The following is a 144,179-nucleotide window of genomic DNA, read 5'->3' on the forward strand; positions in this document are numbered from 1 at the left end:
GTTCTAGCTTGGATCATTTTCACCACTTTAAGATGGCGCCCATTACTATGGGCTCAAGTCCGTCGTCACTGTTTGGCACCAACGTCACGCCGTAATACTTCGAAATTCCCCACTGGGACACACGCCGCGTTCTACAGAGGGACGCCGATCTGAAACACTCTACCGAGTTTTTCACCTTATCGAAGTAAGTACCTCTTTTGAGGACCGCTAACATGCCCTCACCATGATTTTACACAAGCTCTAACCATTTATCCATATCTGTGTAATTTCAAGCCACTATCCTGTACATCGACACAGTGAGTCATTGTTAACAGTATTACGCATGACTTATAATTCGGATCACGGTTCTTGTTTCACCTCTTCGACGTAAACATGATCACTCGGTGGTTTCACCGTTTTTTGGGCACTTTTTCTTTGCACCTTGACAACACTCATTCGTATCCTGCATAGAAATTGTAGTACCCTTTTTAATTCTATTTTACTTGATTTAACTTGCTCGTGAGACGCAACCTTCACAGTTAGAGTCACCATTTCTCACCCGGGTGTTTTTCAAACACATCTGCTCAGCATGTTATCTTTACCTATGTAGCACCATAAACAGATCCTCAGTGATCATTTATTTCTTTCTTTCTCGTAGAGTAATCCCCTGATGAAGGGCTTAGGCACAGCCCGAAATCCATTGGGATTTGTAATCCAGGATGAATATGCATTGGATATCTTGTCTGATATACTTTTTACAACCATGCAAATAATGAGTTGAACCTATGAACCTATATATCTCTAGTGAACAAGACTTGTTTAGTCTTATCAGCAGTGCTTGGAGGAGCCTGCCCCCAGGTCGGGGCAGCTTTGCAATACTCTTTATATTAATACACGCTGTGTGGACCAGACAGCGATACCTCTTCTAGCACGAAACAAATCATCATAAACGGATAAACTCGATTTAAGAAGCGGTGCAAGCCCCACACATTTCTTTGTTAGTTCAATGTATTATGCTCATTTTAACAAACGGATTGCTGTTGTTTTTAACCAATGTCAACAAATGTAAATCTTAACTCTTGTGATGCCTATTTGCAATACATTTTATTAATCTGCAATAAAGAATTTACTTACTTATCCAGTCCTGTTTTTTTCATTTCCTTTCTGGTTCTTGTACTCTTGTTTTATCATTATAAATACAGGACTACAAGTCCCAGAATGCAAAGAAAGTTGGACAGACTTTGAGCTCGCCTTATGTTTTAGAAATGGAATGAGTTGTACAACCCTTGAATCACTTATTTGTTTTATAATATGTAGCCTTTCAAATATATTTATAGATTAGGCCTGTTTAGTCGTATGTTTCATATATTGTCATTGTGATATTTCATCCACAGAAGGTGACAACATTTTAGTTCTATTACTATGTCTAGAAGTGGCCTGGTTTTTGGTCCCAAAATATGGTCACTGTAAGCTTGGAAGAACACTGAGAAATAAGGCATTTAATACAGAAATCACGTGACCAGTGCAGTTAGGGGTATTGCAAGTTACTTATCTTCTCCAAATGAGGCTCTTTGGGGGATATTGTCAAGAACGTGTGATATTTATCGCAAAATAAGCTTAACGCAACTCTTCACATCGCAGTCTATCGCGGGAAAATAATGCTGTGTTAACGTTGAATTCTCAACACGTCGGTACCATGCGATAGTCTCACGATAACGCGTCAAATTTCCGGGATAAAGTCACCGGGACGGCGATAAAAATGTAAACCCCAACGTGAAAAAGTTGCGATGGGCCCAACCGCGATAAAAAAATCTGCGATAATCTTCCCCAGGCCTGCAATTCACAGACATCTGGTGGGAAAAATCACTATAAAATTAGAAAAAAAAACATACAAACAAAAGCCAAACAACAGCAAAGCACAATGGAGGTAGCCAGAGCAAGTACAGAGGACAACCAGAACCACAAAAGTCCCCATGAGGATCAGCCTGGGACCTCGGGTCAGGAAAGGGCAAGGACAAGAAGAGTAGGAAGAAGTTGTTCAGTCCGCAGGAAAACAGGATCCTAATAACGCAAGTGGTAGAACACCATCAACTACTGTTCGCCACCTCCATTGTGTCATTGGCAACAAAAAATGGAATATGGCAGTCCATTTTGGACAAGGTGAATGCAGTCGGAGTGCTGAAGAGGACAATGGAAGAGGTCAAGAGGCGCTGGAATGATGTGAAGCTGAAAACCAAGCAGAAACTCGCCAACAACCGGAAGGCAGCAATGCAGACTAGAGGTGGGAGTCCAGCACCACAGGAGGACCTGGATGAGACGGAGGAAATGGTGTCCACAGTCATCAGTGGGGAGACAGTGGCAGGAGTAGGGGGACCGGATACTGCTCAACATGACTGTACACAACCAGGATGAGTAACGACCAGGGACTGGGGGGACTGGGGGAGATGGGCACCATGGCACACATGCACAATTAAGTAAAGCACATCTGCGGACAAACCATGCCCCAGACCCCCAACTTCCACCAAGAGACCAATGTACCCAAGTATGCAACATCTCAGCACTGTATAAGCACAGAAGTCAAAGGCACATCGCATGATAGGGAGAAGGGGCAGCAAAATCAGAGCTGCAGGGGTGATGCCCCCAAAATGCCGCACACACATATAACAGGTAGAGCACATGAGCAATGACAACAATGTTGTACAAACCGCAACACGTTCACAACAGAAAAGAGGACACAACTGGTGAGATGATGATGTACAAGTACAAACACACATCTGTGATGGGGTTGAAATGTCCACTGTACCTCATCAAATAGGCAGCTCCTCCCAAGCAGTCACAATGTACACTGTCATACAGTCTGAATGTAAACATGTATAATCCGTCAACATACATATGAACACAATGTTAAACTGCATCGCCCCTACACATTGCAGAAAGAAATCCAACGCATCCTGCAGAGCAGGCTGAACCTCTCTTCTCTGATGACGAAGAGGACCACCACACCTTCGACCCCGACGCCCTCCAACAGCTCATGGACATTCTCTGCACCCCACCTCCAGGAGCCGGGCAGCCTAGCTGCTACGAGGAGACCCCACCCCCTGCGCAGACCACACAGCAGGCAGCACACACCACCACGGCTGCCTATTAGGACCCCCACGAAGACCACATGGCCTTCCCATGCTGTGTGTTGGGGTGCCAGGAGCAGCTGGCTGAACAGGTATGGGTGGGGTTCGACCACATGGCAGCCAAACTAGATGCCTTACGTGGGTGTCTAAGTCCCATCAGACATCCACCCAGAGTCCGCTCTATGTCCTCCAACGAACCTTGGTTGACATCGCTGGAGTCCTGACTCAGAGACAAGAACAACTCTCTCGTCAGAGTGGTTCTAGCAATGTCACCAGGGAGTTGGGACAGATGCAAAAGATAATGGAGACCATGGAGCAGATGCAGGCAGAAAGAGCGCCTGCCACGGCTGCACTCCAACGAAAGGTAGCAGGGTTCCTCAATGCCCTAAAGACCCTCCTCATGGCATTCCTGGCACAAGCCCTGGCGCTGATGAATGCTGCTGCTACCACTCCTTCCACATCTCCGCCCCCTGAGGTGTCAGTGCCACACAGTGCGGCTGACATTCCACCTCCGGCCCTGAGGTATCACTGCCACACCGTGCTGGAGACAGAACACCACCGCCCACACGTGAGGCACATGAAACAGTAGAGGACGAAGATGAGGATTAATCTGCCTTACTGGTAATAAGAAAACTGTAGTATTCATCTCCGCCATGGACGGTTTCTGCTTGGGTCTGCCCTCTGCATCATCACCTTCCACTGTCCCCCAATATACTCTGTGACACTCACCTTGGACCTCGACATGGACTGCCATATTCCGTTTGGTCACCAATGACGCAGCATTCAGACTGCGGACTGTACTCTTCCCCTTCCATTGAACTTGGCATTCCCTGAAGGACTCTGGCTGGCCCTCCACGGGCCAACAATGTAGAGTGGGGTTTGCATGGGCCTGTACTGCTCCAGCTACAAAACTCCACTGAATGTGCATTAAACATTCATATTCACACAGATGTGTAATGTCTATGATCTTTCAAGTGTGGAAGTATGGATGAACGTAGGGTCAGTGATTCCCTCTTACGTCCATGTTGCTCATGTTGTGGGACTTGGGTCACAGGGTGACACATTGTCAATTGCGGTCCGCATGGTACCGGCACTACAATAGGGACACACACATTAGTTGCTGCCTTGTCCAGCACAGGACGGATCTATGCCCAGAGCCCCGGGTCATTGTTTACACCCTTACACTGGACTTGCATATGCCAGCCATCCCACTCTGCTTACGCTTACAGAGGAGACGACAACGCTACATGTCCCAGGTCTTCCTTGTAGTGATCTGCTGATCACAGGTCTAGTTGTCAGCATGCCACAGCCACTCTCTCACGGCTGGTTTACACCCACACCACACCCATCCAGCACAGGTGTCACACGACATGTGGCCCTGCCAATAAAAAGGGACAAGCGCATGTGCTAGAAGACATTTCCACTCTCTATGTGGGTTTTTCTGTGTGCTTATTATTTATGCATGAGGGCCCAAGGCCCTACCACATCACATTCCCCAGTGCCGGAGATGACATGATGGCGTCCGCACCATGATACCCAATCATAGAGGGTCCATGACTTATGGGGCACAGACTTGGTGGCACCGGATACACTGCAGCTGGCACAGGCACACCGCCACAGAATGGTGACATTCGGGGCACTGAAGTAGGGGCACCATACTTGCTGAGCGGGTGTGCAGCCTGCAACGATGCCTGGTCCTGGCGGTCCGGACTGCTAAGGATTTCTGTGAGACCTGCTGGACCGCAGCGTTGGCCTGAGCCAGCAGGGAGCGCGGGCCTACCGGCACATGGCATTGCCTCACGGGTCACAGAGTTAGGGGCACCTAAAGGGCTGAGCGGGTGTGCAGCCTGCAATGATGCCGTGTGCACTGATCTGAACTCTGCCATAGCGAAATCAAGACCCAGAATCAAGTGTGTGACCTGGTTGCCCGCAGAGCGGGGCTGCATAATTTGGAGGGTGCCATGTTCGCGGGCCCCGGGCTTGAGGCTTGCACCGGCACATGGTGGGCCATCTTGAGGACACGCCGGTGGTGGAAGGTAAGTAGTGTGGCCTGGGTGCGCAGGGGCGGTCAGTCACTACTGGGCGGTGGGAGGGGCTAGGGTACAGCAGCCTGGGTGCGCAGGGGCAGGCAGTAACGACTGGGTGGCAGGAGGGGCTGGGGTACAGCTGCCTGGGTGCACAGGGGTAGGCAGTCACCGCTGGGCGGCAGGAGGGGCTGGTGTGCATTAGCCTGGGTGCGAAGGGGCGGGCAAGCGATAATGATGTGTGCAATTGTATGTACTCTGCCATTCATGAACTGGACTCTGTTTCAGACAAGGGACCTGGTGGACTGAAGTGTATACCGGCACGTGGTTGGAGACACACCAGTGGCAGCAGGTGAGCAGTTAGGCCTGGGTCCGCAGTGTCGGCACTCTCTCTCCCTCTCCTTCTCATCTTTTCACTGTCTCTATCTCTCCCTCCCTTTCTCTATCTCTCTCCCTCTCTTTCTCTCTCCCTCTTTCCCTCTTTCCCTCTTTCCTTCTCCCTCTTTCTCTCTTCCTCTGTCCCTCTCTCTCTGTCTCTCTCTCTCTCCCTCTCTTTCTCTTTCTCTCTCTCTCCCTCTCTTTCTCTCTCTCTATTTCTCTCTCTCTGTCGCTCTCTCTCTCTGTCCTTTGATGACCGTATGACACACCTTCTTATCTAGAATTTTGTCTTGCAGGCTGTGACCTACAGATTGTCCTGAGAAGACCCGCCATGACTCTTCAGAATGGTAGTTTTTAATTTTTTTTAATAAAATGTTTTGTTTGGTGATTGAAAGATGAATTAATTGTTTTGTTCATGGTTTCGTAAAGTTGATGTAACATATCTTTGTCTGGGTGAGCCTGGGGGTGGTGGCGGTGGGTGTTGATCAGTAGCTCCATGGCATCTGTTGTTCTTCTGGTGTGGCTCTGGGCTGGGCTCCCTTTTATGGTGCAGGTTGGCGTCCGACTTTACATCAGATAAGAGCAGGTGTTAAATTCCTGCTGTTAACGCACCTCATTGCCTGTTTTGGGATCTTATCGCCGATCTGGCTGGTCGTTGCGAATGTTGCGGAGTGGTGTTGTTGCGGCTTTTTGCACGGGAACGCCTACTCTGCATCTCATTAGCGATAGTTGCCAGGGTCATTGGTGGAGATGGTTTTTGTGGCTGCTATCGCCGGTAAACTGGTGAAATGGGCTGTTAGCACCAGCTTGTGAATTGGGCGATACATTTATCGCCATTTTGGCTGTGATAAAGTGCAATAACTCTGCGATATGACCTTGAGAATATGCCTCTTTGTTTCAATGGCTCTGTTTATACCCTGATGCACATGCGAGGAAACCAATAATGCGGTTTGCTTCCTGTGCATCCTTAATCCTCATTTCCCTAATAAACTCTGTACTCTGAAAATGAGGTGTTTAGTCTTCTTTTTCCCTTGCAATTCCTTCCTCTTTTTCTCCCAATAGAGTTTCATATGTCTGTGTTTTATAGGCTTTAATTATTTTCTTCTCTTCCCACATGCGTTCTTTCTTGCCTCTACTTTCTTCAGGTTGGGAACGGATTCAGATCCAAAATATTTTGAGCTCAGAGAGGTTTATTTACAAACCCCTTGTGCGGCATGTGCGGCACGTTTAATATGGGAAAAAGTGACGTAACGGCGGCGCAAGGGGCGTGTGAATAAGGCTCTGAGTGTCCACAGTCCAATTTCAACAAGATTTTCGATATTACAGCTCACGGATAATGTGGAGGGTTTGCTTTTGATTAGCTTCAGCTCTTCTCTCAAACACATTCGTATACATTATGAAACGTGTGATGAGGCAGCATATTGCTCTTAAGATGAACAGCGATTACTTCAAAACAAACACTCGCACACACACAGCCATCATCATCATCATTATCGTGATGCACAGATTGAACACAGAGTTATTTATGGAGGAGAGAAGACGCTTAGGGCCTTGAGGGCGTGTCTATTATGTTCAGAGGATCAGCAGCTGCGCATCTGCCTTTCACATGCGAGAACGTTCGAGGCTGATGGCATTTTAGCGTGTATTGGATTAGAGCAGTGAGAGCAATCCATTCACAGGTGCTCCTCCACCTTTGAATCCTGCAGCAGGACAAAGGGCCAGATATACGACCATTTTTGCAGTTGCAAATGGGAAATCTGGCTGTTTGTGACCGATAAAAGGGTCCCGGCATGTACACACTCTATTTTGCAAGTCGGTGACTCGCAAAAAAGTGTTTGCGACTCTTGCTGTTAGGAAGGGGCGTCCCTTCCTAATAGCGAGCCACAATGAAATGTACTATTGTTTGCAGTTGCCAAACACTTGCAGTTTACTACATACTTCAAGTAGGTGGTAAGCCACTTGCAAACAGGAAGGGATCCCCAGGGGACCCCCTCCCCATTGTGAGTGTGTGCGAAAAACACTTTAAGAGCAGGCAGTGGTCCCACCTCACACAGACCTGGATGTCCAGCGCCAACCTGGAGCTCAACCCCACTAAGACAAAATTGCTGTTATTTGCAAAGAACAGTACGCAAAAATAGTAGAAACCTGGCTCTGTGTCTTGAACCATTATGGCTTCAAACCCCAAATTTCACAGAATTCCAAATCACTAGAGTTCACCCAGGACACTACCAGCATTCTCAAAGAAAGCAATGCAAAAAAAACAAAGGTTGCCTGGTACCCGTTGTCACTTTTAAAGAAATTGAAGAACTTTCTTCCAGAAATTGACTTCGGAGCTGCTGTTCAAGACCTTGTACTGTAGCATATGGATGGTGGTAACACCGTGCTCGACAGCCTATCAAAGTCCACAATGGACATCCTTAAGGGCATCCTGCACATCCATTCTAGGCCTGGAAAAATATGATTAGATGACCCTCAATCGTATGAAGCTCTGTTGGCTCCCTCTGCCATCCAGCACCATCTTCAAAACGAGATATATAATTTACAAAAATATTATGACTAGTATCCCAGCTTTTCTCTGAGACACCCTCAGTCTGGACAACATCAGAATAAAAACAAATAAGTGTAAAAAATTATACAAGACAATAGGCTTTTCCATCTACACACCTAGGATCTGGAATAACATCCTCATAACCATCACTACTATTCCAAAGCTGCTCCAGGCTAGAAAGGTTTTAAAGATGCACCCCTTTAAAAAAAAAGTATATCACAATACTGTAGCAATACACTTCTGCTCCCAAAACCCAGCTGCCACTCGTATCTCTTGTTAACTGTATGCTTGCTTCTGACCCTTCACAGTGCTCCTCTAGATTTGTGCTACGCGAATACCATGTATATACACATATACATACATATGAATATACATTCATACATACATGATGTCTTTCTCTATGTTAAAGCTGGGAATGTGTGAGTGATCTGCAATGGATGTACCAATACCTTTCAGTATTTCATTAAGCTGGCACTGTCTGCTTTTATGGAGCACCCTGCAGATGAATAAGGAGCAAAAGCATTTCCTGACCTTGACCGTCTATCTGAAATGGCATGTTGAGCTCTGAAGTTTACTTTGCTATCTACTTTGCTTGAATGACAAAAAACATTTGTTTTTTTCAGGTCTTTTCATGAAAAGCCTACACACATGGGGCATGAATAACAGCTGATGTCTCGCATTCTTTTCCTATAGAGTTATGGTCCAGTAGGTAGAGTGTTAGGAGTCAGACAGCACGTATCAGAGAATCTTTCATCACAAGGTGATAAATAAAGCCCAGCCCTGTACCGAGAAATCAGTATGCATTCACAATATCTTATATATTTTAAGATATATGATTATTTATAGTACATTATTTGTCTGCAAATTATATGCATAGAGAGGTCTGGTGCAGTGGCCAGGGCAGCTGACATTGGAGCACAGGGCTCACGGTTCGATCCCCGGCTGCGGCAGCTCAGCTCAGCACCATGTGACTCGAGGCAATAGCTCACTTACGGCGATATGTCTCAAGCATTTTCGCATTCGCAAAGGCCGAAATTCGCAGAATTTCTGTCTTTGCGAATGCGAAAATGCTCATCGGCATGTATGAATGCAAAACCCATTGAAATTAAGGAATCGCAAAAAATGCGATTCCACTGTTTGCGAGAAGTGCCATTCTGCGAATAAATAGCGATATTGCACATTTGCGGATTCCAAATTTGCGAAAATCGCAAAAGCAAAATCGCAAATATTGGAAATCGCAGAAAAATCGCAGAAAAATCGCAGATCAGCAATTTTCGCAAAATAAAATAGCAATGAGATGTATGAAAAATTCGCAAATAGCGATTTTTGGAAATTCGCAAAATACAGAATCGCAATTACCACCAAGTAGGAGCAAGTGTTAACCAGGTGCAAACTATTTAAGCAGCAACAGAATTTAAAAAACTGTTTACCACAATGGCGGGCCTTTACATCATAGCAAGGAGGATGCGTTTGAGAGCTGCTGCACAGAGGAGGCTACGGCAGGAGAGGATATTCCGTTTGCGCGTGACCATCTCCCAGCACCTTGAGGAGGAGCTCTACACACATTACAGGCTTGAGGAAGACAGCATAAATGATTTAATAGCAGAACTCAGACCCTACCTTGAACACCCCACACGCAGGACAAATGCCATCTCCACAGAAATACAGGTCCTGTGTTCATTACACTTGTTGACCTCTGGATGTTTTCAGGGGGTGATTGCCTCAGCAGGAGGGGTGTCACAAAGTGCCCTATCGCAATTCTTCCATGCCTTCCTAGATGCCATGGTTCAGAGGATGCCACATCACATTTACTTCCCCAGCACACCACAGGCAATAGCACAGACAAAGCAGGACTTTTATTAAATCTCACATTTCCCACACGTGATGGGATGCATAGATGGGACACATGTTGCTATATCCCCCCCTCAAGCAATGAATACATCTTCAGAAACCGTAAATGCTACCACTCACTGAACATTCAGGTGGTGTGTGATGCACAACACATCATCACAGACATCGTAGCAAAGTACCCTGGCAGCACACATGATGCATTCATCTTCCGACACAGTGGGATATATCGTAGACTCTCAAGAGGGGAGTTTGGCGAGGGATACCTACTCGGTAAATACCTTCAGACATAGGGCTCATTACTACCAACTACCATGTGCATGTCACAGGCTAACATATTTTTATCTAACCCACAGGTGACAGTGCTTATGCAGTACGGGATTTCATCTTGATTCCCTAACTCAATCCCAACAATGCAAGTGAACGCTGGTACAACAGGGCACACATTGCTACCAGAGGCACCATCGAACGGACATTTGGGATCCTGAAAAGCAGATTCCGGTGCCTCCATAAAAGTGGCGGTGCACTCCAATACAGCCCCAATACGTGCTGTAAAATAGTGGTGGCTTGTGCCATGCTCCATAATATTGCAACGAGAAAAGGGACACCAGTGGAGCTGAGTGACTCAGGATCCTCTGATGTGGAGGGGCCTGGACCTGGACGTATGGTAGCTGGTAGAGCTGTTGCAGCGGCTGGGCGCCAGAGGCGTGACGAGATTACGCGCAACTATTTCTAGGTAAGGACAAACGACACAATGCCAAGTCATGTAAGTGTGAATGTAGTTTTTAATCCTTAATAGCAGGATATGTATCAACTCTAAACGTACAGTAGCCAAACAAGATATATTTAGCACATGTTACATTCACAGTGCTCAAAACAGTAAAGGTGTGCCTCATAAGTTGGATAATGCACAGGCTAATGTTCAGTGGAAGGTGTAGCCCTATTGGTTCTGCCACTACGGCGTCTCTCTAAGGTTGGCGGTGGGGTGGTGCTGCTCCTAACTGACTGATTGTCTTCTTCGCTTGGAGTCAGTACTCCCGGCCCAGTTGTGCGTACTTGGCGCAACTCATCCACAGCAGTGGTCACTTGCGTGAGCGCATTTGCTATGTCTTGTGCAGCATGGCTGAATTGCCGCTGCATCTCAATGCTGCGCCTGGCCTGGATTCAGCATGTAGCTGCCAGGCGGTTGATGGCCCGGGTGTACCTGTCTTGGCGTTGCCAACCTCTGCGCCTAGCACTACCCTCCGAACGCAATTCTTCACATACGGCCTGTAGGCCATCCTTCATGTCATTCCTTAGTGCACGGAAGCCCTCCCTCACCTCCCTTTGTAAGAGTTTTAGGTTTTTTGCCTGCAGGCGCTGCACCTGCAACATGTTGAGTTCCAGTCCTGCATAAACTGATTCATCACCTCGCTCATCAAAAACGTTGGCCCTGCGTCGTCTGCACCGGGCTGCACTCCGTGGGACATGCTGTTCTGTTGCTGGTCCCTGTTGCTCTGGCTGTGTGTCCACATTTGTTACATTTTTCCCACTTTCTTCTGCGTCATCCTAAATTGGCGCTAGAGGTCTGACTATGTGTCTCCTTCTTCGTCTGTGACTGGTCACAGGGCTGTCCTCCCCATCTGCGTCGACATCGTGGCCTGCTTCTCCTGACTCAGTAACTGTCACACTGGCTGAGGGCTGTGTCGAAGATGGTGCTGTGGACAGAACAGCACACATTAATTAACTTCACTGACTTACACTGTATAAATAAAATGTTCCCACCTCGTACATTGGTGTCTTGTTTCACTCTCAAGCCTGGCAGAATACATGTTTGACTATTTTAGCTGCAAATTTTAAACTTTGATTTACATGTGACTACATCTCCCATGATGCATTGCTGGGTCTGCCTCTGTGCCTGCTCTGGACTACCTATCTTGTATCTTGACCCTGGCTCACTGCTGGGGGGTGTTGTGGGGTGTTGAGGGTGTGGGGGCATGGTTCTTACCTTTTGCAGATGCTGGCTGGTCAGAGCTGTCCAAATCAACCACTCCTCCCACACTCTCTGGTTGCAGGGTCCCCTCCACCAGTTCCTCCAGGGGTGTGGAATCAGAAACAGATGATGTCCCACCACCTGTTAGCCTGGACTGCTCCAGCCTGGCAGCTAGTTTTTCCTTGGAGCGCAGCCACAGGTCGTACCAGCGCTGTCTGAGGTCCTCAACACTCCGGGGTGTCACACCCACAGCATTCACCTTGTGCTGTATGTCTTCCCAGATCCTCCTTTTGCGACTCTCTGGCACCTCCCTGGATTTCCTTCCAAAAAGTAATTAGTTGTTTGTCACCATTTCATGGATCAGAGCCTCCAATTCAGCCTCAGAAAACATTTGTTTTCTTTTCCTTGAGCTTTCACTCTCCTGCTGCTGGGATTCCTGCCTGGGCGTGTCTCCACTCTCAGCCATGGTTCTCCAGGTGACTGCACTGTTCCAAACACACCTTCACTCTGCCTCTAAATCAGGTAGTCAGGTGCAGCATGGGTAGTCAATCACTTCCTGGTTGTGATGTCATCATGCTGCACCAGAGTTCCTGATTGGATCATTCTAGAAATTCGCAAAATTGCGATTTTTCGTTCGTTTTTGCGATTTTTTGCACAAATTGCGATTTTCCAATGCGAATTTGCATATTATGCGATTCCTACATGTTAAGGATTCGCATATGGGGAAATCGCTAATAAATAGCGATTTTTAAGGAATCGCTATTTATTAGCGATTTCTTTCATACATATCGATTTGCGATTCTGAATGTGCGATTCGGTAAATTTCGCAGATTCAGAATCGCAATTCTGTACTTTCATACATATCGCCCTTAATTTCCACTGTGGCCCCCAGCACCTTGAGACCCGTAAGGGTGAGTAGTTTGTGTTTTACAAATATGGATTTACATATATGCATTACAATGATTGAACATGCTACAACCAACTCAGAAATGTTTATGCATATTTAGATGAAGATTATATAAACCCCAACCATATTGCATCATACACCCCTAATCAATTAGTCTAGAACTCTACCTAAGTTAAAGCTACCTATTTTGCAACATGGTTATATCCGTCATATGGCAAGTCAAGCAATGCCTCCCTGCTTACCTTATTGTGCCATCAGTTCTGAAGTCAGAAAAGCATTTTTAAGTGTCCCTCTAGCAAGCATTCCTTGTGACTAACCCTGCGCTGCACCAGCATCTTATATCCTTTTCTTACACATGGTGCTTTATGAAGTGAGGATGGTTCAGTTCAGGTTTGCCTCCTGTTTTGTCACACAAAACACCAAACAACAGTTCTTGTAGCAAATTGTAGGAAGTACAGAGAAGCTTATGCCTACTTTTCCCTCCTTCCTTCCAGATGCAACTTGGAAAGTCATTATTTAGCTGTTTTGCTTAAGAAAGAGCATCAAAAAATGGAAAATGTTATTTTCCAGACTATTAACATAAACGTCAGACAAACGTGGAAATCGAGCACACATTTTTTAGCTGCATCATTCAGAATAGTTGTGCCTACTTGACCTTACATTCGCAGCACACACTCTAATATGTTTAATGTATGAACAGTGAGCATGGTATCATACAATCAAGCCAGTAACATTAGGAAATATATGTTGGAACCATGTCGCATACATCAGTCTAGTTATTACAACAAGGGGTTGGGCCTATACTTACGTCCAAAGTAGGCCATCTTAATACTAAGGGAAATAGAGGGGGTGTTTAGGACATGCGCTGTTCTAATGATACTTTCAGGAATCACCACCTTTAGTCATTAAGTGGTTGTGGTGCTTTTATTTCACCTTTTCCTATTTCATTCAAAACACAAACTATTACGACATTTGATGCATGCCACAGAGGTAGACACTGTACAATATTTATAAATACAGATAACCATTGACAAAGCTCTAATATACCAGGGTACATGTTTTTTATTTTGCAGCATCTTTATGGCATTCTTAGTGGGGGATGAGGTCTCCTTGCCTTCTGAGGGTATCAGGACTAAAGTGGACTTCTTCCCCCAACGAGTAGTGCACCAGGAGGCACGTTTGCAGTGTGGTGGAGAAAGGAGCATGGCCTCTGATGACCTCTCAGCAATCTACCTGTGTGGGTCTTACTGGAGGGAACAGGAGGGCTAGATGGCCCGCAAGGACCCTTAAGATCCAAGAAGACTTCATCCCCAACTAGTAGTATGTCAGGAGGTGTGTTTACTGAGTGATGGAGAAAGAGGGCGTGGCCACCGAAAACCTCTTATCAAACCCACTGTGTGAGACTTGCAGGAGGCAATAGGAGGTGTAGTTGGCCCCAAAGAACCTTCAATAGCCAAGGGGACTTCATCCCCCTACTAGTAGTGCGCCAGGAGGCGTGTTTGCAGAGTGGTGGAGAAAGGGGGCATAGCCTCCAAAGACCTCCTAGCAATCCTACTGTGTGGGACTTACTGGAGGTAATAGGAGGGGTAGTTGGCCCCGAGGACGTCCTTGGAGGCCAACTACCCCTCCTGTTATCTCCAATAAGTCCCACACAGACAGCGGTAGGTAGTCGGAGGCTATGCCCCATGCAAACGCAGCTAGTGGTGCACTACTGGTAGGGAGATGAAGTCCACTTTACTCCTGAGAGACCTAAGAAGCCAAGAAGCCCTCCTGGTACCGCTTTTAAGTCCTACACAGCAGGATTACTGATAGGTGGTTGGAGACCCAGCGCCCGTTCTCCACCACTCTGCAAACATGACTACTAGTTAAAAAAAACATAGAAATTCACTGAAAAAAACAAAGTTTACAGGGATGTTATAGTTAGGAATTAGCATTTAAAAAACCTTAGAAATTCACTGAAAAAAACAAAGGTTACAGTGACGTTATAGTTAGGAAATGGAATTAAAAATACTTTAGAAAGTCACAGAAAAAAACAAATGTTTCAGAGATGGATGTATGACATTACAACGCATGCTTTTACATCGCATGCCTTTACAACGCAAGTATTACAACGCAGTCCATTACAACGCATAGTGCTTTGGGGTGCTGGATAGTGAATAGTTTAATTTACTATTCCAACTCCAGTCCCCGTGGACACTAGGGAAGGTTATTGGATAGTAAATTAACCTATTCCCTATCCTAGAGCGCCCCCCAGAGCAATGCGTTGTAATAGTTTGCGTTGTAATGGTTGCGTTGTAAAGGCTCTGCGATGTAAAAGTTGCGTTGTAAAGGTTGTTTACCTTCAGAGATGTTATAATTAGGCTCGGTTTTCACTCATACAAAACCGGAGAAATTCAGCAGTAATAGTTAGCTGAGCTAACTATAACTCACGTCCCAGCAATGCACTGCTCATGGCCTCACATCAAAAATCACTCATGACATGGTCAGTGACATCACTGATGACATTACTGATTACATCTCAAATTACCTCACTGATAACATCACTAAATACATCACTGATGACTACATCCAATGATTATGAGTGTTTTCTAAAAGTTGCTAAATGTTAAACATATATATTAAGGTAAGTGGTTGTGGGAGTTCCTGTATGGGTGAGTGAGTGGGTGTGTAAGTGGTGTATGCAAGAGTGAGTGGGTATGTGAGAGACTGTATACATGGGTTAGTGAATTTGCAAGTTTTTGTACGGATAAGCGAGTGGTTGCGGGTGTGTCAGTGGCTGTAGAACATAATTTTATTGATTTTATAATAGAGGACAACGCCCAAATACAGTCATGTTAATAATTGGGAACTGTGCAATTTAAATGCTTGCAGTGTTAACCAATACATCATAGTCGTAGAAGGTATGTCTGTACAGTTTACCAGGAAGAAAGATGTAACCATATATTAAAGAGTGCAAATAATAGGCAATGTTGGATCAACACAAAGCACAGGATAACAGCATATACTGAAAGTAGCAATTGTGGCGTAAACAAGGGTAGACTATACATTGTCACAACATGTCTATTCCTCAATAAACAAAAGATAGAAAGATAAACCAACGCCCCCCCCCCCACCCCCCCTGTTCTCTGGTTCCAAATACTGTCTGAGATCCCAAACTCCTATGAGGCCATCCCTTGTGCACAGATAGAACATGATACAAAATAGTGGCAAGTTGGCGAATTTGAGTTGTATCTTCTGTCCCTTAGCAAGCTTCTGGAGCTAGCCAGTTACAGGTGTTAGTGACTTGTCGAATGGTATGAGTGACGGCATGCCAAAAGAAACAGTCTAGGACAAGCCCAGAGCATATGGATAAGAGTTGCATCTGTCTCCTGGCATCTAGGACAGGAGAGTTGGGCATCCGCATACATACTATTAAGTCGGTGTGGTGTGAGGTAAGCTCTATGTAAGATCATCGATTGGATATATTTAAATCGGGCATTAGGGGAAACTTTCTCAGGGAATTCCAATATCGAGGACCATTCTTTGTCTGTAAATTCCCTGTTGAGATCCAATGACCATCAGGTGCGGAGTAGGAGTATGGGTGTGCCCCTCCCCATTAAGTGTATTGCATGGATTAGAGCATGTGTAGGAGGTTCGGACCCATCAGGGGCCCAATGTTATTTAATATAACGGACAAGCTCTGCGTGTTAGAGAAATAAAGTTGCAGGGACTCCATGAGTCCGTTGAAAATTGTCATGAACAGTCAGGGTTGCTTCGATGAAGAACGTACCCACAGTCGAAACCCCTTAAGTCGTCCATGAGGATAACCTGTTAGCAGTGACTATTCCAGTATCAGTTGGGATTCGCATTAGCGGTATGTTATCTGAATATGGAATGGCTTTCTTGGTATATTTGATTGTTTGTTTCCAATAAAGGAGAGCCGTAGTGAGTAATAAAGGAAGCATAGGTGGAACCCTACCTGTGGGTAAGAGCATGTTGTGTAGAGTGCTCTGGTGCAAAAGTCAAGGAGTGTATTCTATTCCCTGCAGTTGACGACCCGCCAACCAATATGAAAGCCATTGCAATTGGCTAGCTAGGCGATATACCCTAAAATCAGGTGCACCTTGACCGCTCTCTTCCGGTCTCAATTGTAATTTTATCAATGCAATCCGTCTACGGCCATTGCCCCAAATCAGTTCAGTCAATAATGTATTCAGTTTTAAAAATGGAAGAAGGGATCACAACAGGCAAGTTAACAAAAAAATACAATAATCAAGGAAGCATCACCATTTTGGAGAGAGCGATTCTTCCCATCACTGATAGTGGTAAAGAGACCCAGAAGAAGGCTTGGTCTCGGAGGGAAGTGATCGCTTTAAGTATGTTACCATCAATCAAGTCCTGTGGGGATCGATAGATTTGGATACCTAAGTATTTAAACGTGTTCGGCACTGTCTGTAATTTCCAAATTGTCCATCAGGATCTATCCGTTGGTCTAATACGGTAAAGGGCACCCTGCTACAAATCAAAGAACCTTCAATCAAAAGCAGAAAAAGAGGTATTAAAAAACTGCCCTGTCCATTTCCTATTCATTTTGGATACTTCAGAATTAGTCAGATGAGTTTCTTGAATACAAGTGATATGAGCCTTGCGTCTATTCAATTGAGCATAAATAAGATGTTCTTTGTGCACCGACCCCATTCCCCGAACATTCCAGGTCAACAATTTATATTTACCCAAAGCAGCCATAGTGTAGAAGGGTATTGTAACAGTGCACTTCGCGATAGGCTGTGGAGCACGGTAAGAGAGACAATGTGACCCGAACCAGGAAAAAACATTCCACTTATTAAAAAACACTTCAGAATACTAGAGCCAACTATCAAACTAGGTTGGTCCAAACAAACTCTACAACACATTACATTGACGCTGTTATATACTGCAGAAACTGCAGAGGGGTGGGCGCCAACAAGAGCATGAATAAGCTCACGACACAGAAGTGGCGTCCAAGGCCGGGACCTGTAATAAAAAAAACTAAGAACAGCCGAACCTGGGGTGAAAAAAACCATGGTAAATTCACATTAGCAGCATCACCTGGCAGGCAGATCAGGCCCCACAGTACCTACACATGAGAAAGGAACCTGGGAGGGCAAAAGAAGTGAGCCTGTACTTTAGCATCTAGAGTACGGTCAGTGTATTGCAAGCGATAGAGAGAAGTAGGTTAGTACTAGGCATAAAGTGGTACACAAGTAAGGTCCAAATAGCGACACAAACAAATTACCCTTACAAGTCTTTCACAATTTGGGGAGTTATTGAAGGGAACAAAACATCATTGCTTTCAGAGTCAGATGGGATCAGGCTGTCGTCAGATTGCTCCGGAGACGTGATCTGTGGAGTGTCCCGGAAAGAAGCAGCAGCCTGTAGTGCAGATTCCTGTGCCATAACCGCCTGGGCCGGGGAGGGTCTCCGATCCAAGACCGCATGGTTCCTTCTGACAAGGGGAGGTTTCAAACTAACTGACTGTTTTGGCAATTGTCGTATCCGCTGGTCTATATCATGCAGGGACTGTGGGGGCAAAGTAGATTCTAACCATGCATTAGCCGCTTCTGAATTTTCAAAAAAGTGAGCCTTCTTTTGATATATAATTTTCAAACGTGAGGGAAACAGGAGGGCATAGGATAAATGGAAAGCTTGAAGTTTTTTCTTGAGCGGCTGGTAGGAGGTTCTCTGCCGTTGCACCTGTATGGTGTAGTCTGGGTAAAGGGAAATACGAGAGTTTTCATATTGAAAAGGGCATTCTCACGGGCCTTTTGGAGCAAGTGGTCCTGATCGCTATAATTAAGAACGCGGGCAATAAGAGGCCTGGGTGTAAGGCCCGGTGTCGGTCTGCCAGTAGGAATACGCTGAGCACGCTCCACACAAAAGAAATCGGAAAGACCCTCTGGAGCCACGTGGTCACGGAGCCACTGCTCAACAAAGCGGGTGGCATCTGATCCCTCAGAATTTTCCAGCATACCTATAGTGCGAATGTTGTTGCGCCTAGCACTTCCCTCCGCATCCTCAGCCCTTTCCAGAAGGGTGGTAAGCTGGGCCTGCAATTGTGTCAGCTCCCTGGAGTGAGCCTTGTGTTGCGGGACCAGTTCTGTGAGGGTCTGTGTGTGTTCCTCCACGGTGCCTGCAAGTTTGGTGTGGTCTGCCCGCAGGATAGTTAATTTGGTATTGATGGTACCCATTTGCTGCTCCATAGCTTGGCGCAATGCCCTTATCTCAGCCAGAATCTGGTCCTGTTTATCCGGAGAGGGTGTCAGGGAAGGCGGCGGGTCACAACTAACTGAGGACGCCTGGGAGGCAGAACAATGTTCCCCTTGCAGTGGAGCATCCTCTGCAGACATATCCGGCTGCCTGCCCCTTTACATCCCAAGGCAAGTCGAAGGAAGAGCCGAAACAGAGAGGGGCCTGGCGGGCGTAACCGCAGAGGAACACAGCATGGAGGTGTTATAGAAAGCAAGCAGGGAAATCTGTAGTAAGGCGGACACAGGAGAGAATAACTGTACCTAAAAGGAACAGAGAGTAAGGGCGTCGCGTGGGTCCCAGACCAGAAGCCTCAGGCCGTGGCAACACTAGCCATAAGAGCATAAGAGTCTACAGCTGGCAGTGTCTGCCCCCTGCCCCCCAACTCAAAATCTGTCATGCGTTGCCGCAGCACTCGGACACGGCAGGTCCCAGGAAGTATTATGGAGCAAAAGCATATCGCAGAGACCAAGATCCCCAGACAATCCCAGCAATCGCCGGTCATATCAGGCTCCTGTAGTAAGTGACCAGCCGACAGCCACAGCAATTCAGCGCAGATGGCCGCAGGTAATATACACATGCAGGCCCCCTCGGATAAGCAGCCAGCAGGGAGGCAGGAGATCAAAAAGCCATTGCACCCAAGAAGGGGGGCAGTACAATACACAGGCCGCGGCACAGAGGCAATAGCACCGCGTCATGGAGCAAGCGGAGCAACAATGAAAATTGCAGTGCTCCCAGTTATATAAGTGCGTCACACAGCACTCCACATATCGTGTTCGCAAAGCAATGCAGCAGTCTGTTCCAGGCAGATCAAGGGACTCCAGACTAAAGTGCGCATACATAAAAGGTCAGGGGGTCTCAGTGAGAAGTATCACCCTGCCGTCAATCGGCCAGAGTTGCGGGGTCAATGATGCAGGGCCCATCCGCCCCTGGTCGCACGCAGCGTCTCAGGCCATCACAGGATCACCGCCCCAGGCACCCATTAGTGGAAATGGCTCCCCTGCACAATGAGTAAGTAAACCCCCTACCATTGCTCCAAGGGTACAGTCCAGGAAGCACCGGCCTGCAGCACATTGCCACCTGTCAAACCAGGCCCCAGGGCTAACGTATGCAGGGACCCAGCATCCCGAGTATTGAGGAGGTCCTCCGTGCCGGGTCACAAACAGGAGCGGCCAGCTCAGGAACCATGCCCCTGGAGTGCTCAGGATTCCAGCCAGGCAGGGCCGCAGCAGTCAGCAACAGCTTCAGAAGGCAGATCTGCGCCGTCCAGAGCAAACGCAAATCGCACACAGGGGTAGATATGGCTGAAGGCGTCCGCCGCACGTAGAGGGAGAGTTAGACTAGTTTCTACCCCAGGAACAGGCAATGTTTGCAGGATGATGAAGGTCCAGGCCGGGAGCCTTGCTAAAATGCAGCCGCCATGCTCGGCGGTAAGCCACACCCCCCTCATGTCATTGGCTGTAAATGGTGAATGAGAGAGTGCATGAGTGGCTTATTGGGTGACTGGGCAGGTACATACATGTCTGTATGGATGAGTAGTGACAGGGCACATACGTGATTGTATAGGTGCATGAATGGGTGTGTAAGTGGGTGTATGTATGAGTGAGCGGGTGTGTGAGTAGCTGTATGGCTGAGTAAATGGATATTTCAGTGGCGATATTAGTGAGTGAGTGTGAGACAGATTGTTAGGGAGAGTATGTACTTATCTCAGTGACTGTACACAAGTGAATAGATGTGTTACTATATCTATGAGTTTGTGAGTGGATGTGTGAGTAACTGTATTGGTGAGTGAGTGGATGTGTGAGTGACTATATGGGTGAGTGAGTAGGTATGTGAGTATTTTTATAGGTGACTCGCTGAGTATGAGAATGGCTGTATGGGTGTATGAGTGGATGAGTATGTGTTAATATATCTGGGTGACGATGTGTCAGTGTCTGTACTGGTCAGTGAGTAGGTACATGAGAGAGGCTATATATGTGAGTCAGTGGTTGCATTAGTGGCTGTATGGGTGAGTTGATGTGTGAGAGGATCTATGAATCAGTGAGAAGGTTTGTGAGTGGGGATGATGTCATAAGTGATGTCATTTGAGATGTCATCAGTGATGTCATTTGAGATATCATCAGTGATGTCATGAGTGATGGTGGATTGTGGGGGCGTAAGTTATAGTTATCTCACCTAACTAGAACTGCTGAATTTATCTGGTTTTGAATGAGTCAAATGTCTGCCTAACTATAACGTCCCTCTAACCTTTGTTTTTTAGTGAATTTATATGTTTTTTTAACTGGTAGTCATGTTTGTAGAGTGGTAGCGGAAGGGGATGGGGCCCCCGACTAGCTCTCATGAATCCTTCTATGTCACACCTACTAAAGGTAAAAAGAGGGCTTCTTGGCCCCTAAGGACCTTCAGCTTCCATGAGGACTTTATTCCACAAACCAACAGTGCACCAGGAGGTGCGTTTGTAGAGTGGTGAGGAAAGGGGGCATGCTTCTGGCGACTTGCTGGTCTTTATTTATTTTATTTTTAATTTATTTGGGGAGAGGGGCTGTATGGTCCCCCTTCTCTGGGCTAATTTTGGCACATGGGGCCCCATCCCCCGGGGCCAGCTCTATTTTGAACCATGGAGGGGACTGCATTCCCCCCCTCCATGGGATGATTTTGGCCCTAGGGACTCTAGTCCCCGGGCCCAGCCTTTTTTCCTAAAGTTTTTTTAATAACTTAAAGGGAAGGGGGCCGAGATGCACCCCTCCTAAGCCAATTTCGCCCCCAGGGACCCCATCCCCGGGCCAGGCCTGACCATTTAATTTTTTTAATAAATAAATAATGCTGAGGGCACCCACTTTGTAGTTTTGGGGACCACGGGGGGAGCCTCAAGGCCCCCACAGTCCCTGCCGCTCCCCGTCTCCTGCGGGAGCCGCCATTGTTTTGACACAGAGGGAGCTGCTGAACATGCTGCTCCCACTCCATAAAAACAATTGTGCTCTGCTTTGAGCAAGCAAGAGCAAAATGCTCTAGCAAACTGTAATGTCTCAGGATTGGGCACCACGGTAAATAGCTGGAGCCAGCCCTAGGTGGTGGTGGCCCGAGCCTGCAGGAGAGTTTGCACAGCCCCCACATTACTTAAAACGAAACCCTGTGGATCTGGTGGCCCACATGACTGCTGGTGAGATCCATGTGGCAAATAATCAAACTGTAGCCCTACCTCAGTAAACAGACCATGTTGGTGTGTTTACTGAGGTAGGGCTACAGTTTGATTATTTGTGATTGAGTGAGGGGCAGCCTTACCTCTCTTCCCCCTACACCCCTTGAGAATAGTGAGATCCATGTGGCCCCTGCATTTTGCAATTTTAAGGCCTCAGGGAGGTGCTGGTCCACGGGGTGGTCTAAGAGGACCCCCATTAATAAATTAATAAGCCATGGGTAGGTGGTAGTCCCCGGGGAATGGGGGTGCTGCTCCTGCATTCCTGCATATTTAAACATTAGTGCCCCGGTAAGGTGGCAGTCCCTGGGGCTTTTAAATAACCTAGATGGGGTCCCATGAACCCCTCCTTTATTATAATAACCCTGCATGTACCTTGGATTTGGCCCATTTGGAGCCTTCCCGAAAAAGACGCGTGGGATACTGCACATTTGTTATTCAATTTTGCCACATATCCTCAGTTCTATCTGCAAATTTGTGGCAAAATTGAATTAAAAAATGCTTTCAATCCCCCAGCGGGGTCCCTGTGGGACCGTCCCCCCACTATAACAGGGGGTCAGGGTGTTCCTACCCTGCCCACTTTTCTTTATTTTGTTTAATTTTGTTCACTAGGGGACCTCTAGACATCCCTTGACATGGTGTTTTTATAACAGCCAAATATAGGAATATTTGCGGCATAGAAAAACACAGTTACCTGTGACAATTATGCAGAGGTACCTAACTTGCCCATTACATTGGAGATGTAATATTTAAGGATGGCATGTAGTGTCTGAGAGTATATTGTTAGGTGTGTGACCTACTGTCCAAGAACCGGAGAGGCTCCAACTCTGGGAAGAGGGATTACTGCAATCTATGGAGGATCATGGAGGTTTTGTCATGGCAAAATAAGTGTCCAGTGACTCCCAAACACTGTGGCTTTGTTTTTTCCAAGGGGAGTTTTGGAAGGTGATATTATCTGCTCCTCTTAGAAATGTGATCCAGTTCAGCCAGTCACTAAAGGTGGAAGCAGCTGTGTTCTTCCAGTTGGCCAGTATCGACTTACACGCCAATGTCAGTATTATGTACACTAGGAGTTGATCATTCTGTGAGTGAGTTTGGGGATCTAAGAAACCCTGAATTAGTGAGATTAAATCTTTTTGGTGCCGGATCCCACAGAGAGTGTGGATAAAGTCAAAGACGCTGTCCAAGAAAGAAGAGACCTTACAGCAGTAAGGTCCCCGATAGCTGCATTACAGTTCCAACATGTTGGGTTATCTTTAACACCTTCAATGCTAAGGGAATTCCCGCTGGGTGCTGACATATTCAGATGCCCATTGTTCATGACAAGGCCAGCTCGTCATAAGCACAGGTCCAGTAAACTGCATGACGAGCTGGCCTTGTCATTAGCATGGAAGCGGTTAAGAGCCATGTCATGGAGCCATGCTGAGGTCCAAAATGTTCTATGTAGAAGCCAGTACTTTGTTTGGGAAAGAGCGGGAGAGATCTTGTCGGAAATGACTGATTTACAAATTAGCTGCCAGTCATCAGAGGTGATGGTCACGTGGCTATTCCATTTTTCTATGACTGTCTCTGTGATGGATGTGGATTTTAGTTTTAAGAGGTGATAGAGCTTGTAGGATTGGTGAACCGACTTGTTAAAAGAAAGTATTATCTTGATGATGGGGAGATCTTTGTCTGGCCAGTTTAACTTGGACAGACTGGTTTTGAGCTTAAGAAGGTCATAAAACAATCTATGTCTGAGAGGTTGTACTTCTACTTAAATTCCCTGAAGGAAAGAGGGCCAATCGAGGGGCCTAATTGCTTTAAGAAGTTGATACCGTTCAGTGCCCAGGAATTCTAAAAAAAAGTTTTCCCTTGGATTTTGATCTGTGATTTATTCCAGGTCAACATCATATTAGAATGGGAGAGTGGGATCTCTAGTAGTTTATCTGATTTTGTCAGGGCTCTTTTTTGTGCAGGAAAAAAATTATTTCCCAGAAGTGTCACAGGATAGAAGCGAGGAAGGGTTTAGAGCACCTAAGATTTCTTATTCAACTAACAGCCAGGTGGGACTCTAATCAGGGGGTGGGGAAAACCAGAGAGCGCCTTTCCTGGCTAGGAAAGCGGTTTGGTACTTTTTGAAATTAGCCAAATTGACTCCATCTAGATGGACTGGTAAGGGAAGCTTCTTAATAATGATTCTCGCCCTTTTATTCTGCCAATTTAAATTTGTTAATAACTTGTCCAGTTTGCAGTGGAATTCCTCAGACAGGAATAAGGGTAACATACTGATCAGATAGTTGACTATCGAGGTGATCATCATTTCGATGGTCTCGATGCAACCCCACCCAGTGAGAAATTTGGGATTTCAACCCTCCAACAGCATTTCAATTTTTTTTAGTGTCAGTTTTTTGTTATGGCGGAGCAATTCCAATAAGTCTGCATTAAATTCTATACCAAGGTATTTAATGTACTGGGGTTGCCAGGCTAAACCAGTGGATTTGAAAAGAGCTATCGAGCAGTGATGATTCAGTCCCATAATTTCGGACTTGTCTTTATTAAGATTATATCTGGACACTTGAGCATAATCATCTATTCACTCTAGCGAGAACGGGATTGAATGAGATGAGTCTTCAGTCAGAATCAGTATATCGTCAGCATATGCGGCCATCTTTATTTTTGTTGAAGGAAACCCCAGATATATCAGGGTTACTCTGATCCTGTGAAGTAATGGTTCTATTGTCAAAATAAAAAGTGTTGGGGAGAGGGAACAGCCCTGTTGGGTGCCCTTCTCCAGCTAGAAGGCTCAAGATAAGAGCCTGTCTGAGCAAACTCTAGCAGAAGGGGCGCTGTACAGTGCCATGATCATTCTTGTGAAGGTGTCGCCAAGGTTATACTTCAACAGGGTCTATCGGAGAAAAGACCAGGAGACTATTGAGCGCCTCCTCAGCGTCAAGGGAGAGGGCAACGGGGGCTGCGCTAGAAGGTTTTGTTTTCTCAATGGTTTGACAAAGAAGACGGGTATTTTCGCTGGAAAGTCTATTTCTCATGAAACCCACTTGGGAGTGGTCAATTAAGGATGGTAATAATGGCTCAAGTTTTTTACAAAGTATTGTGGCATAGATTTTTGCTCCTAAATTAATTAGTGAGATAAGACCTATAGTGTTTTACAAGTAGAGGATTTTTACCTTCTTTTGGTATAACCACTATAATGGCCTCGCTTGTTGTGCCAGTGATAGAGCCTGAGTCTGAGAAGTGATGGAATAAGACCAGCAGAGTGGGGTTGAGTACGGGGGTGAATGTTTTATAGAACTTAGCCGCAAAGCCATCGGGCCTGAGGGAGTCAACAGCTCTAGCCATGTTTTCAATCAATATTGGTGTACCAAGCAATAGTTTCTTCTGGTCTGAGATAGATGGAAGGGCTGTCTCCTTAAGATAAGTCTTACAATCTTCTGTTGGGGATATAGAGTCTTCTTTGTAGAGAGATACGTACAAATCTTTCAGAATCTCTATATTTTATTCAGAGTTGGAATGGCGATTATTATATTTGTCTTTGAGTGAGTTAATACTCTTACAGTTTTGTTTGTGTTTCAAGTATGATGCCCAAATTTTACCTGACCTATTGGCTTTGCAGTTTTAAGGACTTGTACCTATTAATCCAGATCCCCGCTATCTCGCTCAGTAATCTATTGAACTTGTATGTTTTGCTTGTGAGAGTGGAGAGGGTTTGTTCAACTGTGTAAGAGATCCGTAAGGCTTCTAGGGCTTTAATCTCATTCTCTAGAGTGTCTATATCTCTGTTATGTGTTTTATTTAGTTAATTTTGAAATTCGATTAAGGAGCACTCAATCGTGGCTTTGAGGGCATTCCAGTATGTAGCTGGGGAAGTCTCGGACACTAAGGGGCCCATTAGGTTCTCGGGTAGATCGCCACCACCCTAATGGCGATGGCGATCCGCCCGAGATCCGACCCCACCCGCCACCCATTTCCCCCCTCCATATTGCTATGGCGGGGGGACCACATCGGACGGAAAGACTGTCTGCCGTTTTGCGCCCGGTCAGCAAGTTGACCTGGCGGAAAAGAGTTTAATATGGTGGCGGTATCTGTTAGACACCGCCAGCCATATTAGGATGTGGGCTGGGACATGTGGAGTCTGCTTGCGGTGGCCCGTTGCAGCCCCCAGGGACTCCAGAGGGGGTGGGGGGCGCACATGTGGGGTACCTATGGTACCCCCCTGCAGTTCCATGCACAACATGGCAGGCACCGCGCAGTGCCTGCCATGTTGTGCCCTCCTGGCATTGTGGTGGGCGGTGCTGAGTGCACCGCCCGCCACAATGACAGGAATGCCGGATGTGCCCGCCACTGTGGCATCCCAATGGCTCCCATGGGACCCCCGCTCTTATGGTGGTCGGGCCCATTTCACGATGGGATGGTGGGCAGACAAAGTCCGTTCACCATCCTAATGACCCCCTAAGTTTTCTTTCAGGTAATTCCGTATCACATCCTCAATGACGGGTCTAGATGTGGCGTCATTAATTGATTCCTCGTTGAATCTCCACAATTTTTTTTCAGATCTTGCATTAGTGCCCACGAGAGATAGAGTGATCGCTGAGTGGCCTGAGATCATCATGGGCAGGATGTCTGTCTGATCTATTAGGTGTTTTTGAGATTTAGAGATTAGTAAATAGTTGATCCTTTAGTAAGTGTTATGGGGATTGGAATAGAAAGTACAGTCTCTAGTGTCTGGGTGTTGTCACCTCCATGGTTCAAGAAGGTTTAGTCTGGCACATAATTTGAGAAATGATTTATGTGTTTTGGAGGAGTGAAGCAATGTCTTGGATTGTCAATCTATCATTAAGTCTATGGGGAGATTAAGGTCACCACCAAAAAGTTTGAGCTAATTAGAGTGGATTTAAATTAACTTTGGGGCTTGTGAATTCCAGAAATCTGTTGTTTGTACGGGTAGTTTTTGATTTGTTTTAGTTTAACCGGATGATTGAGGCCCCTAACGGTTAGGAAGACTACTTTCATATTCATATCAGCGTGAAAGGTACTCATAGTGATGGTATTACCTGTGTATCTATGAAGTAGGGTTAAGTTATCATGTGTATGTGTATAGATAGAAAATGGCCCCACAGGGAGACAAGTTGGGTCAGATGACATCACGCCTCTCAGAGCTCGTGTGATGAGACAGTAGGATAACCCAGGAAATCTGTGACATAGAAGTGTGTTTTGGCTGAAGGGAAAGACGTGAACCAGAAGTAAACCTTAGAGATAAAAGCAGAATGTCACAAGAAACAACCACGAAAAAGCAAAGCAAAAATAAATGCAAGGGCAAATGAGAACAGATGATAACCCAGGCCCACCCCCATCCACCCTAACCCTCCCCTTTGACCCTACCTACCCCAGCATTTTTGAGTGTGGTGAGAGGCATGTGACATAGACTGTGAACCAGTATTATTAGAGGTTGGTAGCCATCCCAGAGCAAAGCATCGCAATAGCTAAAGTACAAATGTATAAAATAGAGGAATAGCTGAGTAAGAACAATATGTGGTGGGTTCAGATATCTGTGAACAAGCAAATGGGAAAGAAAGGACAACACTGTGTGGTTGTACAATAATGTGTAAAGAGACCAATACTAGTAGAGAGGGTATCAGTGAATCAGCAGACCAAAGCGTTTCAGTGCATCAGCCATGAAACTAGGATCAAAAGGATATAGATGATATCAGCGAAGGCTGTTTGTAACAATACTTGGACAGGATAGGGGTGCTGGGTGAGTCTCTGTTGAGGTGCCTGCACATTCATCTAAGAAGACTTGTAGTTCTCCATTGTATTGAAGATATGGTGTCTTCCATCCACCAGACTTTTGAATTTACCCAGAGCGATGAACGAGAAATGTATGTTGGAGTTTTTCAGCCTGGGGCGTAGCGCTAAGAAGCCTTTCCTGATCTCAACTGTGGGTTTGAGTAGTCTTGGGAGATGACGATTTTTTGACTATTCCATGGTATATGGTTGTTCTTGCAAACATAGTTGAGGATTCATTCTGTGTGTTGGTATCGCAGCAGGTGACAAATAATCTGATGAGCTTGTTGTTGGTTCGAAGGCTTGAACGAGGGAACATGTTGTGTTCTTTCCAGCTCAAACTCCTTTTTAAAGAACAGGCCAGTAATATGTGGAATCCATATTTCCTGGAAACTGCAGCAAGAGTCCGCTGAATCCTCCTAACCCTCCAGCAGGCCAAAGATGCACAGGTTCCCTCTGCGGTTCCTGTCTTCCAGCTTGGATACCTCTCTCTGAATGATTTAGAGGTGGGTAAAGCTTGTTTATGTCTCTGGCTGAAGAGGTGGAGTTGTCTTCTAGGGAGCTGATACGAGATTCTGCCTCTGCTGCTCTGGCATTGATGTTTTTTATGTCAGCTCTAATTGCGGATAATTCTTATTGCATCATGGCTGTATTGGGTTTGGTGGATTTTGCGAGGTTGTGTACTTCAGCTAATTTTTTAAGGATCTTGTCCATGGTATTTTTAAGATCAGACTTTCCTTTAAAAGGTGAATCAGGCATTGGTGATTAGGGTTTGCTGTGTTTGTTGTTTGGCATGGTCTCTTTGTCCATCATGATATTTGCTGAAAGGAGATTGGAAAGACAGAGCGGAGCAGCAGTCGATGTTGGTTACTGTAGTAGATGGCGATACCAACCACACAGCCTATAGGTTATTGGCCTGTTTGGAGAAGTACGGACTGCCAATATTATTTTGTGGTAGACTTGTTGTTAGCAGAATTCAGGGTGCCAAATCAGAGTGCTAATTCAGAGTGCCAGACCCAGTGTAATTGGGACCAGGAGGATGTAGTATTTTAGAGCACTCCAGAGTAATGTGCAGGTGCATACCGATGTGTATACCGATGGCCAAGATTACCAGTGGTGTGGTTACAGGGAAAGGACACATATCTCAACTGGGGTGTGTGTATGTGAGCCAGGAGCACAGATCAGGTTGCCACGGGTTTGGGTGCCATTTTGAGGTAAGGCAGAGCCCAGGGAAGCACAGCTACAGCACCACTTAGTACCACTAAATCTACATTTTCCACACAATGGGAGCCTGTGTGATAGCAAATATTACCCTGACTGCGTGAGGGAAACCAGGTTGTGACCGTTCAACTCCGCTCAGGCTGCATAAAGAGACTTGCATACGGACGCCATTTTAAGGTCAGGCATGCGGATATTAGCGATATTAGCTGCAGCCAAGAGTCTCCACAAAATCTTACTTTTCTAGATGAGGAGGAAAACGTTGTCCAACAGTCTGCATCTGAAATCCAGGGCTCTCCATGGAACCATATAAGTAGAGCGCTTCAACCCCCGAACCAACCGATCACCGATGCTGCGCTGAGATGGGCGCCATTTTGATGGAAGGCAGCAGGGAATACTTGATCACGGAGATCGCAGTTGTGGCAAAGATGCACTACATCGCAGTAGTCCTGCTAAAAAATTGGCTCTGTGGGTATTCCGGAGCCTGGCACTGGTAAGGGATTCGTTGGATCTGGACACTGGACACTGAGCAGAGTTAGCCTGCTGTAAGGGACCTCGTCGTTAGAGCTGTGCAGTTAGGCTCCTATGTGCTGCACTGTCTTCTTTTCTCAGAATAACTCTTTTGGCTGGTGTGAGGTATTGTGAGACATTTGGAGAGCTACAAATCGATGGGCTTGTCCTTTATTCAATTAAGCCATTCAAAATGAAAGTATTGAAGTTAAAGATCATTTGTTGTTCACATATTAGTTAAATTCATCTTTCACTTCATTCCACAAACCATTCACAATATGTTGAGTGAGCACCCTTTACGGAGTGATTAAAATGGGGCTTAGCAATCCCAACACACTCAGATGATTATATTCACTTTCCTAAATACTGAGGTGCCAATTAAATTACAAGTAAGGCAGATATTGGCTAAGGATATCTGCCTTCCCCTGCGCCATTACTGCTGCCAGATGTAAATGAATCCAGATCTGCCCTGGAAGAAAAATCTCTTATGGTTACTAATGAAGTCAGTCTCCTGAGGGCTGAATGTAAGAGAGTTTCTGAAACAATTGGCACAATTGAACAATAAACCACAGACAATTTGAAAGTTATTAGAGCTCTCCAGGTCTCAGTGGAGCGATTGTAATCAGCCCTTACGATGACTGCTATGAACGAAGAAGTGGAAGTTAGAGTGGGAAAGAATGACATTTGATTGGTGGGAGTTCCTGGAAACTGCGAAGGATCTCATTGTGGAAGACCCGATCTGGACAATTCTGAGGCCAAAGGGCCTTTCATCATACTTCTCAGTAGAAGGGACACATAGGGCCAAAGTGCCTGCCATCTGAATTTTTAAGACAAGGACACAATTCTTAAAAACAAAAAACTAGATGGAAGGACAAAAGGCCTTCCTAACATATAGTAAAGCAAGATCTTTTTTCAAAGGACCTTCAATGCTGTGAGAAGGGAGCTTAGAGACAGGGATGAAAAACATGGTGCAGTTTCCTGCTGTCTTCAGAGTAAGATTGGAAGCATGTCAGGATTCATAGGATTGGGTAGATGCTTGGCAATTGGTGTCACCAAGGAAAGGAGAGAGCCCACATGGAAGATGGACAAGGTTTAAAGTAATTAATCGCAACAGGGCCTTATTGACCGGTGACATGGATTCTGTGAGAAACAGAGGCTTGGAATTTGAAGGTGCCGTGAATGCTGTCATGGCTATAGACCATGGCAAGAAGACTGCTAAGAATGACTGGAACATGCAACACACTTAGAAAATGGATAGACAATATTCTGGGAACAGCTGAGATGCTGAGTTTTTCATCTGCTGAGGTTTCATGCGTGACCTTATATTGATGGTGGATGGTCTATGTTTACAGAGTGGTGAGCTTATTATTGTAACATAGTTTGCCAGAACTATTTGACTGATAATGTTGAAATGAGAGGTGAAGTTTTAAAACACTTTCCATGAATCTATTAATACGATTACAATGGATTTTATGAAAACCAGTATATGATTGTTGTTGCATGGGAGATTGTATGTTGAACACAACCCCATGATATTTGATATCCACTGATATTTTAACAATGGGAATTGGATGACAGCCAGGGAGTGAAGTGGGGGACTCTTAGGCATAGATGTGATTTGCTTTTGGATTTTGGGGGTTTTAATAGAGTTTAATTAGGTATGAATAAGAGAACCACTGAGACTGCGATTTACGCTCTGGATTAGGTTTAGTGATGGCTAAGTGAACCACATTGAGAGTTCTATCCTGGATTGTTAATGGTCTGGGAAATATCATGAAGAGATGGACTGCATGCCAACTTCTACAAATACATAGCCCAGTGTGGTGTTATTACAGGAAATTCATCTGATTGGTATAGATATCACTCACTAGCCGGGGCAAATGCAATCCACTTGCGCGCGCATGGCTCTGTATGCATTCTAGTTGTGTGGCTTCATTGTTTAGGAGAGTAGTTCCATTTGTGCAGTTGATAGCCACAGGTCTGTTAAGAGTGGCATTGAGAATTTGGGATAGAGTGACAATAGTGAAGGTCCCCGTGTATGTGCCCCAGCTACAGAGGGCAAGCATGGACGGACTGCCAAGTTGATGTTTCAACATCCTGATAGAGTCCTGGTATTAGACTTCATTTTCATTATGTAAGAAGAGCTAGATCTGTATACAACATTCAAAACAGGACTGTTAACCCTACATTTGCTCTGTAATTTTATGAGTGCACTAGCAATGACTGATCAGTGAAGGGCATGCCATGGGAATACACAACAGTTTACATTTAGCTCAGGTATACACAACTATATCTGGAGATTAATCTATCATTTTGTGCTTTGTAAGGATATTGTTAAGTTTAAAGACACCTCTATATCGACTAGAAGCATTCAGACCACTCACTCACTGTCATGAAACTTGAATACCTTAGATGTCAGGTAAAGGAAGGAAAGAAGTTCTATTCCTCTGAACTGCAGAGTCCTGAAGTACTGACTCGCCTATGTAATGATAATATGGTATCGATTAACTCACGATTAATACTTTGGGAAGCATATAAACAGTGTAATGGGCTGGTAACCTAGAAAATAGTTGGAATAAGAACAGTCTGACAGCATTCAGTGAGGATTTAGAAACTGAGTTGATCGCATTGGGGCCTGCAGCTTTCCCTTTTGTAAATTTCCTAATTGCTTTCAAAATTTACTGTTACTTCATGACCCAGATACTGTTGTCTTCTCAGTTTAAATCCCAGAAAACATAAAATGCAGATTTTATACCTTTGCACTCCTCTCCTCTCAGTTATGTCTCCTCACGCAGTACCTCCTTGATATAGTTCCTGTTTATTTGCAGTCTGGCTTTCCAGGCTAACAGCTTTCCACAACTCTCACCATACGCATATTCCCTAACCTTAGTGATTTCCCATTGCTGCATTACTTTTTCTTCCATTTTAAGTTTGAACTTCAGTTGTAGGGCCTCCAAAGCCTCCTCTGCTCCATTTCTAATATCTCCCTCTGCCAAGGTTGTTTTCAACCCCACCTCTAGACTAGCAATTTCTTCCTCCAGTTGCGCTAGCTGCTCCCACTCCTTTCTACTTCAAGCTATCGAAAGACTCTTTAAAGTGTCTCTAACCCAGGCTTGGTATGCATCCCAAGTTATATGGATAGGGGAAGATGCCATATTTTAGCTGAAAAACTCTTCTATTGCCTTCTCCACCTCTTGCATAATCTTGGATTGAAGAAATACCCTTCAGTTAACAATCCATCTTCTACTCTGCTTACAAAGGGCAACTTGGGGCCTGATTTAGATCTTGATGGTCTTACTGCTGTATCAAGTACTTCGCCCAGTTGTTGGTCTTTCACCTGTTGTATTGAGATGCATGCAGGCTGACTCACTGCCCGTGTCGACAGAGTGTATCCCGCTGCAGTTGTGGCTCACCGCTGCTGATGTAGTAGACTTGGCGAATAGTACTACATCACTGTCAGGGCAGCCGGTTCCTGCTGAACAGATTTAGATTTCATAGTTGTGCTGGCGTTCTCCTAGTGGCGGTCCTCTGGCGAAGGGAGTCCAACCAGATACATGCTCAACAAGGCACCATCACTGTGGCCATTGGATCAAGGCTAGTATAACAAACCTGATATCCATTAGCCAAATGGAAACACCTGCATACCACATTATAAAACACACACCATTTCAGACCATGATCCTTTGCCATTTTACTGTACCACAGTATTTCAAAGGTCACTTTTGACCACAGAAGGCAAAGTTTTGATTGTTCCCTTTCCCTCTCTCCAGTCACTTTTTTCTCCTCACATTTATTGTTCTGGTCTCATTTATTTTGTTGTCTTGAATCGTTTTTTCCCCTTAGGGATTATGCCAGGGAAGAAAAATCCATGTTTTACAGACGGAGAGTTGTCAGTTATGGTGGATAAAAGCATTAGAGTAGAGTCACCATTGTTTGGAGCTCAAGTCCAAAATACAGCTATAAGTCAGAAAAGGCAAACGTGAAGCAGAATAATTGACAGAGTGAATACTGTAGCTAAATGCCTATGCACACAGAAGAAAATTAGGAAGTGATGGAATGACCTGCGGGGAGGATGCGTTCGCTGGCCTCCACGCATCACTTGGAGTCCCGGAGAAATGGTGGTGGTTCTCCCAGGCCCCCAATACAATTTTCTCCCTTGGAGGAGAAGGTCTTGCAGATCCTACATCCTGAAGGCTTGACAGCAGGGATGGGCAGAGTTTGTGGAGTTGCACTGCGCAGAATTCCGGGGAGTTGCATGAAAACTCAGTGGAATTCTGTGGAGTTGGCGGACTTGCGCCACAACTCAGCGCAAAAGTACACAGCAACTGTTCCAGTAGTTTACAGAGCTGAAAGGATTGACCAAGCGCTATATGGATTTGGGTTCATGGGAGTTATTTCTGTAAGCCATAATTTTATCACTTATCTCTCTCCCTATGCTGCCTTTTGTAAAAAGAACTTCAGAATGACCCTTAGGGTATTGTGGTTATATACGCATATTGACAGGACTGCCCTGCTCCAAAGAGGTCTCTTCTGTGAAAAACCGGACCATCGAAACTGTAGCAAACTAAACAATTTTACCTGTCAGCTCCAATGTCCAGAGACACCACAGGTGATTACTGAGCAGCACACAACCTAGACGGTACACCACACCTCATTCTACGATACACCAAAAAATGCTTGGGACAACCTGACAGGCCCAACCAACAACTTCTGTGACTACGACTACTTCTAACCCTGATGCCTTGGGTCTTCTCGGACAAACACACTGCCCTCAACCACCATGAAAAGGGGACTCTTGGTGCCTGGACGACATGCCCTAAAATTCACACCTTTTTAACACATTTGCCAAAAATGTCAGGAAACCACAGACCAAAGCTGCGCCCTGGGCATACAATGTGCAGGCCTGCTGCAGATATCAAGCTCCTGCTGCAGATGTGTTATGCTTTCTGTCACCTTGCCATCCCCTCCCTGCCCTGGCTGAAACCCCACACCCACCATTGGTATCAGCCCTCCCATGGCCTACAGGGTGAAGTTGATTCTCATACCCCGGGCCCGGGCATAGGGTAGCAGCACCTTGGGGATGTTCAACTTGGAGGCCAGTGCAAGGGAGAGTAGCAGGAGCAGATAAAAGCCAGCGATGTGGAGCTCTGCTTGGCAGAGCCATGCTGCTCACAGTGACCGAGCACTTAAACCCGCTATCTTGAAATCACAGGAGCCCTGTGCGGTGGAAGGGGAGACACAGTTGAGTCTTTGTACAGGAAGCGGGATACAAATGTAAGCTTCTGCAAGTTGCACTTGTCCCTTTGCCTACAGTGGTTGCTATGGGGCTCATAAGGCAGTCCGGTGGCAGAGAGGATTTAAGGGGAGCAGGCCGGAACCACTATATTATTTTCAAAGCTGTTCCTACAGGAGATGCAGCTGCGGTTTGCCACTATTAGAGCGACATCAGAACCAAGGCAAGGGCAGGAAGTGGGGAGGTGGATGGGGGTTAGAGATGGGGAAGTGCCTTTTGGAAGAGGCTGGGCCTGTCTGGGGCGGTGCACGGCTTATCAAGCAGGAGGGAGTAGAACACGATTACAGCCGGGACAACTATGTGCCAGCAGCCTTAGGCAAGACAGCCATAAGGGCTTTCTGCACAGGTCCCCCTGGGCCGCAGTAAATAGGCCAGGGCTGGCTGCTCGCAGCATGAGACACATGTGGGAAGGGAATCATGGTACAGATATAACAATGAAAGCTGTAGCAGTGTTGTCCCTTTTGCCTGACAGAAGCTGCGTCTGCTTGCGGAATATAGTGGTGGTTGCCGGTAAACACGCTCCGCTACCTAGTAATGAAAACTTAGTGAACTCAGCCGGTGGAGCAGAGTTTAAGGCCCACCCTTGCTTGACAGGTATACCTGGTAGTGTGGAGTCTGGTAAGTTACACATTACAAAGTCTCACTAAACCCCAATGCCAGGTTCGTTCTTTACTCATCTGTTGCCAATGTGTTCTCCACATATTTTCCTAACATAGAAACCTTAAAGTATCAGGATCAGATAGTTTGGAATGTTTATTCGAATATATTGTGTTGCATCTAAGATAACAGATGTCAATCTCCATTACAAGTCATATGATGCTACGGTGCCTGTAAGTGTTAGAACACCAAATAACTCATTACCCACATGTGTGTCAAATTGTAAGTGGCTGTCCCATTTCAATTGCATATTTTCTACAAGTGTGTTCCACTATCCATTTTGCAAGTGTTGGAAAGTTGTCTTTCAAATGACTACAGCTATCATGATGCCCTGTTTCTGTTTTGTCAAAAGAATATTGCTGTGTCATATTGCTCATTCTCTCTTGTCTAACATAGTTCCACATATCGTAAAGTGTCATGTAGTGACCAATCCCTATTCAATGATGTCTTCGGGAAATGGTTTGTGTTCTTTTCTGAATGTTGTCCTGTTCTTCTCAACCAATTGAATTGATTTCATGAGTTTAACATATCAAACAGTGTTAACCCAAAAATTGTAAGGTATGAAAACTACTATGCTGAATATAAGTGGTAATTTCAAAAATTGACTGTGCACTGTTCACGTGATGACTAATGCCAAACATCCATCAGAGTTGTGTAAATATCTGTTTTGAAGTCAGCTAGGTCTTGAAATTGTCATTTACACATTTCACCTCTCACTATGTTGGGTTGAATTGTTGGGAGTTGTTAGGTATACTTCCTAGTAACTTCATAAACATTTCAGGACATCTTATTACCTGCTTATTTGAAGTTGTACTCTTTGAAATTGCTAAAAGGTTTGGTAATATGTTCAATACCACTGAAAACTGTCATTATAATAATCTCTACCCTTTTTTCTTCTAGCTATCTACATTATTTGTCTCAAAAGATTTGGATGTGAAATCCATACTTTTACTAATAATATTTTTCTCAAATTCTCAATAGGTCAAACTGCCTAAGCATGTGGCCAGGAATCTGCCACAGAAGGAACTCCATTCCAGTCCAGGATTAAGCCTTCACTGAGGACAACACTCCTGGTAATCTGGATGATGATGAGGAACCTGGTCCATATTGTCATCTTGTGTAGACAACTCTACTGAGTCTCACTGGGCCCACAGCGATACCTCCCATCCCAGCTGTAACACCTCAGATAACTGTATCAATCAATCAGTACATTTATAGAGCGCGCTACTCACCCGTGAGGGTCTCAAGGCGCTGAAGGAAGGGGGGGTGGCGCTGCTGCTTGAAGAGCCAGGTCTTGAGGTGTTTTCTGAAGGTGAGATGGTCCTGGGTCAGTCGTAGGTGCGCGGGGAGGAAGTTCCAAGTTTTTGATGCCAGGTAGGAGAAGGATCTTCCTCCGGTGGTGGTTCTGCGAATTCGTGGGACGGTGGCGAGGGCGAGGTTGGTGGAGCGGAGCTGGCGGGTTTGGGTGTAGAACGAGAGGCGGTTGTTGAGGTATTCAGGGCCTTTGTCGTGTAGCGCTTTGTGTGCGTGGGTGAGGAGCCTGAACTTGATCCTTTTGCAGACGGGGAGCCAGTGCAGGTCTCTCAGGTGGATGGATATGTGGCTGTGGCGAGGGATGTCGAGGATGAGTCGTGCAGAGGTGTTCTGTATGCGTTGGAGTCGAGTCTGAAGTTTGGCTGTGGTTCCTGCGTATAGGGCGTTTCCGTAGTCCAGTCGGCTGGTGACAAGGGCCTGGGTGACGGTTTTTCTGGTTTCGGTGGGGATCCATCGGAAGATTTTTCAGAGCATGCACAGGGTGTTGAAGCAGGATGACGAGACGGCGTTGACTTGCTTGGTCATCATGAGGGAAGAGTCCAGGATGAATCCCAGGTTGCGTGCGTGGTCCGTGGGTGTTGGCGTGGAGCCCAGTGCTGTGGGCCACCAGGAGTCGTCCCAGGCGGATGGTGATTGTCCGAGGATGAGGACTTCCGTTTTGTCTGAGTTCAGCTTTAGGCGACTGAGCTTCATCCATTCCGCAACGTCTTTCATTCCTTCCTGTAGGTTGGTTTTGGCAGTGTCTGGGTCTTTGGTGAGGGAGAGTATCAGTTGGGTGTCGTCGGCGTAGGAGATGATGTTGATGTTGTGTTTGTGTAGACTCCAGTTCCTGTGTTCCGACCACTGTAGAACAGATCATTGGTCCCTAGTACTGGCTAATGTTGAGACCGCAACACCACCAGCTACAGCTCAGCCAGGGCCCAGTGCTATGGGTCACACTGAGCCAATGGTACAGGGTAGTAGGGGTAGGGGTCTTGGGAGGGATTCTGTGGGCCAGAACAGTGAGACCACTGGGGTCACTCTCACCCAGAACACCATTGACCAATTCTTGGGAGCCTATCATCAGTCCCAAGACATGATGGGCCAGGTACTCACCCGGTTCCCTGGAGATGAACCAATTACAGACAGAGCTCAATTATCATATGGAGGCTCACAACTCCAATATGGAATCCCTGACCGGGGAGCTGCAGGACATTTACACCCATATGTACAGGGCTTACCAAGCACCATGTACCCATTTCTGTGGTCCTATAACAACAGGCCCATCTACCTCTGTCACAGTCAAAGGAAGGGAGGCTCTGTCACAGCAAAAACCTCCTGCGGCCACCACAGGCCCTGCAACTATGGATTACCCCCCCACACACAGGATGGGAAATCCACCCAGATCAGGAGGTGAGGATGGCAAGACCTCTACCACCACCAACAAGAAACCCTGACCTTAATTTCCTCCAATGCATGACTGCCATTCACTCCGTGAACTATTTCTGGACACTGTTACCTTTCTGATGCCAATCATATATTTGAAATTGGACTTTAAACAATTTTGTCTCTTTGATTTGATTCACCATGACCGACTTCTTTTCCTAATTTTTTGGTTTGCTTTTTCATTTTCCCCCATTTTCCCCCTGTTTAATTGTTTCATGTTTAGTTCAATAAATTCACTACTCAAAATCTCATAGGATGATGTTTTATATCTCAACTCTATCAAGGCATTTGTTTCCCTCCATCATAGCTGTACAATGACAAAAATCAAATGGTTGTGTAAACATTGATAATTCGCAATTAGGTCATATTTTTCTTAAGTTCCCAACCATGACTCTCAAAAAAATATACAATTAAAACATCTATTACTATGTTTATTCCATTTGACTAATAATTGTCTGTCAACATTTTCACTACCATTACAATCCATACATGACACTAACTGTGGCAGTTTTTACATTCACAGTTCTAGACATGGAAGAAGGGGATATATCCAAAACAATCAGAGTGAATAGGCAAATTCCCATTGATTCATGTCATCCGCTGGAACCAGATCTTCTGGTTCACATAAGGAACCCCACATCAATAACACAAAGAGACACAACCATGTCAGCACCACATTTTGTAGATACAGGATCATTCCAACCCACTGTTCCAGTAAGTGGTGGAATGTCACAACCAAGTTTCAGTGGTATGCCACAAGAAGTATGTCCTACAATGATGAGACACATTAACAGCTCCATACACTTTACAAACAATGAAAATGATGCCTATGTGAAGGGAGAGTAGCATGATTTGTCTCCACTACCACATGTGGTTTGAGCTAATTATGGCATACATATTGCTTTAATGCCAACACATGACAGAGAACAAGTCCAATGAAAGCATCAAATCTTCCATTCAATCTTGGTGCAAGTTGCCTTGGTACAAGATGTGTGCATTCAAGGTCTGTGTCTGTCTTTCCTAGGATCAACCCATGTTCCTGTGTACTTGAAAACAGCATCCCACACCTGCAAATATCACAACTCTGAAATGTTCAAATGAAGATGAAATGGTGAAGGAACCTAAAGCAGATCAAAACAAAAAGATTACCAAATATAAACTAATAGACACGTTAGAAAGCCAACATTTCGAGGACAGAGTTTCACTAAACAATCAAAGATAAACATTGTAACTGCAGACTGTAGTCAATGTGTCAAAACTTTGATCAACAAACACGTGGCCTGAATTTACCTGAACTTGTCTTTCCTAACAAATTGCCACCACATACTTCTCTCATCATCACATCAATAGTTGGTGTAACTGTGAAAGTGATAACATGTAAAGATATACTTACACTCATAAGAAGATGTTGTTAAGGACATCTTGACGTAAGCCAACTTCTTCCTCTTCACCACAATCATCTTCATTTGGCATTTAAGAACTGTCACCCGGTGGCTCTTCATGGTCTCTATCCTCTGCGATATATAAGGGATGTTCCATCGCATGTCCATGTTGTGGAGAATGCAGCAGGTCATGGTGATTTGGCACACCGATCGGGTGAGTAGAGGAGGACTCTACCAGTGTTGTCCAGACAATGAAATCTGGCCTTTAGGAACACGAAAGCCCTCTCTACAGGCCACCGTGTTCTTCCATGGGCCTCATTGAAGTGCACTTCCTCTGGCTTTGTTGGATTTCTCAGCAGTGCCAACAACCCTGGTTGGTTGAGATGAGTGGATTTCCTAGATGGAAGACGAAAAAAGCCCAAAACAATTCAAACAATTTCAGATTATTCAACTACAAATTCCCCGAACAATATTATAAAAGAGTGTACTGACCAACAACCCAGGCCCTCTCAGGTCTAAGTTCTGACATTGGCAGGGGTATGGAGCTGTTCTGTAGTACAAAGTAATCATGGGCAGAGCTGGGGAAACATGCACAGGTGCTTGTGATGTACAAATCCGGTAAGCAGGCAACTTGCACGTGGATTGAATTGAAGTGTTGCCGATTCCAGTAGACCTGCTCTCTAGCGTTTGGTGGCACTAAGCAATATATGTGTCATTGATTGCTCCAGCCACAAGTGGTAGGCGACCCAAACCATAAAAGTGACCCTTCACATTGGCTAAATCCTGCTGTCAAGGAAATTGGATAAAGCTGTTAATGTGTCTCTTCATTGAAGACATAAATTCTTATAGCACACCACTGAAAGCTGGTTGTGACATTCCACCAGTTACTGCCACAGTCTATTGGAAGAATCATGGGGCCACAAAATGAAGTACTGCCATGAGTTTGACAATTGGTGTAATAGATGCGGGATTTCTGTTGTGAGGCTGAAGCTCTTGCTCCAGCTGATTACATAAATCCAGCATAGTTTGCCTATTCAATCTGAACTTCTTGATTATATCCCTTTTTTCCATGGTGGCAAGGTCTGGAAATGGGTGATACACCTGATGCTGTTGTTTCCGCACTCTCCCAGGGTTCATATATCTACATTGGAAACACAGGTGAACATTTTGCACATTTTCCACAGTAACATATTTGATAATTAACCTAAAGTCATGTAGTTCTGCAAAATATATATGGTTTTACAATATATTTTATTCAAACATTTGCGTTTTGTCCTTTATTCTTCACAAAAGACATTTGTAGCCTAAAATGAATTTGAAATGAAAGACAAGTGTATGTAATACATTTCAAATGTATTATTTACACAATGTTTTTTATTATTTACCCCCAAAATACCCTCAACAAAAGTGTAAACAAGACCAAGCAAATATCACAGTAACACGCTACATATAAATGTTTATATAATAAAAAATGAGTGTCCATTGAAGTTTGAATAAGTAAACAAATTAGCGCCCTTTTTTAGCATTGGTGACACACTTAACAGTCACAAACACACTATTTTGAACTTTTAAAATGGCGGGTGTCTGACCTCACCAATAGGACATTTGGAATCAGATGGTGTTGGGATCTGGTTCTTCTGTTATGGGAACTTTGTCATGAGCGTTCCCTGCGTGGAACATTCTGTGGGGAAAGTTCTCTCTTCGGCAGTTGCTGCCGGGGAGCTGCTGCGGTTGGAAGAATAAAGTACTCTCTCCTCACTTACCTGCCTGGAGATTCACTTCCTTTCAGTGGCGACGATTTCCAGCCTCCAGCCTCCCCATTAAAGTTCGTTGTGTTGAAGTGTCGCTTGGAAATTCCTGCTCCTGCCTCGTATGCCCGTACTTCTACTTCCACTGTTGGACTGCTTATGTTTCCTGTGCCTCCGTTCCTCCTTGTCAAAGTACCATTGCTGCGCTCAATCCTGTGATCGTCTTCCTCAGGTACTCTGTATTTTACGCGATTGAATTATTTCTCGCGTCTCTCACGCATGCGCACCTCTGACTTGTCTGACTTTCAACTCAGACGTGCACGCAACATTCTGACGTTGCATGCGGCCATTTTAGACTATTTCCATGGCAACTTCCCCGATATTTACAGTTCAGCTCCTCTGAAGCGCATTTCTTCGGCAACTTCGCTGATACGCTCAGCTTGGCGTTAAATGCGTTTTGAAAACGCGCTCTACACCTTTACAAGTGCGCATTCTACACCTTCAGTATTTCAACTGTTTTGAGCCATTTCTGAAGCAATTTTATGTTGCACTCTAATTTCACAATTTCACTGATGTGCACAGTTTTCTTTTCAAACGTTGTTGAATATCTTGCTGATGACTGGTATGCACAATTCATATAACCTGCTTATTTTGTGCATTCTTATTTTGTTTTACATTGTTTTTCTTGCAGTCCTATTTGTTACTAATAATTTTGTGGGGCAGCAACTCACCCACGTGCCAATATGGATCACATTATAGCACCTCCACCTTTTTTGCAATCTGCAGGTACGCCTCCAGTAAAATGGGATGATTGGAAAGACACTTTTGAAGCTTATTTGGAGGCAATTGACGGAGAGACTTTCACTTCTAAAAAAAAGAAGGCTTTATTGATTTATAATTTTGGGGCTGAAGGCAGGAGTGTTTTAAAAACTCTACCCATAGAAACTGTGAGCACGTTGGTGACTGGTGGAGACAGTGGTGATTCCTTGTTAGTGGATGAGTATGCCACAGTCGTCAAAACTCTAGACAAACGTTTTAGTCCAAAAAGGAACATTGTACTTGAACGACACAAATTTCTTCAGCGAGCTCAAATTCCGGGTGAATCAATTGATGACTTTGTAGCTGCGCTCAGAATTCTTGCAGTAAATTGTCATTACAGGGAATTTAGAGATGAAATCAGAAGCTGTTATCGTCTGATGATCCTGACTTAGAAACTGCGTTAACCCTTGCCAGATCTATTGAACATTCTCAATTTTGCGTGAAATAAATGAGCAGTCCTACCTCTTCGGCCGAGGTTAAACTTTTAAGGTCCACTTCCACTTCCAGACCCTCCACCAAATCACCGTCTGTTACCAAGCCTGCTTCTGGTGTTCCTCGTTCCTCTGTTATGCCTTCTAACCAAACCAGGGTTATACCTAAGGATGTAGTATGTTTCCGTTGTGGCAGCACCACTCACCTTGGCAATGCTAAATTTTGTTTTGCTCTTAATCAGACTTGTTTTAACTGCGGAAAGAAGGGCCACTATTCTAGGATGTGCAAAGTTGCTTCCTCCAAGAAAAGTCAAGATCAAATTGTAAAAACCATCACTAATGACTCTGACGAGGAGTGCTATGAATTGCTAATGTTGTCCTCTGCATTTCTTGGGGATGGTGTGGTAGAATTAGCTGCTTTGGGGGGTGTTCACAAAAGGAAATCACCTTCCTGCAAAATTTCTATGAATGATACCTGTCTGACCTTTCTAGCTGATTCTGGTTCTCCTTTTACCATAATCAATGCTGCAGATTATGACACGTTAAACAATGTGCAACTAGGGGAATCTTGTATAAAAATCTTTGCGTATGGTGGCAAACGGGTTGAGGTTTTAGGGAAATTTGTTGCTAATCTCAAATTTCATTCTGATCTTGCTTCTAGTACTGTATTTGTGGTTAAGGAGGGTGCCAATCTTTTAGGGTGGGATGATCAGGGCAATTTGAACATTGTGTTGGATCCCAATCATCCTGATATGGTGATTTCCCGTAGTGAATTTTATAAATCTGTTCCTACTTCTACTTCTCATACTGTGACCCATTTGTCTGGTGTCAAGTGGGAACGTATGTTTCCTGAAGTTTTCGACGGGAAGCTTGGGAAACTTATTGGTTTCCACCACCAGATTGTTCTCAAGAACGATTCTAAAGCTGTTGCACATAAGGTTCGCAAGGTACCTTTGAGTCTTCGTCCTGAACTCAAAAAAGAATTGGAACGATTGTGTGTGGCTGGTATTATTGAGCCCATAGAGGGTTCTGAGTGGCTCGCACCAATTGTTTTAGCACGGAAATCGGACAACTGTCTGAGGATGTGTGTGGATTTGCGTGACCTCAATGCTAACATCTGGGTCGACCGTCAACCCCTTCCTAATATAAATGAATTGTTGACCACTTTAGATTGTGCCAGATTCTTTACTTCCCTTGATATTTCTTCCGCGTACCATCAAATTGAACTCAGCAAAGAATCTAAGCATTTGACTTCCTTTGTTACTCCTGAAGGCGCTTACCGTTACATTCGCATGCCCTTCGGCCTTGCCTCAGCTTCAGCTGTTTTCCAACGATTAATGAGAAACTTATTTAAAGATATTCCTGGGGTTGTTTTTTTTCAGGATGATATCCTTATTCATGGCAAAACTGAACTTGAGCATGACGAGAGAGTCAAACATGTTTTAAGCATCATCAAGGCTAGTGGGTTAACGTTGAGCGCGGACAAATGTAAGTTTTTGCAAGATGGTGTTGATTATTTGGGTCACCACACTTCTCATAAAGGTATCGAACCCAAATTTAAGATTATTGATGCTATTCAAAATGCACCCACGCCTACGAATAAGGATCAGCTGCGTTCATATTTGGGATTGGTTGAATATTATTCAAAATTTGTCAACAATTTTTCCTCCAAGACTGCTTCTATGCGCAATTTACTTAAAAAGAATGTGAGATTTGTATGGGATGAGGATTGTCAGAACAACTTTGTATCAATCAAAAATGAGATTGTACAGGCTGGTCCACTCAAACTGTTCAATATTAATGACTTATGCATTATTTCAACTGATGCTAGCAATGAGGGTCTAGGTGCTGTTCTTCTCCAGAAAAGAAGTGTTGATCGTGAGGAAACAATTGCTTTTGCTTCCAGGACCTTGAGAGGTGCAGAGGGGACTTATTCTACTATTGAGAAAGAGGCATTGGGATTGTGGTGGGGTGTGCAGCATTTCAAAAATTTCCTTTGGGGTAATGAATTCATTTTGAGAACCGACCACAAACCCTTAATTGACTTATTTACTACAAAGGGGGGTGGTAGGGCCACACCTCAGGTTGCCAAGTGGCAGTTTAGGTTGCAAGATTTCCGTTATCGTCTGGAGTATGTGCCTGGTGTTAAAAATCACGTTGCAGTTTGCCTGTCAAGGTTGCCCCTTGGTTCTGAGAATGATGCCCCTATGCCTGATGATTTGGAGATGGTGTGTGCTGTGTGTTCTTTAAATGACACTGTGGGTTGTGCCCTTTTCGAGCAGGAGTGGTTGGACGGTGTAACTGAAGATGAGGTTGTTTTGAAGGTCATTGACTGTTTATCTGGTGTGTGGCCGTGTGATAAGGATTGTCCATCGAATTTGGTTCCTTTTAAAAGAGTCAAAGACGAATTGTCTGTTGTGGATGGGTTGTTGCGTAGGGGCGGTTTACTTGTGGTTCCTTTTTCCGTTCGCAGCAGAATTCTTGATTTGGCTCATGAAGGCCATCCTGGCATCCGTGCAATGAAACGTAGGGTCAGACAAGATTTTTGGTGGCCGGCTCTTGATAAGGATGTGGAACATTTTGTTCGGGATTGTTGTACGTGTGTCACCAGTGACAAGTCTCAAGTGACAAGACCTTCTCCTGTTTAACCTATTGTTGTACGGAATATACCTAGGTCTAAACTGGGCTTTGATATTGCTGGTCCTTTTGGTCTCATTGGCTGCTCTCCCAAGTATGCTCTTGTTCTTGTTGATTACATGTCTAAATGGCCTGAGGTGAGGTTTGTTGACAATGCCAACTCTTCATCCATTATTGATTTATTTCTTGATGTTTTTCTTAGGGAGGGTTTTTCTGATGAGTTAGTTTCTGATAACGGCACTCAGTTAACTTAATTTGAAATGCAAAGTTTTTTTAAGGATGCTGGGATTAAGCATATTTGTACTTCCCTTTATCATCCGCGCAGTAACGGTTTGGTTGAACGCTTCAACCGTGTGGTCAAAGAACATGTACAACTTGCTTTGGTGAATAGGTTGCATTGGCGCAAGGCACTATGTGATATGTTGTGGGCTGTGAGAACTACTCCTCATGTCAGCACCGGTATTGCCCCATTCACCTTACTTCGTGGTAGGGTAGCTGGTTCCAAACTGAATAAAGAGTGGATGTCTAGAAGGATGGTCGATTCTAGTAAATTGGCTGGTGTAGCTGATGTCAGAGCTGCTGTACAAGTGTAGTATGATACCAGGTCTGATGCGAGTTATTCCCTGGATGTCAAGGTGGGTGATTGGGTAAGATTAAAAAAACCTGGTTTTCTCCGCAAAGGTGAATCTCGGTTTTCATTTCCCAAAAGGGTGTCTGAGGTAAAAGAACGTGTGGTGGTATTGATGGATGGTAAAGTGTGGAATACATCTTGCATTTCCATTATTGCTAAGTCTATGGTTAGTGAGGTTAACAGAAGATTGGGCACACATTCCCTTCCTGTTAAAGTGTCCTCCGATGTTCTTGGTAGGAATGATGTTGTTCTTTCTGGTCGTGCTCCTCCTCTCTGTGTGTCATCCAGGCCTTCTAGGACTAAGCGTTTACCTGCCAAATTTCATGATTATAATATGCAGTAGTCTGTGATTTGTCACTGCTGATTTTCTTATGGCACTTGTTTTTCTGGACATGTTTCCTTGCTATTGTTTGTGGTGTGTTTCTTTGTCTTGTTCTCTTATTTTGTCTATCTTATTTCACATCTTCCTTTTCTTCTCTCCTGTTCTCTTATCCTTTTACTTTTGTTTTGTTTTTCTGTCTTTCCATTAGAAGAGGGGAGATGTGTTGGGATCTGGTTCTTCTGTTATGGGAACTTTGTCATGTGCGTTCCCTGCGTGGAACATTCTGTGGGGAAAGTTCTCTCTTCGGCAGTTGCTGCCGGGGAGCTGCTGCGGTTGGAAGAATAAAGTCCTCTCTCCTCACTTACCTGCCTGGAGATTCACTTCCTTTCAGATGGGCATGGCAGAAGTTGTCCGCGTAGTGCGTGGTAAACTCCCGACAGACACAGCCATAGGCTAACATTGGTGAAAGTAATGTATGAAGGCCAATATTTGTGTCGGTCTCAACTGACGATCAAATATGCCATGTACAAGTACATGGTGGTTGGAGAAAGAGCTCACTTGCCTCCTAACAGTGCTGCCATCAAGACCTCCTCCACTTTTGCTGCTGCTTTTCTCCTCTGGGAGCAACCATGCCACGTCGAGCAGGTAAAAGGGCCCCTGTTTACATGCTAGAGGAGCTGGAGTTGCCAACAAAGGAGGTAACTTCCCTATATGGCCAGCTCTATGGCTCGCCAGAAAAACAGGTACATGTTAGCAATCCATATGTGAATCTGTCTTTTTCCCATTTACATAGGCTACAATGCTCCTTTGAGTTCCTGAGTGAGGTGTAGTAATTGATATTAAGTGTCATATATTTTGGTCCTTACATAGGACAAGGATGTTTGGGATTTGCAAGCACTTTACAATGTTAAAAAACAACATTTATATTTGTTGTATGTTTAAAGCCATTGATTCTATTTTGTGTGTATGTAGAGCTATATGTATGTGTATGTTTGATTTACATGTGATATGTTGAAAACTCATGTCATGGAAATGATATACTCTTTACAACTGTACATAAATATATATTCTCTACAAACCAAATGAAAATGATGTTAGATATGTATATCATCCCACAAATCATTCAGCCTAGATCATGGCTCTCCATACAGTTGTTTGGGAGGTACCAGTATCTCCCAGGCCCCTTCAAAGTAGCACACAGCATTGAGAACACTTTACATGGACAGAAGGTCTTTTTTCATGTAAAGGTTAAGGCCGATTGCATCCACAATGGTGTTGGGTTTGTTTGTCAGCAAGAAGCAGGGGCAGTACTTGGAAGATTGAATCCATGGCGAAACAGGACATGTGAAAGTGAGAAAAGGTGAGTTTCTGTCTTATGTCCTTTCCATTCCACCAACTCAGGTGTGGAGGTTTTACCACCGCAGTCAAATCAGCGGCAAGGCACATCGTGATTGACCCAGTGGGGAAACTGGTGGTCCTCCCCCCAACAGTCACTTTTGCCTAAGACACCATTGACGCAGTCAAGATTTCCTTCCAGTGCAGGAGGACTGCGTTGGTCTTTCGTCTGTGGAAAGCAAACACAATGAGCTAAAGAATGATGATGGATTCAACCCGGATCTGTGACTGGGGGTGAGTGTCAGAAAAGTTTCAGCGCTCCATCCATCATCTCTATGTGTTTTCGTTGTTCGTCCTAGTTGGCAGGGTATGCCCAGATGTAGGTCCCTTGCTCACTTTGCCACTGGATAAAATCTAGCTTCGCTGATAAAGGGCGTTAACGAGAAACTGTTCCCAGGATGCTTGTGCATGTAACCAGGACCATGTAATACGTTTTTGTATAAGTTGCAACATGGAATATGAGTCCATTAGCTCCCTGATCAAGCGTAACTGGCACATTTTTCAACTTGATGAACATCTGAAAGATATCATAGGTCAGCATCCCAGGAATACATATCGCAATGCACCATCATTGGGTGATATGTTGACAAGATCCATGTTCTATCAGGAGACAGACTGGCTGACAAGTAGGAACTATGGTTTCAGGAAATGTGCCATCTGCAAGGCTTGGAAATTTGGAACTAACTGTGCAGGTTACAAGATATTTGAAGGCAGGTTATGCATGATCAGGGAAAAGATCACATGTGAGACAGAGTTTGTGGTCTATGTTTGGAATGTGGTTGTGGAATGTGTCATGTTGGCAGTACCATTAACAGGCTGATACTAAGGATTCTGCAGCAGATCAGGGCTATTAAGCACCAAGATTGAGCATACCCCATGGCAAAGCATTTTTGGAAAGTGTACCAAGGCAATTTAACATCCTTGCAATATTATGGTATAAAGCACATTAGGGTACACCCACATAGTAGCAATAGGGAATTGGAACTAAGTCAGTGTGAATCGAGGATGATTATTCTCTTGGGCACTGAGACCATGGGGGCATTACCTTGATGCAGAGCTGCTTGTCCATGTATGAACAGTCTGTACTTGTATTTGAGTACTTGCATCTTTATAGCCTGAATTCTACTGATAGCATATTGCCAGGCCCTCTAGAATCTGAGAACTGAGACATATATTAACAGGAAACAGGTTTTTTTCTGTATATTCTGATGTGATGTACTGTACTACACTTTAGAGAATACTGAAAGGGACATGTATCAACCTTTGTCACAACATCTTGACAAAACATACTAGGCACAAGGGGTCACGCTACAGTGCCAGGGAGCATGCAGAGGGATATGTGAGAATTATTTGGAATGGAACCAAACTGAAAATGATGGTTTGGTGGTCAAAACATGGTTACTATAGAGTACATGGTTGAACAACAGGGGATTTACCGTAAGGGAAGTTGGAGGCAGTGGTAATTATTTACGTATAGCATCAGCACTTTAATTTGCACATAATATGAATTGTTTGGAAAATTGTTCATGTTTATGCATTTGCACTTTATATGCATATAGAGAGTGATAAGAACACATCTGCACATGCCTATAAGTAGCACCTGCACTTGAAAAGAATGTTTACCAACATGCACTTGCACCTTAAAAGCATTCAGGCAGCATAGATAGAGTGGCAGAAATGAGAGCATTAAAATAAAAGTCCTTAACAAGCGCTTGCACTTTAGTTGGGGGATGGCTGATCCCTTGGGAAAATTGTCTAGAAGTATGAACCTACACTTATGTGGCTTGTGCAATATTATTGGAATACAAATATAATGAATATTAGTTATTCAGGTGATGCCATTTAGAAATGGATACATATTGGCGGCACTTGCATTTCATTGTTAAATAACAATAGATGCACTGGATATCTATAGTAGAAAAATGGAAAATAATACATAGGCAGTTGCGATTTAATAATTTGCTTCAACAACAATATATATGCTATAGTGCTGTATTGAAGAAACATGACGCTCTATGAAATGTGCACTGTATAATAGTTGCTGACCCGTGCAAGTATGGTGGGTATTGGATTGGTTGTGCATTAGTGCTTTATAATGAATTCTTGGCTGAAGAGTTTCAAATCTGACACATAGATGTATTGATAATCATGCTTGAATAATCATATTTGAAAATGTGGTTTGATTTCAGGGAACATGTTACTGCATGTAATCAGAAGCAACTCCAATGTGGCTGAAGCTGTGAGATACAATGAGGAAGTAGGCATTCGAGATGTTGTTGAAAGGAAATGAAAGACGAGCATGCTTCTTAAACACCGTGGCTCTGGGTCATGGGGTTGCCCGGTTAAAGATGTAAGCGGAAACACATTAGCGTCCAGCGTTGGGTGTTGCTGTTCAATGAAAAATAAAAAATAAACACCTAATGAGCATTCGTATATTGTGGGCACCTTTGTTGGAGTTGCGGGGAGAGTGTGACTGGATCATCACAAAACGATGGTTATTATGAATTGAAGGGGGCCTTGCTGTACTCCGGTGAGGAATTGCCATCCTCCGGTTGTTATCTTTTATCTTTAGAACTGTTGTATAGTGTTTTAGGACCCTAGTGTAATTTTCCCAATTCATGCCCTTATATAGGTATAAATCACATTGTCGTTATATAGGCATATATATCATAACCATATTTAGACATAGCCCATGCAGCCCAAATACAGGCATGGATACTTCCACTAGTTCCGAAAAGCCACAACGATTTCTAGGAAAACTCTACTTCAGCAGTTAGGGACTTCCCCATGCTTGAATATTGATTGGTCCACGAACTCATGGAGTTTTCAAAGAATTGAGACTCTTTGATGAAGTTATTATGTCCAACTTTACGTCAAACTCGGCACCTTAAAGGTATAAATATGCCCACACTTGCCATAGCAAACACACTGTGGTTTGGAGCAGTTCGACTATCTACTTGCCCGACGCAGCTCGCTACAGCAAGTGCCGAAGGAAGCCGACCCTCCAGCAGACACACTGAGAAAGACGCTGTCTTTTCTCTTGCCGAGAAATCCAGCTCCAGTGTTTCCAAGCTCTCCTTCGGGGTGTTGGGAAATTGAGTCCTGAGACAGAGAGATACCAGACTTCCTTCATTCTAAACCAAGGTACGAAGCTGATTAGACCCTAAGATAAATCTTGGATAGATTCTTGGCAAAAGAATACTGAACTTATGCTACACCACACTTACTTCTTCCCTCGTACAAAACTTAGGTTGGGTACATCGGGGAAGGCGTATTTTAGAAGTCCCAGTTGAGTACTTTTAGTCTTTATTTATTTATTTATGTATTGTACGGCTTAGAAACCATACCATGCTTTTACAGTTTTATTTTATAATACTCTTCTTGCTCTACGCATTATATTTTACAGCCAGTATTACGATTGTAGCAGTTTATTACTTATGCATGAGAAAGAAGACTGTTCAATAAATACCTTTTATTGAAAACCCCGTCTCTCTATTTCTCTGCACCTCTAATGAAACGAAGCATGCACGATTGACTGAGTAAAATATCTATCTATTGTTTCCATGACTCTGAAGATACGTTTTCATCTTGGGGAAACAAAGTTGTCATGTATATGCGGTTGTCAGCAACTAATCCCTTCTTGTTTATTCGAGAAAGTTACTAGTTACCTCTGAGCTAGCTGGCACTCACATTTAAGTTTAATATATTCGATAGAGACCAAGTCGACCTAAGTCCTGCGTCACATCTATAGGATATATTATTCCAATGCGCAGAGCCTATTGGGAATATAGGAACTACACTACAGAACAAAACTACAAGCCCCTCTACCCCTGTTGTTGACAATGAGGCAATAGTATTGTCTAAATAGAAGTACGTTTCATTTTTTTTTATAGAGTTTTATATAGCGTGAACTTGACCCGAATCGGGAATCAGAGCGCTTTATATAGCAGAAGTTGCATTACATGAGGACACATTAATTTTTGTTATGCACCATCATATGCTACATGTATTTTACGTGTTGTTTATCACGTGGTGCCTTTTCTCACTAGTTTTCATTAAGAGTGTTTTCACTGGCATCGAGTGTGACACATTCACTTCACACTAGATGAGCACACAACATAGACAGTTATTATTATTATTATGCGTTCTTATATAGCGCTCGATTACCCGTAGGCATCTCGGCGCTTGCCTTGGGAACCCGTCCTGGCTTCCCCAAGGTGAAAGCCAGGCATCCCGCCGCGGGGGGGGCGTAGTGGAGATTAAGCAGGCTAATGCCCAGAGCTGCAGAGTGTGAACCCGTGATTCGAGTAGGCACTTAAACGAGAATTATCGAGTCCATGGATATTTGGGCTCAAGACCCTGCCGCGTCGGGAATTGAACCCTGGTCCCGGGTCTGACCTCTACTTTAGGGTCTGCCTCCTCTAACCAGTGAGCCACACTTCTCCACTCCAGTGAAGTGAACCCACTATATACAGGTGCATTGATCCAGGTAAGGAGCTGCATGTATGTACAAGCCTATATGGCCTGCTGGCTTGTCCCGTGGCCAGCAATTGTTTTTAATGTATCACTTTGCTTCTTCTTTTACAGATACGGAGTATCATTAAGTAACCATATGTATTTTTTGTATAGACATTAGGTGTGCACTTCATTGTATCCTCATTATAGGATTTATTAGGAGTGTTACGCACGGGGCTGGCCCCGTGTAGTCATGATGAAGAGCTTGTATGGGATAGCTCGAAATATGTTAACCCCTGATTATAAGCATACCAGCTAGGGGTGTGAATAAAATAGTAGCTCACTAGTTAGGTATTTTTAGGCCTTTTCTTCCTTCCACTCGACATCACTGCACCTCATATAGTCCATAACTAAGTGCTCCTACGTAGTGCGCAAGTTGCAGCACACCTCAATCCGTAGAGGATTGAGAGGAATTCCAATGATGAAGCATGCCACCTAGAGAAAACCCTGGTGGGCGAGGGGTCTCTAGAAGGTGATTACAACCAACTTCCGTTGAATCCTAGTTCCCCATAGGTTAGTTTTTTTTCGAAATATTTGAATTTTGTGAAACTATATACTGTAAGGAGGGTAAACCTAGTGATAACCTCTACCTCCCCTGATTTTTTGGTAGTATGTAAGTCAATACAATTAGGAAGTGTGTTGGATGCAAATGGAAAAAAAGTCCTATTGTTGGCTGTTGTTTAAAAAAAGAAATGCAATACAGACATGGATGTGTTTTTGAAACAGTGGAATAAACCACACCTGCTGTATCTAATTTGGATGGATTTTATTAATAAGGTTGAAGGACTCCAATTTGACTCAAGCACACAACTTCTAGTTACTATGGATGTTTCGTCGCTTTATACTCAAATTCCCCAACAAGATGGAGTTGATGTGATCGAAATGTATCTAAATTCCAGACCCCGTCCACACAGAGTCCCAACCGAGTTGATTGTGAATATGGCAGCATTAGCTCTAAAAAAGAACTTCTTTGTCTTTGAAGAGGAAATGTTTCTACAAATCAAGGGATCAGCGATGGGCTGTCCCTTCGCACCTGAAATGGCCATATTGTTTATGGCACAGTACGAGGAGAAGTACGTGTATAATAACAATCCGTACAGAGCCCACATTGGGCAGTTGCTGAGGTACATAGATGACGTGTGGTGCATCTGGAATGGTACACCACAATCCCTGGAAGAATTCCACGACTGGCTCAACAATCGAAGTCCAGACATCAAATTCAGCTTGACGTATGATTGCAAGACCATGCCATTCTTGGACGTTGAGATAAAATCTACACCTGAAGGCCTCAAGTCAACTCTGTTCAAGAAAAAAACTGACAAAAACAATTGCCTTCATTACAAAAGTTACCATCCTAAAAGTTTGAGAAACAACCTTCCCTATGGACAGTACCTGAGGGTCAGAAGGAACTGTTCTTCAACAGAAGACTTTGTGATACATGGTGAAGCTCTGACGAACAAGCTGAAGGAAAGAGGTTACCCAGCCAAATTGCTCAAACACTCGATGAAAAGAGTGAGATGGACTCCCCGAGAACATCTCCTGCAGAAGAGGGACAAACCAAAATTGGACAGGATGGTGTGTGTCTCCACGTTTGGACCACACACCAATCCGGTGCAGAAGATCATACGTGACAATTGGCACCTCGTTGAAGAAATCATCCCTGAAATCGGCAAACCACTGTTTGCGTTGAAAAAAAACCGGAGCATTGGACAACAAATCGCTCCGACTAGAAGCATCATAAAAAAGGAAACACAGAGCACACTCTTCAACATGGGACCAGTGAAAGGACATCACAAGTGTGGTACATGTTCGGTATGCAGCCTCACGATTGAAGGCACTCACTTCACGGACGGCAAGAAACATTGGCGACATGAAGACTTTACGAACTGTAAGACCAAATATGCAATATATGCCATCATATGCCCTTGCGGTAAAGTCTATATTGGTAAGACCACCCAGGAAGTGCGCCAACGCATAATTCAACACAGATCCAGAATAAACAACAAAGTACTAACAGCACCATTGGTGTCCCATTTTATGAAGAAAGCACACTCGGTCAATGACCTCAAATGGACAATTCTTGCAAGTATAAAAAATACCCCTGGAGCGGGTGGAGATCCTGATGTACGATTGGCACAAAAAGAGGCTTACCTCATTTTGAAGTTCAACACTGCCATGGACGGATTGAACGATCTGAATGAACTCAGTAACCTATGACTGTCTGCATGTTCGCCACGTTTGTCTGCTGTCGCACGTTGCTGTTCGTGTGACGATGTGACACCACATGTTTATGTGGTCTAGTCAAAAGAATTGTGTATCGCCAGATTCATGTGCTGATACATCTCGTTGCCCCCAGTAAATGCCTCCCTTTTACTGTAAAAAATCTTGGTATCTAGTGAGAGAAGATATGAGAACTACGTCTCCCACTACACACCACGCTGGGCGTGAGCTTAAATATCTTTAGACACGCCCCCTTCAGTCAACAGCGGTCTGTTCACATGAAGTCGGGTGCCGGAATCTAACTCTGCTGAATCGTTTGCGAGAAGTGAGTTTATATGTACTGCTGATGCAGTTTCATACTAAAAAACGGTACGCTACGCTTTTCTAAAACACTTGTCTTGTGTCCTAACAGCGCACAAGTTCAGGCGGCGGCTGCCGCTTCAACAAGCGTCCATGAAGGGACTCATGCCCGTATAACGAAGGTAGGATCCCAGAGTAAAAAACCCCATTCACTACTTTTGCACACTTAATGTGGTTTACTAACAAGAACCCCCCGTTTTTTTAGTTTTCCGGATTTGTATGTTGCACAACCAACGTGTGCCGGCACCCCTCCTTGTGATCGTTTTTGGCGCACCATAGAGGTATGTCTTGGATGTTGTAGTCCACTTGTCAAATATGAGAGGCATCGTGGAGGCATGATTCTAATCTAGATTTTTGAACCCCTTCTTTTGATTGCAGGGAGCGATCCAAACCCCCAGCAAATAAGGTACCCTTTGAACTTTTAATTAAGTGTGTGAGTCCAAGCGAGAGGCTTATACCGATTTGGTCTTCTCTGATATAGTTTTTGTAATTGTTTTTCAGTGACAACGACCCCCCAATCCATGTCCTGAGGAGAACCCGTTAAACACACTTGGGTTCGAAACGCGTCGACGTTCTTGTCCTGCAAAGATACCAATGTTTTAAGGCCCGATAGGAATGTAAATAATACATGTGTAAATCGCAGAATTGCTTCCGTGTAATTCCTATTCGTTGTAGCACTTGGTGAAAAAACGCACTGTGTATCTTTTTGCAGATGACAAACAAGTAGGCCAGGGTTCCATTCTGCTTGACCACTTGTTTGCTTTATATCCAGGATTGGTGCCTCATAGATCATTTAATTTGAGGCATAGCACAGTTGTCTATACACTACACTGTTTTGAATTTCATTGATTGAAACCTGCATTTATTTGTATTGTTGTTTTCATTTATGGAATGTATTGTTTGTAAAACCTGTTAAATGTTTGGTTGTGTCTTTTGATGCTATAAAGAAATCATTTTTCTAATCTTTTTATAAAATAAAAAAGTAATTTCAGACACATGTCTGCTCAACCTGGTAATTCATTGTACTAGGCGTTGCAGTAGTATCTCTACTCAAGCTGTCCGGCCACTTTGTTTGTTTACTTGTATCTAATTTGGAAGCAGTGTGGTCCATATAGAATGTGCTGTCATCTTATGACCTATTGTTTCCACTGGGTTGCTAGACACTGAGCTAAGAGGGTTTTGTGGGGAAGGGTGTTAATGAGACAAAACATTTTTTAAATGTTAAGGAGTTATAGCATCATTTAAGTAACAGTAAACTTTAAATTCCAATTGAGGGCTATGTAATAAAATGTTGTGCAGTATTTAAGTTAAAAAAACTGAAGCTAAATAGCGGTTTCGCCGTGGTTACAGTGCGATGATCGCGGAAACATCACAAACATGCGGAAACAGGAACCTTGTTTTGAAAGAGAGGGAAAGGTTTAGCAGATGCTAACCATTCACAAGTAGTCTAAAACGAAAGACATGATTTCATTTGCCGCCTTCCTCATTCTCAAAGAGTGGAAAGTTGAAGAGGTTGCCATTTTATAGTTGCTTTGTAAGAGAGTGGTGTACAATTCTTGTGCTTAGTTTTTACAAATCCTAACAGTGTCAAAACTATAGATGTATATGGGAGTTTGACAAAAACAGTATCACAGTGATATGAAAAAATATATGTCAGCTGGATTGTATCTCACAGAGGGTATGTTTTTAAGATATTAACCCCTTCAGCGCTGATGACAAAGCCAGCTCGTCATGGGCGTTACCTGCGCTACGCGCATGACGAGCTGGCTTTGTCACGTTACGCGTGATTTTCAAATTTCAGCGCACAGCGGGAAAACCCGCTAGCGCGGTAGAGGTTAATACTGTTGAAAGTTACCATGAGCAATGCCTTTAAAAATGACAATGTTTTAAATTTCTAAGCATCATGTCTAGAACAGATAGATCTATGTTATTTGTCTTCTGGGAATTATAGTACTTTTAGTCGCATTATTAAACAGGAGTCATGTTGTCATGAATAAAAGATAAGAAAATGTGTTGTGCCTCTATATGAATTATAAAGTAGTAAAGTAGTAATACTTGTAGGGTATGTATTAGGAAGCGTTTGCCAATGTGGTTCTTAACTTATATGACCGCTTTGCATATGTTTAGATGGTGAGATATGGTTTTTCTGGTTGTAGAGAGTTATATGTACAATAAATCTCAGGTTTACTTAAAAATGTAGAGAAGTATATATTTTTGGAAAAATGTCCTGAAGGTGTATATCTATCATAAAATCACAGATATGTTTACATGGTGATCTATGTTCTTTAAGGCTGTTAAAAATGTCATGTATACGGTGAGGGTGGGGCATTTCTTTAAACATGCTCTGTTTAAAATTGAGGAGGGTTAATAGTGAAAAAAGTTTGTGTGCTAGCTTCACTCGGTGTGTAACTTTTTTTTGAGAAATGTGGAATATATGTTTTAAAGGGAGAATAAATATTTGAGAAATGATGTAGGTATTCTATTGAGAAAAGATGTTATGCTTTGAAACAGTGAGAATTGTTGTTTTCAGTTTTAGAAAGTTAGTGATGCATGTGCATGCTGAATAACAGAGCAAAGTATGCTCCACGAGTGCCATGTATCCAATTTTATATCAAGTGTGATATCTAGAGTTCACTCATACATTGCTCAGTAGAAAAGGATAGATACACTAAAACAGGTAATTTCATACTGACAGAAGTACTTAACCCTATCAAAGCTACAGCAATTCATCTCTGTGCTGCAGATCCTTGAATCCCATTGTTCATGACGAGCTCAGCTCGTCATGAGCACACAAGCAGTGTACTGCATGATGAGCTGAGCTCTTCATGAGCATGGAAGGGGTTAAAGAATGAGTCATTGATATAGTCACAACTTGTAAGTATCTAACAGCAATGGAGGTACTTTCACAGTAAGCCAGGCACAACTCAGGCACTGATCCAATCACACAGTCACTACTCACACATTCATCGAATTACTCATGCTCTACATACTTATTCAATTACCCAGGCAATTCATAGGCAATCTTGCAATCACGCTGGCACTAATTATGTAGTCCTTGAACAACACATGCACTACCCTTGCATTCACTTAATCACCCAAGCACTAGCCATTTACATATACAATCACCAAGGCTGTACCTATGAAGTTATTCAAACATGTAGGTACAACCCATGCAGTCATCCAATCACCCTAGCAGTACCTATAGACTCATCCAATCATCCAGGCGCTACCCATGCAGTAATCCAATCACTCAGGCACTACCCATGCAGTCATACAATTACGCAGGCAGTAGTCATTCCCTCATCCAATTTTCCAGGCACTACCCATGCAGTCATACAAATACCCAGGCACTACCTATGCACTCATGCAATTACCCTGGCACTACCCATGCACGTACGAAATTACCCAGGTGTTACCTATGTACACATCCAATAACCCAGATACTAATCAGGCAATCATCTAATCACCCTGGCAATACCCATGCACTCACACAATCACTCAGGCAGTATCCATGCAGTCATCCAATCACTTAAGCACTGCCCATGCACTCATACAATCGCCCAGGGACTTCCCATGTTCCTATCTAATCACCCAGGTGCTACCCACTCACTCAACCAAAAACACATGGGTAGCAGCCATGCACTCATGCACTCACTGAAACAAAACTCATGCACTAATCCAAACTGCAACATGCTATGCATGCTCGTATAAAAAAACGTAGGCACTTCTCATGCACTCATCCAAACACCCAGACAGCACCAATATATGCATCCAAACATACAGATAGCAACTATGTATATATGGAACCACCTAGGGAGTTCTGTTATACTCAGGGGATCATCCAGACACCACATAAATCCTCAGGGAATCACATAGGCACTGTGGATCTACTCAATCAATCATCTAGGGAGTATTTATGTACACAACCAAAAACATTTGTATTCACAAGTTTTAGTGACAAATATGTAGTATTTTACAATCATCTGATGAATTATATATGCAAGCTGTCACTGATGCTATGCATGTAGTCAGAATAACTAGTGAGATATATGCTGTGATATAGATTATTGTGCAGATTCCTATTTGCAGTATTTTCCACAATTTAAATGTGATATATTTAAGTAGAAAAGTACTGAGCAACTAAATACACCACTAACACAATGGTAGACAGGTACACAAATAGCTCTTATATTGTTTTTTCAGATTTACAGTGTTAAGACACTGTATGTACTTGTACACTTTGGTTGATGTTCATTTTAAAATGTACTACTTTAGGCATAAACTAGTCTTTCACTGTGTATAAGTCAGAACTGAGATATGGTGCAGCTGTATCTTAGGAGAGGGTGTTATAATGTTAAAAGGTAACTAATAATTAAAGTTTTGTGTCTTGCTTTGCATTTGCTGTATGGACGTAAGTGCATATAGTTGTATAGCTAGGTTCATCTCTAGATGTAAAACTGCAATATAACATAAAAATGTAGTAAAGTAGTTCCTATGTTGGCTAGAGTAAAAATTTAAATATACACATTTTGGTTACAGAACAATATCTATATGCATACAGACAGTTAGAATGCCTACAAAACTTCAGACGAATAAGCAACAGAAGCAACTAAAGTATCTCTGCAGAACTGAGACACAAAAGAGAGTAAAAACAGAAAAAGTGTTGAAAGAAAAAAGAGCTACTGGTAAGACAAAATCATTTCTTAAAAATATATGTGGACACCTGCTAAGATTACAACATAATTAAAAAAAAAGAGTAAGAGTGGACAATATCTATATTACAAGAAGGGGAAATCATCTAAGAAAGATGCACACTTCTTGAATAGGAGACAGAAACACTTTAAGGAAATTAGACGTGTTTTGTTTCTTAGTAGAGTGTTTGTAAATCTATCTATTGAGGAATATGAAGAAGTCTACAACAGAAACAGAAAAAACAAGTTGAGAGAATAGTTCATAAGGCCTTTAAACTTTAAAGCACAAAACAAGTACTTTACAAGGATGGGATCCTTGCTAGGTTAGAAAGTATACCAATTTGAATGGACACTTATTACCTTGTTCATCAAAGCAACCGTGCCAAAGCACCTTTCATTATTTCAGGATGTAAGCAGAACATCTCTCAACAATGTGAACTTTATTTATGAGGTTGTAATATGTTAAAATTTCTGCTTTATGTTTTGGAGAAAAGATTAGAGCACTTTAGTATGGTACTATAGTTAGGGTAGAAAGGTTTGTGATGTGCAGTTTTGCTTCTTTTGTGCAGGACAGGACTCTACGGAAAATGAAGAGTTTAAATCATTATGAGTTTCAGAACACGACACAGGCATTATATGATAGCTTTGAAGAAGAGATTAGGAAATTTAACACAGTGTGCTTTGAAAAACCAGAGTATGTTTGTATATGTTGTGAACACACTCTTTAAAATATTGAACCACAGGCTGTTGACTTGTATTTAAAAACTGAAAAAGAAAATAATGATAACTGAAGAAAGTTTACTGTGTACTTAATTGTAGAGGAATTTTTTCTCTTGACCACATAGCAAGTTATATGTAAGTACTTTTACAATAAATTAGTATAATTCCATTTACGCTATAGCTCATATAGAGCGAAAGCAGGCAAGTTACCACCAACATAGTGGTGGAAAGGTCTAGAAGGTCGAGTAGTTTAGTGGATTACTAGTGTTTTCTCAAAATGTTCAGCAGGATGCTCAAGACTTTTGAAGATGTGACTATCAAAGGGGAGACAGCCATGACAACGCGGGCTTTACACCGCGCTGCCATTACGACGCTGCCATCACAACGCAAGTCGTTACAGCGACTTGCGCTGGATGGCGCTAGATACTAAGGAAGAGTAGATTTACTATTCCAACACCTTCCCTACTGTTGCGTAGGCTGGAGTTGGAATAGGAAATCATACTATTCCAAAATCCAGCACCTACAGCGCAAGTCGTTGTAATGACTTGTGTTGTAATGGATGCGTCGTAATGGCAGCGGTGTAAAAGCCCGCGTTGTCATGACGTACATCCCTATCAAAGAGTTAATTGGTTTAACCCCTTGGCCGCGGTGGTAATTCCGCCGCAGCGCTAGAGGGTAGGGGGGACTGCGTGGCGCCTCCATGCTCGTGACGGAACCACTCCGTCACGAGCCACGGGCGCGCTGTGCTTGTGACGGAGTGGTTCCGTCACGGCCCTGCCCGCACAATAGAACGCTCAGCGCAGGCGCGGAATTGATGCTGCGCAGGCACGGTGGCCGGGCCGTGACGGAACCACTCCGTCATTAGCACAGCGCGTCCGTGGCTGATGACGGTGGCAAGCAAAGGGTTAAGTTATAAATGGAATCATAATTATAAACATTGTGAATTCACATCTAGCACTGAAATTAATGTGCAACCGTTTCCCTATTTGACATTACCAGATTGTAAAGCTGTGGCCTTTGAAAGTTTAAGCAAAAACACCCATCACATTATGATCTGTCCAAACTGCAGATTGGAACTTAGATGTATATTGTTACTAGAAAAGTATGAGAAATTTGTCATAGTTATGCTACAACAATGTACAATGTATGTCACTAAATTAGAAACTGAAATTACAAACGTTGTAGCTGGACAAATTTTCATTTCAAAAACAAGTTTCACAAGTATAGCAAACATATTTAATGAAGGGGTTAATATACCCTATAAACACTACATAACATATTAAAGATGCCAAAGAAGATGGACAGAGTACATTAACATAGAAATGTGATTCAAAGCAAGACTATGTAAAAAGTTAACAAACTTATATCTGATATTTCTAGAACCAAATTTGTAAGGATAATTTAGAATAAGAAATTTTGCTAATGTGTTGAAATGCATATGAATTATGAGTTTCTGAGGCATTATTTGGCCTATTAGGGGTATTGTCTACAGAAAGTTTTTAGAAATGAAAGACTCTTATTAACTGCAGGAAAGTAATTTATAAAGCATTTCAGGACTACATTCTGTTAGTATAGATAAAAACAAAACAGAGGTACTATAATACCAGCAGTCTTAAATTGCACCTAAGTAGTCCCATCTCCACTTCACCATTGTATCTTGTTTTGGTTGCCTAATGTTCAAAATGAAATCTTAATGCATTTTTCTTTGTTTCAATTTTTTCAGGGGGCTTGAACTGCTGCAATTAAACAGTGACCAAAAAATGAACTAGTATGGTTTTTCACATTCTGCAAAATTACATCAAGAGACTGCACCTCAGCTGCTATGATGGTGTTACAGTTCATGAAAAGGTAGCAAAGCGCTTTAGTTGTGGTGACATTTCACTGCATTTTATTATGACTTAAGCTATAACTTTGTTTTCAGGAGCTTGAGGTCTGGAGACTGATCATCCCACTCGTTTTCTTTCCTCTGTGGAATTTTAAGTTGCTCCTTTTCCTATGTTTTTAAGTGGTACAACATGCTTATTGTCCCACGTGTATATTTTTTTGCTCTGACCTGAGATGTCTTCTCACATATGCTGCACCTCACCCCTTTAGTTGTGGTTTTTGATTTACCAGATATAATAGAGAAAACATCTCAAGATATACTTAGTTTATTCTTTGCAGGTTCTTCATCAGAAAACTGTTCACGTACAGCTGAGTCCTGCTGGTACAAAGAACTTCAACCAGTTATAGCTCTTCCTCTGGTTCTTCTCATTCCATTTTATTTTTGTAGAAATAGTTTAAAAAAGTTAAATACCAGCACAATTTTTAAAATCAGTTTGATGAGTCTTTGGTAGTTATGTTCTATTTGTTAGTTTTGCTGTTGAAAGTAATTTTTTGAAACTGCTTTTTTTATATATGAGTTGTTAAAATAACATTAAACCAATAAGTTACTAAACAGCTAGACTCAAGGTTTTTGTCAAATGTGTCTATATATTTGGTTTACACTTTGTCATTTGTATTTGTGACTAGTGATGTCATCACGAGGTCTGGTGTTGTGGTGAAGAAGGAAAATGCATTTTTGATGTCTTTTTTTCAACAAATGAGTACAAAGGGAAAAGTTAAATTAGTATCTTCATAAACAGGTACACTGAAACTCTATCTAAAATATGTCTACATATGTATTTTACACTTTCTCAAAAACACAGAGTTTCGCAGTATGTCCTTGGTAATTGCAACATCAGTATAAAAATCAAACGTATCTTGAAATAAGATGAGTAATGTACTTTTTAGATAAATAGATGACAAATAGAACAATATGTGGTGCACCATGCAAATGTAATGTTCAATCTCTAATTAGGTAAAAAAAACTATAGGGACGTTATAATTACGAATTAGAACAAAATAAAATTGGAAATTCACTGAAAAAAACAAATGTTACAGGGACATTAAAGTTAGGAAATAGATTTTAGAAAACCTTAGAAATTCACTGAATAATCAAAGGTTACTGGGATGTTATAATTAAGAAATAGAATTTAAAAAACCTCAGAAATTCACTGAAAAAGCCAAAGGTTACATGGACGTTATAGTTAGAAAATACAATTTGAAAAACCTTAGAAATTCACTGAAAAAACAAAGGCTACAGGGTTGCTATAGTAAGGCTGACATTTCACTTGTACAAAACTAGAGAAATTCAGCAGTTATAGTTAGCTAAGCTAACTATAACTCGTGGCTCCGCAATGTACTGCTTATGACCTCACATATTACATCACTCATGACATGGTCAGTGACATAATTGATGACATCACTAATGACATCTCAAATGACATCACTGATGATATCATTCATAGATTCACAGGCACACCCACTCACACTCCCATAAAACCTTTTACAATCCCACTCCCACAATACCATTCTTATGCCCTTTCATACACCTGTACCAGTTACACACCCACTCACTGCTTCATAGACCCACACACATCTACTCCCTCACCTATATACCTACTCATACACCCACTCAGTGACCAATACAGCCACTGACATATCCACTCATACACCTATACAGACACTCACAGACTGAGTCTGCCACCCATAGAGCTACTCACACAACTAGTTACTCATACACACATTAAATCACACAGCCTCGTAATCACCCATACAGTTACACATACAACCAATTACTTACCCTTACAGATACTAACACTCACCCAGTCACCTAAACAGTCACTGACACAAGCACATACTCACCCATGCAGCTACTTTCACATTCACTCACTCACCCACACAGTCACTCATATACCCCATCACTCACCTATACTGCCTTTCACATACCCAGTTACTCACCCATATACCAATGACACATTCACTTAATCCCCAACCCAACAAGACACACACTCACCCATACAGCTCCTCATACACACACACACACACTCACTAACCCATACAGCCACTTACCCACCCACTCACTCAACCATACAGGCAGTCACACAATCCCTCACCCACCTGCACAGACACTCAGACACCCATACGGGTACTCAGACAACTAATGAATCATCCATACAGCCACTCATGTACCCACTCACACACCCATACAGCCACTTACACACCAACTAACAGACTGATACAAATATTCACACAACCAGCCACTCATCTATACATTCACTAAGATGCCTATTCACTCACTGATACAGTCAGTCACACACCCACTGAATCATCTTTACAGGCACACTGATTCATACACACACACATTCACAAATACACCTATATGTTTGACACTCACAGTCAATAGATGACGTCATCAGTGATGTGATGTTATTTGAGATGTTGTCAGTGATGTCATCAGTGATGTCGCTGACCGTGTAATGAGTGATGTAATATGTGAGGTCATAAGCAGTGCATTGTGGGGGGCGCGAGTTATAGTTAGCTTAACTGCTGATTTTCTCAGGTGAAATGTCAGCCTAACTATAACGCCCCTGTAGCTATTGTTTTTTAAAGTGAATATATATATATATATATATATATATATATATATATATATATATATATATTATATATATATATATTGCAAATCTTGATTAGCGTTACGTTCCAACATAAAACTTTGAGTTGGGGTTGTGTTACGAAAGCCTCTCACTATGCACCAAATAAAAATCTTCAATTAAGCGACATTCAGAAAATCAAATATACAAAAAATCGAAATTAAGTAAACACGACAGAGCGTCTTTTAAAAAAAACACATCTAGGTACAACACCCGGGAATGCTCTGTCCAACCTGTCTAGAGAGCACAGCAACTAGCCTCAAGTTTAGTAAACTCTTGAAAGCCCAGCTGTTGAAGGAAGCCTTTTATTGTTTTCTTGTACCTCAAACTGTGGGGATTGAGGAATATTGAATCTGACATATACCATACTTTTAACTTTGAATAATTATTCCTAGCCCATCGCAAATGTGGTCACCACCACAATGGCCTGTTTTATATCTATGAGTAGTAAAAGTGGTTTGCAATAGTTGCATTTGGGCCACATATTTGCCACAAAATATTAAGGGTGGGCGGAATTTGTGTAATCGCATTACGCAAATCTCCGTGAAACGGTAAAAAATCTCCGCGAACACGCAGATATTCTGCGAACACGCGGAATTGCTTGATCGCTATGCTTTTTTTACTGTTTGCAATTGCTGTTGCGTGCTCGGGGGAAATATCTCACAAACACGCATTTTGGGAAATTTTGTGCTGTCCGCGGAACGCGAAATTACCCAAATTCCGCGAATGGAACGGAATTTACCGCCCAGGCCTACCAAATATAAGGCAAAGCAATAGAGCTGCTGTTGCTCCAGCTTTTCAAACTTATCACTTACTACAGCATGTAACAGTTGCACCCTCAAAAACAGGTGGTGGAAGATGGCATCTCCATCTCCAGTCATAGCAGTCCATTACACTGATCAATTCCTCATTTACTTCTTCACACAGTTAATCTTTCCTACTCTTTATTACTGTTGGAACTGGCCCTTCTTGCAGGGTCATCCTCACATTTTTTGCTTCTTCCTCCCTTATTTTTCCTGACCCGTTGGCAATAGGACGCTGCACACTTTACCACTGCTGATCAGTGCTAAAGTGCATATGCTCTCTGTGTAAATTGTATTGTAATTGGTTATCCATGATTGGCATATTTGTATTACCAAGAAGTCCCTAGTAGTGTGCACTGAGTGTGCCAGGGCTGGTGATGACAAATGTTACTAGTGGGCCTGCAGCACTGATTGTGCCACCCACACGAGTAGCCCTAAAATGGTGTCTCAGGCCTGCCACCGCAGTGCCTGTGTGCAGTCTGTGCACTGCCATGTCCTCCTGGTCAGTGTCCCCACTGACCAGGCCTAACCCTTCCCTTTTTGTGCACATTGGTCACCCCTATTGAAGGCCCAAGGTACCCCCCTGGGCAGGGTGCAGTGTATGTGAAAGGTAGAGCATGTACTGGTGCAGGTGACATGTTCTGGTAGTGAATTACAGCCATTTTTGTTTTTCACTATTGTAAGGCTATCTTGCTCCATAGATTAAAATGAGGGATGCTGGCTACAGTGGCTACCAGCATTTCTTCTCATAGGAACAAGATAGGACATAAGAGTCTAGTATCCCTGAAGTCAGAATTTAATAACACATCTTTTAGGAAAGGTTGTTTTTAAATCCTGTGTTTGAGAACAGCACTTTTAGAAAGTTGCTGTTCTCTTGTCTGACCCTTCTGTGTGCCTTGGCCTGTTTGTGTATTGACTGTCTGGTTTGAGAGTGACAGGGGCTGGGGATTCCCCAGGATGCTGGCTGAGTCAGCCCTAGGCTGAATGACTGCATTTGCAACTTGTGTGGTGGGAGGAGATAGCACCTGGGCCTGAATAGGGCTGTGCCTGCCTTCCACAATGCTGGCTCTACCTCCTGCTGGGCGGCTGACGACCCTGCCCCTCACTCTGAAAGGAAAGGAGAAGCCAGGAAAACAAAGTGCCCAAGAAACACCCAGAACTGGTTCAGATCGGGCTCAGGGCCCACTTGCACAAAGAGAACAAAGACTTTTAGGGGTATAAGTACAGGACCCCTGACAACAGAAAATTAGATCATCCTGGAATCAAGAGGGAACCTCTGCCAAGGAGAAAGCTGAAACTGAAGAAGGAAGATTGTCCAGCTGTTGCTCTGCTGGATTGCACTGCTGTTGCTTTGCTGCCAAGGAGAGGGGAAGGACTGTGCTTGAGCTGTGTCCCCTTGCTTGAAGGAATCTCCAAGGGCCTGAGAAGAGCTGGCTCCCTGTTCTGAAGTCCCAGGAACAAAAGGACTTCACCCCAGCTTCCCCTGAGCTCTACTGAGAGAGTTCTGTCCTTCCTGGAGTGCTTGGCCCATGTGTGGTGCCTCTGGAAGTTGTACCTGTGTTGGGAAGCTGGAAACTAAGCTTGAGAGACTTTGCTAAAGAAATGTTATCGCATCATTCGCTGCGGAGCGCATCCCCGACAGTGCGAGAAGATTCCCGCCACTACGAAGGTCGAGATCGTCGCAGCGCCTGTTGCCGCTGTCAGAGCCATCGCATTCTTCGTTTGCGGGATGCATCCGATCGGTGTGGGAAATCTAACATCGCTGCGAGTGTCGTCGCAGAGCCTGTCGTCGCTGGGTGAGATCACCGCACCGTCTGCTTGCGGACTGGATCACGTCGCTGCGAGAGTCATCGCTGAAGCCAACGCATCGAGGAGCTGCGAGAGAGAAGATCACCGCTGGTCCGCGCATCGTCGCCCTGGAGATCGCCGCACCTGCAAAGATCGTCGCATCGTGCCTTTACGAGAACAAACTTCCTATGGAACCTACGCACCGGAATCCATACAAGTCGCCTTACTCCCCATACAGACCGGATTCGTTGCAACACGCCCGCTGCTGCAACGGGGCTGTCGTAAACGCCTCCCCAGGGTCTCAGGACAAACGCATCGCTTGTTTTCCACCGCACCAGCTTCTGCTTTTGGAACTTTGTCGCAACTAAAGGTACTGTGAGCTAAACGTGACGCAACTGTGAACTTTTCACATAACTGTGGATTATTTTATCGCAACCTAAAGAATGTTATCGCAACCTGAAGAATTTTTATCGCAACCTTAAGAACTTGTGTAGTTTAGATTACATACCTTTATTTTTCTAAACTGTTGTGGAGTCAGTTTGTGGTGTTTTCACTGTGGTACTGTGAGTGTTGGTACAAATAATTTACACATTGACTCTGGTTAGCCTAGACTGCTCGTGCCAAGCTACCTAGAGGGTGAGCAGGGGTTATCTCAGAGGGTTATCTCCTTGCCCTGACTAGAAGCAAGGGTCCCTATTTGGACAGTGGTACCTACCCCTGCTAACTAGAGACCCCCATTTCTAACAAATACTCACTCAAGTATTGACTCACATAGTCCACTCCACAAAATAGAGACCTCCGTCACTGGGAGGAGAACCGCTTCCTGTTTCCCACCTCCCCCAGACATGTATTCTCGTGAGGATTCTCATATTGTGGGACCCATGCAGGCAGTGCCTGGGCCAAAGACGGGCCCGTCCATGCCTATCTGAGACTGGTTGAGGCTGGTCCGGGCCACTAACCTTTCACCGTAGTTCCAAGTAATTTGCCCTTCCCTCCCCTCCATTCTCCACCCTGTGTCCTCCCCCTGCTTGTCTTTCACCAGCTTTCTCAGCAGCTAGCCTCCCCACTGCACCCCTAACGAAGCCTCATGCAGCCTCAGCCTGCCATACGTGCCCATATATGGCTGCCTACTCATACCAGAACCTACCTCTTGCCCTGCAGAACCACTGGTGCCCCTCCGACTTAGCCATGAGCCAGAAGTCACCTCCCACTGACCTCCTGCCCCTCTCTCTGCTATGTCTGGTACCGCTCCCAAGAAGGTACACTACTACTCCCTCCCTCCAGCACCCCAACTCCCTCCGGCACTTGGACCATGACCTGTGCGTGGACCATGCCTAGCACCAGGACCCCAACTCCCGCAAACTGCCACTGCTTAATCTCAGATGGACTTCGAGCTCTGAACTCAGGTGCCAGGACAACAACAATAGTGCATATGCCGTCCCCAGGACCACCAAAAGCCCATTCAACTGCCAGATCTGTCACTTCATCTGCCCAGTGACGACACCACCCACACCATGCCCATCAGCCACACTATATCACGCACACTCACCGAAAAGGCTGATGACAACACCTCCAGAAATATCTACTGCCTGCTGATCAACTCGCTCAGAAAACAAGCTAAATAAATTTGGGACATCATCATTACCCATGCCCCGGATGCAGCCTTCATCGCAGAAACTCAGCTGAACCCGGCATCTTCTCCAGACATCACAACCCTCACTCCCGATACAAGATTGCACATCAGGACTGATCCAACAGAAACAGCATCGCCATAATCTACAGAGAGAACCTTGAATGATCTACCACCACAGATGACTCCACTCTCTTCCTTGAGCACCTCAGCTTCCAACTCTGAACCAACAGCAAAACCACCATCAGTAGCACCCTCACCTACAGTACTCCAGGACGCTGCCCTGCCTTCTGCAACACCATCCCCGAATGAATCGCCCATATCACTATTGATTCAAATCTCTATATCTTCTAAGGAGACCTCAACTTCCACCTTGAGAACACCGATGATGCCAACACGGCCAGTCTCCTAGAAAGTATGGCCAACTTCTGACTCAAACAGCTGGTAACCAACCCCATCCACACCACAGGACACACACTTGACCTATCTTCTCAGCCAGCAACAGTGGAAAATACATCCACACTGAGGAGCTCACTTGAACCGACCACCACTGCATCCACATCGCCATCTCGGAGCCCCCCAAAACACCCGTTCCCACCACCAGCGAGACACCAATGCCCTCAACTCCTGGCTACCCACCACTACTGAAGACACAGAAAAATCGTGAGACAACTTTTCTAACTGGCTCACGATTAGCGCTGACAAAGTCACAACTTAGAAACCTACCAACGCCAAGAAATGAACACAACACCCCAAATGGTTCATGGTAGAATAGAAAAACAAGAAGCGTGACTGCAGACAGAAGAAGAGAAGATGGTGTGCCAGTAAGACCCTTGAGAGACAGAAACTCTTCACAGGTGCCCTCAGCCGATACCATAATCTCTTGAAAAACACCAAGAAGACCACCCTGACCAGCCACATCAAGGGCAGCTACAACATAATCAAGGAGTTCACCAACCCCTCGGCAACCAAAAACAATATCACACCCGCGCAAGATCTCTACGCCATCCTCGTGGACTATTTTCACAACAAAATCAATACCACTCCAACCCCCGCCGAGGACAGCATCAACAGCATCATGCCTTCCGATGCACTCCCACATTAGCTCACCTTGTGGAACATCCTCAACACGAAGGAAACACTGTCCATCATGAGATCCATCCATCCGGAGCCTTAGCTGACCCCTTCCACACCATATGTTCAGCCTCTGCAATCAACCCATCAGCAAAGAACTCACCAAGGTCCTCAAATGCTCTGTCACCATCGCCCACTTTCTGCAGAAATAGAAACATGCTGATGTGAAATTGCTGCTGAAGAAGCCATCCACGGACTCACGAGAACCTAAGAGCTACTGTCCCATCTCCATGCTCCCTTTCACAGCCAATGAAACCGACGAAGGCTTGGGTCTAAATTGATACCTGGCCTAGACCACTCTAACTGGATAAACAACAAAATTGGCCAGGTACATAAATTCAAAATAATCACATTGACACCACACCTGGCCAATAATCCTAAGTGGGCAACGTTTTTTTTCTTTTCAAAAGTTTCTTTACTTATTTACATATTTTATCTATTCAAAAAATGTGCGAAAAAGAGACATGGTTGTCAAAAACATTAGACACCATCAACACATGTTACAAACAATAAACACATGAATAAATGAAATACATTCATATGACCCTCAAATGAAAACGTAATACAAAACATTCATATAGACACCATATATAAACACAAGAGGGGGAGGGAAAAAGATGCCTCCAACTAGTACATTTATGGGGCCCCAGTCCTAGCATCATATATACAGACAAGCAGCCAATTGGTACTTTTCATAGGCCTGCCTGTCAGCTACACTGGAAAACTGTTACTTTATCAGGGTCGCATTTGCAAGAACAAATTATTTAGACTTTATTTCTGCAACACCCATGACAATTCTTATTCCAGCGTAGGGTCAACGTGTTTTGAACCCTTAGAACATTCAGAGGTTCTCCTCAGGACAGGGACTGGAAATGGCCCATAACAATAAAACATGGTGTAAGTGGGGATTGTGCTGTTTGCTCATATGTATACTCAGACTCCACCTTAACCTAAAGGTACCCGTAAATCTTTATTTCTTCCTTTCTGTATTGGTGTATCTTCTTCGCAGAGGGGGCAGGGAACCCTATGGCTGAATGTAGAGTAACAGCTCGTATCAGACTTTTAACTTTTGTGACTTCTGATTTAAAACACTCCTTCAAATACTAGCATGTATGTACCTGTGATTTTGGCTTTGAGGTTGGGACCGTTCTCCCATTGGTTGATCGCATTAATTTCGTGGACAATGGCGCTGAGCTGTAAAATGACAATCACCAATTTGTAAGGCCAAATGAATAGCTCTTGTAGGCATGTGCACGCACCATGGGTCACAGATTGCAATGTACCTTTTTACTCCTTGTGTCGCCAAGGTGGTTTTTAAAGATACACAAATCAAGTCCAGCTGGAGGCATCCGGGTTGAGGAATAAATCATCTTTTTGTGCTCCAAACCACAACATGTCAAAAGATATCATCACCTTCGAACACACAGTATTGTCATCCCTTAACGCTCTTGAAAAGAAACAGTCATTTGTTCCATCCAATTTATCCATATGCCAGAAGGAAGCCATTAGGGATCTAAAAAACCAGCAGGACGCAGTTATTAGACCAGTAGACAAGGGCGGCGCTGTGGTACTGTGGTCAAAAGAACTATACAAAGCTGAGGGCCGAAATCATGTGTACAACCAGGAATGGTATCGTCAAATCAGTGAGGATCCGACTGTTCAAATAATGCAAGAGATAACATCAATTGTTAATGAAGCTAAAGAAGGTGGCATCCTTGGTCCAAAAGAAGCAGAATATCTGGTCAAAAAACATCCGCGGACTCCACACCTTTATTTCCTGCCAAAGGCACATAAGGACGCATCTACACCACCAGGGCGTCCGATTGAACCTCAATATTTGTGCAATTCGATATTTTTATATCGATATTCTTTCTCTGCACCGAATATGTTACCCATTCTGGTGCTCATTAGACATCTAGTACAAGAGAGATTAGAAAACTCAATATGTCGCAGCATCAGAAGGCATGCTATTCGTTTTGTCAATGCTTTTTTGTTGGCTGCATGCGCATGACACTTTACTGGCTATGCATGCATTTGATTCATGTGTATGTAGTGCTGGCAATTTCAAGCTGGCTACTGTTTCGTGTGCATGCATCAAGATTCATGGTCAGGCTTGCCATGGTTCAAGCTTATGCATGCATCGGAACACCTGTGTACACATGCACAGTGACACACGGCAGCCATTTATAATTTACCAATCTAAAATAGTAGATTCCCATGCTAGACTGGTGAATTAAAAGTAAAACAAAGTGAACATGAGTGCAAAAATAAGGAAGCCAGCAGCACGGTGGCAATTGGAATCTGCTGGGTCCTTTTGAAAAATAAAACAAAGAAACAAATGTTGAAAACTGAAATTGGAATGAGGTGCGCAACGGGGAGCATCAGAGTGAAGAGAGTGCCAAGAAAGGATGTGTAGGTGGTCGCCACAGGAGCAAGCATGGGAGAGAGCAAGGAAACACATGCACTCCAGTGGAGTGCTGAATTCTTAATTAAGAAAAAGTTCCATCAAATCAGAAGTAGAAGGATTCAACTCATACAGTCAGAACACGTAGACAGCGCAAAATAATCCTGTGTGGGACAAACACAAGAATAGGGAGGAAACCCACTGAATCAGAAACAGGCACCTGGGATAGAAAACAAAGTCCTCCTTCCATGAGCAGTTGGCTGACTCGCAGCCCACTCTACGGGGCTCATTATGATGTTGGGCAGAAAGCCTCCTCCCGACAGTCAGAAACTCCTCGAGACCTTCGGAGCCCTTCTGATCGACTCGGTCGGGTTACATTCCCACCGCCCGATTACAATGTTCGCAGTCGGAATGTAAACTGTGCAGTCATTCTGAATCGGTTCTGAGCAAATCGCTGAGTATTCCTGTCAGTCGGAACCGCATCATACATCCCTATGGACATCGTATCCATCCTTGGGATTACAATGTCGATTTCCAACAGCCTTTCCTCGTCGGCCTGTCCCACATGAAAAGGCTGTCAGAAAGTGGCTTTGGGGGCCCCTGGCAGGGCACCACAGGCCACGCAGCCTATGGTTGATGGCCAAGTGGGTACCTTGGTAAATACAAATGGGACACATTCATGCCCCAGCCAAATGCACAGCTTAGTGCCGTCCTTGCGATATTCAAAACTCTGACAGTTTGCCCAAATCTTCATTTTTAAACGTTTTCGTTCTCTCCTTTTTTACAAGTTTCCTCAATCTCTTGTATAAGAATCCACATGTGGAATGTGTGCTTATTTCCAATTTTCTTATATTTACTCTGTGCCCATCCGGACCTCTTGAATAAATACGATCAATACCGGGCTCATCTCAAGCGGTGTTTAATTCATAAAAACCCAATGCATTTCGGGCGACGCAGCGCCCTTCTTCGGGGGTCACTAAAAATAATAAAACATGTGCCGATTAATCATCCATTAACAAATGTGGATTTAAAAAAGGCAAATGAACAACTTCTCGTAGGTTTTTGTCAAAGTGTTAATTATGTATCCGGCTACCACCTCTACATCATGGCTCCTAACGATCCTGTTTCATTCTTACAGGTCATGATGAACTCAGTACATTAATCCTCCCTATGTTCCAACCTCGAAGGTCAGCAGTGTATATTCATGTCACTCCGTTATCCAAAGACCGTTTCATCCCGCTTTTTTCTCCCACCCCTATTCATGTAGAAACATTTGATTCTCCGCTTGTGTATGAAGTCATGTAAACCCTCCAGCCCAAGATTCTACCAAAACATTAGTTCAGCGTCATCACATGTTCACAGAAAATGCTCAAGATGTCTCAAATTTGCACGTTCTTATGGTGCGCACTAGCGCTACCTTTTCTACTTTTAACCTTTAAATACTATACTTCCTGTGCATTCGTATTCCCAGTCTAAACAAGTGATTCTATCTGAATCTCGCATTTCCAAAGATTCCACGAATTCACGTACCTACCGCCTGAGTGAAAAAAGCCTCTCCTCTGAACCAACTAATGCAGCGTGACGTTAATCTATATCACCTGCCTTTTTATCGAACCAGCTCACCCGCCCTCCTCAGTCCCTATTGGCCCGATATCCCCTTGTTTTGGATTGGTCAAGAGATAGCTTTGACCTCCTTCCTGTGTACATAGCCCCAACACGATAAACTCCATACCCCATAATGCAATATTCTTGTATCCCTGCTTAGTCCGTTTCCTTTCTACTTTGCACATCACCTGGAAGTTTATAAAACATAACTCTTTAGAGTCCATAGAAATGATTCTTCTTCGGCGCTCTATGTTTCAAAAGCTCGAGAAGAGCCCTGATGTTTCACCAATCACGTGGGTTCTTTAATCCATTTTCTCCTTTGTTCATACTTTGTCCTAGATGGGTGCAGTCCCTGAGTGGGCATAGTTACGAAAATTCTGTGAAGGTGAGGGATGCACACCTGATATTTTTTAACATTTCATCCAACTTTCTCCCTTTAATTAGTGTTAGCGTGCAGATTGGTAATGTGGCATGCCCAAATGCCACCAGGTACGACCATGGTAAATACAAATGGGACACATTCATGCCCCAGCCAAAGGCACAGCTTAGTGCCGTCCTTGCGACATTCAAAACTCTGACAGTTTTCTCCAAATCTTAATTTTTAAACTTTTTCGTTCTCTCCTTTTTTACAAGTTTCCTCAATCTCTTGTATAAGAATCCACATGTGGAATGTGTGCTTATTTTCAATTTTCTTATATTTACTCTGTGCCCATCAAGCGGTGTTTAATTCATAAAAACCCAATGCATTTCGGGCGACGCAGCGCCCTTCTTCGGGGGTCACTAAAAATAATAAAACATGTGCCAATTAATCATCCATTAACAAATGTGCATTTAAAAAAGGCAAATGAACAACTTCTCGCAGGTTTTTGTCAAAGTGTTAATTATGTATCCTGCTACCACCTCTACAGCATGGTTCCTAACGATCCTGTTTCATTCTTACAGGTCATGATGAACTCAGTACATTAATCCTCCCTATGTTCCAACCTCGAACGTCAGCAGTGTATATTCATGTCACTCTGTTATCCAAAGACCGTTTCATCCCGCTTTTTTCTCCCACCCCTATTCATGTAGAAATATTTGATTCTCCGCTTGTGTATGAAGTCATGTAAACCCTCCAGCTCAAGATTCTACCAAAACATTAGTTCAGCGTCATCACATGTTCACAGAAAATGCTGAAGATGTCTCAAATTTGCACGTTCTTATGGTGCGCACTAGCGCTACCTTTTCTACTTTTAATCTTTAAATACTATACTTCCTGTGCATTTGTATTCCCAGTCTAAACAAGTGATTCTATCTGAGTCTCGCATTTCCAAAGATTCCACGAATTCACGTACCTACCGCCTGAGTGAAAAAAGCCTCTCCTCTGAACCAACTAATACAGCGTGACGTTAATCTATATCACCTGCCTCTTTATCGAACCAGCTCACCCGCCCTCCTCAGTCCCTATTGGCCCGATATCCCCTTGTTTTGGATTGGTCAAGAGATAGCTTTGACCTCCTTCCTGTGTACTTAGCCCCAACACGATAAACTCCATACCCCATAATGCAATATTCTTGTATCCCTGCTTAGTCTGTTTCCTTTCTACTTTGCACACCACCTGGAAGTTTATAAAACATAACACTTTAGAGTCCATAGAAATGATTCTTCTTCGGCACTCTATGTTTCAAAAGCTCGAGAAGAGCCCTGATGTTTCACCAATCACGTGGGTTCTTTAATCCATTTTCTCCTTTGTTCATACTTTGTCCTAGATGGGTGCAGTCCCTGAGTGGGCATAGTTACGAAAATTCTGTGAAGGTGAGGGATGCACACCTGATATTTTTTAACATTTCATCCAACTTTCTCTCTTTAATTAGTGTTAGCGTGCAGATTGGTAATGTGGCATGCCCAAATGCCACCAGGTACGACCATGGTAAATACAAATGGGACACATTCATGCCCCAGCCAAAGGCACAGCTTAGTGCCGTCCTTGCGACATTCAAAACTCTGACAGTTTCCTACAAATCTTAATTTTTAAACTTTTTCGTTCTCTCCTTTTTTTTACAAGTTTCCTCAATCTCTTGTATAAGAATCCACATGTGGAATGTGTGCTTATTTTCAATTTTCTTATATTTACTCTGTGCCCATCCAGACCTCTTGAATAAATACGATCAATGCCGGGCTCATCTCAAGCGGTGTTTAATTCATAAAAACCCAATGCATTTCGGGTGACACAGCGCCCTTCTTCGGGGGTCACTAAAAATATTAAAACATGTGCCAATTAATCATCCATTAACAAATGTGCATTTAAAAAAGGCAAATGAACAACTTCTTGCAGGTTTTTGTCAAAGTGTTAATTATGTATCCTGCTACCACCTCTACAGCATGGTTCCTAACGATCCTGTTTCATTCTTACAGGTCATGATGAACTCAGTACATTAATCCTCCCTATGTTCCAACCTCGAAGGTCAGCAGTGTATATTCATGTCAATCCGTTATCCAAAGACGTTTCATCCCGCTTTTTTCTCCCACCCCTATTCATGTAGAAACATTTGATTCTCCGCTTGTGTATGAAGTCATGTAAACCCTCCAGCCCAAGATTCTACCAAAACATTAGTTCAGCGTCATCACATGTTCACAGAAAATGCTCAAGATGTCTCAAATTTGCACGTTCTTATGGTGCGCACTAGCGCTACCTTTTCTACTTTTAACCTTTAAATACTATACTTCCTGTGCATTCGTATTCCCAGTCTAAACAAGTGATTCTATCTGAGTCTCGCATTTCCAAAGATTCCACGAATTCACGTATCTGCCGACCTGAGTGAAAAAAGCCTCTCCTCTTAACCAACTAATACAGCGTGACGTTAATCTATATCACCTGCCTCCTTATCGAACCAGCTCACCCGCCCTCCTCAGTCCCTATTGGACCGATATCCCCTTGTTTTGGATTGGTCTAGAGATAGCTTTGACCTCCTTCCTGTGTACTTAGCCCCAACATGATAAACTCCATACCCCATAATGCAATATTCTTGTATCCCTGCTTAGTCCGTTTCCTTTCTACTTTGCACATCACCTGGAAGTTTATAAAACATAACACTTTAGAGTCCATAGAAATGATTCTTCTTCGGCACTCTATGTTTCAAAAGCTCGAGAAGAGCCCTGATGTTTCACCAATCACGTGGGTTCTTTAATCCATTTTCTCCTTTGTTCATACTTTGTCCTAGATGGGTGCAGTCCCTGAGTGGGCATAGTTACGAAAATTCTGTGAAGGTGAGGGATGCACACCTGATATTTTTTAACATTTCATCCAACTTTCTCTCTTTAATTAGTGTTAGCGTGCAGATTGGTAATGTGGCATGCACAAATGCCACCAGGTACGACCATGGTAAATACAAATGGGACACATTCATGCCCCAGCCAAATGCACAGCTTAGTACCGTCCTTGCGACATTCAAAACTCTGACAGTTTCCTCCAAATCTTCATTTTTAAACTTTTTCGTTCTCTCCTTTTTTACAAGTTTCCTCAATCTCTTGTATAAGAATCCACATGTGGAATTTGTGCTTATTTTCAATTTTCTTATATTTACTCTGTGCCCATCCGGACCTCTTGAATAAATACGATCAATGCCGGGCTCATCTCAAGCGGTGTTTAATTCATAAAAACCCAATGCATTTTGGGCGACGCAGCGCCCTTCTTCGGGGGTCACTAAAAATAATAAAACATGTGCCAATTAATCATCCATTAACAAATGTGCATTTAAAAAAGGCAAATGAACAACTTCTCGCAGGTTTTTGTCAAAGTGTTAATTATGTATCCTGCTACCACCTCTACATCACGGTTCCTAACGATCCTGTTTCATTCTTACAGGTCATGATGAACTCAGTACATTAATCCTCCCTATGTTCCAACCTCGAAGGTCAGCAGTGTATATTCATGTCACTCTGTTATCCAAAGACCGTTTCCTCCCGCTTTTTTCTCCCACCCCTATTCATGTAGAAACATTTGATTCTCCGCTTGTGTATGAAGTCATGTAAACCCTCCAGCCCAAGATTCTACCAAAACATTAGTTCAGCGTCATCACATGTTCACAGAAAATGCTCAAGATGTCTCAAATTTGCACGTTCTTATGGTGCGCACTAGCGCTACCTTTTCTACTTTTAACCTTTAAATACTATACTTCCTGTGCATTCGTATTCCCAGTCTAAACAAGTGATTCTATCTGAGTATCGCATTTCCAAAGATTCCACGAATTCACGTACCTACCGCCTGAGTGAAAAAAGCCTCTCCTCTGAACCAACTAATACAGCGTGACGTTAATCTATATCACCTGCCTCTTTATCGAACCAGCTCACCCGCCCTCCTCAGTCCCTATTGGCCCGATATCCCCTTGTTTTGGATTCAAGTTCAAGTTCAAGTTCAGAAATTTATATAGCGCACTAATCACCCAGAGGGTCTCAAGGCGCTTGGGGGTGGGGGGTGCATTTACTTATCGAATATCCAAGTTTTTAGTTGTTTTCTGAAGGAGAGGTGGGTCTGAGTAAGGCGGAGGTGGGTGGGGAGAGAATTCCAGGTCTTGGCCGCTAGGTAGGAGAAGGATCTTCCCCCCATGGTGGATTTACGGATGCGTGGGATAGCGGCGAGAGCTTGATTGGATGATCGTAGTTGGCGGATGGGGGTGTAGAAGGTTAGTCGTGTGTTGAGGTATTCGGGTCCAAGGTCGTAGAGGGCTTTGTGTGCGTGGGTGAGGAGACAAAACGTTATTCTCTTGTTGACGGGGAGCCAGTGGAGGTCTTTCAGGTGACCGGAAATGTGAGCCGGATGAGGAATGTCCAGTATGAGTCTGGCTGAGGCATTTTGGATGCGTTGGAGTTTTTTCTGTAGTTTGGCTGTGGTTCCGGCGTAAAGGGTGTTTCCGTAATCTAGACGGCTGGTGACCAGGGCGTGGGTGACCATCTTTCTAGTTTCGGTGGGGATCCAACGGAAGACTTTTTTAAGCATGCGTAGGATGTTGAAGCAGGATGATGAGATGGCGTTGACTTGTCTGGACATCGAGAGAGAGGAGACTAGGATGAAGCCCAGGTTGCGTGCGTGATCCGTAGGTGTGGGTGCGGTTCCCAGGGCAGGTGGCCACCAAGAGTTGTCCCAGGCAGAGGGGGATGAACCTAAGATGAGGACTTCCGTTTTGTCCGAGTTTAGTTTTAAACAGCTGTTCTTCATCCACTCGGCTACATCTTTCATTCCTTCGTGTAGGTTGGTTTTGGCGGTGTTTGGGTCTTTGGTGAGGGAGAGGATTAGCTGGGTGTCGTCTGCGTAGGAGATGATGTTGAGGTTGTGTTGGCGTGCAATGGATGCGAGGGGGCTCATGTATACGTTGAAGAGGGTGGGGCTGAGAGATGATCCTTGTGGTACGTCGCAGATGACTTCGGTGGGCTCTGATCGGAAAGGGGGAAGGCGGACTCTCTGCGTTCTTCCGGCGAGGAACAAGATGATCCATTCCAGTGCTTTTCCTTGTATTCCGACATTGTTGAGACGTTGTATGAGGGTGCTGTGACAGACTGTGTCGAAGGCTGCGGAGAGGTCAAGTAGGATGAGGGCAACCGTTTCTCCGTTGTCCAGTAGTGTTCTAATGTCTTCTGTTGCTGCGATGAGGGCTGTTTCGGTGCTGTGTTTGGCTCGGAAGCCGGACTGTGAGGGGTCGAGGGATTTGTTGGATTCAAGGAAGGCGGCGAGCTGACTGTTGACGGCTTTCTCTATGACTTTGGCGGGGAATGGGAGGAGCGAGATGGGGCGGTAGTTCTTAAGTTCAGTGGGGTGTGCTGTGGGTTTCTTTAGAAGGGCGCTGAGTTCGGCGTGTTCCCAGCTTTCCGGGAAGGTAGCGAAGTTGAAGGAGCAGTTGATGACATCGCGGAGATGGGGTGCGATGATAGAGTCTGCTTTGTTGAAAATGTGGTGGGGGCAAGGGTCGGTTGGCGATCCTGAGTGGATGGAGTTCATCAGGCGGATGGTGTCTTCGGTGGTGATTGTGTTCCAGGCGTAGAGGTTGTTAGAGTGCGGTTTTGGTTCGGGGGTGGGTGAAGTGGGCTGGTCTTCGGATCGGTTTTTGAAGCTGTTATGTATGTCGGCGATTTTGTTGTAGAAAAATGAGGATAGAGAGTCGCAGAGGTCTTGGGAGGGGGTGATGTCGTTGGAGCCGGCGTTGGGGTTGGTAAATTCTTTCACGATGTTGAATAGTTCCTTGCTGTTTTGGGCGTTGTTGTCAAGTCGATCCTTGAATGCTGATTTCTTGGTGGATCGGATGAGTTGGTGGTGTTTGCGGGTGGCGTTCTTGAAGGAGGCCAGGTTGTCGATGGTTGGGTTTTTTTCTCCAGGCTTTCTCGAGGGTACGACAGAGTTTCTTGGATTTCTTAAGGTCGTCGTTGAACCAGGGGGCTTTTTTGTTGCCTTGCTTGATTTGATGGTTTTTCAGGGGTGCTAGTTCGTCAGCGCTGTGGGTGATCCAATGTGTGAGGTTGGTGGCTGCTTGGTTTGGGTCCGATGATTTGGCAGGGGGTTTTTGGTGAAGCGATGTGAGAAGTTGGTCGGTGGTAATTTTGTTCCAGTTTCTTCGGGGAATGGGTTGTGGGGGGTTGTGGGTCGAGGTCTTTTTGTAGTTGAAGTGAACGCAGCTGTGGTCCGTCCAATGGAGAGTAGTGATGTGATCGAAGGAGATGTGCTTGCTGGAGGTGAAGATTGGGTCGAGCGTGTGTCCGGCAAGATGGGTGGGGGTGTCAACAAGTTGTTTGAGTCCGAGATTGGCCAGGTTGTCTAGAAGGTTGGCGGTATTGCTGTCGTTCTTCTTTTCCAGGTGGAAGTTCAGGTCTCCCAGTAGGATGTAGTTTTCGGAGGGGAGGGCATGTGGGCTGATAAAGTCAGTGATATCTTCGCTAAATTGTGTGCATGGTCCTGGTGGTCTGTACATGAGGGTGCCTCTGAGTGTGGTCTTGGGGTCGGTGTGGATCTGGAAGTGAAGGTGTTCGGCGGCTGCGAGGTGATCGTCGGAACTGGTCGTGATGCGGATGGTGTTCTTATGGACGATGGCGATGCCTCCTCCTGTTTGGTTGGTGCGGTCCTTCCGGATGATCTTGTAGCCGTCCGGGATGGCTATGGCGATGTCTGGAGCTGAAGAGGCGTTCATCCAGGTTTCTGTGAGGAAGGCGACGTCCGGGGATGTGGTGTCGAGGAGATTCCAGAGTTCAATGGAGTGTTTGTGGATCTGGCGGGTGTTGAGGAGGATGCACTTCAGGTATTTGTTGTCGGGGCACTGTTTGGAGTTAGTGGGTTTGGTGTGGGTCCTGATACAGTCGAATTTGCAGGAGTGGCAGGTGAAGGGTCCATAGGTGTGTTCCGGGGCAGCCTGGTAGCATTGTGGTGAGCGGCCGGGGTTCAGAGCTGAGAGGGTTGCTGCGTCGTATGTAATGCGAGCGGGGTGGGTCTTGCGGGGTCCAGGCAAGATTGGTCAAGAGATAGCTTTGACCTCCTTCCTGTGTACTTAGCCCCAACACGATAAACTCCATACCCCATAATGCAATATTCTTGTATCCCTGCTTAGTCCGTTTCCTATCTACTTTGCATATCACCTGGAAGTTTATAAAACATAACACTTTAGAGTCCATAGAAATGATTCTTCTTCGGCACTCTATGTTTCAAAAGCTCGAGAAGAGCCCTGATGTTTCACCAATCATGTGGGTTCTTTAAACCATTTTCTCCTTTGTTCATACTTTGTCCTAGATGGGTGCAGTCCCTGAGTGGGCATAGTTACGAAAAAAGGGGGTACCTTGGCCATGCCTGTAAAACCCTGCACTGTGTGGCCCATAGTTTTTCGCAAACACCCCATTTCCCCTTAGGAGCCTGTGTTACGGCCGGTTGTCGGGCGGAACACGAGGTCCCATAGAGGTACAATGCAATGCATTGTAATCCAGCGGTCGGAACCACCGACCGCAAGTCGGTCGGATCCAATTCAGACTCTGTGTCAGGCAGAGGCTTTCCGCCCGACAGAGTAATGAGGCCCTAAGTGTATGTTATGTTTTGGAAACAATAGGTCAGGAGCTGAGACCCAAAAAAGTTTATTGGGATAGTATGTGGTTTCACAATTCTGTATACATATATTATTCCAATTTTTCTTTAAAGAACAATGATACAATCTTAAATTTGCTGCTCAAATGAGAGTTCTTTTAAATAGATGTACCCTTCCTCTTTGCTTTTTTCCAATCTACTCCCCTCTTCCAGACTGATCCATTAAAATAGTTAAGTATATGATGACACTGTACCCAACCACATAGATTATAGGATAAAATATCACGGATAATGCCAGTACGCATATGCTCATGATGAAGAGGCGGTGTGACCTTCATATCTTATGGGCTCTGGCTGCAAAAGGTAGATTCTGGATTGTGAAAGAGATAGAATGTAAGATGCATCTAAGACCCCTAGAGAATGCATCACACTTAGGGGGTCATTAGGAATTTTGAATTTTAAAATATTTATTAAGCGCGCTTATACCGGAACGGTTTCATGGCGGTTTCATGACTTTGTCCGCCAGCCATCATGTCGGAGAATGGGACCACCTGCCATTGGTGCGGGGGTCCCATTCGTGACATTAGGATGCGCTGCCAGACTGGCGGGCGCATCCTGTATTCCTGACATTGTGACGGGCGGTGCTCTCAGCACCGCCCGCGGCAATGCCAAGAAGGCATGTTGTGCACTTCCATGCATGGAACTGCAGGTGGGTACCCATAGGTACCCCCCCATGTGCACCCCCCATCCCCCAGACTCCCTGGGGGCCCGCTATGGGCCCCAAAGGTGAAAAACGCCTGCCTTTCCATGCCGGCAACGAAAGGCACAACCCCGCTGCAATACTAATATGGATGGCGGTGTCTCCCAGACACCGCCACCATGTTAGCAGCTTTTCCGCCCAGTCGACTTTATGACCGGGCGGAAAGCCGGCGTCTGCTGGGGTCCCCCCTGCCATGGTAATGTGGCGGGGGAAATCCTACGTGGGCGGATATTTTCAGTGGGCGGATCGCCACCGCCATACGGGCGGTGGAAATCCGCCCGCTATCCAAATTACCCCCTTAATGTTCTGTAGAGGTTAGACCTCTCACAATCTCGGTTTTCCTGCTTGGGGTGGGAACTTTTGAGACATGTTCTTTGGCATTTCCAGGTAGATTAATCAGATCAGCAGATATAATAATTGCACCCTTACCACAAACAATGATGTATGTAGCACAGATATTAAAATATATTTCTCCTGGCCTTGCAATAAATCAGGAACATTTAGCCTTGTTAGAAAAGGAGGGTTTTTAAAAAAAAGAAAAAACATGCCTGTTTCTGCTGAACAGTTTATTAGACGAACTCTTTTAGACAGGCGAAATGAGGTAGTAGTGTTTTTTACTTGCAAAACTATAACAAAATAACTTGATCGTGGCATTTTAAACCTCCTTTATTAGTGCTAATATGAAATTGTGCCAGCATATAGGTTTTCTGACTTCTGCCTGTTCCACTCTCAGACCCGCCTTCGTTGAATCAAGGCAGAATTGAGAGTGACTTATTTGATAGAATTCAAGAGGCTCCTCTGTTTATGAGCCCCTACTAACTGAAAAATACCATTACACACTCCAATACCTTCATTTTTAAACTAGTTGAAGAGGTTTAGCTGAGTGCATATCTCTCTTCTGTACACATATTTGTACAAAGCGTTGCCTGTAATTGCAAAGATTCCTGCCTCCGGGAGGTTTCGTTTTTCCATTGAAGTCCCCTTGATTTACTGTACGCAATATGTTACAGCTTCCTTATTTTCTCCTTTGGGACTGTTACTGACAGTAAATCTCTATTAAAATATTCTTCCATATGGTTGCATGAAAATTTTATTGCACCGAGCCCGAGGCTGAAGGTCACAGCTGAGTAGCTGCAGTTAAGTATTGCAGGCTATGGACTCTGAGGTACATCTGTTCTGGGAGCTCAAGCGAAATTATAATTTTACTGTCAATAGCAGCCCGCCACAGCCGACTCCATTTGTTTTCTCTCATAAGCCGACATGAAGGCACATCACATACCTGTGCATGAGAGGTGTCGCTGGCTGCTATGACTCACGTGATTTAGGCCTCACATTTAAATTCAGAATTACATATATTGGATTTGGAGGTCACAGGAGAAAAGTCTCTAGTGTATATTTCATTTATGATACATGAAAATTTGATCACTATATGATTGCACTCTTTAGCTTGTCGGAATGATTTCCGGCGTCAACTTTCTTGTTCTGCCAAATGTTCTCTGGGCATCCTGTCATTCCAATTTTACGAATGGCTTTAACATACACATTTCTTGGCATCAACAGTTATCAAAGGTGAAAGAAAAACTGAATTTAAGACAGAAGCTTCACGTTCTCTAAAACTGAATATTAATCTATATTGATTAACACATGCAGCAGATTTCATACTTTGAAGCAATACTGACAATTTTCCACTGACATTTGCACTGATCTATCAACACGGAATCAACATTTTCAATGGCTGTCTGGCACGAAAATTAAAATATTACTGACCGATTAGTGGTTACATCGTTGAAGTGTATTCTTTACACCATTTGCCAGGATGGTTTACAAAGATGTGGCAATGGAGCAAATGTATACAACCTGCTATTAATCTGGTATGCAGGCATTATTATTGGAAGCAGCCCTCTCTCGATGTGGAAACGGTACCAAATAAGGAAGACAAAAACACCGCACTCTTTTTGATCTAGTTTTCTTTTTTTCGTGTTCTTTCAATCCTTTCACACAGCATGGCATTGTCAGGAAGATGATGTGTGCGGTAATTTTGTTTGGATTTAAACCTCTAGTTTCATTTTTAGAATGTATAGCTCTGTAGCGTTGGTCTTGGGAAAATGCCAAATGTCAAAGTTTCTGGATACTTGGGCAGGGCAGCCTGAAAAGTGAAATGTGCCCACGCCCAGTAATTTATAAGGAAGGCGTAGTGATGCAATAGTACGTGAGGTCAGCTGTGGTTGACTGATAAAGGCTGTGGATTGGCGGGAGGTGTGCTTGACACTCTCTGAGCTGTTAATGGCTGATGATTCATCCAGAACCTGGCGTGAATCATGATTCGTTTGGTAGGAGGGCCTGCTTACCCGGGATTTAGAGAGTTGGAATAAAGTTGTGGTATTGTGAGAGTCAGGGCTAGCTAGACAGGACATTTATTCTAAGGGGCATGCCCCGAGTGGACTGGGGCCCCTGGCGGCTGTCTTTAGGGCAGTGAGCCTCTGTCACCTTCCCCAGCTCCCCGAGATTAATTGCAGCAGCCACTGGAAGGCTTCAAGAGAGAAAAAGAGAAGAGAGAGGGAAGATAAAGAGGAGGCGATCAGAGAGGGAGACGAGAGAGAGAAAAGATGGATGGAATGAGATTGTGCAAGGATATGAAGGGAGCGGGGTTTCGTTTGAGCATTTTTGCCGGGGTTGCTTTGGGTTGGCCTGTCCGACCCTGCTGAGAGTTATTATGGGCTGGCATTCATTAAAGGTTTGTCTAGGAGGTAAATTGCGAAGTGGAGTTACTACCAATATAAGAAAAAAAGACGACTGGTCAAACATTTACAGGTAAGTGTGGCTAGCAATGTAAATGGTACTGGCTGGCCCATACCATTTCAAAACAAGTGCTGTGACATTCTTTGACTGTATAATAGGACCTTCTGTGCCTAAAACAAGCCTTCTAGGTCTTCAGGTGGCACATTGGCATTATACCTACCAATAACTGTACGAGTCCTGCTCTAATTTACGGAAAAGGTGAAGACACACCTCATTAAAGAACACTTCAGAATTCAGCTGCAATTAATGTCAATTCACCAAAATGGCAGGAGTTGCAGAAATAACATCATGCTTGCTTTGACACCCCTGGTGACATCTCAAGATTTGATGTCAGTTGACCTCCAAACCGATGACATCACAGGACATGAAATCACTGAAGTTAAATAAAGAATCTCAGTCATAGTAAGATAAATAAAATGACAAAATGTTGTTAACGCAACTGGAATTCTTGTTAAGTTAACATACATTATAAGCTAGGGTGCTCCCATGTTACAATACATGTGCCGTAATAATATGGCAATGGGGTGGCCATCAAATACCCAACTGCAGATTTCTTGGCATAACCATCATATTCTGGGAAAAGCATCAGCTGTCCTGGCACAGCCATAGATGCCGAAGTGCAGTTTTAAGATAAAAAATTTGGGCCGGTCCTCCAGAAAAGAAAAAAAGTGACATTTGTGTGTTTGATTTTTCCGTTTTGAATCTGTGTTATCCATTGTAATGTACTGTGCCAGGAACTGTGCTTTTTGTAATGCTTTAGAGATTATCTTTCATGTGAAGGAGCATTGCTAATTACTTCACTATACAGACAAGGACATTTCCACGTGCATAAATATAAAACACTGAATAACCCAATGAGTGCTTGATGTGTCTGATATTCCAATGGCTTTCCTACTGTTGGAGAGGTAAATCACGTTTACCCATAATGACAAGAGAAACCGAACATGACACTCCTTGAGAGCAAAATTAATAATCGTGTGTCAAATACACTTTATAGAAATGATGACGAAAACAAAGAATTTTAGTTACAGCATTGTAAAAGCATGCAGACAAAGAGTAGTTTAGATGATATTATAGGTATAAGTAACATAGGTTGTGATTTCCTAAAGAAAAATAATTATATTTTATTAACATGTGTTAGAAAAACGTGCCCATGATAAACTCTCACGTTATAAAGTTTACCGCTAATCGTTTCTGAACATCATTTATATGAAAGAATAGCCAACAAGATTTACCAAATAGTATGATTATTATATAACAATCTTATTTGTCTGCAACAATATTAATATTGTATGATTTGAAATGTATTTACACATTGGTATATACGAAAAGTTATAAGTACCCTATATTGACACATATTGACACATATTATTTTTAATTCTACTAAATGTTCTTAAGTGCATCAGAACTTATACTAAAAACATGACATCTTCATGTTCTGTTACGAATACATGCTTATAATTCTATATACTGTGTTATATTAGCCTAAATTAATTTGGGCCTGAAGGTTTTCTATCTTTCTAAGCTCACTGTCTGTGAAAAAATTCCCTAGTATAACAAATTATGTGCAACAGTGTTCTTTCTTGCTGAGTTCACATGTACTGAATACAAAATGTTGCTACAAGTATGTTACCATTTCAGGACATCTGCCTGGCAAACTGACCTCTTGACCTTTCTCCTATGCTCTAGCTAAAGCAGCATTGTTCTAACATTTCACATACTGGATGGCTTAAGAACTACATAATATTCCTAACAATTTCTCTGCATTTTATGTCTTAATTATGTCGCCTGACACACACTCCATACAAACTGACCAATGGGCTGAGTGGTCTGACTAGATGAGGTTATTCCAGGAGGTGTCACCCCCGGAAACACTAGGAACATAATATTGTATGACTTAATGGATAGTTCTCTCTTGAACATTTTTAGGGCAATGATGATGGTGACGGACGATTTGCTGTTCTGCACTGCCTGCTGATTATGAACTGCTAACAGAGATTTGCATAACTTACCTGGCAAATGAACTTGCCTGATGCTGGCTTCTTTCCCAAACTCACCCATATGTTATAAGCAATTGTGGTATCTTCCTTCAGGGACTACTTGAACTGGCAAAAGTATCCCTTTCCTGAACTCTTGAGCTTTAGTACTTATTTTGACCTTTCTTTAATTGTCTTATTACCCTATGCGGTCTAATGATGAATTTATATTTCAAATATTTAATAAACTAAACTAAAATACTACTTTAATTCAGCTGTCACGTTTTACCCTTATATAAATGAGAGTGCATTTTCAATTTGGGTTCACTAATGACTTGGGGAGGTCCTAATAGAGAGATCTCAGAGTATCAAATTCTAATATTATTATTCTGTATAGCTCGTCGACATTTCTTCAGGAGATTTGGGCTTGCAGTGATAATTGTTTACCTTTATAGTATTGTCTTGAGAATAATCTACATGAGCTTGATATCAACCTTGTAATTCAATTGTCCAATTCCTGGTCCTCATTGAATGACTGTTGGGACCCTTTATATCCACCACCTCTCAGCACCCAGCAAGGTCCATCAGAGGACCAAGAGAGAGGTAATACCATTCTTAAATTTTCGTCCATTAAATATTGGGGCCCAGTAAACACTACCACACTACTAAGAAAACATTGCAAGTACACTGTATACTAGTAATGAGACCAACAGTGATACATTATATTGCTTAGTAACTCAGACAGCAATCACCAACTTCTTAATAAAAACAACCTCTCCTCTCTATAAAGCAACAACTTCAGTCACTGAGTGTTTGAATGTTGCAGGAGATGATTTTGAATGCAATGAAAACTGCATTGGAAACCACTAACATTTTCAAAGACTGAAATCTATTAACTAAGAACAAGCATGGCTCACAAATTCATACTGTGGGCTGTAAGTACAGATAGGAACGGCAGTGGTAGTTTTGTTTCTACAGTGCTCTTGTGTTAACATGGTGAAGGCTGATGTTACATTAATAATTGTAATTTTTCTTTCATTTGATATTTTGGATTTGGATTTGGTGTTACATTGATTTTCTCTGTGTACCATAGTCTGGACTGTTAGTGACCTGTCATATGATTGAGCATTCTTAGAAATATATGTGTAACTTAGTACATTACAATAGAGAGAAATGGCCAAAATCCAGGACCATGAGGTGTTCCAGAATCAGTAATGGCAACAAGATTGTTTCCAAGTCTTGGCCCGCACTAGAAAAAAAGGTGTAATAAAGCAGTGATGAGGAATTTTGCATGCAACATTATGTTACATCTTTGAGTCGGTGCCGTTCCATCTGTGCCCCCACTAGCAGTGCTAGCATGTTCTCACAAACATTGTTGGGGTGGTAGATGTGACATGAAATATCCTTTCTCTCCACAATGCCATTGTAGAAAGCACCTCTGAAGGAACCAAATATTATACTAATGGACTATACTCACCAATAGCCCATATATCTTATCCATAAATAATAAGTCAGTCGGCAATGGAGAAGGTTCAATCGTTTATTCCATAATACAAAACCCTGACAGGGGAGCCTCAGTATGCACGACCCTCAGAGGTGCGCAGAGGAGACTGACTTCACACGAGTAGTACAAGCATATATATGTTTCACACATAGCACGATGAAACCTTAGAAGGAAAGATACAGCTTGTCAAGGGGCCAACAGGAAAGACCCATATAAGGCACAATTGATTGCTAGTAGCTCGGCCTAAGCTATTCCGGGGGCAGGTCAGTAAGGTGCCTCCCTTTCTATCTGAAGCTCGGGGAGGACAAGAACAGGCTCTACTAGAATGTGCGCATCCCAGAGAAAAGGCAGGTGTGACCTTGAGTTTCCCGGAGCTACAAACTAGCGAGGGGAGCAGACAGCTAAGTCTGCCATCATGGTTTCGTGCAGAAAGCCTAATCACGTGATTTCAGGGAAACAGTACTAGAAACAGAGAAACGAAAGAACATGGCTCCGGTCACACCAATAGGTTTGAGCGAGCAGGGAGTGAATCGTTCCTAACTATAATAATACAATGTGAATAATGCAATGCTAACGTGCGGTTATAAGGTTATATTGTATATACTAGGCCAACATCATATATTTATTGTATTTAAATCCCAGCAGACGTCCCTTTTGGCCTATTATAGCCAATATAACTGGGTTTATTCTACAAAAACTCCCTCATCAATCTGCATCAGATCTGACACCTCCTTCTGAATCATTTGTTTGTCGGCTTTGGTTTGTCGTGAGACGTTCAAGGCAGACGTTATTCTAGCTGCACAGAAAGAACAACAAGTCGGGCCGCAATGGAGACAAAGGCAGCAAGTAAATATGACTCCAAAGGCTCCAGCCAGAATCATAAATATCTTCCAACCCCAAGTAGCCAAAAGACCCCAAAACCAACCACTAAGGGACCAGGTACCATTCTCCATATGTGCTTCGCTGGCTAATCAATGTAGTTTCTGTATTGCAAGATGAATGGTAGGGGCCGAATCAGGAATGAACACACAGCAAGAGCTGCCGATCACGCGACAAGCTCCGCCCCTATCTGCAAGGATGACGTCAAGAGAACCATTCGGTTCTGAAGGGAAACAAGCCTCGTCGCCTGAAGCTCAACAGTAATGTTGGTCAGGATCCCAGTTGTGGTATGAACCACATTTTCCACTATTCTTGACAAACGTCTTATACTACGGCTATTAAAAATAGGTCCCCAAAAGGGGGTAAGATTAAAAATTGTGTGATGTGTGTTTAACTATTTTTTAATTACTGTGCACCTACCCAGAGCTCTTCTCTGCAACTCCCGCCAAGCAGCTACTCTGTTACACCCTGAAACAGCGGATCTTAGCGCTGTGTTGAGGGAATTATTCCACGGCCGCCATCGCTGCTGTAACGTGGGGACACGCCCACCCGTGAGGCCACGCCCACTCCCAATCCTACTTAAGCGCTGACTGATAGCGCGACACTAGGAAACTGTTGACCTCTGAGGCGGAAGACGGAGGCATTTAGCTCGCTATTTTTAAAATTGTGTGATGTGTGTTTAACTAATTTTTTAATTACTGTGCACCTACCCAGAGCTCTTCTCTGCAACTCCCGCCAAGCAGCTACTCTGTTACACCCTGAAACAGCGGATCTTAGCGCTGTGTTGAGGGAATTATTCCACGGCCGCCATCGCTGCTGTAACGCGGGGACACGCCCACCCGTGAGGCCACGCCCACCCCTCTCTTTATAAATGTGCCTTCCACGCAAGCGCAGCGGACGAGCGCAGCGGGAGCGCCGTTTGTGCGCCGAAGGCACGCCTAAGGCAAGCCAGTCTGCGCCCGTCCGCGCCTGGCCCGTGCCTAGGGCCAGTCCCTCTGGCGGTCGGGCTGCCTCTAGTCGGACTTGCTGGACCAGATCCCAGCTCCTTCAATTAAAACCTACAACTTGTCCGACCACTACGCTTTGTAGTCCCTGCCATCTGGAGGATGCCCCTTTCTATTGTCCTCAATGTAACTTTACCCTCCCACCATGGAGCCTACGCCCTTCGCCCTGCCTCAGCATGCCCAAGCGCTTGACCCACCATTCAACGCTAAAAGCTGGTCTGATTAATTGTCGTTCCTTGCCTCGTCATTCCAACGAGATCTGGGCGTCAATTGTATCGGACGCCTGGGATATCTTGTTTCTTACTGAGTCATGGCTCAGAGATACCTCTAACCCTGATATCCACCTGGCTACCCCCCCGGGTTATCTTGTGAAGGGTATCAATCAGGAAGGGGGCAAAATAGGAGGCGGTCTCGCTATTATCCTAAAATCCCATCTCAATTTTTCCATTAGCAAACTGACGAATATCGGGATGATCGAAGCTATGTACTTCACTATTTCGGATACCGCGGCAGTAGTCTTGGCGGGTATTCTAGTCTACAACCCTCCTACGGCCTCGACTCTCTCTTTAACGGCATTAACCCACCTGATGGCTGACCTTTCCCTTAAACACCAACATTTTCTGGTACTTGGAGACTTTAACCTTCACGTGGATAATTTTCTCTGCACGAAAGCCATCTACTTGTTAGAAACTATGCAGAGTCTGAACTTGCTCCAATTAGTTAAGGGTCCAACACATACAGCTGGGCATACACTGGACCTTATCTTTGCCAATTTCCCGAATATCTTAGTCCATTCTCCTCTCCCTCTTACCTGGTCAGATCACCATCTTGTCCCTTTTGACTTAGAGCTTAGCTCGGGACCTAGACCTTCTGTCCTTGGCAAAGAACTGGGAAGAATGTGGCATAAAGTTACCTGCATGACCCTAGACCCCCTACTCAACTATCAACCGGACCCCTTGTCTAGTGACATCGATGGAAATGTGTCCAAACTCAATTCCGCGCTGCTCTTTGCTATTGATTCCATCGCCCCTCTCAAACCTATCACCTCTGCTAGAACTCGCCCCTCTGCCCCCTGGTTCTCCCCGACCCTCCGTGAGGAAAAAAGCCGCTGCAAAATACTAGAACGCAAGTGGCGGCAGAATTATGACCCTGAATCTAAAGCTATTTATAAAACCGCTTTGAAAAAATTCCTTAAATTAAAAAGAGCTACCATGAGAGACTATTTCTATCTACAAATCTCCAACGCTAAGAACTCCTCTAAAACCCTCTTCAATATTGTTAAGGAATTTGTAAACCCTCCCGCCAGGGCTTCGCAGAACCCCTCGAGCCAGGCACTATGCAATGGACTGTCTGATTATTTTTTAGAGAAAATTGATACAATTAGAACTTCGTTTCCTACTAAGGAACCCTCCCTGGTCCTCCCTGTCATGGCCCCGGAATCTGCTTCCTTACAGGTTTTTAACGAGTTGACTCTTGAGACCGCACTCAGGCTATTCACCCAGTGCAAATCTGGCTCTCCTTCTGACCCTATCCCTGCCAAGGTCATGGGTGACCTGGCCCTCTCACTGGCTAGACCCTTTCTTTCTATTTGGAATGCCTCCCTCTATCATGGCATATTTCCGACTGCTTGGAAGGAGGCTCTATTGGTCCCCATTCTGAAAAAGCCTGATGCCGATCCTACAAAATTTAGTAATTATCGCCCCATTTCCCTCCTCCCCAAACCCGCAAAAATTCTGGAAAAGGCCGTGCAGCTACAACTGACCGAATTTCTAGAAAACAATTCTCTACTGCACGATTCTCAATCCGGCTTTAGAGCGGGTTTCAGTACCGAGACTGCTCTCTTGGAAGTATCTGAGACGATCCGTGAGTGTGTGGATAGGGGCCAGGAGGCCATGTTGGTCCTCCTCGACCTATCCGCCGCTTTTGATACGGTTTCACATAATATCCTACTAAACCGGCTAAGGCAGGTTGGAATTGGTGGCTCCGCATTAGCCTGGGTTGAGTCATTCCTTACGGGCAGAACCCAGAAGGTGGCGCTCAAGCCTTTTAAATCAGAGGGCAAACCCCTGATGTGTGGTGTTCCGCAGGGCTCCGCCCTGAGCCCTCTGTTTTTTAACGTTTATCTTGCACCCTTGGCTGCAGTGGTGGAGGCCTGTGGGGTCAGAGTCGTCTCTTATGCTGATGATACTCAGCTGATATTCTCTTTTAGAGATTACTCTGACTCCACTTTTGCCAACTTCCGCCAATGTTTGGATAACATCTGTGCCTGGATGACCATCAACCACCTTAGGCTTAATACTGATAAGACAGAGGTCTTCTTTTTTAACCAGAAAACTCTATTATCCCCCAGCCTATGGTGGCCCACAGTGCTTGACCCCTCACCCACCCCTGTTCAATCAGCACGCAACCTTGGTTTTCAATTTGATGATTCACTTTCTTGTAAAGCGCAAATCAACAAGGTCACCTCAGCCTGCTTTGTGAAACTTCGCTTGATTAAAAAGATCTTCCCTTACCTCCCCTTAGACGCCCGCAGAACTATCACTCAGGCCCTCATCACATCTCACTTAGACTATGCCAATAGCTTATACGCCGGTGCCCCTCAATATTTGATCGATCGCCTTCAGATCGTGCAGAATGCGGCAGCCAGACTGATCGGAAATATCCCCTACCGTCAGTCGGTTGCTTTTTATTGTAAAGAGCTACACTGGCTTCCCATCGCTAGCCGCATTCAATTCAAGATCCTCACCCTCGCCTTTCGTGCTATCAATGGCCTTGGGCCTGGACACCTGAAAAAGCGAGTGGTAATATCTCAATCAGTCAGATCTCTGAGATCTAACAATTTACGTCTCTTGATTGTTCCTCGCTTTCGACGATCCAGAATGGGCGGCAGAGGGTTTGGCGTAATGACTGCTAAACTATGGAACTGCCTCCCACCTGACCTCAGGTTTTGTCCATCTGAACCCCTCTTCCGTAGCAAATTAAAAACTTGGCTGTTCTCCAGATCATGAATCTAGTCCTGCAATCGTCCTGTTCCTCTCCTATGGTCCTGAGTTTCTGTTTTAGCGCCGGGACACCCCTTCGGGGGTAGCTGCGCGCTGTATAAGCTACTTAAATAAATAAATAAATAAGACCTTTGGCAAAATCCTCGAATTGTTGCAAGGAGGTGTCTGTCTGATCGGTACTCTCTGTATCAAAACTCCTAATGCTTCGATTAGCTGTTACCTCTCCTCGAACCAATTGATGTGTCCTGTGGTAATCAGGTGGGGCAATATAAACTGGTGGGTAGAGGAATGAGAGGTAGCAATGTCCTGCCCATCCCCTCGGGAGCCAAGTATACGCATTCTCACCACACACAAAATACACATCGGGAGGAGTAATCATAGGAGGAGTACTGTATGTCTGCAAGGTGTAAGTGCAATTACATTTACTCTTCCCTACCTTAACATGACCTCGCCCCTGTATGCCAAAGGGGGAGGTAGTATTAATAATAGGGATCGGCAAGGCTTTGTCATTAGTGACATTTCGTTCTTAAAAATGCTGAAAATACATGGTGTAGTTGAAAATTTCAAAATCCTGTATTTCCTCTTGTAACCAAGTCACATTTTTATAATCAGTATATACATTCATGCAAGCATTTGGATCCAAGGATCCCTCTCCTACATTTCCCTCGGCATCAAATCCTTGATGCTGTTCTATATACTTCAAAATGGCCTCATAATCCCTTTCAGTATATATCTTAGGTTCAGCTACATAGTGAGAATACATCAATGACAGTAATTGGAACCATGCTTCACAGCTAGCTAAGTAAGATAACGGTAGGGAAATGAACAATTCATGCTGGTGCATTACTGATGGAAGTAACCCACAAACCCAACAATTCGTTTTGTTCGTAGTACTATGGGTCTGATGTAACATTTCAATAAAAGCATTCTTCACATAAGTTTCTCTATGTCGAGCCTTATGAGGAGGTAGGGAATAAAAGAGGTGTTCCTCCGGGGCAGCGGTAGTTCCTAACAGTTTCTGTACAGGGTGCTGGAATTCTAAATAAGCAAATACACACATCAAAATGACTGTGACTATAACAATAAAAGCAACGAATGCCACCTTCACTCTGGTGGGCCATCCGGAAAACAAATGCATGTTATCAACATATCGTCGAGGGGCAAGTGGTCGTTCATCCTCCATTGCAAATCGGGCAAAAGGAAACATGCCCTCTATAAGTCCAAATCTAACTCGGTCCCTCACTATAAGTCCAAATCTAACTTTGTATCCACAAAGCACGCACACCACCAGAGGGTTCTTCTTCCCACTAAGGGATCTTCTTCCTGTGTCCGTTAGAGTCTCACAGGTAGACTTCTATCGTTCATCAAAAGAACCAACTTGTATATTCCAGTAGTACAACCGCGGCCCTTAACTCAGTCTTTCTTTCTGAACAGAGCTAGTCAACACAATGTTCCTAGCTCTCAACGGGTTCAGTCCAGTGTCTCGCTCAGTACCCCAGTGATTCTTATCCGATATTCCTCAACTCAGGTCTCTGTCTAGCTCCTACCATTGGGAGCTGGGGTACCGCGCTGTTTTCGGGGCCGCAGGTCGTATTTACAATGGCCAGGTTGCTCCTGGTCAGAAAACAATTCTGCTGCAAGGGTATCTGATGCATTTGAAACCTGTGGTGCCCTAGGAATACCAGACTCCGCTGATCGGGCGGTCGCACTTTCCATGGTGGGCAACACCTCTCTTGGTTGCCCTATTTCTTGGGCATCCGAAAAGGGCACAAAGCTTTGATTCAGCTCTCCTTCCTGACTCGGAATTCCTTCTCGATTCCTGAGATCAATTGGCAGGGGCAGCGGGAGACGTTTCAAATGACTTACATGGATCCAGTGCTTTCTCCCATGCACTTTCTCTGCCGTTCTGGTCACCAAGATGATTTGATAGGGTTCGGACCACCTCGGCTCCAGACTCGATTTCTGTTGAAAATTCCTCACCATTACCCAATGGCCGGGCTCCAGGCGATGTCCAGAACCCTCTGGTAGCGGCTGCAATGGGTCCGATACCTGTTGATGAATAGAACGCAAATCTTTAGTCAAAGCGTACAGATAATCTGTCATCAATGGGTAATCAATATCCCTAAAGGATCGGGGTCTGGGGACTCCCCACACGTTGGCAGGCCGACCAAAGATCACCTCATAAGGAGACAATCCAGTTCTAGTATGGGGGGTTGTTCTTAGGGACAGTAAGGCCAATGGAAGGGCATCAGGCCACTTTAATCCAGTACTTTCACAGATCTTTGTCATTTTCAATTTTAATGTTCCGTTATATTTTTCAACCAATCCAGCCGTCTGAGGATGCCTAGCGGCGTGGAACTTTTGCTTGATCTGCAACCATTCACACACACTCTGGACTAGCAGGGCATTAAACTGAGGCCCATTGTCGGACCAGATAACGCGGGACAAGTAATACCGAGGCAGATATTCTTTAACCAGGGCTTTTGCAGTGGCAACAGCAGTGGCTTCCTTGGTGGGGTAGGCTTCAACCCATTTACTAAAAGCACATACCACCACCAATACGTACTTTAGGTTATTCACTCTTTCCATTTGTATATAATCAATTTGTATTACCTCAAAAGGCAAGGATGGCGGGGCAAAACTTCCACTCAAAACAGATTCTCTACCTCCTGGGTTATAGCACAAACACACCGGGCAATATTTCACTATGTGTGCTGCAGTTTTGGAAATATTTGGGTTATTCCATACGGAGTCTAACACAGCGCAAATACCTTTCGTGCCTATGTGGGCCGGGCCATGGGCCATTGTCACTACAGCATATACCAATGCATTGGGCAGTAACCATCGCTGTTTCTCAGAGAGATCTATCCAACAGTAATTTTTATCTAATTTTCCTACTTCCTGTTCCAATCTCTTTACTTCATCTAGCGTGGCTTCTTTCTTTAATTCTTTCACACTTTCAATAGTATTATCAAACAAAGATGTTTCTGCTACCCATCGGGCCGATGTACTAGGGAACATGGGATTGGTTCTAGTCTGGGCCGTTTCTTTCGCTACCGAATCAGCAAAAGCATTTCCCTTTCCAGTAGAATCAACAACTTTCTTGTGGGCGCTACACTTAATGATGGCCACTTTCTCTGGTAACGTTAAGGCAAATAACAATCGATCAATTAAAGGACCATGCTGAATTTTCTGACCATGTGTGGTAAAGAAACCCCTCTCCCTCTACAGCCTCCCAAAGTTATGGGCCACGCCAAAGGCGTGCTGGCTGTCCGTAAAAATGTTCACCCTCAATCCTTCACTCAACTCGCATGATCTTAACAAGGCTATTAGTTCAGCTGCTTGAGCCGAGTGATGAGAAATCCTTGCTGTTTCCACCACAGTCATTAGCATCGTAATTGCATAGGCAGTTGTCGCAGTGCCATCTGGTAACATAAAACAAGAGCCATCCACATACAACTCCCCCTGCGGGTCAGATAAAGGGGTGTCAGAGAGATTTACGCACCCCTTTGTTTCCTCTTCTATTCTGAATATACAGTCATGGGCATCGTCTTTTCCATTATTCGAAGGAAGGGGCAGCAATGTGGCTGGGTTCAAAGTGGCACATCTTTTGATCATGATATGGGGTGCAAACAAAGTCAACTCATATCCTGTTAATCTGGCACTCGTAAGGTGCTGGGTCTTAGTTCTATTCAAAAGAATATCCACAGCATGCGGTACCATGACTGTGAGATCCGTATCCAGGACTATTCCCGCTGATTGCCGGATGGCCATCGCTAATGCAGCAGTGGCCCTCAGGCAACTCGGGAGGGCTCGAGCAACAATATCCAAGAGTGATGAAAAGAAAGCACAGGGTCTCTGCTTTCTGCCAAAACTCTGTGTTAACAATGAAAGTGTGCAACCGTCCACCTCGTGCACATAAATTGAAAAAGGCTTCTGGTAATCTGGAGTACCTAAGACAGGTGCAGAACAAAGAGCAGACTTTAAAGAATCAAAGGCTTCTTGACATTCATCCGTCCAGGGTAGGGGTTCATGCACATCTTTGGTTGTCAGATACAACAAGGGTTTAGAGAGGAGTGAATAGTTAGGAATCCACTGGCGACAGTAAGAGGTTATGCCAAGAAAAGCACGAACATCACGTTGAGTACGAGGAACAGACATGTTAGTAATTACAGATATTCGCTCTGGGGTCAATCGCCTCCCCGCTTTCAACAGTAAGTGGCCAAGGTAGGTCACTTCCTGTCGACAATACTGAAATTTAGAAAGGGACACTTTATTCCCTTTGTGTGCCAAATGATTCAGAAATTTAACGGTGGCCTCCTTACAACCTTCTGTATCGGAGGCCACGAGGATATCATCCACATACTGGATGATTGAGTTTCCTGGGGGCAGAATTAATTTATCAAGAACAGTCTTTAAAGCTTGGCTATAAATACTAGGACTCTTTGTATAGCCTTGAGGTGCGCGTGTAAATCTAAAGCTTCGGCCAGCTAATGAGAATCCTAAGACATGTCTGATATCAGGATGAATTGGAATGCTAAAGAACGCGTTCTTCAAATCTATTACTGAAAAATACTGAGCCGTAGAGGGAATCATTGTTAAAATTGCAGTAATGTCAGGCACCACCGGATATTGCGGAGCTACAATTTTGTTCACCTCTCTAAGGTCAATCACAAAACGATATGTATCTTTATAATCCGGGGCACCATCAATTGGGGTTTTCTTCAAGATCGGCAAAATCAGGCTGTTACAGACATTGGTAGCTGTCTCTTCAACCACCCCCTTTTTAATGAGATCTCGAATAATGAGCAGCAAGACCTGTTCATCTTCTGGTGAAATTTTATACTGGGGAATGCGAGGCAGCTGGGCATTAGGTTTCAAGGTTATTGACACGGGAGCTATTCTTAACAGACCAACATCAGTGTCTCCCGTGGCCCATAGTGTAGAAGGGACAGTAGAGAATTCAGGAGGGAGGTTCTTGTTTTTAGCAAAATACTGAGTAGCAGTTTAAAGGGGGTTTTTGCATTGTCAAGTAAACACCATCAGGGGAACAATACATTTGCGCATTTAACCTTTTCAGGATGTCCAGTCCCTAAAGGTTTTCTCCACAATTGGAGGTCAAAAGAAAAGGCGATTGTATAGAAATGGGACCCACAGTGAAAGGCAGAGGCTTAGATACGGGGCTTACCACAGGTATTCCAGAGAATCCCACTGAGACATTATTTTGGCCAGACAGAGCAGCCCCTGGGACCAACGTATGGGCAACCAAACTATTCATTGCCCCAGTATCCAATAGAAATTTTCCTGATGCTCCCAACAGTTCTCCTTTAACATAAGGTCCCTCTTGGTCAACTGGTACTGTAATGTGGCCCCCGCTTTGTCCTTGGCTATCTCATGCATAATCCTGCCCGTCATACCCATCATCCCTGTAAGTCTCATTGTAATACTGTTGATTCTGGGGATTATCAAAATAATTCTTCAGAGAGTCCTCATGTTGCATTTCTTCCCGTCGCATACTGTTTCGATCTGTATTTCCTCGACCTCTTCCTCGTCCTCTAATAGGACCATTTCTGGCTAGGAACAGAGGGCAATCTTCCCTCCAGTGTCCTTCCTGCTTGCAATATGAACATTGATTTACGCCAATGTTCGGGGGACCTCCCCTACCTCTTCCCATCACTGCACCCCTCTGAAATGAACCACGCACTCCTCGTCCAGCATGTTGTCCTCTACTAACTTGTTGCAACAAGACTCTAGTTTCAAGTCCTTAGTCTTTCTCTCTGACTTTTCTTTACTTTCATTTTCCCGATGTTCATAGTATTGGGCCATATTGAGAATCACAGACGGAGCCGCCGTAGTCCACGTGCTCTCAGCTGCTTGGAGGCGGGACATCACTTCGGGGAGCAAATTTGTAACAAACCTATTGACAAACAATCGTATTCCGCCCTCCGTAGACAGATCTTGCCCACTAAAATCTATAAAGACTTTCTCAAACCTAGTAAAGAAGTCCGATACGCTTTCATCCTTCTTCTGCTTGCAAGCCATTAATTTGGCCCAATCAACTTTCCTGGGAGGTAGGAGGGTTTGCATATAGGTAACAATTTTAGCTATCTCTAGGTTTTTCCCCAAGTTTGCGCTCCTTGTCCCATGCTTTCAATTAGTCCCATGTCCCTCCTAATTCAGGGGCATGGTCCGTATCATGTATTTGTCTCCAAATGTCTACCGGGATCGAAAGACCAAAGAACAGCTCGATATCAGGGATTGTCATGATAGCAGAATTGGCGGCCTCAGTCAGTTCCTTATAGTAGGCCGTGGGATTTTTACGAGGATCAGGGAGCTGAGCTTTTAAAGTGAGGACCTCGCTTCGTTTCCAAGGGGTATAAATCCATTGTTCCTGAAGCCTAGCATCCACACGAGCCCTAGTTACCACATTATTGGCATCTTTTATTTCCGGTAATTCAGGATAAAAGAGGGGGTGCACCTCTCTCATGGGGTGCTGTGCTCCCCAATCGGCACACTTTCGGTGCATTTGTTCAAGATAATGTACTAGAGTGTCTACATTCTGATACACCTCATCAGCCTGTAATTGGAATTTATGAGCTCAATCTCTGATATCACGCAGTATCTGAGGAGGAAATCCTTCCTCGAAACACTGTTCCCATAGTGAAATCAATCGAATCGCCATGTTCTCCAAAGCCAGTTGCTGTGAAACTGGTTCAAAATCTTTCATGGTACTCCAAATGTCTTCCAAGGTGTAAATGGCATTTCGCATCCACTGGGATGCCTGAATTACTATAGCCTTTCTATCTTCCGCACCCAACAGCGACCTCGTATATACTCGCTGATCGCTTAAATCAGACCTGAGGCACTTGGGCGTGGTATCCAGGCAAGACATATGTCGTGGATCTATGGCAGTCTAAATTGGAAGGGAGAGAAATACGGGGTGCGAAGGGGAAGGAACGGCGGCGTCCGGCTGTAAGGATATCAAAGGTGAGGTAGTCTGTCTGAGAGTGGGAGGGGGAAGTAACGCAGTCCGTACTGACCTGTCAGCAGTGGCTGTGGCAACCGTTCCCACTGGCGCTCTAACAGCCGATGCTGCTGCAGTTTGGTCCGCCCGTACTAAAGGTACGGCGGGGTATAAGCCCTGAGGGGCATAAGGAGGAGGTGGTCTGGCTTCTAATAAATCCCCTAATTCGTCTCCAGTATCAGGTCGGGCTACATAACTTTTGTCCGTTTCTAAACGGAACTGCCTATCCATTTGTACAATGTTTTCCTCCACCTTTGCTTTATCATAAGCTACAGCTTTCTGCGTAACTGTCTGTCCTGATTTAAGCTTTTCTAATTTCTCTTCCCTTATCCGTCTTCGTTTTGCCTCTTTCAACCACAGGTTCAAAGAGTCAAACATCGACTGGCGGCTTTTCTTCATAAATAGCTTATTCTGGATGTAATTGATCTTTTTCTCATCAAACGACCCCGTTAGAGGCCATTGCAAATCAGAATTGTCTTTGGTATATTTATGCCAGAGCGTGTTAAATAAAATCGGTGGGAGACCGTGTTTCACATACATATCGAAACTGGGGCTGCCTTCGGGAGGGGCAGGCTGTCTTTCTTCCAACCTTGCACTTCGCCGACAGCAGCACCCAAAACATATTTTACTAAAACAAGGCATTTCAATGATATTTACTCAATTCTACTCGCATACTCCAAAAACCATTCACAATCGGACGCGTCCTTCTCACTACTCACACTCTCATATTCTTCTACAATAAAGTGCTGTAAAGTGTCGCAAGGCCGTTACTAGTTCTATGCAAATGACGTCTTCAAAATACGAACAGAGCCCGTCGACTCCTGTTCGGGGAATCGATTCAAAAGAATTCCAGACCAACAAAATTCAACCATGAAAAGGAACAGACTGTTCTGAGATCACCTGATAGGCGAACCACGAACCCTCTTACAGGCCCTCCCATGGTCCTGTTCTGGTTGGGCCGGGCATCTGGGCACGTATCTCCAGAACCCTAGCTTACCCAGTTGCACCCAGGGCTTTCCCGAAGAGGATTCGGCCGAGCGATTAACTCCGTACTCCGCTAAGGCACCAGGTGTGGTCTCAAGTTTTCACCAAACAAGTCTGTGAGGTATCCACCCGCGTAGCCACTTCGCCGCAACGTCAGACCCCCAGATTCCCTTGTGGTCTGGCTTCCCTGGCCACCTTCAAAAGCAGTTAACCGCTACCAAAAAAACACTTCTTCCAAGTATTTCTTATCCAATCCAATAAAAATGCACTCACCTGGTGCACTCAGGTTGATTGCGAGTTCTCCACTACCGACTCCTAAACAGACCGACAGTCTGTTTTTTCTCACTCGGGTTAAGCCCGTAGGACTCCGGCGTAGGGTCTTCAGAAGCTGGGAGGGATACTGGGCTCGAGAGTGGAAATACTTGTTTTCATATCACAAACGGGTGTCTCAAATCAGGATCCTCTTTCTGTCCACCCACTCGGCCAGAACTCCTCCCTGTCCCTCTTACTCCTGTTTACAGGAGGGGACGACCAACTGAAGGAACCAAATATTATACTAATGGACTATACTCACCAATAGCCCATATATCTTATCCATAAATAATAAGTCAGTTGGCAATGGAGAAGGTTCAATCGTTTATTCCATAATACAAAACCCTGACAGGGGAGCCTCAGTCTGCACGACCCTCAGAGGTGCGCAGAGGAGACTGACTTCACACGAGTAGTACAAGCATATATATGTTTCACACATAGCACGATGTCACCTTAGAAGGAAAGATACAGCTTGTCAAGGGGCCAACACGAAAGACCCATATACGGCACAATTGATTGCTGGTAGCTCGGCCTAAGCTATTCCGGGGGCAGGTCAGTAAGGTGCCTCCCTTCTATCTGAACCTCGGGGAGGACAAGAACAGGCTCTACTAGAATGTGCGCATCCCACAGAAAGGGCAGGTGTGACCTTGAGTTTCCCGGAGCTACAAACTAGCGAGTGGAGCAGACAGCTAAGTCTGCCATCATGGTTTTGTGCAGAAAGCCTAATCACGTGATTTCAGGGAAACAGTACTAGAAACAGAGAAACGAAAGAACATGGCTCCGGTCACACCAATAGGTTTGAGCGAGCAGGGAGTGAATCGTTCCTAACTATAATAATACAATGTGAATAATGCAATGCTAACGTGTGGTTATAAGGTTATATTGTATATACTAGGCCAACATCAGATATTTATTGTATTTATATCCCATCACCTCAGATGACCTCTGATAATTGTGACATCACAGAGCGACATGACATGGCCATTGACTGATTCATCCTATGGAGTTGTAGAATACTTTGTTGAATTGAAGACTGTTGTAGTAAGATGAAGAGCTTTATTTCATGTAATACATAATCACAGTTTCCAGTCAGCTGAAAGCAGCTGCTATAGAATCTTACATTTGACAGTTCAAGGACCATACCAAAGGGGAGGAATGAAGGGGGAGAGAGAGAAGAAACCAAAGGAAGAGTCATTATAACACATCTCTCATTGCAGGCAAAGGAAATTACGACTTTATATGAATAGAAGTTACAAGGCAAAGAAATAAAGGACCAATTGTGAACACTGGTCCAAGTGGAACCCCATGCAAGGAAAAGACAAGTTATAACAGAGTAACAGAGAAATAGTGTTGCTAAATTTCTTAAGGTCCAATATAATACTGAAATAAACAAGAAAAAGCAATCGGTCAAAAAGATACTAAACACAAACTGTGAAACACATGCATAGAACTGCGAGAATAACCAGAAAGGCAATTGTAAATTCAAAGGTAATCATTTCATGACATAGTCTCTATTTACAATGGAGTAGAACATACCTTTTTTTGTTTTTCTGGAACTCTCAGGATCATTTCCCAACCGTGCACTTGAATACTGACAAATCTTACTTTGTGACTCCCAATGAGCGGTAGCATGAGGGACAATTGTGTCCATACACCACGTTTGACCGTTTTCCAACCTTACTACATTCTTCCCCATTTGAAATATTCTTATGGGTAAAGCAAAGCTGGATACACCCTGTCTGCGAGGTCTGGGAAGTTCTACACATACTCAATCTACTTCCTTAATTGAAGCAGTACTTACATGTTTAATTACATCACATATTTTTGTATTTGTCTTGGTGTGCAGATATTTTCTTTGATACCTTGTCAGTGTCCACCACACACATTCAAATCTTTTTCAACCATGGAGCTGTCATTCCGGTTCTAGGATTCGTATTCCTTGCTTTAAGAGAAAAAAAGGAGAAATCCAGGTGACACAATTAGCTGCTCTGCGGTATGCCCATATGGCATCTTGAAGTGCTGACTTGGTTGACTCTCTTGTGGCATCAGCCCTTAGCACACACTCCTTTTTCATTCTGTTCATTCTCTCGACTAACCAGTTGGCACAGGGGCAATTCAAGGCAATGCTATGGGGCTGAAGGTGAAGTTCACTAAGAAATTGTCTCATAGAATCTAAGGTAAGTTGTACTCTGTTGTCCATGACAAGTGTTTCGGTGGTACCTTCCTCCATGAGAAAACTGATTAAGGTGTCTTTGTTTATTGGTTGTACACATTTTACTGTGATCCATCGTGAATGGTGGCCGCTGGATCTAGGTCCAGTTCCAACATCAAAGCCACATGTCAAAAACCTAGGGGTAAAAATTGACCAAAAACTGACCCTTAAGGAGCACACCAATCATATTGCAGGATTGTGCTTTCACACCATTGGCCTCTTAAGACGAGTCTTCCCGTATCTCCCCGATACCTACAGAAAGACACTAGTACAGGCCCTGGTTACTAGCCGCCTGGACTACTGCAACGGCCTGCTGACACTTGCTAACGCTGATGCAGTTGGCCGCTTGCAGGTAGTCCAGAATACGGCAGCTAGATTGGTTATGAGCGCACCGGTCAGGACTCCCTCTAAGCCCCTGTTGGAGGAGCTGCATTGGCTCCCTATAAGGCAACGAATCAGCTTTAAAATGTGTTGCACGGTCCACAAGTGCTTATATGGAGACAGTCCTAAATATCTTTCTCAATCACTGGAGCTGTACCAACCTAGCCGGTCACTTCGGTCAAGCAATCAAGCCCTTCTGAAACCCCCTGTAACAAAAAAATCCAGACAAGGAGACCGAGCATTTTCTTCAGTCGGCCCTGCTCTGTGGAACAAGCTTCCCATTGAGTTAAGAATGACCACCAACCACCTGTCTTTTAGAAAGTCACTAAAAACTCTCCTCTTCCGGGAAGCATTCCAACTCCACTAATCACCGCAAAATATCTGCTATTGTCTTGGTGAGCAAAGCACGGAGATACCCTTATGGGATTGATTCCTGCGCGATATAAGAAATTAAAATAAATAAATAAATGGTAATCTATTAATACAAGAATTAAACTCTCCTTAGAATTTTGAATTTAAGTGGCCTATTATATCAAGAGCAATTTGTTGAAAGTGCTTCCACCTACACATTGGAAACAATTTTACCGAAACTGAAATGCCAAAAGGTCAACAATTTTGGCAGCGAATCAACATTATTTTTTTTAGGCAGAAACAAACCTCCAAAGCAAAATATATTTCTGATTAAATTATACAAGGGTTTGCATCCTGTGCATGGGGTCATTTATAGTGCTCCCTGCCAGGGTTCTGTCCTCACTCTCGTGGTGAAGCTAGGCAGTGCACATCTGTTTTCGGAGAACTACCCTAATTATGATGGGCCTTCTGACTAACTTAAGTCAATCAAAACAAACAAAAGTAAATCATAAGGAAAATCTAGCATGCCATATCAGGCCCTGATATTGTGCACAAAATACAGAACAAGGTCCCAGTGAAATCTGTTTTTACATAATATTTACAATGTTGTACTGTGGCAATCATCTCAGTATCAATGGTCTCTTTAAGAGCTACATATATGTATCCTGACCTTAAGAATGTTTATTTTGATCTAATATTAGCCACATCTAAAATGGTGACTAAAGTGGATTTAAGTATTAAATGGAGCACAAGGGTGATAGGGAGCTTGGAAGCAAGATGACCACCGCATAGCAAGGCTCTGCCGACCAATAAATGTATCCATCAATAATCCGCAATGTTTGTGCTGCTATCATCATTATTTAGGCTTGAGACTGCACCCTAACTCACAGAGACAAGGTTGAGTCCACCCTTTTTGATTTTGGGCCATGGAAGCAGCGGACCACATCCTGACCCACTGAGGCCTGCGCCAGGTGACTTTGCAAACTGTTCCACCCAGCTGCTGCGGGTTGCAGAATGCTGTGCACATGGAGCCTAGCTCCCCTGGACATCGGGTTCAATGGAGAACACTAGGGGTTCCATTGCCTAGATCCGACATGGGCCTCACTTGCAACCATCCACCAGGGCGAAGGTAGATAGGTGGCGATGACAAGAAACTGCTTGGGGCGCAGTCTCTACACACTGCACCCGGATAAACAGTTTTTGCAGGCCCATCCATGCCTAACCTACTGAGGCCTGCGTCACGCTCGAAAATTACTTTGCAGACTGTGGTCTTTAGCAGCTGCGGCTCTCAGGTCACTTTGAGTGTGGAGCTATAGACTCTCCTGCGCATTATGGGCACGCAGAGCATAGGCCCTGAAGGAGCTCTGTGATCCCGAATACTGACGGGGCCCAACCTGCGTCCATCCTCCAGGACCCAACTTGGAGTTTGCTGGCAGTGTGGAGTGTGGCCTGTGAACGTCACGCCCGGCTGGGTGGACATTGCTGCTGGATACTGGTGTCCCTCTACAGCACCTTAGGAGGTGCCTCAATACTGGCACCAGTAAGTTGCGATATCCTTTTTAAAATACCCTAAGCTTACAGCTACTTTGGTGTTGTTTTAAACATTTTCTACTTTTATACTTTCATACCCGATTTTTTTTAGCATTTTCAATCCTCCCCCGGGGCCAAGTGCAAATTGAGGTGCCACGCTCCGGCTGAAACTAGTGAACTCATTACCTTTGCCTTCTATCTTCGAACTCTCTTTTCCGCTGCGGGTCCCCCGTTTGTGCAGGGAAGGTTACTTCTTTTCTTTCTCCTACTCCTCAGGTGGCCACCATCTAGTGCAATTGATAGTCCAGCGTTTTCCTACTTCCGCTTACTGGGGCTACATTAACACATGCAAAACCGAGCGTGCAGAGGATACGGGCACCAGTAAGTCGCGATCTCATTTTTAAAATACCCTAAGCTTACAACAACTTCTGCGTTGTTTTAAACATTTTTAACTTTTATACTTTCATATCCAATTTTTGTCAGCATTTTCAATCCTCCCCAGGGGCCAAGTGCAGATTGAGGTGCCGCGCTCCAGCTGAAACTAGTGAACTCATTACCATTGCCTTCTATCTTTGAACACTGTGGTCTGCCGCGAGTCCCCCATTTGAGCAGAGAGAGTTACTTCTTCTCTTTCTCCTACTACTCAGCTGGCCGCCATCTTGTGCGATCGGCGGTCCAGCTTTTTACTACTTCCGCATGCTGGGGCTACATTAACACAATCAAAACCAAGCGTGCAGTGGGTGTACAGCAGGCACGCGAAAGGCAAGCCCATCTGCTGTCAGGGTCAGCCCCCCTGCAAGTCCGAACCCAGAGGGCAACAGTCCCATTACCTATTCTAGAGAAACCTTGCTCTTGATTAATTCTTCAAGAAAGCAATGTGCGGGTCCGTGGTTAGACCCATACCTCTGCAATGATGGCTTGGTATGTTCGCTAAGCAATCTTTCCCTTAAAAACATCCATTGTCAATCTCCTAAGGCTACAAAATCACTAGTGGTCCCCCCGAAACAGGCTAATATGAAATTTTCTGCACACTCATTAATGCCAGATCACTTAGAAAACATGCACTGGATTTCGCGATTTTCATGGAAAATCAAAATATTGATCTCGCTTTCATCACCGAAACCTGGGCAGACCCGTCATCTGAACCAGATTTATTATTAGCTCTATTTGAAGGCTTCAGGATTGTAAGACATGACTATCCATTATAAAAGGTGGACCCCTTGCAATTATATTCAGAGATAATTTTAAAACCATTTTTAATGTTCTTCTAAATGAATCTCACTGCGAAGCCTTACTGTTTAAAATAGAACTCACCAGCCACTATTCCTTTAATGGACTTCTTATTCTTCGACCACCAGGCTGTAGAACCACTTTATCCTAATCCATTGGCAGCCTGATTGAACTTAAAATTTACGTAATGGATTTTACTATTTTTGGCAACTTCAACTATCATATGGACAACCTACAAGATCCAGATTCCATTAATCTACTGGATCAAATGGCTAGTGCTTACCCAAAGTGTCTGACCACTTGCTTGATGGCATTTTTATAGATAATACACAGCTCCTCTGGGTATCCTCCCTCCCATTGGCATGGTCTGACCATAAGGCAATTATGTTTGAGATAAATGGCCCACTTAAAGCAGAAACTCCTGACCCACATACTAGGACTACGATGCGCCACCTATGGAACAGCATAGTTGCTAGTCTCTTCATTGCATCTCTTATGGAATCAACCCCTATGGGCCGCCCTGACTTAGACATTGCTGCTTGTAACTGGATCCCTGATCAAATATCGATAACAAAAACACCGACCTACAAAAACATCGCCGCAAAAATATCGTACACAAAAATATCGTCACTATATACTTAAAATAGGATTTACACAAATATCGATATTTTATTATCGACTACAAAAATATTGTTTTAACTTATATCGACTACAAACATAGCGACTACAAAAATATCGAAAATACTTTAAATAATATGAAGCACTACAAAAATATCGACACCACTAATATCAACTTACATACAGCCTATTAACGAATACAAAAAATATCGAAAATTTTATTTAACATTAAATACACACTCCTCTCAACAACATAACAATATAAATATTAATAACTTTTACATAAATACTAAATAAACATATATAAATATTGTATATATTTAAAATACGTATAAAGTAATTATTAATACACCAATAAATATAAACATACTTAATAATTCAAATATACTCAATAAAAAATATTTATTAACACACATTACAGATATAAACAGTTTTTAAATTATAAACCAAACGTATAAATTTAAATATAAAACACATACAAAACATATTTAATTATATACTAATACTAAATAACAAATAAAACATCCTCATTAAAAAATAACGGATACCAAATTCAAAGTAAACTTCTCAACCAATACATTTAAAATAAATCTCCATCAACCAATCAAAATGCAGAAGTACTTAACTAGCTACTATAAAAACAATTCCATAATTAACTACAAATTACCATTTTTGGAACAAACACGAAGAAAAACGGTTACTTTGCTGAAGAGAAAAGAAAACTAACCTAGACCAACTACTACAACATATTATACAACAACACAAGTAAATTCCCATTTTATGTACTATTAAAAAATCAAGAACCTTAGCTAAACTCACTAAAATATATAAATGCTCTCTTTTTTTATTTAAAACAAAACTTCCTATCAACAACAGCAAAAATGAATAAATGTACAAAAAAAGTCCTACCTTATCAATACCTACATAGAAATGTAACAAATAAATACAGATTTACCAAACTAAAGGTTACAATGAAATTGCCTAAGCTGTAAATAAATACAAATATAATACACAACTAATACAAATACTTATTTTTCAGCTTCAACAAACTTCCTCTACCAAACTACATCTACGCAAACAAAAGCTTCTACCAAATAAAGTAAGTATACTCACAGTTTACATCAATATTAACAAAAGAGAAATAACTAAATATCAAACAATATATAATTACAACTATTTTCTACCACAACTACAGGAATTACAACAGTGAAACTCCAATAAAAAGAAATAAAGACATCAGAAAAACAGAAAGAACAACATTGTAAGTATAATTTTAAAATTACTAATTAAACCTACAATTTGTAATACATTTATTGCATATTTACTAAAAACACATATATATGTCTTCACAGATATATCCTAGAAATGGCAGAAGGAGCAATTTTTATAACCTCTCAAAAAGGAAAAATAATGCTCAGCTACATGGGTTATACCTACACCCAAGAAAAAGTAAATGATAACAAAACACATTGGAAATGTAGCAAATACTATTCAACGGCATGCTATGGTAGAGCTACAACTGTAGATAACAATGTTGTAAATGTACGAGAGCATAACTATCCACCCAATGTGACCGAAGTAGAAGTAAGGGAAGCATTAGAAACACTGAGAGAAGCAAGTACAGGCTCCCAACAAACAAGCACTACAATTTTGAAAAATGTATTGACCAAAGTACCAGAACACGTAACAGGACAGTTACCCTCAATCCCCAACTTGAAACGATTAATAGCTAAAACTAAAAGAGCATCTGATCCAACTACACTTCCACCCCAAACGTTTCAAGAAATTAAAATATATCCTGAATATACTATTACCCATAAAGAAGACAAATTCTTGATGTATGATAACGAAAGCCAGGATAAAAGAATACTACTTTTTGCAACAAATAACAACTTGCAAAAACTAAAAAATTGTGAAACATGGATGATGGACAGAACTTTTAAAGTGTGTCCAAAACCTTTTTATCAACTTTATACCATCCATGGTGAATACCAGGAAACTAATATACCCTTAATTTATACATTGCTGCCAAATAAAACAAACGCAACCTACATAGAAATATTAACAACAATCAAAGAATTAACAGATAATTACTATCCACAAAGAATCATAATAGACTTTGAAATAGCTATGATACATGCTATACTAAAAATATACCGACACACTGCCATACAAGGGTGTTATTATCATTACAATCAAAGTATATGGAGACACTTACAAAAATCTACCTTAAGTATAGACTACTCTACAAACAGCAACTTTGCTTACCAGATCAAAAAATTAATAGCACTAGCATGCGTCCCAACAACAGAAGTGGCAAATTACTACAATTTATTAATTGACAGTCCTTTCTACCGCACTAATGAAAAAAATTAACTCCCTTCTTAGACTATTTCGAAGACACCTGGGTAGGAAGATTACATCGTTCAGGTCACCGCAGAACCCCTAAATTCCAAATTCCCTGGTGGAATGTTCACGCTAGCACTATAGCACAAAAAGCCAAAACAAATAACGCGGTAGAAGGATGGCATAATGCCTTTCAAGCCACAAAAGGGAGAGGACAACCAACACTTCACAAACTCATCCAATGCATCAAAAAAGAACAAAGCTACCAATAGCTAAGAATAGAACAATCTTTATAAAAAATCTGACCAAAACTAAGCAAACAAACAATAAATATGTGCGAATATCTCCAACAAAAAACCAGAATGTACCCAAGTATCCAAGGTCTAGAATACATAGACCTAATAGCAAAATCCATCCTTTAATAAAATACAAATAGCAAATCATAAAAACATATATCACACATATCAATTTTTTTTTAATGTTAGTTAAATTATGTCATGTGATGTAAAATATAAATTAATATCACAAGACATAATATAACTAACAAAAATACAAATTCACAAATAAACATGACCCACCCCAAAAAAGATTAAATAATAACTTACTGTTCTGTAGCTGTAGAATATTTCCGAAATAGATGCTTTAAAAAGCAATCCAAGCTAAAAACAATCCACATAGTGATGACAAACCCCCAAAAATTTAAAAATACAACTGTTTAAAAAGAATCAAACGTAGCAATCCTCTCGATAACGAAACCATAAAACCCCGAATATAATTCACTATAAAAACCGCACCAAAATCCTGAAAAATAAGGATATGTATGTAAACTAGTAAAAAACACTAGTAACAACAATTTCCTTTATTTTAAAAAAAAAAGCGAGAGCAATTCCGTCCGTTCACCAAAACGGTCACCTGTTAATACAGTACATACAAAACCACCCATAACAAATAATAAACCCACAAATCGAATAAACAACATATAAAATGTATGAATATACATAAAATAATGATTAAAAGCCAAACATTAACATTACATTAATATTAAATATTAGACAAACTACGCTATCATTAACGTACTTAAATAACACGTAGATTTTACATAACCAGTTAAATAACACACATAGCAACACATATACACTACTACTAACTACAAAATACCTTAAAACTAACTTAAAAGTAATTAAAATCAAACTTACATTAAGAAACACGAAGCAGCTCCCAACCGCGAGGTTCCGTCTTCAAAAATGACCCACACAACGATGTAGATAGTCTAAAAAGTGAACCAAGGAAAACAAAATGTTGCCATGATTAAAATAAAAATAGGACTACATCCCCATATAAATGAATGGAAACTAATTAAAAATTGTTTAAAATTTTGTTTAAATTTTTTTATTATTTTTAAAATGTGTAAAATAAACATATTAATATTGTAAAATATACATTACTTACTTTATGTTAAAATATATATAATAAAAAAAGTAATGTATATTAAAAATATGTTTATAACATTAACTCTTTATTTAGTTATAATAAATCAATCAATCAATCATGCCATTTGTATAGCGCACTACTCACCCGGGAAGGTCTCAAGGCGCTTGGGGGGAGGGGTATGCTACTGCTCGAACAGCCAGGTCTTAAATAATTTTAAATCTTAACAAATTTTAAAAATGTATGTATATACTTTTGTAAATACAAATTGTTTGTAAATTATTTAACATATTAAATTTTATTTAAATAAAATAAAATTTAATATGCTAATTAATAAAACATTCTATTAAAAATGTACAATGTATATATATAACAAATACTGCAATGGTATACATCATTAAATACAAATGTAATATTTTCATTTACAAACAGAAACAACACAATAAATACTGTTTATTCTACAAAAATTTTTACTATGTTACTTTATAATGATACATGCATGTGAAATAAATAATAAAATGTTACAAAAATGTGTAATTCATTTTTATGCATATGTTATTAAATATAATATATTAAATACTTCAAAATACATTACAGAAAATTGAAAGAAAAGAATTAAAACAATAATAATTTGTATTTATTTATAATATCGTCATTTAAAAATTATTCCCAAAACTTAATTCAGTATTATAATTCCAAATACAATTAAAGTAAAAGAAAACACTATATAGTAAATAAAAAAAATACTATTCTAATTCCAAACTATATAAATCACTGACAATGCTGGACAGTAAACCATAATAATTTACTATTATAACTCCAAATCCAACATAACTCAGGGAAAGTTCTGGACAGTAAACCATAATAATTTACAATTCTAACTCCAAATCCATCATAACTCAGGGAAAGTGCTGTACAGTAAACCATAATAGTTTACTATTCTAACTCCAAATCCAACATAACTCAGTGAAAGTGCTGGACAGTAAACCATAATAATTGACTATTCTAACTCCAAATTCAACTTAACTCACGGAAAGTGCTGGACAGTAAACCATAATAATTCACTATTCTAACTCCAAGTCCAACATAACTCAGGGAAAGTGCTGTAATGTAAACCATAATAATTTACTATTCTAAATCCAGGTCCAACATAACTCAGGGAAAGTGCTGGACAGTAAACCATAATAATTTACTATTCTAACTCCAAGTCCAACATAACTCAGGAAAAGTGCTGGACAGTAAATCATAATAATTTACTATTCTAACTCCAAATCCAACATAACTCAGGGAAAGTGCTTGACAGTAAACCATAATAATTTACTATTCTAACTCCAAATCCAACATAACTCAGGGAAAGTGCTGGACAGTAAACCATAATAATTTACTATTCTAACTCCAAATCTAACATAACTCAGGGGAAGTGCTGGACAGTAAACCATAATAATTTACTATTCTAACTCCAAATCCAACATAACTCAGGGAAAGTGCTGGACAGTAAATCATAATAATTTACTATTCTAACTCCAAATCCAACATAACTCAGGGAAAGTGCTGGACAGTAAACCACAATAATTGACTATTCTAACTCCAAGTCCAACATAACTCAGGGAAAGTGCTGGACAGTAAACCATAATAATTTACTATTCTAACTCCAAATCCAACATAACTCAGGGAAAGTGCTTGACAGTACACCGTGATATTTTACTATTCTAACTCCAAATCCAACATAACTCAGGGAAAGTACTCGACAGTAAACCATAATAATTTACTATTCTAACTCCAAATCCAACATAACTCAGGGAAAGTGCTGGACAGTAAACCATAATAATTGACTATTCTAACTCCAAATCCAACATAACTCAGGGAAAGTGCTGGACAGTAAACCAGAATAATTTACTATTCTAACTCCAAGTCCAACATAACTCAGGGAAAGTGCTGGACAGTAAACCAGAATAATTTACTATTCTAACTCCAAGTCCAACATAACTCAGGGAAAGTGCTGGACAGTAAACTATAATAATTTACTATTCTAACTCCAAGTCCAACATAACTCAGGAAAAGTGCTGGACAGTAAACCATAATAATTTACTATTCTAACTCCAAATCCAACATAACTCAGGGAAAGTGCTTGACAGTACAGTGTAATATTTTACCATTCTAACTCCAAATCCAACATAACTCAGGGAAAGTGCTGGACAGTAAACCATAATAATTTACTATTCTAACTCCAAATCCAACATAACTCAGGGAAAGTGCTGGATAGTAAGCCATAATAATTTACTATTCTAACTCCAAGTCCAACATAACTCAGGGAAAGTGCTGGACAGTAAACCATAATAATGTACTATTCTAACTCCAAATCCAGCTTAACTCAGGGAAAGTGCTGGACAGTAAACCATAATAATTTACTATTCTAACTCCAAGTCCAACATAACTCAAGGAAAGTGCTGGACAGTAAACCATAATATTTACTATTCTAACTCCAAATCCAACATAACTCAGGGAAATTGCTGGACAGTAAACCATATTAATTTACTATTCTAACTCCAAATCTAACATAACTCAGGGAAAGTGCTGGACAGTAAACAATAATAATAATTTACTATTCTAACTCCAAATCCAACATAATTCAGGGAAAATGCTGGACATTAAGAATATCCAAAATTAGAAATTTAAATTTTTAAAATACAAATTTCACATTTCAAAATATAAATTAAATAAAAATATATTTTTCAAATTTAATATAAAATTAATCTGATGTTTTTAAAATTATTACCCACCCTTATCCCCTATAAATACAATAATCCACTCCCTAAATATATATACAATACTTATTAATATATACCATATTTTCTTTAATATTAAAATAAAAATATCCAAATTTTAATTTTCCAAATTTTTTTATTTTTTACTCCAAATTTTACTTTTTCAAATTTTTTATAATAAACATTTGTAAATTGCTACCCACAATTACCCACTATAAACACAACTAACCAATCCAAAACTATTTACAAATTTTATTATATATAAAAAAATATGATAAACAAATATTTCCTATGTTTGAATGTTAAATTTAGAAATCTAAAATGTATTTCCTACTAAATTTTAATTATTGTAAAATATTCACACAACTTTTTTAATTTACTACCCACCCTTATCCCCTATAAACACAACAACCCGCTCCTAACAGAATTACACATTTTTAAATATATAAAAATTAAAAATATAATAAAATATTTCTACTTTCAAATTAAAAATTTCGAATTTAGAAAATGATTTCCTTCAAATTTTAAATTAAAAAAAATTCTCACACTTTTGTAAATTACTACCCACCCTTATCCCCTAAAACCCAACAACCCGCTCCTAAAACACTTACACGTTTTATAATATATAAAAATTAAAAATATAATAAAAAATTTCTACTTTCAAATTTCAAATTTCAAATTTAGAAATGTATTTCCTTCAAATTTTACATTTTAAAAACATTTTCACACACATTTTTTAAATTACTACCCACCCTTATCCCCTATAAACACAACAACCCGCTCCTCAAAGATTTACACATTTTAAAATATATAAAAATTAAAAATATAATAAAATATTTCTACTTTTCATTTAAAAATTTCGAATTTAGAAAATTATTTCCTTAAAATTTTAAATGTACAAAAAAAATTCACACACTTTTGTAAATTACTACCCACCCTTATCCCCTATAAACCCAACAACCCGCTCCTAAAACACTTACACATTTTATAATATATAAAAATTAAAAATATAATAAAACATTTCTACTTTCAAATTTAAAATTTCGAATTTAGAAATGTATTTCCTTCAAATTTTACATTTTAAAAAAATGTTCACACAAATTTTTTGAATTACTACCCACCCTTATCCCCTATAAACCCAACAACCCGCTCCTAAAATATTTACTAAAATAATAAAAAAATATTATAAAATTACATTTATTTTTCACATAAAAACATTAAAAATATAAATAAAATAACTGAAATATTAAACAAGTAAACAAACTATACCATTAAAAACATAATATCGATATTATTTATATCGATATTTATTTCAACTATATTTACTACAACGCTATTTAACAATGTCGATATTTCTGCTGTACTAAAAATACAATATTTACTACATCGATATTTAATTCATCGATATTTAACACATAAGATATTTAACACATAAGATATTCTTACCTCGATATTTCTGCTTGTCGATATTTCCCCGTCGATATTCCTGCTGTATACCCTTGTAACTAACCCTGGGCGTAGTGGGCGTAGTGGGACTCCGCGGAGCTACGCGGAGAGGGCGAGAAGCTACGCTCACTCCCGCACTCCGCGTAGCCCCACTACGCACCTCCCTCCCGCTCTCCCCTACATACATTATTTAAGCAATTACCTTGATTAAAACAATTTTAAAGCACTTACCTTGTCCGGGGCTCGTCCGGGGCTCCCTCATTGAATAGCGTCCTTTCCTGGATACCAATGCGCATGCGCGGGCGGCCGCGCATGCGCATTTGTTTCCAGGAAAAGGACGCTATTCAAAGAGGGAGCCCCGGACGAGCCCCGGACAAAGTAAGTGCTTTAAAATTGTTTTAATCAGTGTAATTGCTTAAATAAAGTATCTAGTGGAGGGCGGGAGGGAGGCGGGTGGCGGCCGACTCGGCTACGCTCACGGAGTGGGCGTAGTGTTGCCGGCTACGCTGTCTACGCAAAATGCGTAGAAGGCAACACTACGCCTACTCCGTGGGCGTAGCCGAATCGGACGCCCAGGGTTACTTGTAACTACCATCAATGGCTAGATGAACCACTAACTCAGCTAGCTCCAGTAAAAAACTCCCACAGACTTAAGACCAACCCCTCTGAACCTTGGTTCATCAAGGATTTTAGGCAGAAAAAGCAGGAATGTAGGAGATCAGAGCGTAAATGGTGACTCAACCATAAACCAGAAGACAAAGAGGTATACAAAGCCAATCTAAAGTCCTATAAAAGAATGATTTTAAAGGGAAAAAAAGTATTTTGTGACAAAAATAGAAGAAGCAAAGAACTCCTCTAAGGAACTATTTGCTACATTTCAGAAATTATCAAAACTATCAGACCCCAGGAACCCCAATTGCAATCAACAATTCTGCAATAAACTAGCATCTCATTTCCAAGGCTAAGTCAAACTGGTCTATGACTCCTTCTTAGACACCGATCCAAATACCGATCATAGCTATATCCCACTGAAGAGCACCCACAACGTCAACTGTTTATCCCTCTTGGGGACTCTGACGGTTGATCAGACACAAAGGATATTGATGCAGATTAAGTCAGGCTCCCCAGAAGACCCATGCCCAGCCAGAATAATTAACTTAGCCCCAGAAGTGATTGCCACATATCTCACAGCCCTGTTGAACAACGTATTCACTGCCAGATATTGTTCCATAGACTGGAAGAAAGGGTCCATTCTTCCACTATTAAAAAAAACAACCTGGATGCCACTAACCCCAGTAATTATCGCCCAATAACACGACTACCGTTTCCCTCCAATCTAGTCGAAAAAATCATGAATCAGGAATTGACTACTTTTTTAGACAATACAAAGAGTCTTGATCCTACTCAATTTGGATTTTGTAGTCATCATAGTACCTAACTGGCATTGGTCACAGCCACAGAAGAAATTAGGCAGATGGTAGAATGCAGCAGAAATGCAACTCAGATCCTTTTGGATTTGTCGGCTGAATTTGATACGGTTCTGGTCACCCCAATCAATCAATTGGGATCAAGGACTGTCCACTTCAGTTTATCGTCTCTTTTTTAGCTGATCGCATCCAGACGGTCTCTCTCTGTGAATTTACCTCACCAGCCTTCTCTCTGCCTTGTGTGGTCTCTTAGGGCTCGTTCCTGGGCCCCACTCTGCTTAATCTCTATGTTACCCCTCTTGCCGCTCTGATAAGGTCATTCGGTTTTTCCTTGGACTCGTATGCGGCCGACACACAAATTGTTGTGTCTGTCACCAACAATCTCAAAGCTGCCCAGTTTCATGACTGTATGCTCATATTGGGAAATGGATAAGTAGTAACCGTCTCAAACTTAATTCCTGGAAGACCGAGGTCCTGCTGTTTGTCAATAAACCATCTTTCTGGTCGATCAACTGGTGGCCTCAGGAACTAGGGGACTTACCTATCCCCAGTGACAGAGCAAAACATCATGAAGTAAACATTGACACCAAACTTTCCTTTGAAGGTCAAATAAATCATGTCACCTCTGCTTGTTTCTTTATCTTAAAAACCTTAAGGAAAGTGTTGCCTTTTATTCCGCCCAATCTGCAGAAAATGGTAGTCACTACTCTTTTTCATCTAAAGTAGGTTGCTGCAATGTTCTTTTCATCAATATTCGGTAACTATTTTTACATAAGCTACAAACTCTGCAGAATGCCGCAGCACAGCTACTGTTAGGCACTCCAAAAGATGAATCAATATCTCAAGTACTAATCCAACTACACTGGCTTCCTATACACAAACAGAATCAGTTTAAGGCACCCTGCATTGATTTAAGAGCACTTCAAGGCACTGAGTATCTGAAGCAGCGCTTTCAGGGATACATCCCGGCATGCTCCCTGCGTTCATCCACCAGCGGAAATCTTGCAATCCCTAGATTTAAGAAAACCAACGGGGGAGGGAGAGGATTCGTTCTAAGCACTTCAAGGCTGTGGAGCACACTTCCAATAGAACTAAAATCCAAGACAAACATATTGGAATTCAGGAAGAGCCGGATACTTGGCTCTTCAATAAATAACCTGACCTTCTCCAGAGTTCTCATGCTGTCCATTCCACTCAACGTGCCTAGATACCTCCGGCTAATTGTTGCGCTTTAAAAATTCTATTTCATTCATTCATTCATTCAATAGTGGCTACCGCCTTGAACCTCCACCTGTTATTGGAGGTGAGCCGTGCCTTCCCCCTCCTGGCACTGGACCTGCTCAAGCCTCCATGTCCAATCCTGTGGAGAAGTGGGGCCTCAAGGGCATCGGTCATCTGTGGGGCATGGTGGGGATCCCCCTCCTCCAGACTAACAGTTTTAAACACTTTATCTTCTTACATGGAGTCTTTACCAAGCCTATGTGACCTTGCTGCCTTAATTACTGACTGTCTCCTGAGCAGATCCTTTTGGCTGTGTCTGTTCATGTCCCCTGGATCTCAGGTGTGTGAGACGAGGGGTGTGGCAGGACCCAGTGTACTCTCTTCTCTTTCATCTGTGCAACATGGCGAAACAGGAGGTCTGACAGTCTAAACTGTGGTTTGAGGGGAAATGTCAAATGCACCAGGCAGACCACAACTGGGGTGAAAAGACCCCCCCCCAAGCTAGTCATGAACGCCTACATACAAAACTTACACAAAAGAGATGCTGCTTGATGTCAAGAACAGCCTCTGCACTATCGACACCAAAATGGATCCCCTAACTAGCCACATCAGACGCATAAAAGATAGAGTGGAAAACATGATGGGGGTTTGGATCACCTAGAAAGTCAGACTTCTGACAGGAGGACGTGCAAGCTGCTGCAGGAGAGCATGTTATCCGCATGGATAAGATTTTAGAGGTTATTAAGCTAAAATACGAGGATTTAGAAGTGCACTCCAGGTGCATAAATCTCCGCATCATTGGAGTACCTGAACCTACCACCATCAAGAAAATTGAAGACTACATTTAGTGCATGCTGCGATCACTGTTTGAGAATGCTCTCTCAGCATTCTGCCAGAGGATTCCGCATCCAATTAAGATGGCCACCTTAGTGATAATTACTAATTTTCTCACCAGTGCCACCTGAAAGGTGATGATCCCCTAGCCACAACCAGGGATCTGATAGCTATGCCTCCAACTACAGCAATACAAAATGTATTTATGTGACCCGCCTGACACCTGGCACTCACGATATGACCCGCACTAACCAAGCCGCTGAAATTACTTTTGATATGCCCACATTGACCCCTGCCGGGGTCCTCCTCCAGCTCTTTGGCCACCCAGCTGGAATGTGACTGGGTAGTTCGCCTGGCTCTGTGTCGCCTCAAGGGATGATTTCTAATGTCTTATGCTGTTGTTGGGGTATGCTTCTGGGAGGGGGAGGAATTGGGGCTTTCACCCATACAGGGGTTGAAGTGGGAGGGTGCTGGATTTGTTGGAATGCCTGGTTTTACTTGGTTTTATCTTACGTGCCTCAAACTTGGTGAGACACCAATCGCCCTCTCTGGGGGTCCCAGGTGCGCACTCATTGCCCCACTCACTAATAAAGTGACACATGCCTTTCCCTTAGACATGGGATGACTACCATACACTGCTTGACCTTTACCTGGTATGTTTGCAGTCTCCATGATCGGTAAATACATGCCTACATCAATAGACCCTATATTGACATCTGCTTCCTACAAGAACTCCCTCTAACTCCAGTGACTGCCTCCCTCCTTATGGCTGGGTGGATTGCAGAGATTCACATGTTCCTGCATTCCAATTATGCTCAGGGCACCAACATAATCATTTCGTAAGGGACTGCCTTGGCATACATGACACATGCTGTGTGATAGAGTTGGGAGATATGCAATTGTTGCCGGATCCTTACACACACATCCTGTAATTCTAGCCCCTGTCTATGGCCCCAACATGCACAGCCCAGAATTGTTTGCAGAAGTCCTGCACTTATTCGCCATCCTGGGCCCTGGTGATGTCCTTTGGGGAGAGGACTTTAATATCTTCCTTGACTACACTGCAGACCACTCCAGGCTGTCCAGGTGACTCCACCCCAATACTGAAGCTCAGCTCCACACGCTCATGCCTACGGGGGCAGTCCGCCGACAGACAGAACATCGGAGCAACCAGCACATTACAATGCAGGCAGTTGGACAGCAGCTATCGGGGGAAAGATCACCGCCTTCGACAGGATCATCTGATCTCGATGGGGCAGCAGTCAGAATCGTAGTCGTGACAAAAGGCACTGTCGGGATTACGATGTCCCTTTCCGACAGCCTGTCTTTCAGAAAAGTACTTTGGGGGCCCCAAGCAGTGCCCCTGTCCCTCATGGACCACTGCAAAGTGTCCCTGGGGACATATTTAATGCATCAATGCACCATGTCCCATGCACCACATGGTGCATGGGTCACGGTGCATGGATGTGCACAGAGTGCTCATTTAACATTGCAGCTTGTGCTGCAGCCTGTTCCCTGTGCTGCAGCACAAGCCGCAGTGTATAAGAGTACTTTCTGACCACCACCATTGCAGTCATATCGTAATTGGGCGGTCGGACTGCCTGCTGCTTGTTGTGGCGGTATTCTGACCGCCACAACAGCAGACATTGGTCCGACTGCCCAACATCGTAATTTGGCCCTAAATTACAAGTAAGTACAGACAAAAGAAGAATGGGCAACAAAAACAGAATAACAAGTCAACAACTGAAATCATACAAATCACAAACTAAACTAACACCTCAGAATGTGCATGAAAAACATCCAGACTTTCAAAATTGGAGAATATATGTACTAAAGTACACAAAGCAACCAAAGATTAGTGGTTACTATACATTCATTATACAACAATGAACCAGAAACCTTGCTATATATAATCTAAATTAAAGACAATCATATTTAACAGGAAGAAGAAAATATTATAAAAGATAATAAGCACCATAACATTATTAGGAACTATAGATCCGTAAGCAGCAAAAACATAGAGTGAAACAAAGCAGGAACCAAATGATTGTTCTATTCAGTATTTTCATTAGTATATAGGTTAATATGTGAGTGATCGCCTAAATAAGGTAAGACAGGAGTTAATACAGTCCTACATTAAATTATTATATTATTACATTATTATGTTATGAGTATGGTTAATGAGGTTAATTTTAATATTTCATATTTTGAATAAGCTGCAGTGGAGCAAAGTTGTGAAATTTCCCCTGCCTTCACAGTTCTCTACTACTTAATTTATCAGGTGAAGAGAAAGGGCCTAATTATGAATTTTGGCGGCCCAGAAGCGGGTGTGCTGTCACCCCCATGCTCCTGCACTGCCAAGACACACCACTGCCCGCCCACCAGATTATGACTCAAAAGTGGTCTAGCGGGGGGGTGGCCTGGCGGTCCCATATTGCGACCTCATGACTTTCACGCCACCACCAGAAAACAGCAGTTCCCTGGTTGCATCGTAACAAGTCTGGTGGTTTAAAGACTGCCAGACTCGTGGTGGCACAGTGGTGGTGATCCAGCAACTGCAACGCCGGCGGTCCGGCCACTCCATTGTGAGTTGGGTGGTTAGACCACCCTGGGACCGACGTCAGGGATCCATCATTCCCTGGTGGTGATACAGAGATCCTGAAACTACATATGCTTGGTGGGACTGCCACGGTCCCACAGAGCACATTACGAGTTTCCTCTCGACCATGGCAGTTGCACCACCATGAAAACCATGGTGGAGAGGAATGGTGCCTCGCGCCATGTGGATACACACAGGGGGCATAAAACATGCCCCTCTGTGTGCATGCACACCTGTTCCTGCACAATAAAGTCCATACTGTTCAGGAACCTTGTGGTGCGTTCCCATTTTGGTACCTTTTTTAAAGCCACTAACACCTTTGAAAGAGGCACCACAGTGGGTCTACCACGCCACCCGCCAGACCACTTCTAAGTCATAATCTGGCAGGTGGGCGGCGCTGAGTCTCGGCGGTGTGGGAGCATGTCGGCGGTGGCCCACCCTCTCCTGCACCACTGAAACTCAAAATTAGGCCCATAGTCTTGAAATGGACCTAATATTGGCCTCTATTTCCTTAAATACACAGTTTGCCAACCTGAAGCACCTCAAGTTAATGGCTCTGAAATAAATAATTAATGCTCCAGACATAAACATGTTTAACCTTATCTAGATTCATGCACCACTGAGTGCCTAAACTTAAACTTGCTACCACCTAAATTCATTGTCAAATGCCATGAACTTTTAATAGGCATCATTGTCTCTAGGGTATTTGTGCTTATCAACTTTCATATAACAGTAGACAACAGACAAAATTATCATGAACCTCAAACAACTATAGGATTTCTACATGAGGGTATTTTCCTCTTTCTGTCCCTTTCGATTTCTTGGAACAGCAGTGTTTATTGACCCTCTCTCTTAACTCTGGGTAAATCAAATCACTGCATCATACAGCTCTGCACTAGTTGATGGGATAGTTTGTATATCAAGCATGTCTTTCCTTAACTATGTGTTATCTAAGTTAAAACATGTTTGATTAAGGAATAGAAAATGAAATACAGCAAATAGAGGAAAAAAGAACAATTGAAATGAGCACATAAGTGAGTCATGTCATAGTTAAAAGTTATCATTGTTCAAATAAAGAAGCAAATTTATCATAAGGTACAATGAAATGGCCAAAGTTACATAGAACATATTTCTAAAATTAAAAGGTAAATAGAAATTTGCTGTTTATCACTAATAGCATTTTATACATTTTATATTTTGACGGGGAGGGGGAACTGACTGTAACAAAAAAAAGTTCCTAAAAAGAGGAAAAGTAAAAGAAAAAAAAGGGTGACAAATGCTACCTTCTTAATATAAATTTGGGAGGTATACAGGGAGTGTGATAAAGAGGTTGAAAATGGAATCTAAAGTGAAATTTTATGTATTCATGAAGGTTTGGAAACTTCAACATTTCTAATGTTTACTGTTTCAGGATTAGAGAGATAAGAAGTTAAAGGTAACTATAGTAAATCTCTCTTAATAGCAACCTGTAATGTGGGTGAATGTCCGGTGTCCAATCTATGATTGTAAAAGATTAAGTGCCTGATAACAAGTTTGGCGGTCTTTCGGATTGCCAAACACGTGGTGGCAGCCCTGCCACCTCCACACTGTGACACCATGCTCCCCATTACGAGTGTGGTGGTCCATGATCCCGTGGCGGTGGCACAGCGGTCAGGCAGAGTAATATGCTGGCTGTGCCGCAGCGGCACCCCTAAGCATATTCCTAGTTGCCATTTCACCAGCCTGTCCATTGCGGTGAGCCCACATTGGAGAGAGTGGCAGTGAGGCAATTGTGGTGCAGGGGCTTACAGGCCCCCCTGCTGCCTCTGGGCCCTGGAGTACATGCAGGGGGGTACATGGTGTGCCCCCCTACTATTGCACCTCCACATTCCTGCACGGGATGAAATGCATGACATGGTACATTTCTTCCCGTGTAGGAATGTGCTGTGGTGGCTACATGGCGGTGTCTTTCTAAGGCTCTCCTTTGAGCCTTAGAAATTAACACCCGTGGAACTGTTGCAGCACCGTCCACCTGACCTGGATTCCAGTCGGAATCCGGCTGGTGGTCTCACTACTGGTTTGGCGGTCCTCTTGCGGCATGCTTGTGTGGCACCCCACAGAAGGACCACCAAACACATAATCAGGCCCTTAGTTCCACCATGTGAGAAAAGAAATGTTATTTAAGTTTTTCCAATTAGAGGTAATGACTTGAAAAGCCACTGCCAAACGACGTTCCACCAGCATAACCTAAACTCTCTGGACCAGAGATCTGAAAACCCACTAAGAAAGATATTGACTGTGTGTTAAGGGGCGGTAATGAGAAATAAGTTCAGAGATCTTGGCGACACCTGCGCCCAAAAAAGGGGACACAGCCTAAACTACAAAGTTTTAACGACGCAGTAGCTTAACCATAAAGTCAGAACCGTAGGTAAGTCTTAACAACTCATGCCTTAACCATGCAAATTCCTGAACCACGCATGTTTGAACCACGCATTTCTGGTAGGTATAATAATTAAGTATAAAAATTATTTTATGTTTAGTAAGTAAGTATAATCATATTTTAATTATATATATATATATATATATATATATATATATATATATATATATATATATATATATATATATATATATACATATATATATATATATTTATATTTTATAATAGCAGTAGTAATTTATAGGGGTCGTAACATATTTAATTGTATTTTTTTATATTAAATATTTTTAAAAAACTGTAATACACTACTTTAGGGACAAGATGCATGGGATGTAGGTGTTATGGGTGGGTAAGTGTTCAAATACCCAGGTATTAATTTTAATACCCTAGTATTAATTTATAGTGGTATAAATATATATTCAAATTAAATTCTACAATTAAAACTGAATACTTTTCTTAAATACTGAAACACTCTCCTTTAAAGATGGGATGCATTTGATATAAGGGCTATGAGTGTAGAAGGGTATTAGTACTCATCTATTCATTTTAATGCTTGAGTTTTAATTTATGGGAATAGAAATGTATTTAAATGTAATATGACAATTAATCTTAAATAATATTTGAAAATACTGAAACGCTCTACTTTAGGTGTGATGCAAAGGATATAGGGGTTGTGGGTTAATTTGAATACCTGAGTATTCATTTATGAGATTAAAAATGAATTTAGATTTAATTTTACAATTAAACGTAAATAATATTTAAAAATATTGCGGGCCTCATTAACGAGGAAATTACGCTGCCAGTGTGTCACTTTTTTGACACACTGACAGCGCATTGTGTAAAGTGATATTGTGTGACTTTTCATGGCCTTGTAAATATGGGCACCTTTCACGCATTACTCTGCATGAAAGGGGCATTCCTTAGGTATTGCAGTGGGTGTTCCCATGCAACATCCACGGAACCTGACACATTCCCAGATTGACAAAGTTGTGTAAAGCTGACAATGCGTCAGAATCCTATGCCTCCCCAGGGGAGGTGTAGGAGTGGCACAACGAGGAGAAATACTTATATTTCTTCTCAATTCTTTCCCTTTCGATGTGTGGTGCATTCTGCAGCATGCATAGAAAGAAGAAAATGCCATCAATGATTGTTTTTGTGCAGGAAGGTGACCCTTGCAACATGATGCAAGGGAGCCTGTACTGGTGCATGGCAGCCAATAGTGCACCAACACTGGGGGAAGCACACAGATGCGTCATATTGTTGTTAATTTGAGGCATCCCTGTGCTTTTAAAATGACGCAGCTCTGCTCAGAAAAATGGCTTCTGGTGCCAAGCTGCATATTTGTTTTGTAAATAAGGCTCCTGAAACTCTTATCTTTAGGGACGGGATGCATGGAATATAGGGGGTTATAGATGGGGAAGTGTATTGATACATGCACGAGTGACGAAATACACACCGTTTTGTCCCGTTTTACTCAAACAATTCTTACTAATTTAGTCCCTTTGCATGCAGTCCAGATTATAGTGGTTTTGCCCTACAACCACTCAAATGACTAAGCTTCAAGATGGAACGATCTCACGCTCCTTATCGGACGCACAGTTACACTCCTTCAAACAAAAGGTAACTTCTTTTTTCCGTTTTACTCTTTTTATTGCAATTCATATCCAGTGCTTTATGCTGTTCAAATCTGTATTGGCAATCACCAATAATAATGTGATGTATGGAAATGGGGGTTATCGGTAGGAAAGTGCATTAATAATAAGGTATTAATTTTAGTACCTGAATATTCATTTATTGGGGTGGCAATATATTTAAATTGAATCTAACAATTAAACTTAAATAATACTCCAAGAAACACAAACACTCACCTTTAGGGAAAGGATGTGTAGGATAAAAGGGTTATGGGTGGTGAGGTATATTAACACTCAAGTATTAATTTTAATTTCTGAGTATTTTTATTTATAATTTATTAATTAATAAACATATATGTAATTTATAACTGTCCCACTAGAATTAAAAATTACTAAAAATATTAAAGCCGTACATTTTTTTATAATGATAAAAATAAGCATAACTTTTTTTCAAAAATTGTTATTTCACTGTAACTTGAATCGTAAAACTAACAACACTATTTTAAAATAATAAATAATTTTATTGACAAAAAGATCAAATAGCGGTAATAATTTTTTTTAAACAAATTAAATATTCATGATTTTCTAAAAATATTTCACAATTATTAATACGAGGGAAAATGCATAAAAATAGGTAAATGTATTTTCCCACACATTTCAATTAGAATCAATGGAGAGAAATGTCCTATTTCTATTTTTACAACTACGCCTGGTGTATGCAATTGGGCATTTGTTTTAATAGTCGGTGGAGCGTCGCAGTCAGGTTGGAGGGAGGAAGAGCCCCGGCCGGGTAAGTACAATTTAAGTTATATTTTTAAGTGTATAGATGGCTGTGTCTATTGTAAGGAAAGAGGGGGGAGATAGTTAGATCAGAGATAGCGAAAAGATAAATGCATATGCTGTTTAATCACATTTTCCTTCACATGCAGCTTGTGTTTGCATGCTCACGTTGAGACAGTTGTTTTTTTTCTGAATATAGTTTTAAAATAGTGGGCAAATAAAAGATTATCACTATTTCAAGCCTATCTTGTAAACAGGTGACATTTTGAAAAATGTTTTGTGAGGAGAAAGATCAAAAAAACATGTGCAGGCTTTGTAGAAAAAAAACAATGCATTGGGCATCAGCACTGTTTTTGTACTTTTCGAAATGAAGTTCCATGTTCAGAAATTGGATTACATTTTTTACAGAAAAGGCAAAAGAAATATGGAAGAACAGAAGAGTTCTGGAAGTGGAGAAAATGTTACTTTTTGGAAAAATGTTCATACTACATGCTGCCTGGAGTCACTGGCGTTTGGTTTATACTGAAACATGCCTTTTTGGAGTTGGTACTTACACAGATTTGGATGTAATGGAAAAATTACTTGTTAAAACACCTTATTTTTGAAAGCATGTGATTTAACTTCATGGCAATGGGATTTATGAGAAATGGAGACTCTTGGTGACAAGTGGATTTAAAATGTCACCAAATGGTTGAAAAAAGAAAAACAGCTTCAGGTAGGAACTCCAACATTCCTTTAATTTCGAATAAAAAAAAGCAACAATTTCAAATGCATTGTATTGTGGATTTAAAACTGGAAAGTAAGGTATGTAGTGATTAGTTAGGGTTAGAAGTGTAAGATATATGCAAGTCTATCAAGGTAGTCTGAAGCCACCATCAAGGAAAATTGTTGATTTTTTCCCATTAGTCTTTCTGACTGTCTTTACTTTTTTGGGACACATGTGGGTTCAGGCTACCTGACAGTGATTGCGCAAGTGTCATTTCTTGGAAACTGTTCCTACGTCAAAATTTCCAAACAAAGATAGATCTTTGGGTAATGTTTCGAATTGCTTTGTTGAAGGAATTGTGCCATCCCTCAATGGCATTGTTAAATTTTGCACCACCCTCTAAACATGTTTTGTAGCCATTCCACCATTCAATGGGAAATCTTGGGTTCTCCTATAACTCGACCTACGTAGACGGTCAATCCAGATATCTTCAAAGTAATGCTGCCAATTTGTCTGCGTTTTTTGTAAAAAAATCTGATTCAGTAATTGAAGTGTAGAACTCATCTATACTGTCAGGTGATAGAAAACATAATGCAGTTAATTTCCTTACTTCACATTGTACCTTACTACCTACTAAATAATCCTTAACCAAGGATGTTTTTTTAATTTTCCACCAATGCACCTGAGAAAACTGAAAAAATCATCCTTGATTTTTGGTATCAGGGTACGCTGTACTCTATTAATGATCGTCAATTCAACATATATTATCACTTTTATAGGTCTGTTAATAATAGGTTTGGATTTGACCATTGTTAAAACTCAGTGTAAGCTGAGCATTGTTTATCAGGGAGAAAGGCATACACTAATGGGAAAGTTTTTTTTTTATGTTGGCATGAATATTATACATCAGGGTGAATAGATGGGATGTTGAATTTAATGGGCCACCCATCATCCAAATTGAACTATTCTTCAGTATAACTAGGTTATGGGATGTGCTAAAAATTCAGATTATTTTTTTAGGGTTTTCATCGTCATGCAGGAGGAAAGGTTCATCAGAGAAAATGTCAGTTAGGTGACGGGGGAATTTAATATCTCCATAGGTTGGGAGGGTTATACGGTGGGGATTACTTGTCAGTTTCTGCCACTGAACCATCCTTCCAAGGTTGGGTCTAGTGGGCATGCTACTAGCAACATGTATGGGAATGTTATGTGCAACCTCCTGCAAAACTGAACCACAGGGCTCATTGGAGGTGCGTGCTAGAAATGTTACTTGTTGTACATTTTCTCGTACATCAATTTCCATTGCAGAGTGATTATGCTCTGTTGTCCTAACAACAGTATCTTCCAGAGTAACCTCTCTACATGTGTAATGGGAAGGGAAATATTGCACACACCTTCAATGGCTACTGGGTTCAGTGAATCTTTCCTTACAATAGAGATACCTACCATACTTTAAAAGCATATTTCCTGTACGTGATTTCACATAATTTGCTTCCCCTGATGAAGCCATTGCTGGTAAATCTGTTGAAAAAAGGAGAAAGAAAAATGTATAAGTATATGTGTTCTCAAATAAATGCCATGGTAGAATTTTGTAGGTTTGCCTGTAAAGAGAATGAGATCAATTTGTTATTTGTTTTAGTCTGTGGAGAAAGGTAACAGGTTAAAACCCTGTTGGAGTTAAGATAAAAAATGTCAATTAGATTATAATTATTATGTACCCACTTTGCAATTGAAGTACAAATGTGAAAAATTCCTATGTTTTTGAAAACAATTCCTATTATTTTAAGGATGACAGAATCTGTATAGGTGTAAGAAATAAAGCATTTCACTTAATAGTGTTTTCTATAACTAACTAGGTCTTTCTTCGAGGTATGTACATGGTGGAGTTAAAATGGTAATTTGCCCTCCGTCCGTATTACTAACCAGCACAGGCTCTCAAGAAAATATACAGCAGAGTTAGAATATAAGTTATGCCCCCAGTCAGTGTGCGGCACCCGCTCTAAGGTTAGTTCCAGAAGGAGATTCGTTATTTTGTCCCAGTGACACTATTCAGCACCTACTCTGAGATAACTATCCAGAGGAATTACAATAGAAATTTTGGCCCTCAGTCAATGTCCAGCACATGGCCAGAGGTAAGTATCTTGTTGATTAGAATATAAATTCAGCCCACCAGAGACTGTCCACACTTTCATTGAGGTAAGTATTCAGTGGAGTTAAAATAGTAATTTTGTCCTCCTGTCAATGACTAGTACTTGCCTTGAGGTAAATGCCCAGTAGAGTAACAATAGCAATTGTGCCACCCAGTCTCTGTCCAGCACCTAATCTCAAGTGAGAACTCAGCAGAGTTGGAATACTAATTTTGCACCCAAGGCACTGTGCACCATATGCCCTGAGGTAAGTACTTTGTGGAGTGTCATAGCCCAGCCCCTGCACGGGGGTATGCCCCCAGTGGAGTAACATTAGTAGTTTTGCCTCCCCCTCTAACTGTCCGCCACATGCCCTGTGGTATACCCTCCGGCTGAGTCAGAGTGCAATTTTTGGCACACAGTCACTGTCAAGCATCTACCTTGGCATATGCCCATATTGGGGTTAGAAAAATGTTTTTTAAATTGAATAAACCAATAAAATGAGCACTTTTGTAAATATATGGTATTATTTCACCTTCCGGAATTGTGGAATAATTAATATCATTTGAAGGGTCGGCACAGGAAATTAATTAGACTCTGAAATAATTTTGAAAACAAAATGAGTAAGTATATGTATCAAATTTATATTTAGTGTTAATATGAAGGAGTTTTTGTTAGTTTTATACTTTGAAAGCTAGATGGCAGTATTTGAAAATCTGTGAGGAGGTCAGTTCTCCGCTCTAAATGGTGTATGTGATCACCAAGTATGTTGGTGTATCACTGATCACAAAATGGTGGACGGCAGTTTATTTATGGTTTTTGTGAGGTGTACCATAATTTAAAAGAAAATAAGTTCCGGGCAGCACTTTTCAATCAGACTAACATTCTGACAGAACATATATTTATTTATTACATTTGAAAATATATTATTTCAGTGCGTTCCAGGCCTTGAACATTAGCCATTTTATACAGAAAGTACATGTAATGTGTCATACTAAAAAGAAAGGAAAGAATACTCTGGAAACAGGATAGCTTGAAACCCATGTATGAGTTGAAAATGTGTATTTAGGAATGATTTACTGTTAATCTTAAGTTAAGATATGTCAGGTGGCCCATGGGGACATTGTCATTTTTCACTAACTTAACATGAGCACGTTGCAGCTTGCCTGCTGCTTTGCACACGTTACTACACATCTTTAATTTTTGCAATAATTTCCATGACTGCTTTCACATGAGAACTCATCGCTGTGTTCGCTCCCTGCATGTTCCTGGGATTTCGAATTAACATTATGTGGAAGATCGAACAACAATGCCCCTTGTTGTTTTGTTGTGGCCAGACCTTAGCCCTTAGACAAAACATAGCGATGCAGCTGTTGTTTGGACAGTGTATTTGGGTTTTTAGTGGGATACACGAAAAGGTGAGACACACTTGGAGAGGGACCTTTTCAGAGAGAAGAGCGAGACAGCACCTTTTATGTAGATCTACCATCTATAGGCTAAAGTATGGGGTCTGCTGACAAAGCCCAAAGATCTTCTATTATATAATAATACTTCTTCTTAGCAAGGGGAGGGAGGTTACGCACTATAGTCCTTTCTCCATTGTCATTTTATGATGACATCTCCCTTTATGATATATTGACTAGCTGCTATGATGAATGTATTTGTACTACGCATTTTCCGACTTGTTGTGGCACGTATACTACATGTTAGGGCACGTTAGTTAAAAGAAATATTTTAATCTGTTTTTGTCTCTGTCAGATCTTATTGTGGACAAGTACAAGAGAGTGAGCGAAAGGGTGTGTCTTGTTACCACGATTACTGATCTGGGAGTGTTGGGTTCTAGGGTGTCTAATCATTTGCTTCTCTGTGAGTGAGTAGGAAGGCAAGTGAGACACTATAGCTAGTTGGTCCTAGGTTCATGGGTACTAAGGTGGTAGGAAGACCCAGCCCCTACACACCAAGGTTCCTTATTCCTGCGCATAGTTCTGTATTTGTGCAGAATCCCTGCAACAGATACATAGGCCATGATTTCGGTATCGGGTGAAATTCCTTCCGCCTGACACCGACTCGGTCCTGTGATCAACTCACACCCAGACGGCGGTCCCGACCGCCTCATTAGGATGCGACCGAACACTGTTCGGTGCATTCCTATATATCACTATCGGAGCATGCATTACGGCCATAAACTGGCCATAATACATGCTCCCATACTGAAATGGGAGGAGTGGTTCATCCCTGCACCCTGTGGCAGGCACCTCAATGTATCAACAGGGGGGCACCATAGGTGCCCCCTTGGCCTCCAACTGGAGGCTGTGCACTAAAGGAGGCCCTGCTGGGGTCCCCAATCATGCTTTCGGCCGGCATTGAAACCATGTTGGAAACTGTGCTTGTAATCAAAAGGGCGGAAAGGTCTACCCTTGAGATTACTAGCTGGCTTACAAATGGAGGCCAACCGGAATGTCCAGCCAGTTTCCTTTCCGACGGCCTCCATCAAAATGAGGTGGACGGAAAGGAAACCGAGCAGCCCATTGCGATAGGCCCAGAACCTTTACGGACTGCATGGTAATCAGCCCCATAGTGTTATCTGCAAAGAAAGCAGCTTATTATTTTTACATTTTTATTTAAAAAAATAGAAAGCGTGCATTTTTGTTTCAAATACGATATGTTGTCTATACTGAAGTATATGCGTTGTAGGGGTATGCGCACAAAAGTAACACATGGTAATGAAATGCATGGTTAGGTACTTGAGTTGTTCGTTGTTCAGACGTGCATGCTTAAGACTTGCATGGTTTAGGCACAGTCGTTGTTCCCCTTGTGTTTAAGGCATGCCTAATTTAGGAATTCGTGGTTCAGTCATACAACCCCAAAAAAGAGATCCCTTTGTACATTGAAAAAACATATGACGGAGATCCACATCAGGGGCATTAGAAGTCCAACAATTATTATTATTCAAAGGTTTCCTTTTGAGTAAAGAACAAGGAGTTAGAATTAAACTGTTAAAAATGAAAAACATAGTCTGAGTGGTGCTAGCTGAGTGAGAAGTATGGTGTATTGTACGCCATATTTGGTTCCATAATGCAATGGTGAAGGTGGACTTAAGATCCAGTTCCCAAGAAACTTCTATTTTAGATTTTGCCCTATCTAAGTCACAAGAGGAGAGTTGTTTGTAAAAAAAAAAAAGAAGCTTTGACTTCAGTGGAAAGGTCTTCCAATGTTATCGGATCGCAAAGAGACTGAGAAGGGGTAGAGTATATCTAAAAAGAGATCATATTTGAATCAATATGAGAAGAGAACATAAAAACGAGTGTGTAAGTCCTCAAAAGGAATAAACTGATTATTAGATATGATCTGGGAAAATGAAGTAATACCAGTAGCTAACCAAGAATACCACTTAAGAACTTTGCCAGGAATAGTCATACTGGAATTAAACCAGAGAGGAGTAAGGAACAATAGTTTAGAAGGTCAATAGACTTTAGAAATAAATGTGTTGGCAATATTATTGTAATGATGTAATAATGGAGAAGACATGAACCTTGGCTTATGAACAAAAAGAGAAAATTGAATAAAAGAAAAAGGGGAGATTAAAGAAATGTCAATGGCGCACCAAAGCGATGGAGGAGCAGAAGTAGATATTCCTAAAGAAGGCCATATCTGTTTGAGAGTAAAAGTAGAATGCTGTTGTGTAAAGTTGGGAAATTTAACAACCCCCATTGTTTTGGCTGTTTAAGTTTGAGTAAGAAGATTTGAGCTGGTCGCTTATTCCATAGAAACTTAGATAATACACTGTCAATAGTAATCCTGATTTACATTTCCTAAATTGCTGTCAAAAGTTTAGATTTCTACCAGGTAGGAATCACAAATGGAGACAGTTGTTTGGCAATTTGCATATGAAAAGGCGTTTTGCATTTTTTAACGGGTCAAAATGACTAATTGGCCCACTAAAAATGCACAAAGCTTTCTTACATCCGGCCCATAGACTGAAGAAAATAATAAAGAACATACTTGAAATCAGTAAAATGATATCTTACCTTTACAAGGAGGAAGGCTTGGGAGGGGCATTCAATTGAACAGACAATGGACAACGTCTGAACAGACAACAGTCAAAGGACCTAGGAAAGAAGGGTAAAGACGACATTGCTAAAAAAACAAAAACAGAAGGATCAATACATAAAATGTCAGACCGTTTAAAAAATAATGAACAGAAAACATAGAGACAAAAGGTTAGTAAATGTTCATGAGCCACACATGTCCATAGCTACTCTCTTGTGAAGATGAATTCATTCTTTAAGTTGGGCAGGAGATTGGAAGAAAGCAGTCTTATCCTTCTAGGTGACCTTGAAGATACATGGATGAATAAGGCTACATCTTGCATTCATGTCTTGCAACAAGGGGTGAAGATCCAAAAATTCCTTACGTCGTGCAGCTGTGACTTGGGAAACATCCTGATAGAGGACGACTCTGTGACCAGGGCAAATCAATTCCTTCCTTTGCATGGAGGTGGAGAGAACTTGCATTTTGTCTGTATACTGGAGGAAAAGAATTATTATTCCTCTTGGTTTGGTAGAAAAAGTTGAGGTGGAAGTTTTAGGACCAAGACGATGAGCCCTCTTGATATTGAGAGGATTACCATTGATGAGGCCCAGAATGTTGGGTATATTCGTTTGAAGAAAGGCTATCATATCTCCCCCTTCGGCTCCTTCTGGAATACCATAAACATGAAGACTATTATGCCTTTTGAATTTTTTTAATCTTCCAATTGTCTTTTAAGGGCGTTGATTTCCTTGGCCATAGTGTCAGAAATGTCTCTGGTTTCCGCAACACAGAGCTCTATATTTGAAACCCTGGATACTAGCAAAGACCATTTATCTTCTAGCCATTGAAGGCTAGTGTTGGTGTCCATCATAAAGGGTTTCAGCATTTTTAGTTTATCCATAAAGTCCACCATAGTGACTAGAAGGGGAGACTTCCCAGATGAAGCAGGGTCTTTCTTAAGTCTTTTTTCTGCTTCCAGGAATCTACTTGCGTGAAGCTGAGGTAGTACTGGTGAGAGAGACATTATTCAGAGGTGAATTCTAACCACCATATTGAAGGTAGAAGTTGTTGTGTGTAGAGAAGTGCAACAATTAATGAGGGGTATGTGAGATAAGTTCTCCGGGAATGACAGGGCTGAACTAATCAATACAGCCAAAAATAAGTCCTTGACAATGGAGGAAGCATCATTTAGGAGAAACGGTAAGAAACATCCTGTCTGGTTAATGTGAGAATGACCAAATGCCGAAGACTGGGGGGGGGAATTAATAAAATGAATAAGCATTACAGATCTAAAGGCTGAGCCAACATTGGAGAAAGGAGGAAAATATTATGCCTATTGGTGACGAATGGACTTCATAAGGAGCAAGCACAGGTTCCAGCTTCCAATCAGCAGCAAAAAAGTTGGAAATACCAACCGTGGCCTCCGGCAGGGAGAGGGCCAGGCTTAAAAAAATGATAGTAGGCGATAAATCCTTAAAATAAACTCACAGCCCCATTCCGTAAATACTGAGCCGTTGCCTGCAGTCTCTTAAATTGTTTCGGTGCATCTCCGGTCTGCAGCATAAACGAAAAAACAGACCGGGATCAGAAGCATTAAACGCTGGCGCCCAACTTTTAGGCACCCAATCACACACCTCCATTATCTATTGTTTTCAACGCTAAAATTTAATAAAGTTGGATAATGTTATGAAAACATGTTCTCTGTATTGCCAATTATGCCCGAAAATTCAAGATAGAAACTATGACAAAAAGTAAGAGTATACTGGAGGTCTCCCAAATTTAGGGGCCGATTATGATGGCGGACGGACCTGAGTCCGTCCGCCACCATAGAGTAGGAGGGAACCTCCGCATTGCCTGCGGAGTTCCCTCCTGTGCAATTAGGATGTGACCGCCACCCTGGTCACATCCTCTATTTTTACCATTGCGGCGGGTGCGGCTTCAAGCTGCACCCGCCACAATGGTAAAACATGCATACATTGCATTTGTATGCAGAAAGTGGCAAGCACCGTGCGGTACCTGCCGATTTCTGCATACAAATGCAGGGGGGTACCATAGGTACCCCCCATGTGCACCCCCTGACCCCCCTTCGCCAAAGGGGCCCGCAACGGGCCCCCAAAGTCAATGTCCGTATGCTTTTCCACTGCGGAAAAGCCGCCGTGGAAAACCAGATGATTTCCGCCATCCTAATATGGCTGGCGGTGTCTGATAGACACCGCCAGCCATGTTAGAGCTTTTCCGCCCCGGTCGGAAGGCGACCGCGGCGGGAAAGCTGCGGACGGATTTTGAGACCCACCGCCATCCTAATTTGGCGGTGGGTCTTTTGTGCCTCCGCAGCGGTTTTCCCGCATCCTCCGGGCCGGCGGTGGCTTCCGCCGGCCCGGAGGATGCGGGAAAACCGTGATCCTAATCGAGCCCTTAGTCAGTCTCAAAATAGTAAAGAATCATATTACAGAGAGATATGATTTGGGTTGGGGTAAACCTCTTTGTTATTTTAAAAGAGTATGGACATTATTTTGTGTTTGCCAGGGCTCAGAACTTCAATCACTGTCTTGCCCTGTCTGACCCCTGGCACTGCTTTTGCAACCCCTGGCTTCAAATGTGGCAAAATAAGTGCTAAGAACACAGGGACATCTTGCTATTTTGGGTCATTGAGGCTTCATTTTCATTGTGTTTTGTCCAGTTTTTTAAATTACACTAACAGTGCATAACAAGATATTATTCACTACTTGTGAAAGAAAAGAGCTGGAGCAAGACTTTTTCTGGCAGCTAATGTAAGTAGAAAAATAATTTTAAATGTATGTTATAGGTGTTCTTGGAGGTGAGAGTTTGTGTGGGAGAGAGTGTGTGAGCATGTGTGTTGGTATGCATGAGCATGTGTGTGTAAGTCAAAGTGAGTAGTGAGGGGGAGGGAGAATGAGTGAGATTGAGCATCCATAAGTATGAGTCAGTCAGACAGAGAATGAGTGAGTGAAAGTAAGAGTGACTGCAAGTGAGTGAAAGTAGTAAATAAATGAGGGAGGGAGTGATCAGCACTAAGTGAGTGTAACTGTGATTGAGAATGAGCAAGGGTAACAGTCAGCACAAGTGACTGTGAGTGGGAAAGTAGGAATAAGGGAAAGTAAGGGTGAATATGAGTGATTTAATATGAATGAATGAGGGAGAATGAGTGAGTCAGAGTGGGAAAATGAATGAGAGTGGGTGTGAATAAGGAAGAATGAATGAGTGAGAGTAGGAGTGAGTGCAAGAGCGTGAATGAGAATGAAGGAGTGCAACTGAGTGCAAATGAATGAGTGTGAGTGAGAAAATATAAGTGATCATAAGTAAGAATGTGTTACATTTGTGAGTATGCCACTGGCTCAAGCATGCTGAAAGTCATTCTTGGCACACAAAGGTATCCATGGCAAAATACTAGTGCTGGCATCCTGTATGCAAATCTTAACAAAATACTGGCACAGGCATAGTGGAGGCAATTCTTGGCATAATGGTAATGGTAAAACACAACCACAGGTGTACAAGAAGCAAATGGGGCAACCATGAAAAATGTTAGTGCTGGCACATGACAGGTAATTCATGTCAGCGCGGAGATACCACTTCGGGGGTGATTCAGGCGCTTTAAAAATAAATAAATAAACTATGGAAAATTTGGTGGGGGCACCTATGACAAAATTGGGGCCTTGATATACGAGAGCTAATTTTAGACATAAGGGTCACACATGACATATAAAAGGCTTAAATGACAATATTGTTGCACATGTATATTACATACAATGTTTATCATAAGAGGCACCCATTTGAATATGCTAGCTCTACACAAATGGGTAATTTTTGACATACAGGGCACCCAGAGCGCATATTGAAACAAATAGGGTCAACTGTTGGGGAAGATCAGGTTTCAGTGGCTTGGAACGATATAAATGTAGCTGAATATTTAATGAGTGACCTTTCAGAGCCTGTGGTTTCTCAACACATTTATGTAAACATTGTAGTTTAAATGTAGAACATAACCCCATTTTTAAAAGTTCTTGGGAGAAGAACCCCCATCAGCTGTCCTAGACAAACTCTTGCTTTCTCGCTTCACATGATCACTACAAATTTGGGCACGTTTTATGGTTCACCACTTTTAAAGATTATGTCCACAATCTAACGTTGGTGGTATCTAAAATAGACATTTGTTCATGTTGTGCTGAAATAATAATCATGCAGTTATTTTGGAACATCAGCATTTTCAATTATTCTGATGTCATCATGGTGAAGATCATGTGAGATCATGTTAAGAATGGTTAGCAATGCTGGCGACACATTCCTTAACTCGTTCCACCCGCTATTATGAAAACACCAATTTGACATCAGTACAGAAACAAACAAAAGAGTGATCAAGATGATAACATGATCCCATGTCAGGCCCTGACTCCAACTCCACCATACACAGCAGAGTAAGATGACAGTTGTAAATGAAGTTGAGGTCCTTAAAAAGTTTATAATAAAAAAAATGTCATTGAAAAAACAAAGCTTAACTCAAGGTTATCGGTATGAAGATTAGAACTATTCTAATCTCTGTTTGTGCTCCAGTAATAACAGATATTGGTTTCTTGCCATGCCAGGGAAATCCAGGATGATGGAGGTTTGATAATACCTTACTAATGGACCCAGAAATTATTTCTACATTTCAAGATTTTGGTAATTAATTCTTCACATTTAATATTTCCTCTGATACATTATTCCAAATTGTTTGGTATTCCTTCAAACTGAGGTTTGAGTTTTTACCACTAATTATATTGAAAATAAAAAGAAGAAAGTAGGAAAAGAAATGAAATCCCTTATGGATAAAATTCAAAATCTTGAAAACACTCCGAAGGGTAAGAATTATTTAAAGGAACTGATCAAAATGCAATATAACAAAATACCCACTGAAAGAGATGGACCATGTCTTCGGCACCAGATATTGTGGGTGTTATAACAAATCTGGGACACTATTAGTAGAGTTATTAAAAATAAAAGTAGAACAGCTGTAATAGAATCTATCATAAATAGAGAGGTCACACAGGTTAATAGAGAAAAAGATTTATACCAGAATTTGTAGACTTCTATAAATGTTTATAAGCATCAGATACCTTTCTATCACGCAATGATATATTAGATTATTTGAAATCCATCAAAAAGACCCAGTTGTATGATACATATTGTTCCTCTTGGTGAACGATACTTCAGTGGAAGAGGAGACTAAAGTTTTCAATTTATTAAACAGAGGTAAAGCTCCAGGGCCTTATGTTTTGTCGATTGAGCTCCATTCAAATAGTTCAAGTATTTTTTTTTCTAAATTACTTGAACTATTTGGTTCATTAACAACTTCTAACTCTGCTGTAAGCCATTCAAGAAGCCATGACCTATCTTACTTCAAAAAGAGAATTATGATCTGAAATCTTGAAAAAAATATTGGTCAATCTCTTTACTGGATATAGGTTTTAAGATTGTTGCTACAATACTGTAATTATATCTGGACCCTAGTGTGTGTTTGCAGACATGAGACTTGGACATGAGCAATCTAGATTTGTTAAAGGCAGATTCTCCTCTGGTAATACCATAACCCTCTTTAATGTCATAAGCAAAGCATCTAAACTTGAATACCCATTAAGAAAATTTATCATGGGACTGCCAGGTAGCGAGATCTAGGCTGAAACTTTCCCAGCTATCGGGCGCACTCTTGAAGGTGGCTAACAAGTCCACCTTTAAGCCTGTAAGCCCGGCCCTGGAAACATACAGGTCCCAAGCGAAGGCAGCAGCCATGTATGGTAGTGAGTTGTGGGGACATAAAGCAGGGAAGGTTCTGGCAGGTGTGGAAAATAGTTTTTTGAGACGCCTACTTGCTCTCCCGCAAGGTACGCCACTCCTCCCCCTTAGACTAGACTTGGGCCTTCCCTCTATTGTTGAGGATCTTCTGTCGAAACCCGTGAAGTTTTGGCATCGGATATGGACCACCGAGGAACTGTATCATTATAGACAGGACCTTATTCATGTTATGAGGTTGAATGCCAACTGCAAAATTCCCTGGCTGGCATTTATCAAGTCGGAACTGTTTAGTCTGAACTTGCCAGACTTATGGGATGACCCAGCTCAGGGCTGTCAAAGGATTACGCGTAAAACTCTTGCCCAGCTGTATAAGATCAAAAACCTGGTTGACATGGATAATGCTCATAATAGTGGCACCCTGACGGGACGTTTTATGGAATCCAAAAATTCTTATGTGTTTGAACCTTTTATGGATTTTATTTTTCCTCTCTTGGCGAGGAAACTGTTCTTGCAATGGAGGTTTGGTACACTCCCCACCAAAGTATTTACTTACAAATGGTCCATAGGGGGTGACAAACTCTGTCCATGCTGTAAAGCCCATGATGAAGATGATCTACACATAATGTTTGGTTGCCATGCTTACCAGAGCCCGAGGAGGCGTTGGATAGCACCTTTGTGTCGGAACCTGGGCTTCAGGAAGTACCTACAGGCCTATAGGGTCATGAAAACCAACACTCTGGGCCATATTGTCTTTGCTGTTTCAAAATTTCTAATGGCAGCATGGATAATAAGGAAGAAAATGTCTTCTTGAACTTGTACTACCTTGTATCCCTTACCCAATGCAGGTCCAGTAGAATCTTTTATATGTAAATACTGTGTTTTAAATATATGTACTGTATTTTATTGCATCTTTTATGGCCTATGTGGCCGAAATAAAGAATTTTTGGAATTGGAATTGGAATTGGAATTGGAATACCCATTATGAGTCATTACCCTAGAGGCTCAAAAAGCTTTTGACAGGATGCAATAGTACTGTATTTTTAACATGTTAAAATGGTGTAGTTTGACCCTAAAATTATATATAGCTCTTGTTTCTTTGTTATATACTTGTCCAAGTGCAGCTACTCTTGTTAATCGTGTTTTGCCTGATTATTTTGCTTTGCAAAGATGTGTTAAACATGGTTGTCTATTGTCACTTCTATTATTTATTAAGGCTTGGGAACCTTTTCAAGCAAGAGTTAGACACAATTTGGAAATACTGGGCTTCAACAACAGTTTGAAACACCTAAAGATTACTGTTTGTAATGATGATATTCTCCTATAAATTTCCAATCCTGATGTTTCTATGGATGGCTTTTTTAAATAGATCAACATATTCTTTAATCTGTCTGACTGTAAACTAAACTCCGAAATTTTACCCCTTGATACATACAGTGTCAAATAGTCATTCACATCCTCAGGCTTCTCCTGGAAAGTGACCAAAATAAAATATATATAGTGTGTTTTACCATCTTGATCGGTGATACAGTCATGGTCAACCTCAATTAGGAGCCACATAAATGTAATGCTTTGATCACCAGATAGAACTCACTATCCCTGTCCTGTTGGCAAAGGCTAGATTCAATTAAAATTATGCTAGCTCCCTATTATCCTATTCACTATTTCTATAATCCCAATACACACCCCTAGATCGTGTTTCAAAAAGGTCGATTCTGTCTTAATAATTTATTTATAAAATTAGAAAACCCTCACTTATATAAAATTAAGACTAAACAAACAGGAAGGTGGTGTACACTTTCCAAATGTTCAATTTTTACTCAACTCTTTTTGTATTATGCAACTAGCACATTAGATATCAGGATGAAGGAAAAACTATTTGAATCTCTTCTGGGTTTAAACTGAAAAGTCTTTGGTGTCTCCATTATCCTTCAAAGAATTCATATCTTTCAGTACAAGTCTCTCCTCCTTATTCCTTCCCATTTTCCCCATGTATGTAAACCTTTGAGAACCTTTCTGTATTCTGACACTTCGGAAAAAGGTTAATTTGAGATGTTATCAACTGTGTACCTCAAAAGTCTGGATATTATTAATAAATATATTTTGGAGATATCCTGAGGAGGCAAGAGTTTAATTTATGTATACAATTTAATGGAAAATTGTTCTTTTGCAGAAATTCAAAATACAGTCTGTCTGTCAAAATCATTTGAAAAGAAATACAACTAATTAGTTAAAGCTATATCTGATTCTCTTTAGAGCTTAATACATGGAACTAATCGACTGCAAAATATTAAATCTATTCTTTTATCGACCTTGCATTCACAATTTAGTTGTGCGCGATGCAGCACGCACAACTAAATTCGTTTTATTTATTTGTTTGTGTACTTACCTCTGTGCGGCCGTATTTTGGAGTTTACTACCCCCCACCCTGCCCCTCCAACATCCCACGTCAGCTCCCGGCAGCGCTCCCACCACAGGCCGCTACTGGCCGGGCGGCCCTGTCTCAAGATGGCTGCTCTGGAAAATGGTAACAATTTTCTCTTCCTCTGACCTATATAAAATGGACAGAATAAAATTAAGTGGAATATGCTTTGAGGCATGATTTTATCACAACAACATGGAATATACACTGTGTACCCACTGTGTACCCATGACTACCTGATAGGTCCATTACCAGATGCTGAAAAACAGGTTTAGCCTCAAACAAGTCAGATAAAAGCTTAATTGGGTACTTGAGGTAAGGTTCAATGCCTCTGACTCTCGAACCTTCCACACATTATCCTCATATATATCTTTTCAGATCATTTTAGATGATTGATTTAATAGATCTGCCTTACTAAAAAAATTCCCAACCTTAGATTATTAAAAGAACTTGTTAAAAAATGTAGCCGCATGATTGCAAGGCCTTTGTCTAATGACAGACTGTCTTTCACTATTGCTCAAGTTAAACAAACTTCTGGTTTGACCCATATCACCAAACATGGGAGCAATAGTTTAAGCTTTAAAACGTCCTCTATATATGGTACTCCTAGTTTCTAATAACATATAAAATCTCGAGCATGACTTTGGGGTGGCAAATAATCTCCTTAGAAAGTGATTTTTGGTCTTCTAAATTACTTGGGAGTCAGAAGTACCCCACACCCCAGCCCTATAAGTCACCACTGAGATACATTTATACCACTTCAACATTTAGGGAAGAGATTTTTGGCCCAAGTTAGCAGCAAATCTAAAAACGGTTTCAATTTCTCTGTTGAACTACTGATTTCTGGCCTTAATTGCATTGTCTCATGCTCAAATGTTATTACACGTGATCACAGATAATTAGAAAAGATAAGAGTGCTCAATCTATTTCCATTAATATGGTATGCCCTTGGTTTAGAAATTTTTAGGCCACATCTCATCACATAGGATTTGGACAGGTTTGATGACAGCTCTAAAATACCCATAAACAAATCAAAAGAATCCAATAGTTTTTGCAGCCAATTTGGAGTTCTGGCCCACAGTACTGCATCATCTGCATAAAGAAGGTCAGGGATAGAGCTTTTATCAACGTAGGGGAAGTCTTCTCCTTGTTGCAGAAGAAAGTTCTCTAAGTGATTTCATGGACGTCATTTGAGGGTAGTCAGGGGTCGTAGCTGTGACCTCTAGCTTGTTCCCTGCTATTCCGGGTACTTCCTGTACGACCCCTGGCCTCAGAGGAGACAAGACATTTTGGGTGGATAATGATAAAAAATAGGGAGCTTATTTCACTTTCCAGAAACTCTGCTAATCTTTGACCTCACTCGAAAACAGTTAGGCCTCCTATGTTCTTCCATATTGGCCTGCTTTCTTACGGCCAAAGTATCTTTA

Source organism: Lissotriton helveticus, chromosome 6 (genome assembly GCF_964261635.1).
Source record: "Lissotriton helveticus chromosome 6, aLisHel1.1, whole genome shotgun sequence".
Taxonomy (NCBI): domain Eukaryota; kingdom Metazoa; phylum Chordata; class Amphibia; order Caudata; family Salamandridae; genus Lissotriton; species Lissotriton helveticus.